The 144,179-nt window shown below is 35.8% G+C and overlaps 4 protein-coding genes and 2 long non-coding RNA genes across 12 annotated transcripts in view; 1 reads left to right on the top strand and 5 right to left on the bottom strand.

Annotated features, from left to right (window-relative positions):
• The window catches only part of LOC106083810 (protein yellow), a 10,873-nt gene extending 10,235 nt beyond the window's left edge, over window positions 1–638 (bottom strand). The window contains exon 1 of the mRNA XM_013247064.2: window positions 431–638. Coding sequence (XP_013102518.2) covers window positions 431–638 — 208 coding nt within the window. The remainder of the gene's footprint in view (window positions 1–430) is intronic.
• Window positions 639–7,782: 7,144 nt separating this feature from the next.
• On the bottom strand, window positions 7,783–23,372 carry LOC106083809 (protein yellow). 7 transcript variants are annotated; one of them, XM_059362581.1, is made up of 5 exons: window positions 22,687–22,907; window positions 9,038–9,456; window positions 8,787–8,974; window positions 8,248–8,679; window positions 7,969–8,144 (listed from the first exon to the last, which is right to left on the bottom strand). In XM_059362581.1, the coding sequence occupies exons 1-5, from the start codon at window positions 22,836–22,838 to the stop codon at window positions 8,064–8,066; spliced, it is 1,272 nt and encodes a 423-aa protein (XP_059218564.1). In that variant the 5' UTR covers window positions 22,839–22,907; the 3' UTR covers window positions 7,969–8,063. The 7 variants fall into 7 exon arrangements, with proteins under 7 accessions (XP_059218563.1, XP_059218561.1, XP_013102514.2 ...); XM_059362580.1 differs by lacking the exon at window positions 22,687–22,907 and adding an exon at window positions 23,331–23,372 and having other exon boundaries at window positions 7,783–8,679; XM_059362578.1 differs by having other exon boundaries at window positions 7,783–8,679.
• Window positions 23,373–27,189: 3,817 nt separating this feature from the next.
• LOC106083812 (protein yellow) lies at window positions 27,190–43,389 on the bottom strand. Its single transcript, XM_013247065.2, has 5 exons — window positions 43,209–43,389; window positions 28,587–28,824; window positions 28,334–28,518; window positions 27,521–28,270; window positions 27,190–27,459 (listed from the first exon to the last, which is right to left on the bottom strand). The coding sequence occupies exons 2-5, from the start codon at window positions 28,816–28,818 to the stop codon at window positions 27,337–27,339; spliced, it is 1,290 nt and encodes a 429-aa protein (XP_013102519.1). The 5' UTR covers window positions 28,819–28,824; window positions 43,209–43,389; the 3' UTR covers window positions 27,190–27,336.
• Window positions 43,390–49,360: 5,971 nt separating this feature from the next.
• Window positions 49,361–51,670, bottom strand: LOC106083791 (uncharacterized). The gene is made up of 3 exons (XR_001220704.2): window positions 51,300–51,670; window positions 49,748–50,120; window positions 49,361–49,670 (listed from the first exon to the last, which is right to left on the bottom strand). It is a non-coding gene; the product is annotated as an uncharacterized LOC106083791 (long non-coding RNA).
• A 2,544-nt stretch (window positions 51,671–54,214) lies between these two features.
• Window positions 54,215–118,541, bottom strand: LOC106083813 (major royal jelly protein 1). Its single transcript, XM_013247067.2, has 5 exons — window positions 118,361–118,541; window positions 74,079–74,570; window positions 60,264–60,603; window positions 55,441–55,627; window positions 54,215–55,374 (listed from the first exon to the last, which is right to left on the bottom strand). The coding sequence occupies exons 2-5, from the start codon at window positions 74,430–74,432 to the stop codon at window positions 54,597–54,599; spliced, it is 1,659 nt and encodes a 552-aa protein (XP_013102521.2). The 5' UTR covers window positions 74,433–74,570; window positions 118,361–118,541; the 3' UTR covers window positions 54,215–54,596.
• Window positions 71,050–72,272, top strand: LOC131995064 (uncharacterized). Its single transcript, XR_009397115.1, has 3 exons — window positions 71,050–71,117; window positions 71,187–71,268; window positions 71,399–72,272. It is a non-coding gene; the product is annotated as an uncharacterized LOC131995064 (long non-coding RNA).
• Window positions 118,542–144,179: the final 25,638 nt, after the last annotated feature.

A 144,179-nucleotide genomic window follows, 5' to 3' on the forward strand; every position in this document is an offset into this window, starting at 1 on the left:
TCTGCTGAAAATGGCTTAAACAGTTGACTGTAGCTTAAAAATGCATTAATTATTTAAAACGTTCGATTATTACATCTAAAATTGAGTACAAATTAGTATTCTTGGTTACGTAACTATTTGCATCTAAATATCTGTTTTGACCAAAATTTTTTGCCGGTTTTACTAACAAATTTCTCTGGATGTAGATTAATGTACTCTCCATCCTGTGGTGCCATCCCCATCTCTAAATATTCCTACGCTTATGAAAGTCGTTTGCAAACGTGATTTCGACTGTAACCTAAGACGGGCATTAAACCCCTTTGAATAAAAAAAAGAGAAAAAATGTTTTTCAGGGTGTATATACAAATGGGTATTCTTGGTTCCGTAACAACTGACATCTAAATATCTGTTTCTAGTGGAACCAAATTGTTACTTAAATTTATTTTTGCACCTCCATAATGAATATCAACGTCCACTGGTAATTGAATTCGAGTCAAATCGTAATATCCTGCATTTATTGCTATTTCCCGTTCAGTTTCGGTTGGAAAAGTCATGTCAATGCCGTGAGTCCATTTGTACAATGTATAGAAATTTCTCCGGTGAAGGCGCGCTTCAGTGTTGAAAACAACGTTTAAAATTAGGATCCATACGTAGATCATGTTAACGAGTTTAAGCCGACTATCATCCACAACAAATACCGAACACATAGAACGTCTTTATCGCGACTTGGTTACTAAGCAACTGAATATGAAACGCAATCATCGACAACCATCTAACAAAATCAAAGGTATGCAACCAAAGATACATGCCACAAGTAGACAATGAAATGCTAACGTATAAGTCAACAGAAAGAGGAGAGAGAGCGCGGCACAGCTGCACTGTGGACGATTTTAAACATTTCTTTCCTTATTCCACAATGTATTGTATTTTTTTTTAATTCGGTTTGCCACACATCAAAATTTACGTCTCCGACCCTAGAGCGGATTCGCTAGCTTAAGCAGAGTATTCTGTTCAGCTTTTCGAGCTGAATGCTGTCGAACTCCATATAAAAAAGTCGGCGAAAAATAGGCGAATACATCTTGCACGCCTGCATCAATCCTTGCTCTCTTGGAATTGAGGCGGCTGCATCTGCCGGAACGTAATTGAGCCAGAACTACTCTGGTTTGCCGGGGGAGATCAATTTCTTCAGGTGCAAGTCACTCCAACTGTCAACACCCCAAGTGCTGCCGGTAAGTGACTTGAGGATCATGTTTCTACTCTTGACTTTATCGCAAATTGCTGTGGCATGTGGGGAGAGTGAGTAAGAGCTGTCAAATGTGACTCCAAGTATTTTGGTTATTTGATGGTCGGAATCATTTCTCCATCGACCATCACATTAGCTCGGTATTCACCTCACGAGTATTTGTAGTGAACAATGTGGCTGAAGATTTGGTGGCATATACCTTGCAGCGAAATATGAGGCAAGTTCGTTGAGGTAGACGTTCAACCTATCGCATATGAAACGATCGCCATGCCGTCTGGGGTGGAATCAAGGATAGGTAGAGGTTAAACTCTCTCTACTCTCTGAAGCCAGCCCAATCGACTTCTTATGATTGATAAACGTTCGGCGCTCAGAGGAGATTATGGGGAAATGATCTGATCCCAAAAAAAATTACGGCTTTCCAGAATACGTCACTCAGGAAATCAGGGGATGCAATTTAAATGTCGGGCGAGCTGCTAAACTTCCTCGTAATCCTAGTGGGGCAAAACGTGAAGCCTTCAATCTGCTCTGGCAAAGCTATGCCGCGCTGGTCGTTGCCTAGGGGAGAATGCCATGAAATATGATGCGCATTAAAGTCTCCTAGAACCAGACGTTTATGACCAGATAGTAGCCCACTTATGTCTGGCTTAAAAGAATGAACGTTAATTGAGACACAGCCATCAACCAGCGGTATGTACACGTTGTATAGCTCTATCTCGGCAATACCGGACCTGATGGTGTGCATGGGAATAGCATCATGCACACCATGTAGGGGCCATAGCGCCAGGCGCAGACCATATGGGTCTATGCATGAAATGGTGTATTACGAAGGCCAATTGCCCACCGTCGCACATTGTATCCGTGACAACTGTGCCGTGGTTTTGTTCAGCTTAGTCCCCTGGATCGCTGCAACCAATATGTTTTTCCGACTCATAAAATCCACAATCTCGTCGATCTTTCCTCGGAGACCGTTGCAATTCAATTGCACTGGTCTGGCAATATTGGGGCTGGGATGCTGCTGTTTCGTATATTGCAGCATAGGAGCCGTCGGGGGGATACATAGTCCGACGACGAGGACGCAGAAGGCGACGAGGACGACGCTTGTGAGCCAATGCTGTCTAAGTTCGCACAACACCTTGCAATATATTCAGTGTGATTATACTCCCGTAGTGATGTAAGGCTAGAGCAAGGTCGGAAATATACCTACTCCATGCACCGGTTATACATTACCGACCGATGATTCTGGCAAATGAAACAGAACCAGGGTCCTGGGTTCTTTTCAATCCCGGCACGGTCCAGAAGCGTTCGGAGAAGGAAAAAAAGGACGAACATGTTTACTGAGGCAGCAGCCCTTGCCGATGAAGGATTCCATAGGATCAATCCGGTGCGTACAACCTGCTGCCATGGGATTGAAAATCACTTGTGTAACAAAATTGCGATACCGCAATAGCGATAGACCAGTCGTTGGTGGGAATCGAACCCACGACCGCACTGGTTATCCGAGCACGCTAACCACTCCGTTATCATACAGTGGAACTAAGTACTGGAAAACTTCGAAATTTAAGTAAAAATGCCACAGTTTGGAGATGACTAAACCGATGTAAATGAGTAACCACATTTACAAGTTTCAGTTTCACAGTGAAAGTTCATATTTTTCACGATTACTTTTTTTAGATAATAGATTTTGAAGTTTGCCCTTGTTTCTTAATGGAATGTTCATGGGCAAATTTCCATTTTGCATTTGGAATACGTCGATTTACGTCGCGATTGGTGCCGGAATATCGGCGTAAAATGAAATTTAAATAGCTTTTACATTATTTATTGCTTAATATGCCCTGCTTCAAGAAACCGTACAAAGTTTTTTCTTATCTGATTATTGTTATTGAATATTTAGGAAAACATTGCATATATTGTGAATATTATATTTTCTACTTTAAAATTTTAATTTTTATGCTTATAAAGTGGAAACACCCATACATGAAATCTCCTCTTCTCTTATGCACATCGATCTCTAAGATTTAGCCTAAGCGGTCATTTTGTTTGTCTAGCAAGTAGTTTGGTGTTGTGCTCAAGAATTATTACAGATGTCAAAAGATGAGAAATGTATGTTGCCGGTCGGCCATTCACTGCAGTTATTTACCTTTGGAAGGAATAAACAGCAATTCTTCTTTTGTTTGTGAATGCCATTGCTGCTGCTGTGGCGGTCTTTGAGTAAAGAGCCCTATTCACTTTCTGGGCAGGCACTTAACACTGTGAAATATAGCATTACTATTTGAAACATCCATGAAATTGATTTTATCTGGCGGTCGAAAGGTAGAAAGGGGAAGGCGAAGTAAACGCGGCTAAGCTGCAAAGTAAGACCATTTGTTATAGTGCTGGACATTATTTTATTGGTCGTATCCATTGTGGTAATTGATTCCATGCTTTTGAGAAATATTATAGCTTTGATAAAGATTTGATATATAACCGTGAACTTGATGTTTTCTCTTTTTATTGGAGTGTTCAACATTAGGATGAGTGCAGAGTGCAATGCTTAGATATTATAGCTTTGATAAAGATTTGATATATAACCGTGAACTTGATGTTTTCTCTTTTTATTGGAGTTTTCAACATTAGGATGAGTGCAGAGTGCAATGCTTAGCTACCAATCGCCACCATTTGGTGGGGATGTGAGGTGTTCCTTCACCTTATTTTCAGAGGCAGATTGTCAAATCCGCAGCTACTTTAACAGATGTTTTCTGGAATACAACTCGTAGTCGATGCGTAGTGTTCTATTCTAATGCCGTCAAAATTAAATTTGCCAAATATTCAGTGTTTTTGTGTGCCCAAATTGTTACTGGAGTTCTTAGTCTCCTCCAAATTTTTAGAGGCAAATTGTTACTGGAAAAGTACGCGAACAGACCTATAATCAAAGGTTTTATAAGAACTAACATAAACATCCGTCAGCTTTTGTAAGGCCTGTTTTGTTTTGCTTTTTATACACAGAAAAATCTTGTTCAAACCACTACATTAATTGATAAAAGGAAGAATTCGGACAGGCTTCGGATGAATTTGGTGACTTCACACAGACTTCTGCCCAAATTCGGAACGTTTGATTCATTGGGTTTACACACATTGAAATCCTACAACTAATGAATTTATGATAATGGTCAACTTGGTTCATAGGTTAGAAGCAACGCTACCACCGCAAATAAAATTTCGGACCAACATTTTTTAAGTTTGACCAAATTCCCTCCCAGCCGACCAATATTTCAAAATAAATTAAGATACCCGCAATCTTCTTGCAACAGTTAATATTTATTTAACAATATATAATAAATGTATTAATGTACCCAAAAATTCGTGCTAATTTTCACAAATTATTGCTGGAAGTCGTTCGTGTTCTTTATTTGCCAGTAGAATAAATATTAGACACAAATTTCTGTTTAACTTTAAAAATATTTTTTTTTTTAGTTTTTCTATTTGTAATAGAAACAGATAACACTACGGTCTGCAGCCGGACAATATGCGGACAATTTCAAGACCGAATAATTGTAACGTGTGAATGAACGAAAGAGCACGCCGCAAACAGTATATGCTGCAATATGATTACATTGAAAACTTACTCTTCAACATGATATGATATGATGTCAAAACTAAACAAATAGTAGAGCTTTTTCGAGGTTCGACCTTTGTTACTTCTTTTACATTTTTATACAAGTGTATGACCTATTTGACGTTTACAACTTTTTGACAGTCGAAAACCTAAAAAGCCGTCATTTCTGATCATGACATGTGATTGGTAAAAATACGTATGTTTAACAAATTTTTAATTGCAGGTACTAAATTGTTATTTAATAGCACAAGTAGTTATACTTGTTTCGACAATAAGCAAGATGATATTATGTTTTATGCTCACACACATGTTATCGAAACAGAAGTGCAAAGGGTCCAAATACAGCACTGAAAATAAAAAAAAATCTTGCTTCTCTCTCACACAATCATATTTTTATTTTGTGCATCCCTAATAAAATTCTTTTTTTTTCTTCCTATCAAGTTATACTCATAGAGGTAGTGGGAGTTGATCCACAGCAAAATATTGTGCAAAGTATAGTGCACTATCTGTCAAAATAAGTAATTAGTGCAACTCTGATTTTGAGTATGTTTCTAGTTCGCGCCATTTTTCTTTGTGTGTTATGGTTCTATACAATTAAAAAACATAGCTCGATAACAGATAGTGCACTTCGTGAGAAAAAATTTTACTCAGCTGCTAACGGTACACTACTTAGTAATTATGTCATGCTTCCTACCCCATTTTCTATGTCATTATCCCATCTACACTCAACGAAATTTGTTATTCAAAACAGCAAAAATGTTTGCTACGACAACAGACGTTGTTCGCTGAATTAAGGAAAGCAGACATTTTTGCTGTTTGAGCAAACATAGTGTTGCTGTTTTAGCAAACATTTCGGTTGGTGGTTTTTCTGATGGTTTTGGTGTATGTTTTTTTTGATATTTTGCTTTGATCCATATCTCGTGTGTAGTAAAGTAGAACAACAACAGTGTAAAGGTATTTAAGCAGGGAAATACCGCAAAGTGCTTCATTCCTACTTGATGCTTAGGACACATGTGCTCCTTGTATTGTTTACAATAACGATCATCCTTTTTTGCTATCAGGTGGTTTTTCTGATGGTTTCGGTGTATGTTTTTTTTTTGATATTTTGCTTTGATCCATATCTCGTGTGTAGTAAAGTAGAACAACAACAGTGTAAAGGTATTTAAGCAGGGAAATACCGCAAAGTGCTTCATTCCTACTTGATGCTTAGGACACATGTGCTCCTTGTATTGTTTACAATAACGATCATCCTTTTTTGCTATCAGGTTATCTTTGGCTTAATTTTTGGAGAACTTGTCACATAAAATTTCGAAGGCATACTTCCAACCAATTTCTAACCAGTGGGAGGAACGTCAAGTAATTTCAAACCTTTAAAGTGCAGGGCTTGTAACAAATATACGTAAACCAAGTTTCGAGTTTTGGGAATTCGACACCCGGAACAGGCCTGTATGTCATAAAACGCATGTGCGCTGTTTGTTACCATGTTCGCTGTCTGTTTTTTCAACAATTTTTCTTCAATTTATTTCTTCTAAAAACCCCATTATAGATACGGCACCACTCATTTTCAATTTTCAGCAAACAACAGACTATTCAGCAGCAAGCCTGCTGTTCTGAAATTGTAGAACTACTGCTGTAATAGCAGAACTACTGCCATAGTAGTAGCAAAATTAATTGCTAACTATCAGCAGGCAGTGTTTGCTATTTTCAGCAGACTTTTTTCTATGAGTGTACCTCACAAAAAGATATTACGTTATCGATGCAAATTACATTTTTGACAAGAGGCGCAAAATTCCAACACATTGATGAATGCTGATTCAAAGTTTTAGATTAATGATAAGGGACCTCCTTTTATAGCCGAGTCCGAACAGCGTGCAACAGTGCGGTACCTCTTTGGGGAGACGTTTTTACATGCACTCATAGAAAAATGTTTGCTGAAAATAACAAACACTGTCTGCTGAATACTAGTAGTTAATTTTGCTGCTATTACAGCAGTAGTCCTGCAATTTCAGAGCAGCAGACTGATTGCTGAAAAGTTAGTTGTTTGCTGAAAATAACTGCTGCTTAATTATGAATAATCACAATAAGAACCTCAGCCACATTTCAAAATGTATACCAATGGATGGATCAGGTAGCTTATTTACAGTAACGATCCACAAATGAAAACCATCTCTTCCAAAAACATTTCTAAAAAAATGTCTAAAGCAATCAAAACGAGTGACAGCCAAACATAAAAAAGTCATAACATTTTTTGTCAGCAAATTTTTATACCCACCACCGAAGGATGGGCGTATATTCATTTTATCATTCCGTTTGCAACACATCGAAATATGCATTTCCAACCCTATAAAGTATATATATTCTTGTTCAGCGCAAAAATCTGTTGAAATCACGCTACAGTCTTTAAAAATGGAGATATTGAGCTGAAACTTTGCACAGATTCTTTTTTTGTTCATAAGCAGGTTAAGTCCGAGGATGGGCTATATGGAACAATATCTTGATATAGCCCCCATATAGATCGATCCGCCGATTTAGGGTCTTAGGCCCATAAAAGCCATATTTATTATCCGATTTTGCTGAACTTTGGGACAGTGAGTTGTGTTAGGCCCATCGACATCCACAAAAGCCTCATTTATTTTCCGATTTTGTTAAAATTTGGGATAGTTAGTTGTGTTACGCTCTTCGACATTTTTCCGCAACTTGGCCCAAATCGTTCCAGATTTGGACCGATTTGGCCCCATAAAAGGCGCATTTATAATCCGATTTCACTGAAATTTGACACAGTGACTTGTGTTAGGCTTTTCGACATCCGTGTCGTATATGGTTTAGATCGTTTTATTTTTAGATATAGCTACTAAAAAGACCAATGACTTGTACTTATGATTATTTGGCCCAATCCTTCGGGACCAATTGCTGCGTTTTGGGAGAATTGGACCCAACTCACCTTGTCTATGCATGCGTGAAAAACAAATTTCTAACCTAATTACGTTATATTTGGTTTTTTTCAACATGGCAAGCCTAAGAGTAATTCGTCGAGTCCACATTTCAAGATGCGGTAGTTGACCTCATGAAAGTTATTGGTACCGCTGAAAAATTTTTGAGCTCGGTTGGATAGTATCCAAACTTCCAGTTTGCCTTGCGCATTAGGAGCAATTTTTAGTCCGCCTATAAACTGCAAGGTTTCAGCGTTCTCCGCCAGGACGAAGCGATGCTCGGCCGTATATGAAGTGCGTATATCCCAGCCAACCAAGGCTATGGGATCAAAGAAGCCGCACAGTAGATAGCCTTGTGGCGACATTTCTGATACGGTGCATTGGATGCCCCGTTTACCAACTTCAGTAAAATTGCCGAGGCATGCCGATATGTCAGGGATTAGAAAGTTTGTGGCGTTGTTAATTACATGTAGTGGAACAGATGCTTGGATATCATTGCTTACAGAGTGGAAATACAGCATTCGTTGCAACCCCAAGCCCTCTGGTGTTATGGATATTCCAAACACGCCATCCAACAGTTGGAAACTTTCGCCCGCTACAGTCAGAGTGCTGAATAGTGGACTTGGGTACGTAAAGCGGTTTTCAACTCTCCATGAATTTTCGTGTATCATATCGTACACGATGAGCGCAAACGAGGTTGCATCTGCTATGTAGGCAAACGCTTTGAGACACTTTCCATTTGGCGGTGGGTCGGTGATGTCAACGGCGATGGTTATCAGGCGGCTGTAATTTCTCACGAATACAGTGCCGGGTAAGCGGTAACGATGTACCATTCGGTGTGTAGAGATATCAAAGACAACGATTTGTGGCGGGCAGGTGTGGTTGCGTCCGATTTCCCCACTATCCAATATCCACATTCGATTGCATGCGTCGATCTGCAAAAATTTTTTAATGTGTTTTTTTTTATTTTGAATCACTTTAACTTCTTCTTAAGTCCACTGTGTCCGAACTAAAAATTTAAAATTTCTACTTATTTTTTTACCTTCACACGATAAACGGATGTTAACCCATCACAATCTGCACCATATGACCTATGCCAGGAATAATCCGGGTAAGCTTCGAGTTGGATACCACTATGTCTGGGGCCAGGATTGCGTACACGTGCCAGACTGTAAGGCGGACCTTTGTCGAAACGAGGGATAGTTACATAGATTTGCGTTTTCCCATTGCCTTCAATTAATAAAAGTTCAAATTTCAATTGAATCGCTACAGCAGTGAAGCTAAAGCACTTACTTGGTGAATATGCATCCACGTCAACTGGCAACACATTCATTGGATTATAACGGCCATCGGAAAGAGCAGAATGACGCTCATGCTCGGATGGAAAGGAAAAGTCTAGCGCCTTGGCTTCGAGTACGGTTGTAAGCTGTCTGTGGTGATTTGTGGGTAGACGAACCAATGGGGGAATCGGCTTTTTGGCTGCATTGGGTAGGTGACTCATAGTTTTTTCTCGCACACTGTATTCCTCCCACGATACTGGGTTATCTTCTGAAGTGTACGTACTAATTGACGGTGTGTCATAGTAGTATCCCGGTGATAGATTTTCCTCCGTAGAATAAATAAGTTCATAGATCGTAAGGTGGGGCTTGGGGGTAGCAGAGTCTGATACATGTGATATGAACAGCGCAAAAAGGTAGGCCATAAAAATAGATCTGAAAGAAATAGTTAAATTATTTATTGTGATAAGTCAAAGAGCATCAGTCAGTAAAACTTTAAAATTGAAGACCAGACATTAAGAGCTTGTTAAATACGGACGAAGTATAAAAGGAAGTCATAAAAGAAGTGCACATTCATTTAATACTCATTAATTTTTTGGATAAGCATTTCGCTGTGCTCAAGAAGTCATATAGGTGTATCGACTTATATAACACATTTTTAATAATTTGAAAATTCATTTACAAAGTTATTTGTAATCATGTTATGCTTACCACTTATACATTACAATATTCAAAATATATAGAAACCAAAAATGAAATTAAATTAAATTGAAACCACATGTTCTAGACTTTAAACAAAATATAAAAAATAAAAAAGAAATTTTTAAAATTTGAAAAAAAAATAAAAACTAAAAAAAGAAAGTTTCCCAAGGCAAATCGCATATACCCTCCACCATGGATCGAATGTGACACGTTCTTTGAATGACAATTTGAAACATTTAGGAGCTATACATATGAAGTTATGGATTTATATGACCGTACTTGTCATAGCTGTTATAATTCATACAAAAATACCACGTTAAAAATTTTAGCCAAATCGCAATTAGCGCCCTCTAGACGCTCAATAAGTCAAATCGGCAATCTGTTATATGGGAGCTATATGATTTAATGAACCGATTTAGTTCATACCTAGCGTGCATCTATGTCTATAGGCAAAATCGGATAATAAATACGACCTATAGAGACTGAAGACGCCAAATCGAGAGATCAATTTGTATGGCAGCTATATCAGGTTATGGACCGATTCGAACCATGCCTGGCACAGTTTTTGGAGCTCAAAAGAATTGTTAGAGGCTGAAGAAGTCAAAGATTAGAGGCTGAAGAAGTCAAAGTCAAAGAAGTCTATATCAATTCATGGACCAAATTGATCCATTTACAATCCGACAGCAAAAAGAAGTATTTGTGCAAAATGTATTCCTTTGAAAGTTTGCGTTCCGACAGACAAAAAGATGGAAGGACATTGCTAAATCGACTTAGAATGTCAAGACGATCAGCAATATATATTTATATATATAGTCGAACTTCTCTATAACGTAGCTGTTGGGCACCGACGAAATTGTACGTTGTGAAGAAACTTCGTTGTTATAGAGAAACTGACTAAAATTATGTTTAATTTCACCTAAATAAAAAAATAACCAAACACACGGTGGGATAGAATCGAAAATATAGTAAAAAAAACTGCCGTTAGAGAACGGGTAGATAAAACTCTTTGAAATTTTGAATGGTTATAGCTGAGGTTTTAACGAGTTTATGAGGTGACGCGGGAACCTCTTGGCAAGCCCCTTAATCAAGTCTTCATTAGTAGTGCGATTTTTAAATTTCCGAAAATGAAAATTTTGAATTTTGCAGATAAAACTGTCTTTAAAATACAAATAATAGTTATAATTTTGTTTACTAAAATTCCCATTTCGGCCGAGCAAACTTTTCAAAAAGTCATTCTTTAGTAAATTGGGTGTGGAGGAGGATACAAATATTGTTGGCTTCCCTACAATTCATTAAGCATTTTTATGGAAAGGGAAGTTATTGCATGAGTAAAATTAAGGGTTCTAAGTAATTAAAAAAAAGAAAAATTATAAAATGTTGAATGATTTTGGAGATTATGAGCGGACATGTTCTGGCTGGACCACAACATACATTTTGCGAATTCTGATACTGTCAAGAGATTTAATAAATTTATTTAAATTTTTTTAGCTGAAAATAAAGTTGACTAAATTTGAAAATATAAAATTTACTCGTTGAAGTAAATATTTTATTTATTAATGCTCTTATACCTACCACCATAGAATGGTGGAATTCACGGTAGCGGTCGAACGAATAAAGATATCCACACTCCAAAAAAGGTGACCCAATGGGTCAGTTAAAATGAACTACTTTCGAATAAATTTGAACTTCATAAAGATATTTTTGTTCGTTTTTAGTTAATGTTGATCTAAAATATATAAACATCAAATGAACTTCGTTAGTGACCCAATGGTTCGGTTAAAATAAACTACGTTCAAATAAAGTTGAACTTTATATAGCGCTCAAAACATTATTATAATTTTTTTTATTTCATTCTACTCATATGTATCCTTTTTTTATACCCACCACCATAGGATGAAGGTATACTAATCTAGTTATTCCGTTTGTAACACCTCGAGATATTCGTCTAAGACCCCATAAAGTATAATTATTCTTGATCGTTTCGATGTTGTGAATCGATCTAACCATGTCTTTCCGTCTGTCGAAATCACGATAGCGGTCGAACGCGTAAAGCTAGCCGCTTAAAATTTTCTATAGATACTTACTATTGATGTAGGTCGTTGAGGATTGCAAATGAGCCATATCGGTTCATATTTAGATATAGCTCCCATCAGGGACGTTGTCAAGAGAAATTTAAATTAGATTTATTCTACACAGAAAATTTTAATAAAATTTTTTTAAAATGCCTATATTTCATATTTATAACATTCTACGAAGACAACGTATTGCTGCGGCCAGGGACGCCATCATTTTATTTTTCTTAAGGACAAAAATGTACTGAAATTCTTAGTAAAAACAGTATTTTAATGAAATTTTTTCTATAATTTTTTTCTTAATAAATATTAATAACATTTTTCTAACGACAATTTTCTAATGACAAAACTTAAGCACTGCCCGGACGCAGACTTATTTAAACACAACATTCAAATTAAATTTTCTCTAAGAATTTATAAAAAAAATTAAAAAAAAATTCTGAAGACTTAATTTTAATATTTTTTTATTAAAATTAAGTTTTACACTAATAAGGCTGTAATCCCTGAAATTGTATGACTTTGGTATGAATTGTTATTACCCATCTGAATACCGCTGCCGACGTCCATCAAATCGATTCAACCATTAAACGATATAACCAAGTTTTGCCTAAACGTTATAAACCAAAGAGCAATGAACGGTAGCATTTGAGAATAAAGTAATAGGGCACTTTATTCTCAAGTGCATCTATAAAAAAATTGAAAACATTTTTTAATGAATTCGATTTTTTTGTAACGCATCACTAACTTAGTAGCAACATAAGCAAAACTAAATAAATATGTACAATCCGCGCCAAAAAGCAATTGATTCTCTCACTGTCTCACAAACAACTATAACTCGGAAGTTATCTGAGTATGAATTGTCAAACATAATGAAATGATTTGAAACAAAATAGATGAGAAAATTAAAGGGAATAGTAGAAACTTTTGAAACTAAATTTGATGCCATAAAAAGAGAGATATGTGTATTTATTAAAAGGGTTGAAGAATTGGAAACAGTGTCAGATGACGTTATTATTCTTAAAAATGAGTTGAATCAAATGAAGATGGAACTGGATAAACGTGATAGTGCCTTTGTCGCTTCTTATTTACGCATAAGCGGAATTTCATACATTGAAAATGAAAATCTGGCTGTAATTTTCTATGATAAATGCAACACCATCGAAATTGAAATCCATTCACCGCTTTAAAATCACACGACAAACTGTTTTCCAGTTATCCAGATACAACTAAATTTGCAAAACTAGAATCGCCAAATGAACGTAATTTTATATTAAAATCAATTTTTAATTGCGCGAGTAACCTAAAACAGCCATTAAAACTTTTTCAAGCCTTTTTGAGCCTTGGTACTCCAAAAACGGAAAATAATTACGTCCGTTTTCACAAGGCGTGGATTGGTCAACGTAAAACTTTGTGGTTCGGATTGTTTATGTCAAGTAACATCCATCGCCAATCTGAATAATCTCCAAACTTATTCAGGACACACATTGGATAGTAACCAGGATAGTAATATACTAAAAAACTAAAAAATATATTTGGACTCACACTATTTTTTAGTATTTGTCACATTTTGCCGATAGCTTTATATTCAATTAGCTGGACAAGGCCCGCTCAAACACCTTTCATTTAAACCCCTTATTGCAAAAGTCAGCAGTTTGTCTGGTTCTAAGTATGGGCCCTAGAAACAATCAATATCGAGCTCCATTCTCTTTAAAACCCAAATTGTCATGGTGAGCAAATATGTCCTATTTGGGTGTTGTTGTGGGGGGTGGGACGTTGCCTTGACAGTTGGTCCCGAATGTTGTTATCAGATTCGTGGTCTACTCCCAAATACCTTTCATTTGAGCCCCATATTTCCATAGTCCGTAGTGATGTTACTATAAGACGGCATACAAAATTTCGCTTAAATCGCAGCCCATACCTCGGGCGCATAATGCACCATCTGTGAACATTTTAAGAAAATCGGTTCAGCCTTTTTTGAGTCTATACGGGACATACAAACAAACAAACGCAAATCCATTTTTTATATAAGAAAAAAAGATTACTTTAGAATATGTAAGCATTGATTTCGATTTTGATTGATATCGATTTAGTGGAATACCGTCAGTTAAATAGGGATAAAATTTACTGCTGTCAATCAGTTAATGACAGATTTTCCTTCCAATAGGATAAAATAATATATCTGTACAGCGAACTAGTTCCAATAAGAACGAGAAGAAAGACAACTAGCGAGAAACCTTAGTTCACAAATGACATTAAAAGGTCTATGGAAGAACGTGACTACCATTTCTTCATATGCAATATCGACAACTTCGGAATAATTTTGAAAGCCGATTTTCACAGTAATAATAATAATGGTAATAATTCTCTCAATAAATAAAGAACATATCACATATTTATTACAGGCTCCGGCTGCGTTATAAGGAAACGTGGTTATGCAGATGGAACGCAACAGCAGGTTGTGAGCATAGGAAACATCCTTGGGAACGCTCCAGCCGTAACATAGATACGCTTTTATCGATGGAAAGGATGCACCTAGGAACAGTCATAGAAATAGGCTAAGTGCACAAATGACTCGCATTGGCATTAGGAGTGATGATATCTGTCGATGGTGCCATGGAACTGACACCGCGGAAGATAGCTATCATTTTCTTTTCCAATGTCCTGTCTTAAGTCATAATATGAATAAGATACTGGGCTATTTTTTCTTTTAGGCATTGGAGGATTTAAGAGGAATGAATCCAGAAAGATTGAAGAATTTTGTCCTATCAGCAAAGTCGTACGATAGGGTATGTTACGGCTGGAGCGTTCCAATAGATGTTTCCTATGCTCACAACCTGCGGTTGCGTTCCATCTGCATAACCACGTTTCCTAATAACGCAGCCGGATTGTGATATTTTCTTCATTTATTTATTATTACTTATATTATTATTACTGTGAAAATCGCCTTTCAAAATTATTCCGAAGTTGTCGATATTGCATATGAAGAAATGGTAGTCACGTTCTTCCATAGACCTTTTAATGTCATTTGTGAACTAAGGTTTCTCGCTAGTTGTCTTTCTTCTCGTTCTTAATGTGAAGCAATCAGTGAACGCTCCAGATCGAAGAGAGAAAGGCTATTGAGGAATCACTATGGGCCGCATTTGGCCGCCGTTGATACTCTCAATGCTTTGTATTATGCCTTAAGCAAAGGGAGCACAGGAACAAAAAAGAAAGTGCGTCCACCACATAACAAGAAAGGGTATTGCTGCGGTAAGCATCAGCGTCCGATATTTCACTTAAAAGTTATACAGTTTGGAAATAAAAAAAATGTGAAAAAGTTAATTTTTTGGTATAATTATAAAAGTATGTTTGTAATTTTCTTAATACTACGCACTGGATATGTGTTATGTTTATTTATTGTTGCATGGCAAAAAGAACAACGACACTTGACACGGGCGAGATAAACATGAGCACGACTAAAAAATGTTTACATCGGACAACGAACAAACTCAAATACTCAAGTAAGGCCCAAATGACCGAGAAATGCAGACATATGACACAATGCATAGGTTTTTTTTTTAACATGGAAACGGTCTACCAATTAACAGATTATATGTTTATTTGAAAGTACTTCATTTTCAGTCATTCGATTATAAATCATGAATAATGGATTAATCGAGTGTACACACTTTTCCCTTATTACTAGATCTACAGATAAGTCTTCTTTGTACTTAAAGTACACATGTCCCCTTCAACTATGTTCATTTGGGTAAATTGTTAATAAAATCCATCGTGGTTGGTTCCCAAGATTCGGCCAGGCTGAACTAAGCACTGTTTTTCTGTTTTATTAAATATTGTATCCGTTACAATAAAAAAATAAAATTTGGTTTTAAAATTGTGGGCCCCCAAAGCCTATCTACGCTTATGGCTATATCAAAACATGGACTCTTCCTGATAGTTTTTCGTTTGCATATGTTTTGCTCTTTGGTACGTCCAAACCCTTTAAAATAGGTGAAATCGGGCGGTATGGGGCTATATCTAAACATGGAACAATGTCATGGTTTTTTTGTGTTAGCGTTTTTTAGCCACTGGAAACCTATAATGCACCTGTGGTGTTTATGACTGTCGGTTCGGTGATTTTAATAGGTCAGAGTGGAATAATGCTGACCGTGTTCTCTGCAAAAGGTTCGTGAGATGTTGGTCGCTGACGAAGTGATCATGTGGGGTTGATGGTGTTCCAAAAATTTTTTTGTTTTTGTAGAAGAGAGCAGATGATTTGAATCGTTCCTCTCTTGGTGTCCTCTTCAATCATTGCTTGCATCTGGGTTACTTTCCACCAGTTTGTAGGATTTGTTTCAAGAGTTGCATTTTTAAATGCAAAGCTCAAAAACAAAGCATAACGCGCTCATTCTATTTTGCCCTTAAGAGATACTACGCCTTTCTGCGATTGCCTGTCTGGATGGCGATAAAACAAATACAACTCTTTTCATTACTAAGTTAGTGTTAAAAATGTAGCATTTGTCACATAGTGTTCACGTCTTAAGCCTAGTACTGACTTCATTCACAGCGAAAATGCTTATTAAATTATTGCGAAATCCGACGGACTCTTCTTCTTTGTCAGAACATAAACAAAACTCATATAACAACACATGACATAATTACTAGGTAGCGTACCGTAAACAGCTGAGTACAATTTTTTCTCGCGAGTGCAGTATCTGTCAACGAGTTTTGGGTGTGTGTGTGTGTATTATAGTTAAGAACCATAACACATAAACAATGAACTAGTAACATACACAAAATCAGAGTTTCACTATTAACAATATTTTGTTGTTGGGCAACTGCCACTACCTGTAAATGAATATATCTTGCAACAACACACAACAATGACAACAGTGTTGAAGCAGAGTTGATTCGACGCATTTTATTCAGCATTATCCTGATGTAGCGACATGTCGCTACTATTTTGCTCATAGAACTTAGTACCACTTGTGCGGAATGTGTTCGCATTATCTTCGTCACCATTTTTTTATAGTGCGTTTTGACAGTTGTTCGTGGGAAAAGGTGAAGTCAGTACTAGGCTTTATGGACAAAAAATTGTGAACATTTTGGGTTTTTAAGACACAAAGTTAAAATTGTCGTTTGTTCACTTTTAAATCATAGAATAACATTTTTGAGGATGAGGAACATTTGATGCAAAATTCGTTTGAAATTACCAAAATATACACTAACCTCGAAAGGTATTTCCTTTTTTGTAGCGTGCGTCACACAACTTTGTGAAAAATATTTTTCATTCGAAACTATTTTCAAACCACTTAATTCACTTAATGTGGATTAAAGACATTTTTGTTCATATGCTAAAAAATTATATATTGCAATCGCAAAATGCATACAAATGTAGCGTTCGTCATACAGGATTCACCCATATAGCTATTTTCTTATTTTTCTTGTTTATACGTTTGCATACGTTATTTTTATACCCTGTACTTCTAAGTTAGGAATGCCGTGCTACTTAAAAAATCCTTAATTGTTTTCCATGCCACGAGCCTAAGTTGGTTCATGTCTGGTATTGTGTCCCCACCTAAGTGCCGGTATATGTTAGCCGCGAAAGCCAGGCTATGACATAGGAAATGTTATAATGTCTCATCATCTTCCCCGCATGCCCTACACATGCTCTCACTTACCGCACCGATTTTGCATAAGTGAGCTCGTAGTTCCATGTGTCCCTGCTTCCTTCTAGTAATAGCCTCATTTTCTTACAATCTAGATCTCCCCATAGGACTTTCGCCGGTTTCGCTGTTCCACCATTCGCCGCCTACGCCCTTAACTCGGACTGCATCGACCAGAAAGGCTTCGATATTATAATACTCCTTCCCTCTTTGAAGTACAAGAATATTATAATATCGTCTGCGAAGCAGACGTGTTCATATCCCTCCTCAGTCAGTATCCGTAATAGGTCATTTACGGTGGTCACCCGTAGGAGTGGCTATAAAATGCACCCTGCACCATAGGATGGGGGTATACTTATATCGTCATTTCGTTTGTAACACATCGAAATATTGATCATAGACCTTCAAAGTATACAAATTTGTGTTGACATTCTAAATTGATTTAGCCATGCCCGTCTGTCCGACTGTGGTAAGCACGAAGGAGTTACCTAGGCCCTTGAAAGTTTGCACAAAATTTAGTGTAGGTCAGTTGCGATTGTAAATGAGCCATATCGGTCCATGGCTTAATGTACTTTTACTTGGGTTTTTTTAATACATATAAGATAATTTTTTGATTTGGTTGGCCCTGATGAATTTATATAGGGTGTTAAAAGCCTTTTGAATTTTTACTTAATTGTCATGTATAAAAATAGCCTCCGGCATCTAATCAAAATTTTCAAATTCACGTCTTTATGTTTACGATTATGTTATTACTAAGCTACGCAGATCGAGAAGCCTTACAAAATCAATCTTGTATGATTGAAGTACTAGATATGGTACACTGTTCTTACCTTTTATGCCAAACCTGACAGTATCGTAAAAGAGCAGCTTTAATTTATTTCTGTGGGCATAATCACAGTTAGCATATATTTCACTATAGTACAATATTTTTTGGCACTCGTCTTCAAACTTGTTTCAATATAAGGTTGTGCCCGTCTTAAACAATTTTTCAAAACCAGTCTCATAACCTCAACGCACAATTTGGATTTCGAGTGAAAATTCAAATACGTATTGCATTGATTATATTGGTACATTCAAAAACACGTCTATAAAATAAAAACGATGCCAAGTAAAAGTTTAAAATCCTGAACTTAAGCATCATTTAGCGAATTTTAATTCCAATTCTAAAAAAAATTAGCACCCGTCTTCTGCATATTGTCAATCATTGGACAGTATTCAAAGATTGCGTCTGTACGGATGTTAATTGACCACTACTCAGATCACCAATAACATCCATCAAGAGCTGTGTGCATAGAGTGTCTAGGCTGTTAGGGTGCTATCATTTAGGAGCTTTCCTTAAGGCAGAGTGGGTTTGAACATTTTCCTTTTTCTATATCAATTTGCGATTGAACAAAAACAACAACTTTTAATTCAATTATTATAATACATAATGTTGCTGCGATAAAAAATGCAAATGCAAACGTTTCACTGCAAGTAATTGTTTTAGCGAAAAAAACCTGATATCCGATACTCAATCTCACGACTGACTTTATTTTAAATATGGAATGCATCGCGCCCCTCCGTTTAAACGAAATTGCCACTATTAAGCTAAGCGGATAAGAACAGACTGGATCTTTGTGCAGAACTTTCTTTGGTTATTTGCAATTTGGTGATATTGGAGCAAATAAACTGGAACTAGAAATAAAAATGGAATTCGAATAAAAAACAATTTACCATTAATTAGTTCGTAGACATTTCTTGCAGCCATATTTCGAAAAACCATTATTCTGAAAAGAGGGGAAGGAAAGGTCTAATTTTGTTAGCAAGCAGTGCGCCTTCATATTTGTTTAAACCTTTCTCGATGGCTTTGTTACATTCGAATTTAGAGAGACATAGATTTGTAGGAAAATAGTGTATTGCCTATTAGTCCGTAAGTTCATTGCCCCATTATCTTTGAAAAGTTTCTGTTTGTGCACAGAAAAAATTAAAATCTTGGTTTAATTAAGAAATTTAAAGCTGGAGTAAAGCTGACGCTTGAAATTCTGCAGAAATGGCTATTAATTACGCAAGTCGGTTTGAATTCAAAATGGTCCAAATCGTTTCATGTTTACATATATAAACCGATTTGGATGGAATTTGACACATAGTGTTTTGTTATTTCTTCCAACATCCACAACCAGTTGGTCCATGTTGCCCTTAACCTGATATAATTGCCATATAAACCAATCTCCCTATCTGACTTCTTTAGCTTCATGACGGTGCAATTATTATCCGGTTCGGCTGAAATTTTGCACACATTTAAAAAAAATCTTCGATCATTGAGCTCGTCTCGGAAGAAAAACAAACAGAACTTGTAAAATTCAATGATCTTCGCACTAACAGGCAAAAAACTCAAAAATTAAAAAAAAAGTTATGTTTCATATTCTCGTATATCTTAAGGGCATGCTAATTTTTTGACGGTTTTGAAAAAACAATTTAAGTTTTAAAACAAAAAGTTAACGCCTAAATTTGCCAAAAAATTATATTAGTATTTAGCAAATGCTTCGGTAGATGTTTAAATAAATACAATACACTTTTGTATGGTGCTAATCATGGCCTTTGTCTTCGGGACGAGACCCCAAGATCAACGAATGACAGATAGTAAACGCATTGCTGTCGTTGGCTGAAACATAGATGTCAGTCATTGTATCCGTCATCACATGTCACTGCTTGATCGAAAAATGCTGATAGACTTAAGATTATAGTTTAGAGCGCACAATAAGCCGATTAGCTTAGACTTAGGTGTATGTCCATAGTGGCATGGGGGATTAATATCCGCCCCCACTTTTCAACCCTACCTAATCTAGGGTTACAGAGCATCTTCTGTATGTGTTCCGCACTGGCAAGAAAAAAAAGTTTCACTTTAGGTTTTCATTTCTTTGAGGACTTATCTAAAGGGTGATTTTTTTGAGGTTAGGATTTTCATGCATTAGTATTTGACAGATCACGTGGGATTTCAGACATGGTGTCAAAGAGAAAGATGCTCAGTATGCTTTGACATTTCATCATGAATGTCATCACGAGCAACGCTTGCAAATCATTGAATTTTATTACCAAAATCAGTGTTCGGTTCGAAATGTGTTCATTAGGGATGTGAGAATTCGCAAGTTAATGGTCTTTTCAAAGTGATATGGATAGTTTTGGCTGTTATTATAAAACTGGTTTTTCTTTGGGTGCAGTATTGGTGTAGGGTTCAAATGGAAAGAAATACAAATATTAGCTTAGTTTTTAAAGTTGCAAAATTAGTTTTTTTAGTTTTTTAAGAAATTATTCAAACTTTTTGGACGATGGTCCCGCTGTGGACCAGCTTAGCAAAAAGTTCCTTTTGAAAGAATGGAAAGAAATACAAATATTAGCTTAGTTTTTAAAGTTGCAAAATTAGTTTTTTTAGTTTTTTAAGAAATTATTCAAACTTTTTGGACGATGGTCCCGCTGTGGACCAGCTTATCAAAAAGTTCCTTTTGAAAGAATAGCTAAGCTAAAATACTTTCAACCCTTTGAGGACGAAATTTGAAACTCAAAACAGCATACATTTTTGTTAAAACAACAGTTTTTGTGTGCTGAAAAAAGGAAAGCAGACATTACAGCTGTTTTTGAAAACATAGTGCTGCTGTCTGTCGTAGCAAACATTTCGTGCAGCTATTTCAACTAACAAAATATGCTGTTTTAAATATAAAAATCTGCTGAAATATTGAAACAATATGAAAACAAAACAAAAATGCAGAATTGAATCAATTGTTTGCCTTTTTCTTTATTTTTTTATTTTATATATAGCCTATTTGTCGACGTCGAACGCAGAGTGGGTTCAGTGTTCACGAACTCAGCAAAAACAGTCACCAATGAATGCTTTTGTGCAAGCCTTTGAATTGCACATACAAATTGATAGTAGATCAGGAGAAATCGACAAAACACCGCTATGGCAATCCCAAAATCGTAAGCATGTGAAAACATTAACTTATGAAAGTGCAGGCGAAAAATTGAATTCAACATACACAAGCCTAAAAAGATTCGAATTCGAGCGATTGTGGTTTGTTTGTCTGTGCTATTGTTCGACATCCACAAACAGGCTCTTAATTCTATTTTTTATGTTTGCATTTTACGGCTGATCATGTGTTTTGATTACTTTGGGCATTTTTTACAAAGGGGGTCAAGCTAATGACCATTACAAATTATGCTGGAAAGAAGATTTCAATTTGTGGAATATTACTGAAAGGAAATAACCTGATTAACTAATCCTGGCACACATCGACATTGCGACCGATCGTATTCATGCCGGAAGGTGGCGAAAAATCTCTCCTCAATTTTATTGTTCTGCTAATGCTCACTTTACTGTGGGTACTGGCTTTGTAGGCCATTTCTACATATATCGATATTTTATGAAAAATCCATACGGAATCTCTCAATAATGTACCCAACTTTCTACTATACAAACAAATATTGCCTCAGTCCAACCATTACACAACATTTATATAATTCAGCTTTTACTGTATGTATACAAATGTGTTTTAACATTGTACACCATATTATACATTTTGCTGTTAACCAACATTTTTTTAATACCAGAAATAACACAAACTTAAGTGTAGCTAGGTGTAGACTTGAGTTTACCAAGCAGACAATTTTGTACATAGGTTGTTATGGGTATAATAAGTTACCTTCTGAGTTGAAAAGTGTAAACAGAATTGCAATATTTAAGAACAACTTATAAAGATTTTTATTTGAGAAAATAGATGAAATTTAGTTCTATAGTTTCATGCAAATTTAATGATTTTAAAAAGAATGTAATATGGAATAATTGATTAATTTAAAATTTAATTTACTTGCTAACTATAGCCTCTACATAGTCTATATGACATTGAAGCATTATTGTAATACATGCATTATAGTTAGTTCTTAGTAATCTAGTATTAAGAACTAAATAATACAAATTAGCAAAAAAATTGTAGACAGCCATTGAGTTACACATCTCCATTTGCCTACTGGTCAGTACCTCAATCAAGAAACTCATTAAATCTGGCTGTACTCACATTTTTTGGTCTACCTATGGGAGACACACATTTGCACTTCATTTGCCTACTGGCCTTAAATCTGTTTGTGCCACCACCGTAGGTATTTCCGTTCCAGATAATCGATTTTACCGTCAATCGAGGTAAATTTTTGTACTCGTTTTTACGTTGATTTTTGTTTTTTTTTTTCAAATTTAGAAAATATTATACCTACATACATACATTTTATTTCTCTTACGCGAATCTTTTTGAAGTAGTTTGTCTGTTCTTCTTAGCCTTTTTAGTTTCACTTTCATCACTTTTGTTTGTTTGTTTTTCCACACCATATTTTTTTGATAATATTTGAACAGAAACATTTTCTTTGGAATATTCATTGAATAAATTATATTTTTCTAGCATTCTTTTCTTTACCTTTTGGCCGATTTTATTAAAATAACACAACAATCCCGATGGCTCTAATTTCAAAGAAAAGCATTAAAATAATAATTCACTTTTTAGGCATTTTTGCGTTAGTGTTGCCAGCGCATTTAATGCAACTATCGACAAAATAGGCACATGTTTTGCCATTCCGGATAATCGAGGTAATCACGGTTAATCAATTAAAAAATATTTTTCTTAATGCTTTTAGTTAATCGAATTACATTTTGTATTTTTGCTATAACATCCACATTTACTAATGGATTTTTGAAACTTGGCATTTAATCGATATTGAACCAATAAGGATATTAAATTCCTTCATTAACATTGAATATAATTTTCCCGTAAAATGTCAAACAAAACAATTTGCACTTTTTTTCATTAATTAAAACTTTCTTTATTGGGAAGATTTGATAGGTTTGATAATATGATTTGGTGGTATACCTTACCCTTTACACTTCCTATTCTCCCATTCTCAAAAGTAAATAAAAAGGTAAAATTCTGTTTTGTCTTGCTCCGATGTATTCATTTCTAAGGGTAAAATATATATTTTAATTGGTAAAAAAATTCAATAAATTATCAATAAAGTTATCATTTCAGTAGTTTACATAATTGCAGCGGAATCTCCAAAGCCGTATCAGCGTTAAATTTAATACATTTTGCAAAGGGTTACGAAAGCTCTAATGCCATCTTCCTTTATTGTATGTTGTAGCAGTGTGTTGTACTCTTAGGCGATAGCCCCTGCCGATGGAAGACTCCATCGGGCCAATACGGTATATACAACCGCCTACCATGGGATTGTATATTGTATAATTATTATTGTATGATTATTATTATCTTGAAATTTTCACTGATTGTGGATGTTGATCTGGAAGGAAACATAGGCTACATAATTTTTTGATATCGGAAGGGGGGCGGACCCTTCCCCTTACCACAAAAGTACTACCCAAAAATAAAAGTGGACCGATCGCGACAATATGGGATTCAAATGAACGGTATTCAAGAGTAGAGAACGAATTTCATAATAAAAGTTGGGTCCAAGTCTCACGAATATGGTCAGAAAGTAGGAATAGTCTTTATAATTTATTGATAGCGGAAGGGGTCAGACCCTCCACCGTTACCCCAAAAACACCACCCAAAATCAAAAGTGGACCAATCGGTACAATATAGTTATCAAATGAAAGGTATTGAAGAGTAGAATACGAATATGGTATTAAAATTTGAGTCTAAGTACCCATCGGGCCGCCCCAACCCCAAAACTTCCCCAAACAGACATTGGACGTTCATTTCAATATTGGGCTCAAATGAAAGGTATTTGGGAGTAGATTTCGAAGTATAGGGGGTCACGCCAGCCCTCAAAAACGCCATTAGACCTATTATGACTATATGATACATGACTGAACGGATTTCTTAAAATGTTCATAGATTGTGTATGTTTTTCTGGAAGCAAACATAGGCTATATAATTTTTAGATATCGGGAGGAGGTGGACCCTACTCCTTACTCCAAAAACGCCACCTATATCCGAAAGGCGTCCGATGTGCACAATAAGAGTATCAAATGAAAGGTATTGGAGACCAGAAAACTAATATGGTATTGAAATTCCCTAAGGAAGAATATTACCACCAGGAACCGAGAAGGGGCAAATTCTCAAACATCAATGAGTGCTTTTCGATTCAAGTCTAAACTCAGTGATAAGAGACCTTTTTTTATAGCCGAGTACGAACGGCGTCATGCAGTGCAACACCTTTTTGGGGAACATTTTTAAAATGACCATGCATGACATTGTACCTCCCAAATGTCGCCAAAATTAAGAGGTGATAAACACCGTTTTGTCCGACGTTCTCGCCAGGATTCGAATGCGCTCAGCGTCGTTGGCTACAATGGCACGAATTCGATATCCGTATTCAGGACACCCTAAAAAGATATTGGAGAGTTAAAGAAGGCGCAGTGGAGCGGGCCTGGTTCGGCTAGTTTGATATATATTCTTGATGGTTTTCACATCTTTGTCGATTTATGTGTCCTTGCCTCGAAATCATGATAACGTATAGGAATTTTTTTAATGTAGGTCATTGGTGATTGCAAATTGTTTAATATAATGATGTATCTTAAAATCCCCAGATTTCGCTTTTAGAGCACTTACGAGCATTAAGATTTATCCAATTTGGCTGGAGTTAGCATTCATAGAACACTTGTTGTCTCCAATACTCAAAGCAGATACGGCCGAGATAGATTTATAAATAACATAAAAAAAACGAACCGTGTAACGTTTCGCTTCAACATATCAAACGTTAGCCGTAAACATAGTATTATGGAACGTAACTAAATTTGTTTATTGTAAACCGTCTAGCAGCTTCGCCTACAGTAAAAGGGCTTTCCTTTTATTGTAAAACCAAAAACCCTTTAATTGCAGATGTGTTTCAATAGCCGCAAACGATTATTCGTGTACCGGCTAATAATTATTCTCTTGTGTCACTCCTACTAGGGAGAAATGGTGAGTATTTGAGCTATTGATTACAAAAAAACGACTGATGGACGGACAAACGGCCGAATCAGGAAACATTTTAGAGTCAACCCATTCATTTTAGCACATCCAGAGTAGTGGTGCAGGATACAGTTCGTATTTTTATAAGAAATTTCATATACATGTTTCCTTTGTATATTTTGTATATCGATTTCAAACAGTTGTCCCATTGCATTTTCCGTTACATCTCTATGGAAATGTTGATCCATTCTTTGAGTATTCTTACTTTTAGGAACCACAGCATACCATGAAAAAGAATCAGGATTTATGACCTTTAAAATATGCTGAGGGTCAAGTTTTCTATTGACTTGCATGGTAAAAGATACATACGACGTCCTCCAAACAAAAAACTTAACCCTCAGTTTACTTTAAAGGCTATAAATGTTGAAGGAGGCAACACAATGTTTTAGGATGCTTTTTCAAGGTATTTTGTGGTTCCTAAACGTACGAAAGCGCAAAGTATGGATCACCATTTCCATACAGATACAACGGAGAAAGCAATGAAAGCATTTGTGGTTCACCACATGCCAACTTCGTTCGTTATTATTGAAGATAATGCTACAAAACTTGCCTGCAGGCATCGATTTGTTCAGGTCTGATACTCACGGATCACCGTATGCAAACCCATTCTCAAATTCTCGGAAGCTTTGGGGAGGAGAACATGTTGAAATTCGGCCGCTGTTCTTATTCCGATATGTATAAAAATTTTGGCTAAATATCTCCCAGGCTCGTATAAGAGTTAGTTGAAAGGCAGTACTTACAAGAAAGGGTTACCCAACTGGTTATTACAGCTAGCTGCGCCTTTAGAACAACCGGAAGAACTTACACAAATCATATTTGTTTTTATTTAATACATAAAAAACATAAGTGTCCCCAATTAGCTGTCCAAACAAAATTTGGATTTGCTTTATTTCCTTACCTATATTTTTTAAATACACATATGGGATTACTAATGAACAATCATGTTTTTATCCTTCAATTTCAATGAAACGTAAATTTTTCAAAATCATATGACATCGTACATTCGATTCAAAACGAGATACCTTTAAAAGGTAATCAAATCAAATCAATCAAAACGAGATACCTTTAAAAATTAATTGTATATAAAAAAGAGATGTTCATTGATTTCTATGATCAAGGTCTCATTTTCTAGCATTGGTTATGTGTCTTTTCGCAAAAGATTTAAGCCATATAAAAGCCATGACAATTTTTCAGTTTTGGATTTATATGATTTAAAAAGAATGAAAAAATTTTGGTTTTCATACAAAGATATAACTTCTTAATGGTTTGTGTGTGAATTTTTTCAATATTTAATTAGAATTAACGTCACTTTAGTCATTAATAGGCGAAAGGTCATGCATTCGTGACGCAGGAAATTATTTTTGAGAAAAAAAGTCATCACCCTAATGTACATACATCATAGTCTCGAACAGGCCATCTCTGACGACGATCATCAAGTTATTTTTTTTTAATTTGTTATAGGTAAGGTGCGGAAGGGCGTAGCTATATGAAAAGTAGAAGAGTTGATCGAATTTGCTCTAACATATAAATTGGTGCATGTAAGATCAAATCTGATCAGCTCCTCCAATCAATTTTGGTTCTTCCTAATGTATATGAAATTTTGTGGCTTTGGAGGCGCATTTGGCACGAACATTGACTCAATCCGGCATCACACGTGGTGCACTATTTTAAGACTTCCTCTTTGAGCAGAATTTTGTTATGACTTAATACCGTTTCATGTGTTACTTTCTTGTCTATGGATAAAATTCGAAATGTTGGCAATGGTTTGGACTCCACCTATTAACTGACGGTAGAACAAGAACTTTATTCTAGCATTTCATGGCACCACAGCCAAAAGCGGAAAACGTATTTAAAGGAACATTAACTTAGTATAGGCTTAGCGAAAGGGTTTGACCAAACAGTTGGTATTTCTCAATGCGTAAACACCAATCTATTGGTCAGGTCATCATTGCTGCCGGAGCGAACGTTGCCCAAGGTGTAAATCAAGATGCGAAAATTCAGCTCGCTTGTGTTCTGAGTACCCGCGGCGACTCTCTGCAATGAAATGGAGAATTGTCATTAAATAATCGTCACAAGGAGTCGATTGGAAAATTACCTGGAAACGATTTGATATCATCCACAGCTCTTCTTTGCCCTGATTGTTTGTCACAACCTTCATGCCACTGACAAATTCTATGAGCTGTTGGTTGATGGGTATTCTCTTGAAACTCTTATTGTTGTAACGCGTGTTTACATTCCAAGAAATCAACTCGATGGGATTGAAGGTGACGCAATAGACATTGTCGCGACTGTCAGTGGCAGTTGCCACGCACTCGCTGCTACGTTTCCCCAGGTCTATGTAGGTCTCAGGGGCTCCACTGGCGCCGTTTACAAAGTGGGTGCTGTTGTCGAGCACTTGCAGAGGCACCGCATACTCTGAAATACTGGCCATGCTGTGGAAGAACAAATGTCGTTTGTTAGTTGTCATGCCTATGATGCCATCCATCAGGGTAAATGATTCTCTGGCAACGGTGTGAGTACCATAGTCTGGATCGGGATACATAAAGGTGTGCTCAGCACGCCACGAGCTATTGCTCATGAAATCGTAAACAACTAAACCATGGAAATTGACATCAGCCACATAGACCATCGAGCGCCTGCAACTGCCACGTGGCGGTGGGTCCTTGACAACGACAATTGGTGTCACAAACAATGAAGCGGAGGGAGTATAGACAGTGGTATTTAATCTGTAGCGATGCAAAAGCTGATCGGTATTCAAATCAAACAGAAGAAGTTGTGGAGGACAGCGAGTTTCGACACCCACCGAACCGGAATCCATGACCCACATTTGATTACATTCCGTGATCTGTAGCGGAAAAGGAAAAAATGTACATGATCATCTATCTTTCTCCTGCTGATATTTACTCACCGCCACTCTGAACACTGAGGTGATTTGATCACAGTCATCGCCGTTAACGTTGTGAGCCCTATACGATGGGTATGGCTTAAGCCAAGGACCATTGGGACCCATTTCGTCAGATAGTGTAGCAAGGGTATATGGAATGCCAGTTTGAAATCTTGGAATCGTTACAAAAATTCTGCGTTGCTTATTTTCTAAAACCAAAATTACAACGTAAATCCGCAAACATTATTCCATTGGTTTGGATCTGGTACCAACTTACTTTGATAGTGAGGCTGTACATCAATCGGGAGACCATTATTCTCCACATAATTGCCGCTTTCAACGGCCGCCTTCATATCGGCGTCACTTGGAAAACTGAAATCTAACATTTTCCAAGTGTAGGGAACCTGAGGATTACCGTTCATCATACCGGCGGACAACATTGGCGTGTATCCTTTACAAACGATGCCACACCACAGTAGTGTTAATATAGCTCGAAAAATTATTGTCATCGCGATCTGAAAAAAATATCGTTTATGTAATCGTAAAACCACATTGTATTTGGAATGTTACATATAGTTTTAATTCCTCAAAAAAATCGTTATCTTTGATGGTTAGAAAAACCACATACATACACTGGCTAACAAAAGTAAGTATGCACTCATAAAACCTTCATGTTTTGGTGAATATTAAATTTTTATACGATAAAACCAATTTTTTTTTTTCAAATATCCATATAAATCTCTTTGTTCATGATTTCTTCAATAAAAACTGGTTTACCGACCCCAGATGCCGCCATGCTATCCCAAAATAATATCGAACCACTATTGTGTTTCACAATATCTCTCATATTCGTTGGCTGGAGCTCGGAATTAGGTGTTCTCCAAACTTTATCACGTCCATCCGCACCATGTAGAATTATTTTGGTTTCATCAGAAAAAGATGGTTTACATACTCTTAAGCAAAATTTATTCTCTTTACTCAGTTGACCTTGCTTATGAACGGCCAACACACGACAAATAATTTCTGGATTACAAGATTTTCCTAAATCTCTTTAAATTTCTACTTGTATTTTTGGTGCACTTATTTTGGAATTTCTCTTCACTTTTCTTGCTATTTAGGACGACCCGATCGATGCTTAGTTTCAGTGAATTTAAATTTAATTAAATTTAAATGCCTACATTTTTCTATTAGTTTCGGAACAGTAGCGTTGCTTTTGTGTACAAGCTTGCAATTTTTTTGGGAGTTAGTTTTGGTATATAATTTGATTAGTAAATCCTTAAGACCTTGAGAAACCATTGTTGTTTCTTGCTTAAAAAAAAACGACTTTTTTCAATAAATAGATCGTTACTTGTAGCATACATACTTTTGTGATTATAATATTGGCATTTGCCAAGAAACCACGTTACTGAAGTTAGCGCGATCACATTAAAAGGTTGTAAGAATAACTGTCATAAAATGAGGTTTGAAGGAAGCAAAGGCCGAAAATATACGGTATTCACATTAAATATTGCATACTTACTTGTGTGAGCCAGTGTATTTCGAATGTTACACACAGTTTTAATTCGACACTATTTCGAAACCACTTACCATTCTCCTTTTAATCAATAATTTCAATACTTTTTCAAAAATAACTTTTCTCGGTCTTAACTTGTGTTTGGCCCAGAAAGAAAAGCTGTAATGACTGCCAGTCAACTGTATTTTCAAATGGATGTTTTTGGTCAAGTTATAAGTTCTAAACGAAATGTCTATTTCTGGTCAAATACGTTGACATTGTAATTTACATACAATGTGGATACGCCCCATATGGGGGTCCAAAAAATAGGGGCTAGCATGTGCGAGTATTAAGTTTTTTTTTTATTTTTATACCCACCATCAAAGGATGGGGATATATATTCATTTTGTCATTCCGTTTGCAACACATCGAAATATCCATTTCCGATCCTATAAAGTATATATATTCTTGATCGTCGTAAAAATCTAAGACAATCCAGCCATGTACGTCCGTCTGTCTGTTGAAATCACGCTACACTTTGTAAAAATTGAGATATTGTGATGAAACATTGCACAGATGCTTTTTTGACCATAGGCAGGTTAACATCGAAAAAGGACTATACCGAACTATATCTTGATATAGCCCCCATATAGACCGATTTGCCGATTTAAGGTCTTAGTCTTATTTAAACTACATTTATTATCAGATTTCGCAGAAGTTTCGGACAGTGAGTTGCGTAACGCCTCTCGATATCCTAGATCAATACGAATCAGATCGGTCTAGATTTCGATATAGCTCAAATACAGACTGATCTCTCGATTTTGGATCTTGGGTCCATAATAGGCGCATTTATTGTACGATTTCGCTTAAATTTGGGACAGTAAATTATGTTAGATAGTAAGTTGGGACAGTAAGTTATGTATGGAGCCACCGTAGGGCAGTGGTTAGCATTTCCGCCTATGACGCTGAACGCCTGGGGTAGAATCCAGGCGAGACCATCAGAAAAAAAAATAAATTTCAGCGGTGGTTTTCCTCTCATAATGCTGGCAAATTTGTGAGGTACTATGCCATGTAAAACTTCTCTCCAAAGAGGTGCCGCACTGCGACACGCAGTTCTGACTCGGCTATAAAAAGGAGGCCCCTTTTCATTGAGCTTAAACTTGAATCGGATTGCACTCACACATTGATATGTGAGAAGTTAGCTCCTGTTCCTAAGGTGAATGTTCATGAGCAAAATTTGCAAATTATGTTAGGCCTTTCGACATCCTTGTTTAATTTGGACCAAATCGGTTCAGATTTGGATATAGCTGTCATATAGACCACCGAACTCCCGATTTAAGGTTTTGGGACCATAATAGTCGCATTAATGTTCCAATTTCGCAGAAATTTGGTATAACAAGTTCTGTTAGGTTCTTCGACATCCTTGTTTAATACCGTGCAGATCGGTCCAGATTTGGTCAAGATGAGACTATAGGTGGATAAAGCCGTTATCTGTACCGATCTCCCGATTTCAGTAAGCACGTTTATTAGTCGATTTCGTTGAAATTTAATCTTATTTTTCAACAAAATATGCATCAGCATCGATCTGATTACATATAACATATTACAGTTAAATATTTTGCTGTTGGTGTTATTTTCCAAATACGTGTCATTCATAGATTTACTCAAATAATTGCAGTCAGATTTTAAAAAAAAGTTCGTTAAATATTTTGGTCGCTCTTTTTTTGGCGTAAAGTACTTTTGTTATGCAAATGCAAACCATTTTTTTGTATTTCTAACCCGCATTACTTTTGAATTATTTAATTCTTAAGCTCAGAAACCCTTTGCGGAATTAAGGTAAATAATTTTTTAATTACATGCTACCCAACCCATTTTTTTCATTTATGCATTTATAGTCTACACAACAAGATAATAATCTAGATTTATTGTTATATAATACATTCCACTAAAGTAGGTTCTTAATAATTAAACTAGGTTACAATAATCGCCAATAATTTTTGACTTCATCGGGGTAAATCCCCTGATCTATTTAATCAAATAACAAAATCACAATTATGCACATAACGAAAACTATTGAATAACATAAAACATAGATTTAAACATTATAATGATTTTTTCTTAAACTTAACAATAACAACAAAACATGAAAACAACTAATATCACAATGTTATAAAATTGCAGCACTGTAGCTGGCACTTATTTTGTCCGTATTTTCCTTAAGATTTCCTTAAGATTGATCTGTTTACTTTTTGATTGAAGAACCTAATATTGATATAATTTGCTCTTATGAGAATTTAGAAATGTTAATCAATATTTAAATTAAAAATTTAGGTACAAATGGTTTCGAGAATTATACAGGTTACAACTAACCTAAAAATTACCAACTCTATCTTATCCAAGTTTTTGTAAAGATGTAACTATCTATTCAAAAACGGCAGACTGTTTTTCCCTTCTTTATCCCATACCACCGTTTGTTATACATTCGAGAGAAATGTCGGCCTTTGTATATAAAGTATGATATATTTTTTGAAAGATCAGGGTTTGTACTACAAAATAAGGCCTTGTCTAACCCCTTTCCATATAAACCAATCAGCCGATTTGAATTCTTTACATGGAAGAAGAGTACACTAAATAAATACAAGTACAGTGTACTCTTAGAAATAACAGCAATAATTCTGCTGTCATAGCTAAATGTTTGCAATTTCAGGAAAGCAGCAGAAAGCAGGGAGAATAAAATAAAATTAAATGAAAGAAAATATTACAATTTTCTGATAGAAAGGAAATTACCTGATCGCAGGCAGAAATTAAATATCTAAACCAATAAGAAAACCAGTAAGGGAAGGCAAAAGTTGGGCGGAGTCGACTATATAATACCCTACACCACCGAGTCTACGTAATACTTTTAATATATAGCACTTATATCCAAATCTAGTCGGACTTTAATTTTGCACACCTATTGAAATATCGAATAGAAACTTCTACGATTTTCTTACGATGGTACAAAAATTGTGGCTTCTACAGCCTTAAAAGTCGAAACACATAAAATATATATATATATATATATATATATATATATATATATATATATATATATATATATATATATATATATATATATATGGGAGAATTATCTAAATCTGATTCAATTTTGATGAAATTTTGCACACGTATTAGGATGTCAATTAAAACATCACATCAAAATTTTAGCTACTACAGCCTTAAACTTTGAATAGCATAAAATATATATACGACAACTTTACCTAAATCTGGTTCAATTTTGATGCAATTTTTTGCATGTAGTGCGACGTCAAATAAAACATCTCCTGCAAAATTTTGTAAGGATTGTGGCTACTATAGCTTTAAAAGGGCATATCAAAATTGCGGCTACTATAGCTTTAAAAGGGCATATCGTATGAAAGATATATCTGATGAAATTTTGCACACATATTGGGACGTCACAAAAAGCACTTCGGGCCAAATTTGGTAAAGATTGGACTAAAATTGTGTCTTCTTAGCCTTAAAACACCATATCGGATGAAAGATATATATGGGAGCTATATATAAATCTAATTCGATTCTAATGAAATTTTGCATACATATTGGGAGGTCACAAAAAGCACTTCGAGCCACATTTGTTAAGGTTGGACCAAAATTGTGCCTTCTATAGCCTTAATAGCTCAAATCGGAAGAAAGCTATATATGGGAGCTATATCTAAATCTGAACCGATTTAGATGAAATTTTGCACACGTATTAAGACGACACACGAAACATTTCATGCTGAATTTGGCAAAGATCGGACCAAAATTGTGGCTCCTACAGCATTAAAATGGCATATAGGATGAAATATATATATATGAGAGCTATATCTAAATCTGGACCGATTTTAATGAAACTTTGCACACATATTGGGACGCCAAAAAAACACTTTGTGCCAAATCCATTAAGGATCGGACCAAAATTATGGCTTCTACAGGTTTAAAAGGGCACATCGGATGAAACATATGTATGGGAGCTATATCTAAATCTGGAACGATTTTTTCTAAAATCAATAGCATTCGTCCTTGGACTAAAAAAGAGACTTATGCAAAATTTTCTGAAAATTGGACAACATGCGACCTGTACCTTGATTACTAAAATACATGGACAGACAGACGGACATATTTAAATCGAATCAGGAAGTGATTCTAAGCCGATCCGTATACTTATCGGTGGGTCTAGCTCTTCTTCTAGCTCTAAATAATTACATTCCGCATATCACTCGTGGACTGCGAAACTAAACAATACTCAAGTGATGAAAAATAGCAAGAAACAAGTAAAAGTGTGCTAAGTTCGGCCGGACCGAGTCCACCATGGTTCGTATCTGCTCAAGAAGTAAAATCGGGAGATCGGTTTATATGGGAGCTGTATCAGGCTATAGACCACGTATGTTTAAGGCTATAGAAGAAACCGTTTTACAAGAATTCAGCGAAATTGGATATGTTTGAGGTTATAGAAGAAACCGTTGTACAAGATTTCAGCGAAATTGGAAAAGAATTGCGCCTTCTAGAGGCTTAGGAAGAATAGTCGGAAGATCGCTTTATATGGGAGCAATATCAGGCAATGAATCAATTTGACTATACTTGCCATAGTTGTTGCAAGGCAAAACAAAACATTTTACGCAAAATTTCAGGCAAATCGAATAAGAATTGCGCCCTCTAGTGGCTCAAGAAGTCAAGATCTAATATCTGTTTATATAGCAGCTATATCAAAACATGGGCCGATATGGCCTATTTACAATCCTAACGTCCTACACTAATAAAAAGTATTTGTGCAAATTTTCATGCGCCTAGCTTTACTATTTCGAAAGTTAGCGTGCTTTCGACAGACAGACGGACGGACATGGCTAGATCGACTTAGAATGTCATAACGATGAAGAATATATATACTTTATGGGAGATGCAAACCACTACCTAGACATCCTAGGTTTAAGTGAAGTACGATAGCCGAAATCCGGAAGTATGGATCTTCAAGGTGGCTACCACTTCGTTTTTTCAGGCAATGATACTCGAATCGGAGTGAAAACCGCAATCCGGTACATACAACCAGCCAGCCAGCAGCCATCAAAAGTACACTTCCAGTTCAATACTCACCCTGATCAAATTGTTGGCTTGTTTGTGCCGTACTGATGTGTAAAGTCTCTCAACATCCCAGTTCAATACGACCCAATCGGCCCAGATTTCGATATAGCTGTCATATAGACCGATCTCTCAATTTAAGGTCTTCGCCCGATAAAAGGCATATTTATTGGTGCAGTTTTGTTGAAATTTGGGACAGAAGTTATGTTAGGTCACTTAACATCTTTGTTTGATTTAGCCCAGACCGATTCAGTGGATATAGCTGCCATATAGACCGATCTCTCGATTTAAGATCTTGGGCCCTTAATAGGCGCATTCATTGTTCGATTTTATCGAAATTTGGCATAGCGATTTGTGCTAGGCTACTCGACATCCCTGTTCAATATGGCTCAGATCGGTTCAGATTTGGAGATATCTGCCATTTATACCGATCTCCCAATGCAAGTTCTTGGGACCATAAAGCTAGTTATTATTCGATTTCGGTAAATTTTACACACTGAGCTGTGTTCGGATCTTTGACATTCTTGTTCGATATGGCCCAGATCGGTTTATATTTAAATATAGCTGCCATCAGGGACATAGCCAGGATTTTATTTTGATTGGGGCCCACCCAAATTTTTTTCAAAATCGAAAATTGCCAAAAATTCTTGTTACTGTGATACTAGTAAAGAAACCCGCTTTTTTTAATTGTGGTAACTATTGGGTGCAGGAACACATCGGCGGTGACATTTGGTCATAAAGTCCGAGCTGAATTTTACACTGATTGCCAACACAGTGCAAAAATCTTTTATGCCGCTCCGTATGTCCGGGTTCGCATTAACAACGAAAAATCCCAAGAATAGAGCTGCCTTAGAAAAATTCTAGCTCGAGTTATATTTTTATATCCCAAAAATCAAACGAAAAAATTTCTCAAAATCCTTAAGAGTGAGATATCTATTAAAAAATAAATGTATGGCAATAATCCTACTGCTGCTTTGACTGCTTCTTTTGACTATTTTATGCGAAAATCATTAAACCCAGCTTTCTTCGCTAAATGGTCCTAAAATATTAAGACATTGATTTATTTGTTGTAGGGGATTAGGAAATAAAAAGTTTTTTTTTTCTAAATTGTTGGAAATCAAAATTTTTGAAAAAATTGCTACATCAATATAAATTCCCTAAATTATGAATCTACTAGAATATGCTCGGTCGCTTCGCTGCCCCCGATGGTATCCCCAATATCGCAATTTTAATAGATTTAGCCTTATCCGTAAATAAGTTTTAGTGCCTTAATGTACGATTAAAAAAAAGCTGTATCGCAATTTTGAGATCTTTAGCCCAATCCGTAAATAGATTACCATTTTGTACGTTTTAATACCTAAATGTACAAATTTCAAAACAATCTTCTAGTCATCCGTTACATGCTGCCAAGATGTACCTGTATCTCTAATGTCACAGATTTAGCTCAGTCTGTAAATAAAGTACCACTTTGTACGTTTTAGTACCAAAATGAACGAATGTCTGAAAGATCTCCTAGTCGCTCGGTACCTAGTGCTTAGATGTAACAGTATTCCAAATTTCAGAGCTGTAGCTCAATCCATAAAGAAGGTACCATATTGTAAGTTTTAGTACCAAAATGTGCGATTATCAAGATGTGCCTGTATCCCAAATTTCAGATCTGTACATCAATTTATGAAGAAAGTACGAATAGTACCAATTACAGCACTTAAGTACTTTTTATTCTGCACCTTGTACGATTTCAACATTTTATATTTGGTACAATTTGTCGTATATTTGTCAAGACTTCGATCATTTTCAGCAAATTTTTTTATTTTACCCTTCTCCGTTCACTGTTTTAGTAAAAAAAACTATTTCGTACTTTTTGGTACCAAAATGTATGATTTGTTAAAAATTACTTTGATGGCCAACATATATTTTTTAGTAGAATCTACATGTTAAATTTTAGATTGTGCTCAGTCTCGAGGGCCCCCCTGGCTGCCATAAAGACCGGTCTCTCAATTTAAGGTCTTGGACCTATAAAAGGCGAATTTATTGCCTGATTTGGCTGAGATTTGGTACCGCGATCCCTGTTAAACTCTTCGATATCCGTGCTCTATATGGTTTAGATCGGTCTAAACCTGAATATATAGCTGCCAAATACATATATCGGTCTCCCGATTTAAGTTCTAGGGCCCATAAAAGGGCCTATATTTACATATAGCTGCTATGGGTACATAAATAATGAATTTTCCATCGTATCATGACGAAATGTGGTTAATTTATATATCCCAGGTGGTGGGTATCCAAAGTTTGGCCCGGCCGAACTAAATGCCCTTTTACTTGTTTTACCATACATTTCTCCTATTTTTAATAACAAATTTCGTTAAGTGTGCTTTTTTTTAAATACGTAGAGCTTTTGCTTTTTCTTCTTTCTTTCTTATATTTGGTTATGTTGATGTTAATCATTCTTTAAATATCAGACCATGTTGATGATGCCTAAAACAGGTTGTATTTTGTGTTTTTGGTCTTAATATTTGCAAGTCTCATATATAAAAAGTCATATCATCTTCAAATACTGGTTGCAACACTATTATATTTGATAATAATATGGAATGATTGGATTGGAACGTACCTATGGTGATTGGTTATGGACAGAATTTAGTAAGGACATTCTTGTGAGCTTCTTCTTAAAATGGAGTTAAATAATTAAAAGGAACGCAACAAAATTAATGGAAATTATATTACAAAATGGTTCGATTAAAAACATTGAGGTACAAACTACAATACAATATGACGTATGTAGGTACATATGAACGAGGTATTGTAATAATTGAAATAAAATTAGCAGTAGTGGAATATCAATGCAGCCGAGTCATAATCTTTTGATTTGCAAGCATTTGTTGGGGATTCCCATGAAACAATCCCAAATGAATACCAGCGTGTGTCAGCATTATTATCAATAACAATATAGGTGACTACTTCAAACTTACAAAACATTATAATCATTAGGGTGATAGATGTGAAAAACAAATTAATGAGCTGTATTTATAGCTTCTTCAGGGATTTTCTTCATATTTTCGTCTGTCTGTGATAGGCCTTAATCCTAGGGTAATGTAATACTGTACCTCATCTTATAAACTCTAGACTATTTTAATTACTTCTAGTTCTAGAGGTACAAGCGAAAGTTATGTTTATAGGCTCATAGAAAAAAACCTGCTGATAGTAGCAAACACTGTCTGCTGTTTGTTTGTAGTTAATTTAACTGCTATTAGCTGCAGTAGTTCTGCTGTCATAGCTAACTATTTGCAGTTTCATACCAGCAGTACGACTGCTGAAAAGTCTGTTGTTTGCTGTAAATGTCTGCAGCTTTATATGTGAAGGGATTGTTTGAAGGAGAGTAAACTACAATAAAATTAAATAGATTTTAATAAATAAAATGAAACGGTAGTAACATGTGTGCGAAACAAAATAACACCAACAATAAGAAATAGCAATAAGGGGTTTAAAATGCCAAGCAACAACATCTAACTGCAGGGTATAGGGACAGCAAGGAACAATGGATGTTGTGGTAGGTAGCCCAAAAATGGAAAAACATGTTGGCACAGGCTGATTTAAGGAATTGTCCTAAAAGAGATGAATGAACCAGTACTCAAACGGAGATATGCATGTGCCGGCAGCATAGTTCAATAAAACAAAAATGTAGACAAGGAAGATTTAAGGAAATTTTATGACTGAGATGCTGACCAGTAGGTCAATGGAAATGTGCATCTCAGTGCAATATTTGATATGGTTTTAATTCGCAAAAAGAAGTAGTTCTAAAAAAAAAAAAATATTCGTTAGTTCTAAAAAAAAAAAATATACCAACAATAAGAAATAGCAATAAGGGGTTTAAAATGCCAAGCAACAACATCTAACTGCAGGGAATAGGGACAGCAAGGAACAATGGATGTTGTGGTAGGTAGCCCAAAAATGGCACAGGCTGATTTAAAAAATGTTGGCACAGGCTGATTTTAGGAATTGTCCTGAAAGAGATGAATGAACCAGTACTCAAACGGAGATATGCATGTGGCGGCAGCATAGTTCAATAAAACAAAAATGTAGACAAGGAAGATTTAAGGAAATTTTATGACTGAGATGCTGACCAGTAGGTCAATGGAAATGTGTATCTCAGTGCAATATTTGATATGGTTCTAATTCGCAAAAAGAAGTAGTTCTAAACAAGTAAAAGCGTGCTAAGTTCGGCCGGGCCGAATCTTATATACCCTCCACCATGGATCGCATTTGTCGAGTTCTTTTCCCGGCATCTCTTCTTAGGCAAAAAAAGGATATAAGAAAAGATTTGCTCTGCTATTAGAGCGATATCAAGATATGGTCCGGTTTGGACCACAATTAAATTATATGTTGGAGACCTGTGTAAAATGTCAGCCAATTCGAATAAGAATTGCGCCCTTTGTGGGCTCAAGAAGTAAAATAGAGAGATCGATTTATATGGGAGCTGTATCGGGCTATATACCGATTTAGACCATAATAAACACGTATGTTAATGGTCATGAGTGAATCCGTCGTACAAAATTTCATTCAAATTGGATAAGAATTGCGCCCTCTAGAGGCTCAAGAAGTCAAGACCAAAGATCGGTTTATATGACAGCTATATAAGGTTATGGACCGATTTGAACCATACTTGGCACAGTTGTTGGATATCGTAACAAAACACGTCGTGCAAAATTTCATTCCAATCGGATAAGAATTGCGCACTCTAGAGTCTCAAGAATTCAAGACCCAAGATCGGTTTATATGTCAGCTATATCAAAACATGGACCGATATGGCCCATTTACAATACCAACCGACCTACACTAATAAGAAGTATTTGTGCAAAATTTCAAGCGGCTAGCTTTACTCCTTCGGAAGTTAGCGTGCTTTCGACAGACAGACAGACGGACGGACATGGCTAGATCGACATAAAATTTCACGACGATCGAGAATATATATAGTTTATGGGGTCACAGACGAATATTTCGAGTAGTTACAATCAGAATGACGAAATTAGTATACCCCCCATCTTATGGTGGAGGGTATAAAAAAAAATATTCGCAAATGAATAATTTAATGTTTTCCAAAGAAACAAAAACAACTAAACATTTTTAAATTTCAAAATTAAAAGATAATATGCAATACATACATTTAGCTCAAAATATTTGCAAAAAATTTCTAGTGTCGTATTTTCAGCATATTTTTTATTGTAAGAGCATTTTGCTGTATTTACGTACAAAATTCTCTCTGGGTGTACAGAAAGAATTGCACATCTGGCAGTTCCCATTTTCTCGGTAAATTAAACAATTCTCGCAAATCCCCTATTTTATCAAATCTTCGAATGTGCCCAGATTACCAATAAAATTTTACTTGTTGCGTTTAAATACTACTCTCAATAAGCCTCTAGCTATGGTGCAAATAAGTATGCAATTTATGAAAGCCAAAAAAGAAAATATGCAGAATCAAATTTGAACAATCAAACTTGGTATTGATAATTAAATACATTTTTTACAAAGTGAGGAAGTGCTTTGATAACTTTTGACTTTGATATTCTATTTTCCACTGGCAAAAATTAATATAGGATTGTAATAAAATTTTAATTGTATGAATTATTATTATACTACATTATACAGTATTATATTATATAATACAGTATACATCAAATATATGTACGCATACACCACAGAAAGCAAAAACAAAATTTTTGGCTTTTCATTTTGGGCATCGCTGATGTAATTCAAGAAAACATGCGGTTACACAGAAAAAATGAGAAACATGGTTCAATTAAGAAATTTGTACATTCAATTAAAAAATTCGATGAATCCGGACATATAAATAAATTTTGTATAATTGATTAAAAATTTTGTAATTTGGATTTATGATAAGCTGAAAATCCAATTAAAGCGGTTTTTAACCCAATAAACCTATTTACTTGAAACTTTTCCCCTCTCTCAAATAACATCTTTACCAATATATTTAATGGAAATAATTGATATTTTTTGCATTAATAAGTAACTTTATAATTTATTGGATTAAATTACGGGAAAAAATATGCAATGTATTGCTCTAAAATATGTATTTTTTATTTTATATTTTTTAAAAGAAAGAGAAAAATATTGCCTTTCCTTTATAAGCCTATCTTCATTGTCGTGAAAACTGTCTGTAAAAAGTATAATGACCAATACAATTTATATACATGTTAAAGTGAATCGTAATAAATACCAATCTTTGCATTTTTCGCACGATACCACGAATGAAGATAACAAATGCAGTATTCCGCATTTGTTATCTTTCGTCATCGTTTTCCAAGCCAATATATACTCTAACTAACTAAAGGGATAATAACATTTTACAATAAGATAATATTTATAAATACCACGTCTACCTTTTTCCATATCCTCAAATTTGTTTCGTTTGGAATGTTCCTATTTCATTTGTTCACCACACTTTCTATTTGTCTTGATATTTTGTGTCTACCACGCGACTATGTATCTGTATATGATTGAAATTAGACATATATTTGGCTCATTCGCAAATTTTTGCATTACACGCAGTCTATAACGGACCAATACTTCAAGATATTATACTCGAAATGCTGAGGTTGGAATCCATTAAAATTTCTTTTGCTACAAAAATAATTTATACCTGCACACCACGTTCGTTCATTGATATTGATTTGCAGTTACATTTTGCAAAAAGTTGTTATTGGCCGCAGTAAAACAAAAGGCAATAATGGTTGAAAAATTGACTTGCATTATTTCGTCATGTAGATAGTTTCTGTTTTCAACAAAAAGAGAAAATATTTAAATGTAATATATTTAATCTTTCCCATCCAATCAATCAACTGACGCAAACAATATTTTTTTTGTTATGGAAAAATATCAATTATTTCCTTGAATTGAGTCAGTTAGACGTTTTTATCAAATAATAAGCGATTTCTAATAAATTGGTTTATTCACCTTGTCATAAAAGCAAATTATAAAATGGTTTATTAATAGCGCAAATTCTTTCCTAGGACCGATTTGAGCAAAAATATAAAAATTTCTTTATGAAACCAATATTTTATTGCTTTCTGTGTAACCTGATCATAAGTTAAATTGGAAAATTCCAAATTAGGGTGACTGTGTTTGGGGCACTTTATACGTAAATTAAACCGAAGGCAAAGAATATTTAAAATATTGCAATATATTCAACAATATTATATGGTTGTGGCGGCAATCCTTACACTTGACCTCTAAGTTTAACTTATTCTCTATGCCCGTTTCGAAAGGTTTTCAGTGTGGGGCGTTCCCCCATTGCAATTAATTACATCAGATTACTTCAACGAATTATCTCTATTGCACAAAAATCCATTAACATTTACACAACCGTCCTATAGCAGCCACTCAATGATTTGACATGCTCACTACTTTAATTTGAGCAGAAAGTTTTAGGGATTTTTTTTCCCATTGGCCATTGTTCTGGACTATTTCGTGAAAAAAAAAACGATCGGCATTTACACAGTTAATCGAAGGAAATTAATTGTGGTTGATAATTGAAGACAGCTATGTTGCCTTTAATGACTTTTTCATACAAGTTTCTAAAATTTTGTTTGTTTCATGGAAATGTCACATCATCAACCCATTCTAGTGTTTTATTTCAACATTTTGGCTTGTTAGCGTGTTCCTTACCACTATTTATTTATTTTCTTTTAATGGCATACACAGTTGTACGCAGACGCTTTAATAACTGGATGGGTTTTTCCCGCTATGTGGTTGAATTCTTGTCACCCTTTATTTGTCCCAATAAATTGATGAGGCTCGCAACTTCCGACGTTTGGCCATTTTGAAATTATGGCAGCTGTGTTGAGAGATTTGGGAGAGATAGCTGCTGGCAAACATAAACATTCATTTTTGAGCTTTTTAAAGTTGATGTGAAAAGCAAGGCTGCTTTTTGTTTTCATTTGGGTAGCTAATTCGGGACACAGATTTTAGTTTGATAACCTTTATGCCCAATAATATATTCTATGCTCTTGAATATATTTGTTAATTTTTGATATTTTTGGTTAGAATGATTTCACAGAAGATTCACTCCAATATTCAACAAATGAGGGTTATTTTTAAACTGGCCCCAATATTCGGCTGTTGATGTTAATTAATCCAAAAACTTTGGATAATACGCATAATCACACATATTTATTGGCTTCGCATGCACGCCAGATGTGAATTATTTAATTCCGGAGTAAGCGCTCTTATGGCTACGTAACATTTTATTCATTTTTTTTTTTAATTATTGCTAAATACCTTTATTTTTTGTAAAAAAAGAGGTTTATTTGTTTGTTTATAAAACACGTCAATTAAGGCAAACAAGTGCAACCAGAATTTGTTATGGGGCGATAGAACGTTTCGCGACCGATCTCATTCGATTTCTGAAGAAGAATGATCGTGGGAGCTTCAATTTTAAGAATGTGTTTTTTCTCCTACGATCTCCCATTGACTAAAGAAATGCGAACAACGACAAGCGATTCTCTTTATTCTCAGTAGGTAAGAAAGAAAAACGCCGATGGCGTTTGAGCAGTCAGCACAGTCGAAGATCTTCTGCTATGCACAGTGTGCGAGTTATCGCTAATGTTGTGAAAAAAAACATCGAATATGTCGATGAGGCATATAGCCCAAGAATGTTGTACAGACAAACATAGTCGGAAATGATCGTTGCCTACAATTAATCGGAATGATTTTTATACCCTTCACCACCACACTGTGGTACAAAGTATCATAACTTTGTGTAATTCTTTGCAATGCTAAGACGGATAAGAGTTAGACATATTGAAAAGTTTACCAATCGGCTTAGAATCACTTCCTGATACGATTTAGTTATTTCCGTCTGTCTGTCCCTGTATTTTTGTGATCAAAGTACAGGTCGCACATGTAATTTTTTTGGTCCAAGGACGAACAATATTGATTTTCCGCAAAATCGGTTCAGATTTAGATATAGCTTCCATGTATATTTTTCATCCGATATGGCCTTTTAAGGCCATATGTTGGTCTTATTTAAAAAAAAAAATTTGCGTTAGACGTTTTATTTGTGCGCACAATTTTATCAAAAGCAGTCCAGATTTAGATATAGGAGCTCCTATATATATCTTTCATCCTATATGGTCTTTTAAGCTTGTAGGATCCACAATTTTGGTCCGATCTTTGCAACATTTAGCATGAGGTGTTTTATATAACTCCCGAATGCGTGTGCAAAATTTCATTAACATCATTTATAATATAAATAAAGCTCCCATATATTTCTTTTATCCGATATGGCCTTTAAACGCTGTAGTAGCCACAATGTCTTGTAAGAAAATCTTACAAGGTTTTATTCTATATTGCAATAGAAATGCAAAATTATAATCTGGCTAAAATTCGACACAGGTTCTTTCTATTAAAAGTAGTACGTAGACTCGGTGGTGTGGGTTATTATATAGCCGCCCGACTTTAGCCTTTTCTTACTGATTAAAATAAAGGCGTATTTAATAAAGTGGCCGCATCGGCGAATTGCTACATCAAAGCATCTTTTTTGGGAATTTGATGTATCAAAATTTGTCAACAGGGCGAAGAAAATTCGATTCGCCCTGACCAAGGCATATTTATCAGATGGCCGCATCAACCCAGATGAGAGAATTGTATGTCGACAAATTTTTGAAATCGCCGTACGAAAATTTAAACTTCAAAATAAATATTATACAGTGTTGTGTTTGGTGCTGTTATGGGTTTTAAACTTAGGGAATATAATTGTGTCGCCCCGAAAAAGATTAAAAAAGCGCAGAAGAACACTGATAAAATTTATCTTGTACAATGGCAGACATTAAAATGAAGATTAGGGGCCAACATGCATAACAAAATGGCCAGGCAGTCTGCAAAACTTCCCTCCAATATGCCATTTATAGCTATAGTAGTCAAGAATGGCGAGAGGTCAATTGCACGAAGATAATTTAGACAGGAGAAAAGGTGTTTGTGTAGCCATAATCCTGTACCTACACAATAGGTGCTCAACCGTCTATGACTCCTCCTCATCCCCACAAATCAAGCTTAAGTCCGCCCTGTGTCCAGCGCAAGGTCAGAGTCCTGACATTGCAATGTCTTTTTAGGACGTTCAGAAGTGATCTTTTGGAGAGGTTCCCTGAACATTCCAATTTACCTAGTAATGGTGAATAGTACCAACTTGAACTTTTGGGGGGTTTACGTCAAACCCGTTGGCTAATTTTGGCAGCATATTGTATGCACTCTGAACGGCCACACACCATGATCATATATACGTTAATTATCCCGCCTATCAACATCGGCATTCACTTGGTGGCTATCTACGGCTACAGTAACTTAATGAAAACTATTTGAAACTGCCATTTTGGTGGTTTTGTGGGTAAAGCCACTGAAGCAAATTGGAATTTTGAACTTTTTTAAATTTTTTATTTCTAGCTTGACACTCAAAACTTTCTTCGCCGAGTTTTCAAATTTTGAAAAATCAAATTCCCAAAAAGATGCTTTGTTGTAGCAATTCGCCGATGCGCCTTGGCCCCGACATTTAAAATTTTTCGGCAAATTTGTTTCGACCAATCAGACCAAGAAGAAAAAATTTTATTAATTTTTCAGTGTCAAGAAAACACACTTTATCCACAAAAGTGGCTGGAACATTGAGGTCCGATCTGAGTGGTGTTCATTGCTGTCACGAAAAGCTTAGGCTGCGAGCTACCGGGCGCGTCCACAGGTTTCGGATAGTTGAAAGCTCAAAACGGAGTAGCTGCAACGGCAGTCGCGGACAATCAGCGGTATCGAGGGGAGAGTCTCACTGAGAGGCCGGGCGGCACTGACTCTTGCATAAATACTGAGTGCCTATGATGCTCGATATGACAAGGTAGGTTATTGGCGACTTCAAATAAGCAATGGCCAAACTGTTCCCGAGTTGATCGGTACATTGGCCCGCTCACCTACAGGAGCCTGACGACCACCTTCACATGAAAATGTGGCTACAACGACAAAAACTCGCAACCACCCAAGATGGCAGGTTTTAATAGGTTTCATAAGGTCATTGTAGCCATAGATAGCTACAAAGTGAATATTAACTAATGGCTCAAGTGCATATAGTATGCTGTCAAAATACTAGATAACTTTTCGCCATTTTTGACTACTATAGCTTTCAATTGCATATTGGAGGGAGCATCTCCAGACTTCCTGGCCGTTTAAATTATTTATTTAGAAGTTTATATTTTTGTACGGCGAATTCAAAAAAAAGTTGACATATCAAATTCACTCAGCTGGGATGATGCGACCACCTGATAAATACGCCTTGGAGACGAGCTTAAGATCGAAGATATTTGCAATATAAAATAATATTTTTATTTAAAGTTTTTTTTTTTTGTGTTCTTCGCACTAACAGACAAAAATAATTAAAATAATGTATACATATACTAGGGTGGTAATGTTTTTAGAACCTCATATCCCTGTTTTATATTTTGATGAGTTTTTTTTAAGATTACATAAAATCTTGCATATAAGGTGATTCTTAAAAAAACCTAGCGCAAAAAATGATTTAAAAACTTAAAAAAAAATTTAATTTTAAAGTGGTTTGTGCGTGGTCTTTTTTATTAAATAAATCTTGTCAGTGCGAAGCACTCTCCTGCGGTTGCTATTATTCAAAGCAAACTTAATGGAATTCGGATTACATAAAGCCCCAAAGCCATAGCAAACACATTTATCAACTAATCGTCTCAAAATATTGACATTGGTCAGTTACAGAGTTTTGCCAAGATCGGTTTAGATTTAAAATATTAAAAAATAAACAGTAAAAACTCCTGGCCTAACCAGTTCTAAAGTCAGTGGACGTTTTTTTTTTATTAGGGGGTAGTAAGAAAGTAGTGTAATTGAAGTTCATCATATCAAATCCATAATAATATATTTTTTAAATATTTGAAATTAAATGCTTACTAAAGGTTCTCAGGAATCAAAGCGGAAGATTGATTTATAGGGTAGCTACAATACATCAGGTTACAAATTCGTCCGCCACACTCCCAAAAAGTACCAAACGAATATGTAGACCACACTCATAGAAAAAGTTTACTGAAAATAGCAAACACTATCTACTGAATATTAGTAGTTAAGTTTGCTGCTATTGTAGCAGTAGTTCTGCTATCAAGTACTTCTGCAATTAGAGCAGCAGGCTGACTGCTGAAACGTCTGTTATTTGCTGAAAACGACTGCTGCTTAATTATGAAGGGGATGTGAGAAGAAAAAATAAAATAGAAATATAAATGTGTTTCTTAGTGAATTTTATAATCAGCACTGAATGCATACCTTCCATAATTTATTTCTTTATATTTAGAAACAAAAGGCCACTAAAATAAACTACTTATATTCAGCAGGCAATGTTCGCTATTTTCAGCAAACTTTTTTCTATCAGTGTACATAAGTAGAGCAATAACAAAAAATGCGAGCGAGCTCATCCACGTTTCGAAATGTATACCAATGGGTGGATTGGGTAGCTTCTTTACAGTAATCTTATACAAATTAAAATCATATCTTTCAACATGACTTCTAAAAAAATGCCCAAAGTAATCAAAACATGTAACAGTCAAACATAATTAAAAGCATAAACATTTCAGCGGATTTTTTTACTTAAAACTGCAAATTTTGTTCGCTGATTTAGCTGACCGAAATGTTAGCTAATACAGCAGCCCTATGTTTGCTGCAACAGCAGTAATATCTGCTTTCTCATTTTCAGCAGACAAAAACTGCTGTTTTAGCATACATTTTTGTTGTTTTGAATAACAAATTTGGTTGAGTGCAGCGATGTCCAAAATGAAATTTGACTGTAAGTGTGAAATACTCTCTTAAAGTATTTTTAATTCTCTCAATACGTGCAAAAATAAACATAAGATAAGAAAACTTAATACATATTTAGACCTTCCAAGAGTTTTTTCAATAAAAATCGTTGATTTTAAGATAAAATCAGAATAATTATGTGTATACCCCTGCGCATGTTCACTTGACCCTAAGTTTGGGTTTAAAATATTTGATTTTAGGTTGCTATTCGATTGCTTTTTCGAATTCTTTCACACCTTCTACACACTGTGCGGTGAAGCGTATTAAGCAGATGAGGCTGCTTCACTTCATGATCATAATCGTAATATTACCTGTTTGCTAATGTTAATTTCGTTTGGAGAGCTGCCTTTAAATTACTGTTGTGAGTGGATATTTTTCTGCCATTTCTTTTAGACTCACAACATCGTTCAGAACGGGTCAATATATAAAAAACAGAAATTGTTGCAAAACGATCGGAATTGCTACCGAGCGAAGTGAATTGGTCCATATCGGGCCAACTTGCTTTCTGGGGTATTCATTGCCATTATTCGGTTGAAATCTGCCCTGTAAATAATAATTCTGAAGTCGAAACCTAGGTTCGTTTAACTCAATGTATCCTAAACCCCAATTTGACCTCCGTGAGTCGGTAAAAAGGTGTAATGGCCGTATTCACCAAACTAAATGAGGCCTTAAAAATGGTTTATTTGCCAGTTCTATAACGGAAATCTGTCAAATAAACCTATTCAAATCGGCATTATGGTTTGTGAATACCGATAAGACTAACTTAAAAAAATTCAGAGGCGTGGAAATTCATTCAGTACAGTGAACATGTAAAAAGTTCCAGCTGTGGCTATCCCCTCTCCAATAATACTACATTTATGAGGTATTCTGCCAAGTGGTCGCTATGCGGCATGCCTTTCGGACTCGGCATGCTCATTGAGTTTAAACTGTAATCGGATTTCACTCATTGATATGAGAGATGCAACTTCTATTCCCTAATGGAATGTTAATGGGAAATTTAGTATAAGTACTTAAAAAATCCCATACTATAAAAAGTGTCAAAGTTTTATTTATGTCAACATTTGAAAATTTTAACATTTAAAATAAAGTTTATGCAAATTTATAAGGTAGTGGAAAAAATGCTAAAAACGGTTTTTAAGTTTTAGTCATTGCTTACAAAATTCAATTCAAAGCAAAGGATTTCGATTTTGGGCTAATGAATGCCGAACTGCGAACAATTTTGTTGGTGTAGAAGTACCTAATTTACTATCAAAAGCACTATGTTGTCATCTCAGCAGTCTAGCAATTGTCGAATTTCTGACAAGATGAAGTAGGCAATTGTGGCTAATATTCCGTCGTGTCTCACATATTTAAAATCCAACAATACTATAATTTATTCAAACATCTTTTCTGCCATTCGTCTCCCTCTTAGATTTATTCAAGGCAAAATAGACACAAAATAATTACTTTGGTGGAATCTCACAACAAAAAGTTCTACGGCAACTTGTTTCCCCCATATTTTTCATTACTGAATATTCTGTCGAATTAGCAAATAATACATGTCATTAATTACAGTTATAATTTGTAATTAATAAAATTGACAATCAATCCGATTTCATTGTTGGAGATGGTGATTATTGCTCTATGTATTTATTTGCTGATGATATTCAAATTTTAGTTACAGGAGAGCATAGATCCATGGTATATGACAACATGCACATGTTACAGGATTGGATGGCACGGAATAAATTAAAGGTTAATCATGAGGAGACGAAGGCCATGATATTTTCTTCTCAACCGACATCTTTCGATATTTTCCATAATGGCATCGCTATACAATTGGTAGATCAACTGGAACGCTTAGGTGTCATATTAGATGACAAATTGGATTTTGGTCCTCATATGCTCCTTCATCTTGGTCTGCTATGTAGAATGACATTGAGTATGCTAAGTTTAAACATTGCCATGGAATATAATTTGGAGGAGTTATGAATGAATACCATTTTTTGTAGTTTCAAATCGACATGTCCTTGATGAATGTTGCATACGCCATTTTTGACTAGTTGAGTTAGGTGCTTTAAAAGGGTTTCGCCATACTCTTGCAGAATTTTTGGCCTATTTTTATACCCACCACCGGAGGATAGGGGGAATATTCATTTAGTCATTGCGTTTACAACACATCGAAATATCAATTTCCGACCGAAAATGTGAGATATTGAGTTGCAATTTGGCACAGATACGTCTCATTGATGCACGCTGGTTAAGTTCTTGAACGGGCCAAATCGGACCATATTTTGATATAGCTGCTTTATAGACCGATTTTCCGATAAAGGGTCTAATGCCCATAAAAACTTGATTTTTTATCCGATTTTGCTGAAATTTTAAAAGTGAGTTATTTTAGGCCTCCCGAGATCTGACCCAAATATGGTTCAGATCGAACTATATTTAGATATAGCTGCCATGTAGACCGATCTCCCGATAAAGGTTCTGAAGCCCATAAAAGCTTTATTTATTGCCCAATCTCGTTGAAATTTGAAACAGTGAGTTATTTTAAGCCTCCCGACATTTGACCTAAGTATGATTCAGATCGGACTATATTGAGATATAGCTGGCATATAGACCGATCCGGCGATAAAGAGTCTAAAGCCCATAAAAGCTTTTTTTTAACCGATTTCGCTGAAATTTAAAGCAGTGAGTAGTTTTAGGCCTCCTAACATAGGACCCAAATATGGTTCAGATCGGACTATATTTAAATATAGCTGCCATATAGACCAATCTGCCAATAAAGGGTCTGAAGCTCATAAAAGCTTTATTTTTTTATCCGATTTCGCTGAAATTTAAAGCAGTGAGTAGTTTTAGCCCTATTTATTACCCGGTTTCGCTGAAATTTGAAACAGTGGACAGTTTTAGGTCTCCCGACATCCGCCCAAATATGGTTTGGATCGGACTATATTTTGATATAGCTGGCATATAGACCGATCTCCCGATAAAGAGTCTGAAGCCCATAAAAGCATTATTTTTTTATCGAATTTCACTGAAATATGAAACAGTGAGTAGTTTTAGGCCACCCGACCCAAATATGGTAAAAATTGGATTGTATTTAGGTATAGCTGTCATATAGACCGGTATGCCGGTTAAGGGTCTGAAGCTCATAAAAGCTTTATTTATTTTCCGATTTTGTTGAAATTTGAAATACAAAATTCAACAGTGGCTTATGTTTAGAAGACCACTGAATGACCAGCCGAATTTGGGTGCATTAGCTATCCAATTTTCATCGGATTGTGACAAAAGGGGGTTTACATATATATCCGAAGGTGGTGAGTATCCAAAGTTCGGCCTTTTTACTTGTTCAATTATAGTTTCTACGGTAAATTTTTTCTATGCCGTCTTTACGTTGCGTTTTTCGTACCCATCCCTTATAAGTTGATCTAGCCATGTCCGTCCGTCCGTTTGTGGAAATCACGATAGCACGCAGATAAGCGAATAAAGCATAATAATTTCTCCTATGACCTCCAAAATTCATGCCAAGTATGGTCTGAATCGATCTCTTACCAGAATAGATGTGATTTCGATACAGTTTTCACAACACTGCATAAAGTGAATGGTTAAACCTTTCAAAATAATTTATGTTAGTCCCAACTCTATTGTATATCCGCGAACAGTAATGGTTAAGTTTTATTGCAAATAAACAATTAATCACAGTGCATTATTCGTAATTGTACGTATCAAGGGGATATAAGTCGAAGTAATTCGGATATAAATCGACAGGAATGTCGTAGAAAAATTTGTTGTACATCCCGATCACAATGGTGGCTCCGACAATAAGTAGTACGATCGACATATTTGGGAAATTAGTAAAAGCTCAAATTCTATGACTTTAGCGAAGATGGATGGTGCTCCCAACTGACACAGTATTAATAATTGTTTTGGTATTTATTACTTGGCATGAGTTCGTGTTTGTAATAAAATGTTGACATGTTGTCAAATGCACGATGCACGTTACCTGGAATTTGTTTGATTGCTTTATGGCTGATTCCATATTAAAAAGTTCAAACTACAATCAATAGTTAAGGAATTCACTAGTGGTTTATCTTTCTCGGACTAAAGTCGGGGAAAGCCGATCTTTTCTTAACTTACACCACAGTGAACACAAGTTCAAAGTAATTAAAAATGAATCTAGGGAAAACATTTTTTTCAGATGTATGCACACATCCATTTAAAGCATAATAAGAGAGACAAAGTGAGTGTCAGGGGACAAATTGTATCGAATAAGATTACGTCACGTATCAAATGGATGTATTACCCCGTTCGAAAGCTGTCATATTTATATTTTTCAAATTGCTATCGATTAATTTTGCATTGAAGTTGATTTGAAGATATGTTTGTGATAAAACACAAGTGACTATTAACATCTAGACGAAATTCGGAGTTGGTGATTGCTACTTTAAGAGCGAAATGAAAATAAAATCATATTTAGTGACTAAGCTCATTTTTGGCTTAATGGGTTCGTCAATAACCAAAATATGCGTTATCGGTCAGTTGAAATTCCACATGTGCTTCACGAATCAACACTCATCCACAAAATAATAACTGTTTATTATTGGGCCATGCTTCTTCGTCGACGATGCCAATCGTCACGTTGGCGTGATTGGTCAATGCTACCGCGCCATAAAATGGCCTGAATTGGAAGATATGGACCTGGGCGAGATGTGGTTTCAACAGGACGGTGCTACAAGAAACACAGCATACGTTAGAATATATTGAAGAGTAAGTTTGATGAGTGTGTTATCTCAAGATATGGCCAGTCGATTGGCGACCCGGTGCGTACGATTTGGTTCCTTTAGACTATTTTCTTTTGCATTATGTCAAGTCATTGGTCTCTGCCAATATTGAATGGGGTATAGTAACCTTTTCGGCTGAAATGTGTGGTCAAGTTCTCGTCCAATATGTTGGACCATTGGCGGATGCAAACGTGCCCGCGGTGGCGGATGCATAAAAGAAATATTCGACATTTTAACTTTTTTTGTGAAAAACTTTGGACTTACGATAAAAGTTGTAAGTACCGTCATTAAAGTCCTATATTCAATTTTTTCTTTATTCAGAGGACCGATAGGTTGTCAACAGCTTGGACCAATCCGCCCTATCTTTGTTTGTGTTGGCGTTTCCATTAGATCTAATTTGAAACAGCCAATAGAGGCCAAGCGCCCTCTTGGCTTAACGGCTATATCATTGATGATCAGGTGGTAGTCGTCTTCAAATGACAATGTGACAACTTATTAAATATTCATCATTTGGTGTTTTTTTAATCAAATTAAATTGCCATATTAAACGAATTTCTGGTCTAAACAACTAATTTGTCAGTGTATAAATTTGGTAGCCACCTTTGCGCATATGTGTACATGACCACCTGTACCGCTGCAAGCCTGGGTTCGAAAGCTGGCGAGGACGTTAGAATAAATGGTCATCCCCTCACACATTTGGTGGCGACACTTCTTAGTAATTAAATCATGTAATACTTTCGATATCGATATCGCCCCTTTGCGATATCAAAAAAAAAAAAAAAAAAATAGCATGTTGTTCCTTCCAGATCATCCTACATAATCGGTGAAAATTTCAAGAAAATCTTTTGAAAAGAATGCCAAGTTGAATTTAATGTTGTAACATATTTCAAACTCAATCTTTTACCAATTTATCGAGTAAATATTACCAAGCAATGTATGTGTCTTAAACATTATTTTTTGTGTTTTGGTTTACCTGGCAATTTGTCTGTTGCTGTTATGATTTTTGTCATTGGGAATACCAGCTTTTTTGTATCTAAATTGCCACTTTCCGAGTATTCTGACTGCTCTTTGCTCAGTCAAAAATAAAAAATGGTGTATATGAGAGAGTGAGTTAGTGTCTCAACCAGTGACGAGCACACAGTTGTAATTATGTTCTAGCGCATGGGCTTGACGGGGTTTATTTTCTTGTCTCAAATGGTTTCTTTTTATTAATATTTAAAAAATAAAATAAGTTGTCAAGTCCTTGTTATAAAACCCGATAGCCGCTATTCAAAACTAAGTATTACGCACACCAGTGACAGGCACACAGTTGTAATTATGTTCTAGCGCATGGAATTGACGGGGTTTATTTTCTTGTCTCAAATGGTTTGCTTTTTATTTAAAAAAATAAGTTGTCAAGATCTTGTTATGAAAACCGATATACGCTATTCAAAACTAAGTATTACGCACACAAGGGCTTAAGAAGTCCTATCGGAAGATCAGTTCATATGGGAAGTGTGCATGACTTCTACGGCAAATCAAAACGTGTGGCGAGAGAACACGCGAGTACAAGCGCCTATGTTAATGTTAAGAAATTAAAAATTCTTTATTGTTTAGAAACATGCCTTCTAAAATACCAATTCTTATGTACAAACGAATCACGTGACTATACCATAAAAATACCATAACACACCATAAAAATGCGAGTTAATGAAGATCACTTTAATTCACTCCTTCGTTGTTTCTTGTTTATTTTTGTAAAGTAAAACCAATGTATTAATTTTGGAAAACTCTTTTTTAAATAATTCATATACACAGTGTAAAGTTTTGTATAACAGTTAAAATATTTACATAAAAGTCATTCATTCATTGACTTATCCATTTCATGAACCTTCTGAGGGTGAAGTGAGAATTAAAACTTGCGCCTGAAAATATGCTCAGAATCTCTCTTGTTTAAATATAAATATAGCTGAACCAAATAAATTGTAGCTTGGCAGGGTTGTTTGGTAGACATTCTGTGTGCTAGACGGAGTTGAAGTTACACAACGATTAATTGAAAACTTGTCGAGATGGCATAACACTTTCAATCCTAGTTGCTAGCTGAGTCTGTGGCTCGAGCTGTTCTCTGGTAGAAGTAGTCAGGAAGGGAGGGTTGATGTGAGTTAAGGGGCTCTGGGGCACTCGCAGCTAAACTATCTAAAAAGGAAAATTGATCCTGGTTCCGCAAAGCCTTAGGCGGAGGGAACGTTTCGCCTTGGTTGAGGGCCGTAAAAGGATTTTTCACCGTGTAATTAATAACACCAGCATTATCGAACTCGTACGGATGGTTGCTATGGCTTGGTCGCGTAAAATAGCCCTGTGTGGGGGCAAGATTCAGAGATTTTGCTTGTATGGAATTCGTTAGCTGATAGTAATGGTTCAATGGCACAGGTATTGGGATTCCTGGGTATGTTCTGGTTTGGTAATTGTTCGGAAATTGACTAATTTGGGCTGTGGCTTTCAATCCAGATAATGGTATTTTTATTATTCGGTTATTTACCTCCTCTGTATTGAGGTTTTTCAAAAAAAATCGATGGAATTTTGAGGATATTACGTACACGTAACTGTTTTCCTGAGCCGGTATGGTCATGTCGGACACAAATTGCAAACGAACTTGATCTTGGGCCAAGACATGCTGTTCGTTGGTGTAGGGGTTCCATGAGGCAACGGCAGTTTCGGTTACAGGGCTGAATATGAGACTTCCGTCGAGTAGCGACACGGCAATGCTAATGCCCTGAGAAGATTTTTTCCCTACCAATTTTACCGGTAAGACTTGATTGATTGAAATGGGCCCAGCTCTAAGAACTTCACGGGTAACTGAAAATATTCTGTTGGAAAAAGAAAATGGTTATTATTAGGTAATTTTTTTAGCTATGTGTGGCCGGTAAACTAACCGATCTGTGGCGAATGGCTGGAAGTACACAACAGCCTTGTGGGGATCGAATGTAAAACCTACGATTCCATCCATTAGAACAAAACGGTCGTTGAGGATCTGGGCTTGTGCAAAGTCCGGGTCAGGGTACATAGCTGGATGAGATACTCTCCATGTGGTATCGCGAATGCAATCGTAAACCACAATGCCTAAAAAATAATAATATAGTAATATCAAGGATTTTGTTCCAAATCAGTTTTTATTTTATTGAGCTTTGATGCTTTTACAGATGCTATATACATAAACATTTGTGTTATTTAGTATTTGGTTGCAAAAACGTTGTTTATTCCCCTTGCATAAACAACGGCAGTAAGCTTTCGGCGCATTTATTCAACAACGTTCTTGCTAACGTCTGAGGAGATTTTCTGCCACTCTTTCTTTAAAACGTATTTTAGCATACCCTTGTTAGTACACGCAAAAAAAAAAAATAATTTCCCGTAAACGAAATTTTGGATAAACAAACTTTTTTTTAGAGAATTTGTTTATGGTAAAATTATATTTAGATAAGAGTTCGATTACGATGAAACTATGAAGGACTTTCCCAGCAATTGGAAGCACAAACAATTCTGTGTGCATACTGTGAGCTCCTTCATGAAGCGCAATTGTTTCGTCCGCTGAGGTCAGCACTGCTTTTAGTAATTGTGTAAAGGAAGAATATAATAATTCAAACGCAATGGTTAGGTTGAAAAGAGGATGCAGATATTAATCCGTCCCATGCCACTATGGACATACACCTTAGCCAGTAATCGGCTTGTAGAGCGCTCTAAAAACTATAACGTAACCTCTAAAAATAAAATTTTAAGTTAGGACTTCCGTGCTACTTACAAAATCCTTAATTGTTTTCAATACCACTCCCCTAAGTTGGTTCATGTCTGGTATTGTGTCTCCACCTAAGAGCCGATATCTGTTAGACGCGAAAGCCGGGCAATGACAAAGGAAATGCTCCAACGTCCCATCATCTTCCCCGCATGCCCTACACATGCTATCACTTGCGTACCGATCTTACATAAGTGAGCTCGTAGTCCTATGTGTCCCATTGTGACACCAACAGCTATACTGACCTCCTTCTTACTTCCTTTCAGTAATATATACAACATTGGTCGCAAGCTCCGAGGAAAGCGATTGTTGTGATAGAGTATCCTACCCATCTCGAATGTGCTAGATGAGTCTGTAGTAGGTAGTATGTATGGATAGCCTTGTAGCAATACATGCTATAGCCCAATTTGTATTTACGGTAATCTGATTAGAAGTATGAACCCTATCTCCTGTTGAGTCTGGCGAATACGGGCGTTGACGTCGATGAGCCTACATTTTGATCTGTTTGTGGCAAACACAAAGACGGCACTTTAAAATTTTAATATATCCAAGTTTCAACCTAATTTATGGATTATGATTGTATGCTCGTACTACCATGCATTTCGTTTGTCTTAGGTAAATATTATGAGGGCGAGATACACTTTTCTGGAAGTGGTAGTCGGAATACTAAACTTACCAAATTTATAATTTAGGCCTAAATTAGATGGATTAAACATAGTATTGACTTATAAAAATCTTTTCAAACAAGGTGTTAATTGCTTTAACTTTTTTTGATATTTTTTGTATTACGGCAAGTGATTGGTAAAGAAGGTATACGCTGGACATATTTTTAATTGTACTAATGAAATTGTTATTCGATAGTATAAATTGTGTATTGACCAATATTATATTGTTTCCCTTTTCCGTGATTATGTAACGTGAAAAAAAGTGCGAATAAGTCAAATATAAGTGTAGCGTCTATCACATACGGACAAAGTTGCGTGGCTAGACAAATGAAATATCAAGAAAATTGGAAGTGTGGTTTTTATCTCTACACGAAATGTAATTTTTTTACTAAAGTTTTAAAGTAAAGCAACTTTATTGAAATGTTGCATTAAAATAGTGTAATGCAGAAAAATGTCGGATGTTTAACAAATTGGAGGACATTGTAAACATGGAATTTATAAATAGATATTATTAATATCATCTCATTTTAATATTCTAATACCCATACACACATATATATTGTAGATTATATTGACTTGGGCGCTGTGAAAGGAAGATAACAAGTGTGGATCTAGATTTCGTGGTATTGCATGCAAAATGTTAAGATTGGTATTTATTACGATTCATTTTAAATTCGTATGTATATAAATTATATTGTTTATAAAACTCTTTGCAAACAGTGTCACCGACAACGAAGAGATGCTCAAAACGGATCTCAAAAAATATATACATAAATATATTTAAGCAATATATTTCATGTTTTATTCGCAATTTAATCCAATGAAATGAAACGTTTTTACTTATGTGAAAAATGTCAATTATTTATTTTTATTAAAACAGTAAAAACGTTATTTAAAAGAAATGGCAAATTTGAAATAAATGGATTATTGAGTTAAAGATCACTTTAATTGGATTTCGGAGCTTTTCATCCAAATCCAAATCCAAATTGCAAAATTGTTAATCAATTAATCTTAATTGAACATAGTTTTTAAATTTTTCAGTGTACTTGGCATAGTTGTTGGAAGTCATAGCAAAATCCTTCATAAAAAAATTCAGCAAAATCAGTTTTTGCGCTGTCTGGAGGTTCAAGAAGTCAAGATCCAAGATCGGTTTATATGGCAGCTATATCAAAATATGGACCCATATGGCCCATTTACCATCCCAAGCGACCTACACTGATAGGAAGTATGTGTGCAAAATTTCAAGCGCACTCCTTCGAAAGATAGCGTGCTTTCCACAGACAGACAAAGGGCTGACATGGCTAGATCGACTTAAATGTCATGGCGATCAAGAATATATGTACTTTCTGGGGTCTTTGACGAATATGTCGAGAAGTCACAAACAGACTGACTGAATTATATGCTATGGTTGAGGGTATAAGAAGACAGCGCAAATTTTTAACCGATTCCACTGAAATTTTGCACGTAGACTTCCACATAAACCGGGAGAGTACGTGGGAGCGAGCATAATTTTGAGAGTTTGGTAATTGAGAGCTCTTAAATTTTTACTGAAAAAGTACGCGATCAGACCTTAAAGAGGACGCTATTACTATCTGCTTTTGCATGAATTTTGTACGTGTTGATTTGTTATGACATCCAATAGACAGACAAAGGGCTGACATGGCTAGATCGACTTAAAATGTCATGGCGATCAAGAATATATATACTTTACGAGGTCTTAGATCAATATTTCGATGCCTTACAAACGGAATGGCGAAATTAGTATACTACCATCCTATGGTAGAGGGTATAAAAAGTAACTCGTTTAACCGAGAAATTGATTGCTCGGAATGCTTTCGAACCCGACCAATCTGGATAATCGTTGCCACACATTTGTGAAATTTCATACTCAGGTATTTTTATAAAAAAGGTGTGACAACATGGGCTTTGGGAAGTCCAACACTAAAACGGAGGTATTACAAAAAGGGGCAGCGAAGCGGACCAGGGCATGCTAGTTTGTCTATAAATGGAGAACATGGCTTGAGTCCACACGAATATGTACATCGGATCGTTTGGCGTATTTAATAACTGTGTTAAAATTCAATATCAGCTGATCCAATACACTGGTATGCTCCCAATATATGGTTAATTTATTGCTTACTCTTGCCCAATGAATTTGAACACTAATAACTCAGGTTTCCATCATCACTGCCATAACCACCTCCACATGGCACGCAAACCCAAATCACCATTTGAGTTATTAAAAAAAAAAAAATAAAAATAAAAATAAACACAAAGCCCATAGACTGGCTTCGACATGGTTTTTTTTTGGCTTATTATGGTCATTAACAACATGTGAAATGTAATGTAACTGGACAATAAATTGCAAAGTGAGACATAATTAAAGTAAAGTAGGTTCTTCTTATAGGTTTCCATTTAAAACTGATTTGAAACTAGACCGAAAAAATATTAGCTCGGCTTTAGCCGGTTAAACTAAGTATTGACTATGTTGTTAACAAGCCGAATTATATGAAGGGTGATTTGTGTGATACCAAGTAACATCAACGTTATTAGACGTGGTTGATCCAGACAGAACTAGTTCATTGAAACTGATCCCAATAAGGAACTCCAGGTTTTAGTTTCAGCTCTTTCTTTCATAATGTTCCACAGATCCTTTTCATTGTATTTACTCTTTTGTTTTATATATTCCGTACTTTGTCTTGCTGTCGTTATTTGAAGGAACATTTTAAAAATTTTTTATGCATTCGCTATTTTTTTAAAAACACCACAAAATATAATTGCTAAATCACAACTAATGTAGTAGTATGAATATAACGAATGTAGTGAGAGTGCGGCATCTTACGGTATACCGTTTGGTTTGCTCAATAAAAATCTGGTCGAAAAGAGACCAAAACCGTAAGGAAATAAATACGCCTTTTAAGGGAGCAAACCTTATATCGAGAGATCGGTCTGTATGGCAGCTCAAACTATCGAAATCGGGAAATAAATGTGCGTTTTATTAGGACACGGCCTAAAACCGGGAGATTTCTTTTTAAAGCAGCTATATTCAATTATAGCTCGACCGGGACCATACTCAGAACTGACGTAGAAGACTCGAGTACAAATCAGCATAACCCATCTTCGAATTAAAGTTGCTTGAGGTTAAAATTATCCATACAAGGTTGAATTTCAATATCTTAATTTTTAAAGATTGTAGGGTGATTTCAACAGGCAGACGGCACCTAAGCATAAAGATTCCAAGTCAATATTAAAAACCTATTATTTTTTGTTTTTGTTATTATTTAAGAAGTCTCTTTAAACTTACCAGGTTCCACCGTATCCGAGATGTACACGAAAACGTCATCACATGTACCAGATTTTGTGGTGGTTTCGTCTATCACCAAATTCGTGAACAAGGATTCTCCTCTTAAGACTCCAGATGGGAAGTCTATGCGTCGCACAACTTGGTTGGTTTTCAAGTCGAACACTAAGATTTTCGGGGGACAAGTTTTTTCGTAGTCCTCTAGAGATCGTGAAATACCAGCATCCAACACCCACAAGCGATTGCAGGAATCCACACGCATGCGGTAAACTGAAATCAAAACCAAGTCGCTGCAATTGAAATCGGTCCGGCCAGTAGTAGTGTATGACCAGTCTGGATAGGCCTATAATGAAAGTGCGATAAAAATCAAAGAATAGATGTTACTAATACTTCGATTTAACTAATTAATACTTGACAAAAAAAAGAGGTAAAAACACAACGAGTTACGACAGACCGAACTTTAGGTATATTCATCAACGTCATCTTAGCTTATTTCTTCTAAAGCTGTCATCAGCAACATTCAAAAGACATATCCTTGTCTGATGTAAAAGTCTCTTCGTTTTTAGTAAACCTTTTAAGGACTTCGTTGCGGTAAGTTATGGCTCTTAAACTCGAAAATTAAAAAAAAAAATCTTTGCTGCCAAAAATGTCTCTGTTTCGTCATTCCGTTTGTAACACATCGAAATATTCTGTAAGACCTTCATGCCATTTTAAGTCGATCTAGCCATGTTCGTCCTTCTGTCCATCTGTCTAACTTTCGAAGGAGTAAAGCTAGCCGCTTGAAATTTTGCATTGCAAATGCAAATTTTGGGATTGTAAATGGGCCATATCGATCTAGGTTTTGGGATAGCTAGGATAGCTGCCATATAAACCGATATTGGATCTTGTCTTATTGAGACACTAGAAGGCGAAATTCTTATCCGATTTGGCTGAAATTTTGCATGTGATCTTTTGTTATGACTTGCAACAACTGTGATTATTATGGTTAAAATCGGTGAATAGCCTGATATAGCTGTCATATGAACCGATCTGCGAATTTGACTTCTTGAGCCTCTAGGGGGCGCAATTCTAATCCGATTTGGCTGAAATTTTGCATGAAGTGTTTTGTTATTACTTTCTATCACTATCCTTAGTAGATTTAAATCGGTGCATGACCTGATATAGCTCCCAAATAAACCGACGATTATACTTCTTAAGTCTCTAGGGGGCGCAATTCTCATCCGACTCCCAAGACCTTGAACATACGTGTCAAATACGGTCTGAATCGGTCTATATCCTGATACAGCTCCCATATAAACCCATCTCCCTACATGAGGTGCAAGGGTGCAATTCTTATCCGAATAGGGTGACATTTTACAGAATAACTTATACTATGGTCTTCAACATTCAGTTTAATTATGGTCCGAATCGGAGCATAATTTGATATAGCTACAAAAGCTTAGCAATTCCTATCTATTATGCTTTGTTTGCCTAAAAAGAGATACCGAGCAAAGAACAAATGCGATCCATGGGGGAGAGTATATAGGATTCGGCCCGGCCGCACTTAGCACGCATCTACTTGTTCTCATATAGTAAAAAAAAAATAATTCGTTAGGATGCCAAGTTCAATTTAATGTTGTAATATAATTCAAAATCAAATGTTTACAAATTATAAGCAGATCTCAGTTTATTTAGATTTATTTCGATGTTATGATACACAATTATATTAAAAGCCTTAAATTTTCGCACAATTCCATTATGGTTTTGTTTTATGATCCGCGCACATTAAAATACCTACTTTCCGGTGGATAATTCTTTATCGCGTTAATGTTACTAAACAATGTAAATGCCTTGAAATTCTTGTATCTGGCGGCCATTTGTGTGTTGCTCTAATGATTTTTGTCATTGGACATACCAGAATTTTTATACCGAAACTTTAAAATTTACACTTTCCGAGTTTACCATCTGCACTAGTCTGAGTTGCTCAATATACTGACCGTGCTTTGCTCAGTCGAAGCAAAGAAGGAAAAAAGTTGTGTGTGATAATGTGCCTATACCAGTGACGTGCACACAATTGCAAGCCTATGGGTCTGTTTAGGATTATTTTCTTGTGTACGAGTAATGAGCTCTAATACTTACCCTTTCTCTCTAGTAGGAGTGACACAATAGAATAATTATTGGCCCTGTACACGAATAATCGTTTACGGCAATCGAAGCACTTTTGCAATTAAAGAGTTTCTGGTCTTACAACAAAAGAAAGGACCATTTACCGTAGACGAAGCTACTAAAGGGTTTACGATAAACAAATTTAGTTCAATTGTACTAATATGTTTAAACGAGATATTACAAGGTTCCCAGCAAAACATTGGTAAGTACATGTCACTATTTTTGGCATGTAAAATAATGGATAATGAGTTATCAACAGGAATAACATCTGTGTTACTGGTAGTACAAGTGTCATTACATACAACATTCGACGAAGCTTAAGAATAAGCACTTATTTGTAATAATAGAAAAAAAAATCATTATTACAATCTTGGTATTGATAAAAATGGTATTAAGAAACTGCGGACAAAATTATCTCACACCCATGAGTGCTGTCCTTTACAAGGTTAAGCTCAATGATAAGGGACCTCCCTTTTATTGGCAAGTCCGAATGGCTTGCCGCAAAGCAACACCACTGAGTAGCACTAGGAAATACTGTAGCGTTATTAATATAAAAAAATTTAATTTGTTCTACCTCCCCACAAACCTGTTGATTGTTCCGCATGCTGTGGGCGTAAGTTTAAAGAAATAAAAAAATTTTAAAATAATTTTGCTGGTCCGAGATTCAAACTCGGGACCTTAGTATTGTAAATCTTTTGATGTACGCTCTGTGCCACAAAACTACTTAACTCACTCCCATGTGTTGGAATATTGTGTCTATAAATATGTCAAACATAAACACAAAGCAATGGCCATCTTTGGTGAAATAGAATTAAAGTTTGCTTTTGTATTCAAACAATAGTAATGTGGATGAATGCGTAGAGCGTCTGCTTTAAAAACGGAAGGTTCTTGGTTCATCTCTTGGCTGCGGTGAAGGTAATGTTTTTATTTCATTTATAATTTGAATCATCCATATAAACACTGAGTATTGAGAATGTGGTGGTAGGGAAATGCGCGAACATGTTGAGCCTAAGTAGTTATTTTTTGGCAACGTTCAACTAAGACAATATGTCATTATTTTTTTACAAACTTGTATGCTAAAGCATAAGCACTTATTTTTGAACTATTGGTATGCTTGTGCGGAAGGACATGCCTAAAAATACATAGTTGTTAGTTTTTGAGTGAGCTTACATTTCTGGTTATTTGGTATTGAGAGTTTTTGGTGGGTTATGTTATAGCTCCCAAATAAAACGACTTGTAGATTTGACATATTGAGAAGAAGCGCTTCAGAGAAGTATTCGTTTTAGAGAAGTAGTTACGGAAAGGTTAAAATATGTGAATGTGAAAAAAGTAGTGTTTTCAATTTTTATTCGTTATAGAGAACAATACGTTATTGAGAAGTTCGATGCTACCTTACTTCTTTACACTGTCCACCAACTATTTCTTTCACTGAATGTCAAACAATTATTTACTTTGGGTGAACAGGATCGCTCCTAACTGGCTATCTTAAGTAATTTTTTCTTTTATTACTTTAGTTGTTTTTCCTACACTTCTATGTTTAAATACAAAAAGTGACATCCACCCACTCACTAAATTTTGCATGTTACTGTAATTATAAGATTTGTTGTTGTGCAGACACGCAATGGATTTACAAACAACAACAAAAATGCAAACGCCACCGAATCTTGCGCAATTTGCCAACCTATAGGTTATAAAGGGTGATTTTTTTGAGGTTAGGATTTTCATGCATTAGTATTTGACAGATCACGTGGGATTTCAGACATGGTGTCAAAGAGAAAGATGCTCAGTATGCTTTGACATTTCATCATGAATAGACTTACTAACGAGCAACGCTTGCAAATCATTGAATTTTATTACCAAAATCAGTGTTCGGTTCGAAATGTGTTCAAATTTTGACAAATTTTGTTCAGCGATGAGGCTCATTTCTGGTTGAATGGCTACGTAAATAAGCAAAATTGCCGCATTTGGAGTGAAGAGCAACCAGAAGCCGTTCAAGAACTGCCCATGCATCCCGAAAAATGCACTGTTTGGTGTGGTTTGTACGCTGGTGGAATCATTGGACCGTATTTTTTCAAAGATGCTGTTGGACGCAACGTTACGGTGAATGAACACATTTCGAACCGAACACTGATTTTGGTAATAAAATTCAATGATTTGCAAGCGTTGCTCGTTAGTAAGTCTATTCATGATGAAATGTCAAAGCATACTGAGCATCTTTCTCTTTGACACCATGTTTGAAATCCCACGTGATCTGTCAAATACTAATGCATGAAAATCCTAACCTCAAAAAAATCACCCTTTATGTATACAATGCGAGCCACACATATTTTTTTATTGAAAATAAATTCCACATTTTCAGAGCTTTTTCTAATGTATATCTATGTAAAAATATCTTTCGATTTTGCTAATTGTTAATTCAATTGAATCCATTCAGTCTTATTCTGTTTTTACGAGATAGATACGCTCCTCGCGTAAAAAAAGATAGGATAACCATATAAAAGGTGGTGATTGCTTTCCCATTTTAAATATTAGCTACAATACGATGAATAAAATAATTCAAATACATGTTGCATCATACGAGCGATGGCTCAAAAGTTACAAAATGTTTCACTCAGAGAAATTAATTAATAAAATCAGCGAAAAAATTTGGTGTAGCTACAAAAAGCCAGATGGAAATGGGACAGTAGTAATTTGTTGCTAAAAAGGGAAACAATGTAATTTTCATGATCTTATTTCATGTTTTAATGCCATGTTCGCACTCTACTCCTAAAACCTTTTATTTGAGACCCAGATTGGCGTAAACGTGTCACATTGAGAAGGATTGGCTGCCCTTGAGAAACTTGGACCACATTTTGGATATCAAATTCGTATACTATTCTCGAATATCTTGAATTTGAATCCCATATTGTCTTATTTTGGTTACAAGACCGTAAAGGCGTTTTGTGGTAAGATCCTCTTTGGAGGCCACCGCAGCGTAGAGATAGAATGTCCGTCTTTTACGCTGATGAACGCCTGCGTTCGAATTCTGCCGAGAACATCGAAAAACATTTTCAGTGGTGGTTAACCCCTCCTATTGCTGGTGACATATGTGAGGTACTGTGCCACGTAAAACCCTATCCGTAAAGAGGTGTCGCACTGTGGCACGCCGTTCGGACTCGTCTGTAAAAAGGGGGCCCCTTACCATTAAGTTTAAACTTGAATCGGACAGCACTGATTGAAATGTGAGAAGTATACCCCTGGTCCCTAATGGTATGGTAATGGTCCCTTCATAGGTAAATTTGCAATTTGCCCTCTAAACTTGAATCCATATTTTAATGTTAGGTTTACTCTACCTCTAAAACACATTGTCATGATCGAGATTTTAGAGGCTAGAATGACTTTGTTTCGCTATACCTTTCATGGGAGGCCCTTATAACTGAGCTCAAACTTGAATCGAATAACGCGTTGATTTTTATTTTCTTTAAACAGTTTCTTGAACAAGAGAGGCATGAAGTAACAGCGGCATTTATATGATGTCCATCTCAGGTAGATCAAAAACAAAACAGCATGCCATGTAGAGTGCTCTGTCGCCATGGGCTATTTTATACGCGAATGAGCTCTGCAAGTGTCAACATTGTTATTGAACGCTTCAACAGCATTTTCTGGCGATGAAAACCATTTTTAGCTTAATGTGTGGGAATAAAAAGAACCCATTAGGTGCGAAGCCACGGCATTTCGGCGGATGAACCACCAATTCGACGTTTTTGCCTGTCAAAAAAGCACTGGTTTGAGCCGATGTGTGAGAGCGCGCATTGTCATCGTAAGGATTCGGAATTCTATGCAAATGCATATTCGTTGTCGTTCATCTAAATACAAAGACAACAATATATTTTTACGAATCAAGGACAGTAGATTAAAATGCCATCGGTTTGTTTGCGCATAAAATTGCATATTTCACTTTAAATGCATATATTTGCATATCTGTGCAAAGCCCTTAAGCTAAAAACAAGTAAAAGCGAGCTAAGTTCGGCCGGGCCGAATTTTGGGAACCACCACCATGGATTCTGCAAAAATATGGGAGCTCTTTCTAGTTATAGACTGAATTGAACCATACTTGGCGCAGTTGTTGAGAGTTATAAGAGGACACTTTATGCAAAATTCCAACCAAATCGGAAAAAAATCGCGGCTTATAAGGGCTCAAGAAGTCAAATCGGGAAATCGGTTTATATGGGAGCTATATCATGTTCTTGACCGATTACAACCGTACCTGGCACAATTGTTGGGAGTCATAACAGAACACCATGTACAAAATTTCAGCCGAATCGGATGAAAATTGCGGCTTCCTGGGGCTCAGGAAATCAAATCAAGAGATCGGTTTTTATGAGAGCTATATCAGGCTATAGACCGATTTGGACCGTACTTGACACAGTTGTTGGGAGTCATAACAGAATACTATGTGCAAAAGTTCAAATCGGATTAAATTTGAAATACTTTATGGGGTCCTAGATCAATATGACTAGAATGACTAGATTAGTATACCCTCTTCCTAGAGTGGTGGGTATAAAAACTATCACAGAATATGGTGTGTTACCACTAAATGATCATTCTGAGTTTAAGATGTGATTTAATATTTATATTCAGGCGTTGATGCACTACGCTTTACGTTAAAACTAAGCTTAACCACTCTCCGGCAATTTTGTTATTTATTGTATTATTGGATTATTTTCCAATGCCATGCTAACACGATATATGTATGTATATGGCAACCATATTCAAATATAATCCGGTCTGCTTCGTATTCGGGGAGGATGTGTATGTGTAAAAGTATTTATTGGGTTGCCCAAAAAGTCGGTAATATAGTAGTAATATAGTCGGCGTTGACAAATTTTTTCAACGGCTTGTGACTCTGTAATTGCATTCTTTCTTCTGTCAGTTATCAGCTGTTACTTTTAGCTTGCTTTAGAAAAAAGTGCGCGAAATTTTGTTTACATTTGTTTGTTTGGCGTCAATTTTAATATGGGTACCACATGTATTGAAAGAAATTCATTTAACAAACCGAATCAACGCTTGTGATATGCACCTTAAACGCAATGAATTCGATCCGTTTTTAAAACGAATCATAACTGGAGATGAAAAATGGATTGTTTACAACAACGTTAGTCGAAAACGATCATGGTCCAAGCATGGTGAACCAGCTCAAACCACTTCAAAGGCTGATATCCACCAAAAGAAGGTTATGTTGTCTGTTTGGTGGGATTGGAAGGGTGTGGTATATTTTGAGCTGTTTCCAAGGAACCAAACGATTAATTCGGATGTTTACTGTCAACAATTGGACAAATTGAATACAGCCATCAAGGAGAAGCGACCAGAATTGGTCAATCGTAAAGGTGTCATATTCCACCAGGACAACGCTAGACCGCACACATTTTTGGTCACTCGCCAAAAACTGAGTGAGCTTGGCTGGGAACTTTTGATGCATCCACCATATAGCCCTGACCTTGCACCATCAGACTACCATTTATTTCGATCTTTGCAGAACTTCTTAAATGGAAAAACTTTCGGCAATGATGAGGCTATAAAATCGCACTTGGTTCAGTTTTTGGCAGATAAAGGCCAGAAGTTCTATGAGCGTGGAATACTAAATTTGCCAGGAAGATGGCAAAAGGTTATCGAACAAAATGGCAATTTTAGTCAACCCAATACTTATAGCCTGTTTGTCTATCTCAAAACGAATTTTTCGCGTCACTCAAGAGTTTGTTTAAACTGCAATTCGAGTAAAAAGGGAAGAATTTCGAAGCATCAACAGATTCATCAAAGTCAAAAGAGCTTAAAACTCCTTAAAAATAAATACTAAAAACCGTCTATATAGCCGATTATAGATCAGAAAAAGAAGCCCAGACCGTTCGACATCGACAAACAGAACTTTAAATTGATCTATTAATTGTTTTGTTGGAAGAAATGATTTAAATTTTTGGAATATTACTGTAACGAAGCTACTTCATCTATCCATTGGTATACATTTCGAAATGTAACTAAGCTCGCTCGCATTTTTTGTTATTGCTCTTCTAATGTATATTGTTTATACTACTCTTTTTATACCCACCACCGAAGGATGGGGGTATATTCATTTTGTCATTCCGTTTGCAACACATCGAAATATCCATTTCCGACCCTATAAAGTATATATATTCTTGATCAGCGTAAAAATCTAAGACGCTCTAGACATGTCCGTCCGTCTGTCTGTTGAAATCACGCTACAGCCTTTAAAAATAGAGATATTGAGCTGAAACTTTGCACAGATTCTTTTTTTGTCCATAAGCAGGTTAAGTTCGAAGATGGGCTATATCGGACTATATCTTGATATAGCCCCCATATAGACCGATCGGCCGATTTAGGGTCTTAGGCCCATAAAAGCCACATTTATTATCCGATTTTGCTGAAATTTGGGACAGTGAGTTGTGTTAGGCCCTTCGACATCCTCCGTCAATTTGGCTCAGATCGGTCTAGATTTGGATATAGCTGCCATATAGACCGATATGCCAATTTAGGGTCTTAGGCCCATAAAAGCCACATTTATTATCCGATTTTGCTGAAATTTGGGACAGTGAGTTGTGTTAGGCCCTTCGACATCCTCCGTGAATTTGGCTCAGATCGGTCCAGATTTGGATATAGCTGCCATATAGACCGATCATCTGATTTAGGGTCTAAGTCCTATAAAAGCCACATTTATTATCCGATCTTGCTGAAATTTGGGACAGTGAGTTGTGTTATGCCTTTCGACATCTTTCTTCAATTTGGCCCAGATCGGTTCAGATTTGGATATAGCTGCCATATAGACCGATTTCTTGATTTATGGTTTTGGGCCCATAAAATGATTATATATTATCCGATGTCGCCGAAATTTGGGACAGTGAGTTAGGTTAAACCCCTTGACATACTTCTGCAATATCGCACAGATCGGTTCAGATTTGGATATAGCTGCCATATTGACCGATATCTACATTTTAGGTTTTGGGGCCATAAAAGACGCATTTATTGTCGCTGAAATTTGAGACAGTGAGTTTGGTTAGGCTCTTCGAAGTCTTTCTTCAATTTTGCCCAGATCGGTCGAGATTTGAATATAGCTGCCATATAGACCGATATCGCGATTTAAGGTCTTGGCCCCATAAAAGGCGCATTTATAATCCGATTTCACTGAAATTTGACACAGTGACTTATGTTAGGCTTTTCGACATCCGTGTCGTATATGGTTCAGATCTGTTTATTTTTAGATATAGCTAGTGTACTTTTAGTATTTGGTCCAAATCGGAACATATTTTGATATAACTGATATGGGACATAAGGTATGAAATTTCCACCGAATTTTGATGAAAGGTGGTTTACATATACTCCCGAGGTGGTGGGTATCCAAAGTTCGGCCCGGCCGAACTTAACGCCTTTTTACTTGTTTGTCTTTTCTTGCAGAAGCCTGGAAGTATCATTATAAATGGGGTAATAAATGCAGCTTTCATACGACTAAGACCCTTAATCAATAGATAGGTTCATTACGTGGCTATATTAAGATATGAACCGATTTGAACCATATTCGACATGAATATTGGGGATCTTAACAAAAATCACATTTCATTCATCGGGTAATAAATGCGGTTTCTATGGGTCTAATAACTTAAATCTGGTCTATATGATCGGTCTACACGAAAGCTTTATGAAAATGTAGTGCGATTTTCGAAATATGGACAAAAATGATCTGTGCAAAATTTCAGTACAAAATCTTCATTTTTAAAGACTGCAACGTGATTTTAACAGACGCATGGACGAAGTTACATTTTGTTTTGTTACGTTTTGCATTATTAAAAGACTGAATTCATATTGCTTATTTTTAATTGATTAATAAATAAAAACACAAATATTCTCCAGCCTTTTATCTTCCATATACAAAAATTTGAATGTGCACATTTTGGGTAATTTTTTTCCCATTTTTACGGCGTCAAATAAATTTACGTACACTTCGTTTATCAGCAAAATTTGTTTGCTGAAACAGCAGTAATGTCTGCTTTCCCATTATCAGCAGACAAAAACTGCTGTTTTAGCAAACATTTTTACTTTTTTTGAATAACAAAATTTGTTGAGTGTATACAGGAGAAATCGACATCCAAATTTTAGTTAAAAGCGTGAATAAATAAATGAAGGAATACAAAAGTCATGCAAAATTGCTTTTGTTTTCAAAAAATATTTATGTTCATTGTACAATCCTGTGAGGTTCCTATGGTAGAAGTAGACTGTATTATTGCGGATTCTCACAGATTGTAAATAAAAATAAAAAAAACAATAAAAGAACAAAATGGGTGATGTTTTTCGTTTTAGTTGTAGTGGTTTTATTGGCAGCCTTTATCTACTGGCTGCTACAGTTTTTTGATTCCATGTTGAAGCTACAACCACTAAAGCGGGAAAGCAATTCTTATTTATATTCAGCAAGTGTAGACTTCAAAAGTACAACTTAACTCAAACATTGGAACTCTTCATTTGCTTGAGCAAAAGCTTTACTTCATTGCAATACGTAAGAGTTCCCACCTTTCTTAGTCTAAATAGGCTAAGTTCAAGTAATTCCAAATCATAATTGATAAAATACATTTTGGCAAAGCCATTATGCTAAGCTGATTAGAAAATTCGTTAAAAACGTTTAATTTAATATTCAATAGTAAAAATTCAAACTGCGTTTAACAGTTCCACAATGTACGTCAATTTTTTTGATAGGAATTTTCAATAATGTTTGGATTTTTGTTATACTTTTTTTTTTCTCAGGAATTAACGTTGTGGTATCCGGTCTATGGTCTATATTCCATTGAAGTTCATTGCCATAAAAATTTTTTTGCTGGACACAGGTGTACGTAAATTTGTTTCATGGACTGTATATGCGCATAAAACACTATTTTGGAGCGCCTAAAATGCCGTAGCCTTGCCATGGCGAACAATGATTTGTCTTATCTTGTTCTTTTTTTTTAATTACTCTCAAGACTTCAGACAATCAAATTGTGATGTACCATTCGGAGTGATCGTCTAACGGTGCTCAATCGGAACAGTCGCCACATGACCTGTTTAGCCGAAGTCGACCATTTGCTTCGAAGTGATTCTTCCACGACCAACTTTCTCGAACCCACACAATTAGATACACGATAAGCGTATTAATCGACACCAGCTTTTTTTTTGAGCGATTTTCAAATCGTGCGGAATCCAACGAGAACAAACCCTTTTACGGCAAGGTGTTCATGCAATATCGAATGTATGTTGGTGGAAGAAATGCCCAAGAATGCCTTTATCGCATAGCGTGTCACATGACGACCTTGCATCATAAGTTCATGCAAGGCATCAATGGTCTCTGGACAACAGTCGTTTTTGGACAACTTCCACGGAATTCGACTTTGAGCGAGCGTCGACCACAACTGAATTCATTAAACCAGTTTTCACATTGCTATAGGATGGTACTTCATCGCCATACAAAGATTTTGTATGGCGTTATAATCTACGTCGAAAGTTGTGAGAAATGGTCGCATGAATGTTCACGAATTAATTAAAAAATTAAGTTTTTCAAATCTCTGTAAACAACACAAATGATGGGTGTGCATCAAAACGTTCTGAGTACGACTATGGCAAAAAATTTCAAACATTTCAATGGAAATGTCAGATTGCCACTGGCAACACTTAGTGTTGCTTAGGCCTGAAACTAATATAGTAGCCTTGTATAAACATTGTTAGTATTCGTATGTATACTAAGAATTACTAACTAATTTGGTTAACCCATGCCCGCCCATCCGTTATTTTATTTATTTTTATTTATACACGCAAAAACTAATTCGTTTCACATAAATGTAACATTCGACAAGTAAAATTCTTTTGTGAGAAACGTTGAAATTGAAAATTGAGATAATTTCTGGAAAATATAAGTTTTTTTACCCCGAAAATACCTTTCATTCTTGATATATAGAGCATATTATTCGGCATTTTAACTATTTTTTATATATAAATTGATTTAATGTCATGCTTATGTATATCTATATCAGATTATGCATATTGAAAAGGATGTCAAGTTCAATTTAATGTTGTATAAAAATTCAAACTGAAATTTTTATCAATTATTATCAGATCTCAGTTGGTAATTCAAACTCTTTCAGAGGTTATTAGATTAATTTCAAGCCTTCCATTTTAACATAACTGCATTATGGTTTTGCATTATGATCTGCTGTATTCGTTATGCTATAAATAAAACAAAAAATGGTTGTTGTTGGTTTCGCACATTTCAGTTCCAAATTTGTAATGGATATTTCTTTATCGCGTAAATGGTGTCAAACAATGTATGTGCCTTAGAAATTCTTGTTGTGTTTTCCAGCACCTGGCAGCCATTTGTGTGTTGCTCTAATGATGTTTGTCATTGGACAAACCAGAATTTTTGTACCAAGAAGGGTGAAGGAGTTCTATCCTACGGATTCAACAAGCTGAAATTGAAGGTCTATAGAAGCGGTGGGTTTGGGAAATCAGGAGACGACTCAGCAGTTGTTGCTAAACACCTGCCTGAGGAACTATCGACCACATGGCTAATGTCTGGCGGATTGCAGGAGACGGTAAATCCCACTGTCACAATCGAAATAGGAGGGGAAGGCATTGAAATGGGACCCGACAAACCTTGTGTGGGTGGGACACCCGGTTGAATTGGACTCAAATTGGGCGCCAGCGGGGAAGGATGGAACTCAAGAAATACTTCGACAGCAGCGGCTAGTGCAGCATCTAAGGAGAAATCTTCCACATCCCAAGCATACAGTGTCCTGAGGGAAAGTGGTTCCACTACTTTCTTACCTACCCCTGGATGCGCACGGAAGCTCATCATGACAAGATCTAACGAATCTTGTGAGGAGGAACTCCTGGCGCAATCAGAAGACGATGGTATCGCAACAGTGGTGGAAATTCTGAAACCTGACTATGGTCCAGTTTTTTGCAAATAAATCTTCACCATTGTTTTTTTGTTTTTTTTATTATAATCTAAAATCAATCTGGACTAAATGGCTTAATTGCCACAGCCAACGAACTACATCAACAAAAAATATCTATGAAAAATATCATGCGCATAGCCTCATTCGTTCGAACGCTATAGTGATTTCGGTTATCTGCTGAATAGACGGATGAATATGGTTAGTGTGACTTAAAATGTGTAGATGATTGAGATTATATATACCTTGAAAGGTCACAGATAAATATTTCGAGATGTTATAAACGAAATGGCGAGATTTGCATACGCCCATTCTATGGTGTGAGTATAAAAACATAGCATTTTTAAGCGCTTTGACTCGAATCCGGAATCGACTCTGCAGCCCTGGACATAACAAGCGTATATTTGTCATAAAGTCATATGTAATTTTACTGCAAACACATTTTTTTTTTACTTAGGAAAAATAAATTTGTTTGTCTAAAATTTAATTAAGGTTTCTACAATATAAACATTTCACTTCCCCAACAAATCAAATTTGTCGCAAAGATATTTCAAAAGTTTTTTTTCGTGTAGCTCGTCCGATATGTTATTCTAGTTGGCTTTGTGGTAAGGGATATTACACATTGTTTCCACCCCATTTTTTAATCTTCTCAATTGATTGTTACAATATTTTAATTTTTTCTGTGCACATAACTGGTTATATAATACCCACGTACGTTAAGAACTGGTGATTCATCGAAATCTTCCCGGGAAATCCAATTCAGTGTCGATGAGACACCTGAGAATAGCTTCGGTGTGGCTATAAAAATGCGATCGTTCAAGATTGCCAAGCCGGTGGCTAAGATATTGGATGGATTGTAGAAATTCACATCCTGTGTTGGAGCATGAGGTAGGAAATTATACGTGAAGAGTTTCCATTGTTTAACTACTTGCAACGATGATCGCGGATTAGGAGCGTGCACATGTGCACGTTGGACGTCTTCCAGATGTAACCCAGTGCACAAGTTCAGCAGACTGGCAGCAGCGGTCAGCACTAGGCTTAGCCATAATCTACTCATAATGACTGTCATTTAGGTACTTGGCTGGTTGTATGATTCAACACACAAACTGCGTGTTTGAATTTTGCCAGACACCTGCAATGCCGCTCGATACAATCTATGCGGAGTTGACTAGATGCTGGTAAGGACTGGAAGCTTGTAGGCAAATATCTGGAAAATAAAGACAAAACCACAATTGAAATAAGCTAAACTATTATGAATAAATTTAAATTGAATTGAATGAAAATCTGTCAAACAAAACTATTTCAAATCTATAACAAATTTTGTAAATTTGTACCCATGTAAACTGTTGCTAATGCAGCTTCAAAACCCCTATTGCATGAAAGATATGTATATTTCTGAACCGGCTTTAAATAAAATCTATAGAATTCATTCTTGGACCAGCAATGCGGGCGAAATTTAATGACAATCGAATAACAACTGCAACCTGTAAGTTGATCATAAGAAAACCGTTCATACCTACAGAAGGACATGGCTAATCGAATCAGGAGACGAATCGAAGCTTATCAGTATACTCAACAATTCTCTTTATTGAAAAACCTTTAATGGCAAATTCCTTAAAATGCATCTGTAACTGTGAAATGGATTAATGATGTACTTCCAATTTTTAATGCATTCAACCAAATTTTTTATTCAAAACAGCAAACAGCCGTTTTAAGTACAAAAATCTGCTGAAAACTATTTTTTGCTATTTTTTATGTTTGCCTGTTACTTGTTTCGATTACTTTAGGCATTTTTTAGAAATGTTGTTGGAAGGGATGGTTTTAATTTGTGGAATATTGCTGTAACGAAGCTACCAGATCCATCTATTGGTATACATTTAGAAATGTTGCTGAGCTCGCTCGCATTTTTATATCCTCCACCATAGGATGCATCTCAAGCTGATACAGCTCCCATATAAACCTTTCTCCCGATTTTGCTTCTTGAGCCACTACAAGGCGCAATTCTTATCCGAATAAACTGAGATATTCCACAATAGCATTTTCTTATTCAATATTCTTTGTTTGCCTAAAAAGAGATACTGCGCATAGAACTCGATAAATACTATCCATGGAGGAGGGTATATAAGATTCGGCCCGGCCGAACTTAGAACGCTCTTACTTGTTTGTTATTGCTCTATTAATGTGTACATGACTGGCATGGCCTTTTGTTTCTAAATTTATTGAAATTATACATTCAGTGGTGATTATAAACATCCACAGATACATACATTTACATTTGTATTTTATTTGTTCTTCTTATATCCTCTTCATAAATAAGCAGCAGTCATTTTCAGCAAACCACAGACTTTTCAGCAGTAAGCCTGCTACTCTAAAATTGCAATACTACTGCTGTAATAGCAGAACTGCCGCTACAATAGAAGCAAAATTAACTACTAATATTCAGCAGACAGTGTTTGAAATTTATTGCCACTTATATACTCTCCACTTATTATGTTTTGGACTACAAACATTTAGAAGATGGAACTGATTTTATTAAATCAGAAAAGAATTGCACTCCACCGGTTCTTGACATGTCAACTCCGGTGATCGATTTTTATAGGTTCGAAGTCATAACAAAAGTGTTTGTGCACAATTTTCTCTAACTAAGGAAAAATTACGGCTTCAGAGGCCCGAAGAAGTCAAATATGAAGATCGACTCACATTTGGGTCGACAACTGTTCTGCAATAAGAAGCATTTGTTTAAAATTTCGAACAGTAAGCACTACACGGTAAAAAGTTAGCCAGATTTCTACAGACAGACGGATCTAGTGGGACTTGATCCACTTAAAATATCATGGCGATCAAGAATATACAGATGTACTTCATGGTGTCTTACACCACTGTTCGAGTACCCACCTCATGTCGGAGGGTTTAAAAAAACATAAACGATTATTCGGGATTAGAATAGAGATCCCAAATTAGACTTTAGACTAATCGATAAGTGGACTTTTTGTGTAAAAAGTCGAATAATAGATTTTGAAGTGAAAAAGAAAATTGCACAGAGATGCAAGATTGACTTTGCTCATTTTGCTGCTAAGTTGCTAGGTAAGAATTGTTTCCAATTTTTCTGAGATGCATTTAGAATAAAGTAAAAAAAAATTAGCCTAATATGGCTAAGGATAGTGGGGTGGTTTGATATAAAATGCACCAATTTTATCTTAAAACCCTTTATAAATACCTCCTATTTATGAAAATACAGGAAATGGTTATATTTTGTGGAAAACTTGTGGGAAATAAAAATAACTTACTTACAAAATTTTACAATTTTTTTACCGATAGGCGAAACGCCAACTTTTTGCAAAAGTCGGCTTTTCGAAAAATCGACATTTTGCAAAAATAAGTCGAAAAGTCAAACAATCGACTTTTTCTATTTTGATAAAAGTCGAAAAGTCGACTTTTCGTCCCAACTTGGGATCGCGTGATTGGAGAACACAAAAACAAATATTAATCATCGAAAATCCCTTTATTGTTTTTCAAATTGAATTAAGTTCATCGATGCACAGTTGTTGAGTAAATCCAAGTCGAAAGTTGTAAAAAATTATCGCACGAAAATGTTCAAGATTTAATTCCATTTTTTGGGCGAGATGAATCTTTTAAGTTTCTGTAAACAACACCAATAGCGCTCGTATGTCAAAACGTTCCGAGTACGTATAACCTCAAAAATGTCAAGCTTTACGATTGAGCTGTCAGTTGGCAGATTGCAACACAAGGGTTGCACAATCCCGAAATATAAGAGTCAACCCTTGTATGAGCAAATATTGAACAGATGTTGTTATTAATGCAAATACAATAGCTCCGACTCGCGAATTCCTTTTCAAACCATTTACTTCGAACTTCACATCAAATCCAAGTGGCAAAATAGATTCCCATTTTCATTTACCAAACTGTTAAAATTTGCTCTCTTTTTGTGAGTACGGAACCAAAATTTTATCGGTCGAATTCACTTAGCTATTGCTTATTTTTGAAATCAAAATTTAAAAGTGGGTCAAATATTTTTTACTCCTTAGCCAAGTTTGAAAGAAAAAAATTTATATTAATTTAAAAATATATTTGTGAGGATACGGATTCTCTTGTGGCTGCTAAGCCGCTTACGGGGACCCTTAGCTACTCCAATGGTTCCCATATAAACTGATCCGATTAGTCTTTAACGGCGCCAAGAAAATTCAAATTGTGGCTGATTTGGTACAAATTTTGTACGTAAAGAACACATGTCCCCTTCAACTATGTTCAGGCTAAATCGCTGAATTGGAAATTGCTTAGGAGTAAGCTGGAGCAAATACGACCTGGATCAAAAAAAATCGCTCTTGAGCCAAGGCAAACCAATAGAATCCAAATTTCGATTGGTTTGCAACTCAATTATTAAAGATCCCAACGAAATAGAAAACAAGAACAAGAAAATAAAACACACGGAATTACAAATATGGAACCAAGATGTGGATTTATTTTCTTATGGATGAGATCTTACCAGTACGGTGTGGACTGTTGTGCAGGTAAAAAAGGAATAGGCAGATTTGCGGAAATTGCAATCGCAATATGGCCGTTTCGTGGGGCAGGCGAACAAAAGAAAGGCAAGAAAGTAATCAGATACTTTCTTGCAACTAAAGACGTATTTACACTATAATCTAAGTGAGAAAAATTTGGGGATTTTTAGATTCCCAATTGGGATCATATTTACGGCTTTGACGTAAACATTCTGCCCGCCTTGCAGTATTACTGCAACGAAAAGGAATGAATCCATATTGCAAATGCTTAAATATGTTTTTTTTTTTTTTGTAAGTTTAGTTTAGAAGTAACTAATTCTATTAATCTTTCTTAGAGAATGAAAGGAATTCAAAATTTTGATAACTATTTGACTTCATTATACATTATACTCAAGTTGATAAAATTATTCAATATTCAATTCAATAAGATTCACATAAAAATTCATTATGCAGCAAATTTCTCTAATATCTAAGTAGTAAAAGTACCATACAAGATAATTCCAAATGAGGTATTTTGTGCGGTAGGTAGACCTGCTTTAACAAATATCCCATCTAAGATGATGCGGGAATAAACATCGACCCCTATTATCAGGTCTATGGATGATGATTTATAGAATTTCCTGTCTGCCAGAATTAAGTTCTGGAAATGGGATTGGATGGATTCAGAAAGGGACTTCTTAGGAGTAATTGTATTGATGCGATTGTTGACTTTCAGCGTGGTCTGGATTTTGAAGTTTGGATCGACACATGACCATAAAATAACTGGACAAATTCTTTCTCCATCCATTTCCAAGGTCGTCAAATTTAATTTGTCAACGAACTTTTTTGAAACCCAGCTCATTCGGGAAGCCGTGTCTAGCAAACAACGTGCCAGGCGTTTTCCTTCTTTTGTTTCAATTTTTACAAGTGCCGTAGGGAGCAATGTTGCTGCATTTTGATGAAGGATAGCGCACAATGATGTGGAAGCAGAACTATCAGTTTGCGTGGAGTGGGCCTCTTTATTAGTTATTGTTTCCGATGGTGTGGACTTCTTTGATCGATTTCCAACTGATGATTGATGAGCTAATTTATGCTGACTCTTTTTTGCAGAAAAACATGACATTCCCTTACGTAGTCGAGGATTTACGTGTAGAAGGGAATGGTGCTTTTCATGACAATGCATGCAGCCAGTCCTTGTAAAGCACGATCCTTGGGAATGGGAGTGGGCTAGGCAATTAGGACAGTACCCATATTTCTTAACAGCTTCAAGTCTTTCCGAGATATTCATGTTGTTGAACTTTCTGCAGTTTCGAAGTCCGTGGGGTTTCCGGCATAATCTGCAAACGAAGTTCATATGTTGCTTGGGCTTTGCGAGGGAATTCATCTTGCTGTAAAGGAAAAAATATTTAGAAATTGGGATTCACAGGAAAAATAACTTAAAATACGAATAAAGAGGACTAGGAAAGGGATTTGGATAAATTTCAGTAGAGTTTAAGAGGATTCATCCGAAATCACGACAAGTTTCGTGATTGGCCTTGTAATTGTGCCCCTTTGTGTTAGTACTTCAGCAACTCTAACACGTTTATCGTCACCACGGTGAACTTTGATAATTCTGCCGAGTCGCCAGCTATTAGGGGGTAGGTTTTCTTCCTTGACAACAACAAGCATTTCTTCCTTCAAATTCTCTTCAGGTTTTTTCCACTTTGTACGCTTTTGCAATTCCTTAAGATATTCGTTTTTCCATCTGGAACAGAAGTGTTGATGAAGAGTTTTTATTCGTTGCCAACGATTCTGGATGGAAATGGGTGTTTGGCTAACTTCTGGTTCTAGAGGAGCCAATATAGGGGATCCAATTAGGAAATGACCCGGTGTCAATGCTGTCAAATCTGATGGACTTTGCGAATTGGGAGAGATTGGCCTGGAATTAAGGCATGCTTCTATTTTGGATAATAATGTCTGGAATTCTTCAAAAGTAAATTTTTGGAGACCAATAGTTTTCTTGAAGTGTTGCTTGAAGCTTTTGACCCCCGCTTCCCATAGTCCTCCCATATGGGGCGCTCCGGGCGGAATAAAATGCCAGGTCAAATTCTGATGTGAATAGTTCGCAGTTACCGCTTTCTGGGATGTCTGGATAAATTCCTTTGCAATTATTTTGGATGCACCGACAAAAGTTGTCCCATTATCGGAATGTATATGAAGTGGACAACCTCGTCGGGATATAAAGCGACTAAAGGCAGCAAGGAAACATGATGTGGATAAATCAGAGGTCGTCTCCAAATGTATCGCCTTAGTGGAAAAACAGACGAATACACAGACGTAAGCTTTAGACATTCGGCAGAACCTCCCTGCGTAACTTTTCATCTCAAAAGGGCCGGCGAAATCAAGTCCTGTATGAGTAAAAGGGCGAGAAACTTCGCAGCGTTCAGGAGGCAACGCGGCCATTAATTGTTGTTGGCATTTTTTCTTGTAAATAATACAAGTTTTACAGCGGTTGATAGTAGTTTTGATAAGGTTTTGCACCTTAGGAATCCAATATTGAGTTCTTACCAGACGAAGTACAAGTTGATTTCCACCATGTAAACTGATCTGATGAATGAAGAGGATAAGAAGTCGTGAATATTGACAGCTGTACGGAAGAAGAATTGGATGTCTCTCATTGTAGGATAGCATTGGAGACAATTCTAATCTTCCACAAATACGCATAATCCCTTCTGCATCAATAAATGGATTTAAGGATAAAAGTGAACTCGTGGATGAAATGGGCTTTTTGGAATTAAGCGCCATATACTCGTTCGGATAAAAGGCTTTTTGGCAGATGGATACAAGAGTTTTTCGGATATAAAGGATTTCAGAATTGGTAATTATTTTGTCGGGTCGGTGGTAGTTGGATCGAAATTTTGGATGAGTGTTGAAATAAAATCGGTATATGTACGCAACAACTCGAAGAGCTCTTGAAAAGGAAGAGAATCGGTCCAATATGTCTTCAAAATTTTGGAAATAACTAAAGTGGACTTTTATTGGCTTTTTCTCCAAATCTGTTTCTTCGGCTGTATCAATAAAACTTTTAGGCCAATATTTCGATGACTTCGATAACCACATCGGTCCATTCCACCAAAGTTTATTGCTTATCAAATCGTCCGGATAAGCACCTCGGCTCGCTAAATCCGCTGGATTGCTTTCAGAATCCACATGTGACCATTTGGAAGGGTCCACCACTTGCGTTATCTTTGAAACCCTGTTTGCCACAAACGTGTTCCAACAACAAGGAGGTTTTGCCAGCCACGACAAGACAATTGTAGAGTCCGTCCAACAAAACAAGGAAAACTTTTGTACATCAAACTGTGGGATTAAGTTGTCGACCATCTCAGCCAATAGTGTGGCTCCACAAAGCTCTAACCTTGGAATCGATAGGGTTTTTAGTGGGGCCACTTTGGTCTTGGAACTTATCAAATGGGCTGATATTGAATTTGGATAAATGACACGAACATAAATAGCCGCAGCATAAGCCTTTTCTGAGGCATCTGAAAACCCATGAAATTCAATGGTGCCACCAGGGGAATAGTCTACCCATCTTGGAATTTTAATATGACCTATTCGGGAGTACTTGGACTGAAACGCCTTCCACATGGATAGAGGTTCTGAAGAAATTATTTCATCCCATTCAACGTGGTCCATCCATATTCTTTGCATTATAATCTTAGCAATTATGATGATGGGTGACAACCAGCCAGCTGGATCGAACAATTTGGATATCTGAGAAAGGACTTCTCTTTTTGTATAGGAACAATCGGTTGGAAATTGAGTAGTAGCAAAGAAAAATTCATCAGAGTGGGCGTTCCAATGGATGCCCAGTGTCTTGGCAGAGCTGCGATCTTCAAATTCCAATAAATCCCCACATAACAGATGATCGGAGGGGAGTCCCTCTAGTATACATTTGACATTGGAAATCCATTTGCGCATCTCAAACCCTGCTGAATTGAGGGCTTGGATCAATTCATCTCTAGTATCAATTGCCATTTGAATAGAGTGGGCACCTACTAATGCATCATCCACATACATACATTCCTTTAGTATGCGACTAGCCAAAGGATATTGGTTATGAACGTCATCCGCCAATTGGACCATGGTGCGGATGGCTAAGTATGGGGCGCAATTTAGTCCAAACGTGACAGTCTTCAATTCAAATTCTCTAAATGGATCATTCTGGCATTTTCGAAACAATATACGTTGAAAAGGAGTATGAGATGGATTGACAAGGATTTGTCTGTACATCTTTTGTATATCTCCATTGAGGACAAATCTATAAAAACGCCACTTGAGGATTAGAACGGTTAGGTCGTTTTGTAATACAGGACCTGTATAAAGGATATCGTTCAAGCTTACGCCGTTGGATGAAGGAGAGGATGCATTGAACACTACCCGAACTTTAGTAGTTGTTCTTTCTGGTTTTATTACCGCATGATGGGGTAAAAAGTAAGACGTTCCTGGAACTGAGGAACCAGGAGTTTCGACATGGACCATATGATTTAGTGTGAGATACTCCAACAATGTGTTATCATATTCCTTCTTCAACTCGGCGTGTCGCAGTGGACGCGCTTCATTACGAAAGAACTGAGCCATTGCGTTAGATCTGGAATGACCAAGGCATATGCCATCTGGATATGTGACTTTGAATGGTAACGAAACCACGTATCGTCCTTCATCATTCCTTAGAGTTGTTTTCCGATACAACGCCTCACAAAATCTGTCGTCTTGTGACGGAAACCGTTTCTGTGGAACATTCTCCACCTCCCAAAACCTTGAAATCTCCTTATCTAAGGAAATTTCACAAAAAAATGAGACCTGGGTAGAGAAGGATGAAAACATTCTTGGAGAAATGGGCCCGGTAAGGATCCAGCCAAAGACAGTCTCCTGGGCCATGAGCGAACCGCAGATATTGTGCTGATTTCTGGACAACATGACTGAAGGGAAAACATCTGCTCCAAGAAGAAGGTCGACCTTAGCGCTCTCAAAAAATCTGGGATCAGCTAGTGGGAGGGGTGGTAGATCAGATAAAGATCGTATATCTATCGTGCCAGAAGGAAGATTGTTGGATAGATGTGGAACTACAAGTGCAGAGACAACAAGCTCAAAATCTTTATTCATCTCTGAACCTATAACAAACCTACATTCCTTCTGCACTGCCGCTGAAATAGAATTATTCAGCCCGGAAATAGTAGCAGAAATGCGCTTGGTCGGAAGTTTGAGCAAATTAGAAAGTTTTTCTGAAATGAAAGTGCCCTCGGATCCAGAATCAAGAAGTGCACGAGCTCTGTAGACTACACCAGAAAGAATTATTCTTATCATAGCCGTCCCTAACAAGACGCCTTTAGAATTGGATGCAAAACATGTCTGGACGACACTGTTTGCAGTATTAGTGGACTGTAAATTGGATGTAGAAGGCTGGGGTACAACGGGAGGAGGAAGGGCATCACCTCTTGGTGACTGGTTGGTACCAAATGACACCGAATCAGGACCCCTCCGTTGTTCAGTTTCCCTATGCAGCAAAGTATTATGGCGTTTGCTACATTTGTAGCAAGAGTGCTTACTTTTGCACTCCTTGACAGCATGAGCGCCGGAGAAACAGTTCAAGCACAAATTATGCTTCTTAATTTCAGCCAATCTCTTGTCATGATTCATATTAAGAAATTTCGGACATTTTCTAATGACATGGACTTCCTTTGGACAAAGCTTACAAGTGGCCTGATTAACCTGAGCCTGAAACGCCCGTACCTTGTCAGACTTGGCCTTAAAGTTGTTATGTCCCTTGGATTTATGATTAGAAGAGTTCGGCTCCTTAGAACCTTTGATTTCGGAAACTGACTCAAGCGTCCTATGGCGATTGGTCAGGAAATCATCAAAATCAGACCACTTTGGAATGCTGGTCTTATCGCTTAGGGTCTGCTCCCAAAGCGTCAAAGTGGAATCGGGGAGACAATTCGAGCATAGGAAGATAAAAATTGGATTCCAACTTTCCGTATCGATCTCATGACTTCCTAGAGTGGATATACAGGAGTTGATATCCCTTTGCAACTGCTTGAGTGAATTCGCTGATTCCGTATGGATGGCAGAAAGACTGAAGAGTGTCTTCAATTGTTCATTGATCAGAACCCGTTTATTGTCATAACGTGCACATAGATTCTTCCAAGCTGTTTGGAAACCCTCATTCGTAAGGGGACTTTTAGCCACAATTTCATGTGCTTCACCTTTCGTCTTCTGGGACAAATGAAACAGTTTCTCAACTGGGCTTAATCTGGGGTTCCTCACACAAATCGCAGTGAATATGTCCCGAAAAGTCGGCCAGGATTTGAAGTCACCTTGGAAAACGTTCAATTCGATTGGAGGCAAATTGAAACTTTGACTGGAATCCATATTCGAACTTGAAACTGTCTGAATGGATTCGGTCAGTTTGGAAACACAGCGACAGTACGTGCAGTAAGAATTTTTGTATTTCTCCTTGACTGACTCAAGATCCTGAGCGGCTCCGCCACCATCCGACTTCTCAATAGCCATATCGGCGAGGCATTTCTCATATGTCAGCTTCAATCGAGACCAAAGGGACTTAGCCTCGTCCCTATGGGTCTCTATCAGACAAATCGACGTCACAGGTAACTCATTGCCGTTTAGTGCAGCCTCAAACTCAACCAAGTTATCGGCCAAACGAATAAATTTCTCTAAGGACATCTTGTTCCTCTGGAAATTCTAGGTAAAAAGATAGAAATGTCCTGACAATCTCCAAAACCGAGCAAAAAGGAAGGAAAATCTGATTTTTCGATTGAAAGGATCGTCTCGAAAGGTGCGGCCGAAAATGAAAATAAATTCATGTACAAAATACCGCAGAAAATCCAATTCAAAGAACGCTGTGATATGAATTAAATGGATTCGGATAAAAGGAAAGTAAATGCTATGCCGAAATCTGATACCATACAGTACCAATAAGCTAAGGGTAAAATTCTATCGGAAAAACAACATAACGGCAAAAAATTACAAATTTCCAAGACCAATTTCGCACTTAAAAACTCAAGCAAACAATTATACCAACTCAATAGTGGTCAGACAAATCTCGTACAAAAAAAAAACCGAATTACTAAAGTTATTCTAGCTTCGTAGAAAATTCAATATTCACAATAAGAGGTCTAGCCAGCATTTAGACATAGCCACAGCAACCTGGTAACTCTACTTTAACAAGTATCTTTCTGATAGTGATAAAGAAAAAAGATACAAATGTTAAAAGTTAGGATATATATGTGTGTATGTCACAAGATCCCCACACTTGACTGGAAACCTCAAAAACATATGATTGCCAATGGCCGAGCAAATAGGTCAATGAACTCTTGTGTGATGGAAGATTTTGGAAATGTTGGAAGTTTGTTTACATTCTTCCTCTTCCTATTATCAATTGCTCTCGTGGAGAAGCAGAAGGCAATGATAATAGAAAGAATGAAACAAACTTCCAACATTTCCAAAATCTTCCATCACACAAGAGTTCATTGACCTATTTGCTCGGCCATTGGCAATCATATGTTTTTGAGGTTTCCAGTCAAGTGTGGGGATCTTGTGACATACACACATATATATCCTAACTTTTAACATTTGTATCTTTTTTCTTTATCACTATCAGAAAGATACTTGTTAAAGTAGAGTTACCAGGTTGCTGTGGCTATGTCTAAATGCTGGCTAGACCTCTTATTGTGAATATTGAATTTTCTACGAAGCTAGAATAACTTTAGTAATTCGGTTTTTTTTTTGTACAAGATTTGTCTGACCACTATTGAGTTGGTATAATTGTTTGCTTGAGTTTTTAAGTGCGAAATTGGTCTTGGAAATTTGTAATTTTTTGCCGTTATGTTGTTTTTCCGATAGAATTTTACCCTTAGCTTATTGGTACTGTATGGTATCAGATTTCGGCATAGCATTTACTTTCCTTTTATCCGAATCCATTTAATTCATATCACAGCGTTCTTTGAATTGGATTTTCTGCGGTATTTTGTACATGAATTTATTTTCATTTTCGGCCGCACCTTTCGAGACGATCCTTTCAATCGAAAAATCAGATTTTCCTTCCTTTTTGCTCGGTTTTGGAGATTCCTGTAAAGGAAAAAATATTTAGAAATTGGGATTCACAGGAAAAATAACTTAAAATACGAATAAAGAGGACTAGGAAAGGGATTTGGATAAATTTCAGTAGAGTTTAAGAGGATTCATCCGAAATCACGACAAGTTTCGTGATTGGCCTTGTAATTGTGCCCCTTTGTGTTAGTACTTCAGCAACTCTAACACGTTTATCGTCACCACGGTGAACTTTGATAATTCTGCCGAGTCGCCAGCTATTAGGGGGTAGGTTTTCTTCCTTGACAACAACAAGCATTTCTTCCTTCAAATTCTCTTCAGGTTTTTTCCACTTTGTACGCTTTTGCAATTCCTTAAGATATTCGTTTTTCCATCTGGAACAGAAGTGTTGATGAAGAGTTTTTATTCGTTGCCAACGATTCTGGATGGAAATGGGTGTTTGGCAAACTTCTGGTTCTAGAGGAGCCAATATAGGGGATCCAATTAGGAAATGACCCGGTGTCAATGCTGTCAAATCTGATGGACTTTGCGAATTGGGAGAGATTGGCCTGGAATTAAGGCATGCTTCTATTTTGGATAATAATGTCTGGAATTCTTCAAAAGTAAATTTTTGGAGACCAATAGTTTTCTTGAAGTGTTGCTTGAAGCTTTTGACCCCCGCTTCCCATAGTCCTCCCATATGGGGCGTTTTTTTTTTTTTTTTTTTTTTTTTTTTTTTTTTTTTTTTTTTGAAATATCTCCTCACTGGTGGAATTATAAATGTACGTATGTATGTAAAAAAAATATCCCAAATCGCGGATTAATCTTAAACCACGTTTTCACCGAATGTTCATTGTCATACAAAATTTCTTAAACAAAAAATGAACCCCGAACAAAGAAAATTTATTTAACCAACATAATTTTTTAGAACTTTAAACAAACAAACGAAAACTTAAATTTTCAAGAAGAATTTTAATTCATTTAAAATCTGTCAAATAATTTCTTTTTTAAACACATGAAATTCTCAACAAAAATTGGTTTCGTGTTACCTTAAAACATTTGACTCACTCACATTATTTTTCGGGCTCACTTGGCATACGAATAAAACAGCATAACCAGAATATTTCCATAAGTCTCAAACTAGGCAAACTCCAATTTTAATAGGCAAGTTTATTCTCCTTTTGTTGCTTTCGGTTATCATTCAAACACGTAGATCTTTGATGTTTTTGTTTTTTCTTTTCCGAAATGTTTATTTAATTTTCAATATTAATTTGCTTTTCGAATATGGATCAAGCAATTTACGAAATTTGCTTTTTACAAGTAGGAATGCGTGGGAGTTGAAATCTCAAGAGAGAGAGCTGGATGATCTGGCTCGAACTGGACCAAATGTTCAGGCTAAATCGCTGAATTGGAAATTGCTTAGGAGTAAGCTGGAGCAAATACGACCTGGATCAAAAAAAATCGCTCTTGAGCCAAGGCAAACCAATAGAATCCAAATTTCGATTGGTTTGCAACTCAATTATTAAAGATCCCAACGAAATAGAAAACAAGAACAAGAAAATAAAACACACGGAATTACAAATATGGAACCAAGATGTGGATTTATTTTCTTATGGATGAGATCTTACCAGTACGGTGTGGACTGTTGTGCAGGTAAAAAAGGAATAGGCAGATTTGCGGAAATTGCAATCGCAATATGGCCGTTTCGTGGGGCAGGCGAACAAAAGAAAGGCAAGAAAGTAATCAGATACTTTCTTGCAACTAAAGACGTATTTACACTATAATCTAAGTGAGAAAAATTTGGGGATTTTTAGATTCCCAATTGGGATCATATTTACGGCTTTGACGTAAACAAACTATGTTCATTTGTCAAAATTTTTAGTAGAACCCATGGTGGTGGGTTCCCAAAACTCGGCCCGGCCAAACTTAGCACGTCTTTATTTGTTTTATTAAATATTGTTACAATACCAAATTGAAATTTGGTTTTGAAATTCTGGAGGGATCTAAGCCACTAAAATTTCAAGATAAGATGAATAATAAAAATTTTTTAAGTATTTAACACAATTTTAAGCTATTTTAAAGTTTTATGATCTGAAAAAAAAAACAGAAAATGATTGGTGTTTTTGCAAATATTACTGCTGTTCAGATGAAAATAAGAAACACTGTCATCCACTTGCTGCTAAAACATAGATGACGAAGTTATTAACGGGACAATCTTGTACCTGTGTCATGTTAAATAACAAAACATGCGTTCAAGACACCATTTGTCCTTTCAAGTGCTCTCATGGATTTTATTTTGTCTAGTCTTCCCTGAAATTTTTAAACAACCACTTGCATATTGCTGACCATGTCCATTTAGTCCATGGACAAAGGCACCAACAAGAATAACATACTCACATTGTCTAAAGAGTTTCTTTTAATACTTCTAAGACTGTTAAATCGAACAGTTACATGGCCAAAGCGTAGCCATTCTCTTACTTCGCGACCAACTCGTTGCTGTTTGGACATGACGTAATTAAAAGTTCAATAAAGGAATGAAGTACGTTATGCAATAAATAACAAAGTCGCCAATAAAACATACTGCTCCGGTTGTGTCATGTCAAGTGCTTTTGTTTTGTAAAATAAAATAAATAAAAGATCATGGTCTGTGGTCGTTTCGGTACGATTGGGAGCAGCATTCGATTTTCCAAAGCTGTGGGCCATGAACGTATTTTATATGTCAAACATATGGGGTGTTTGAAAAGGAGTGATAGTTACAACATTGTTGAAAAACTGAAGGAATTTGACAATTATTTAAAAACTCTTGCCAGAATAAATATTCGTGCACTTCAATATTTAATTTTAGTTTGATTATGAAAAATTAAATAAGCATAATTGATTTGTCAATGTAATGTTATCGATTTTTCGCACACTTAGCTTCATATTCGCGTTGTTACTCAACGGTTAAGCACGGCACAGTTGCTATTATTGTTTGAGGTGCACAGCAGCACGAGTGGTAGGGAAATTGGTGTTTATACGCGCAATGGATCAGTATGATGCACCATCAAAGTGCACAACAACTGAACCTATGAGAGAAATTTTGGTTCTAATTTGGAAGTACCGACAGAGGATTGAAAAATCTCTAAAAGCATATCACACGTCAGATCATATTTTCAATTTGGGCATCGGTGGTCTGGTAAAATTGATGACAAAACTATTCTCGGAGTTTGTTCTAGAAAAAGAATATCCCACACGATAATAAGACTGGATTGAATATTACAACCTTAAATTGCTAACATTTACGAAGTCTTTTCCTGCTGAGAATGCTGTATGATGTTTATTGTTATAATTACAAAGGAGGAATCAAGAATGGAATGTTTTTATATTATGGAAATTAATAGAAACATGTGAAACGTTAACTATAATAATTATTTAACAATTTACTCAAACGTATCAACTTCTCCGCCGCTATTGATGTTCACATCGTAAGGAGAAAATCGGTTTGATCTTCGTCCTATTCGATTTGATTTGCTTGTGAACTAATAGCATTGGACAACGTCATATTTGACATTGGCTCTTCAAAGAGTGAAGAAGATAACTTTTGCTCTAAACCATCCCCATCATGGATGTTGGAAATATGTAATTCTTCAAATTTACCACCTTGGCTCTAATCCATATTTTTGATTTTCCACACTTGCAAAATGAATTGATTTACTTAAAATTTTGAATTTTCATAGTCTATTTTTTCTTAGCTGGCATTAAAAGGTTCAATAATGTACGAGGTTGTCGTCCATGTAAAAGTTCTGCAGACAATTTTCCAATTAAGAATGGAGTAAAATGATAAGAAAAAGGTGTTTCTTAAAAGAAGTTTTAAACGATTGAGACTAGTGGTTTGTGGTTCGTAAGCAATGTCAACTTTCTGCCAAACAAATAGTCATGGAATTTTGTTATTCCAAACACTTCCTTTTCGATTTGACACGGAGCGAGATATTTCTTTTTTTATTATATATAATCCCATACTAAGGGAACATTTCAATGCATGTTCCCTTAGTTGACTTAAATAAGAAGAACATTTTTCGCTTCCAATTGAATATTTCGGAAAAGAAGGAATTTTCTTTATTTGGTCCCTTTCTTGAATTCAGCAAACATAGCTTGTTGCCTTTCTAATAGCTGCTGTGTTCATATTCGCTATTGTTAAAAACGAGTAAAAACGTGTTGAGTTCGGCCGTGCCGAACTTTGCATACCCAAGGCCTAAAACTACTCACTGCTTCAAGTTTAAGCGAAATCAGATAAAAAATAAAACATTTATGGGCTTCAGACCCTTTATCGGCAGATCGGTATATATAGCAGATATATCCAAATATGGTCAGATTTGGTCCGTTCAAGAACTTAACCAGCGTGCATCAAAAAGACGTATCTGTGCCAAATTTCAGCTCAATATCTCAATTTTTGAAGGCTGTTGAATGGTAACAACAGGCGGACGATCAGACACACGGACATCCTTACATCATTTTAGATTTTTACGACGATCCGAAATATATGCACTTTGTAGGGTTGGCAATTGATATTTTGATGTGTTGCAAACGAAATGAATAAATGATTGTACCTCCTATCCTATGGTGGTGGGTTATAATTGTTATAATTCCAAACAAAGAATCAAGAATCTTTTTATACCCTACACCACCACTGAATCACCCAAACACCCAAACAAAGAATCAAAAATCGTTTATACCCTACACCACCACTGTGGTACATTGTATTATAGATTTGTGCATTTGTTTGCAACGCTAAGAAGGAGAAGAGCTATACTCATCGATAAGTATACGGATCTGCTTAGAATCCTGATTCGATTTAGTTATGTCCGTCTGTCCATGTATTTTTGTAATCAAGGTACAGGTCGCATTTGTTGTCCGATTTTAAGAAAATTTTGCATAAGTTTCTTTTTTGGTCCAACAGCGAACGCTATTAATTTTGGAATTATGGTTTATATGACGGCTATATCAGGTTAGGTACCAAGTTATGAAGCGATTTGAACCATACTAGCACAGTTCTTGGAAGTTGTTGATGCCAAAACATTACGTTCAAAAATTAAAACCAAATCGGATAAGAATTGCGCCCTCTAAAAGCTGAAGAAGTCAAGACACAAGATGGATTTATATGACAGCTATATCAGGTTATGAACCGATTTGAACCATACTCAGTTGTTGGAAGTTATACCAAAACATCACGTGCAAAATTTCAGTCAAATCGGGCGACAGACAGACGGACGGACATGGCTAGATCGACTTATGACGATCAAGAATATTTATACTTTATAAGGTCTTATATGCATATTTCGAGGTGTTACAAACAGAATGAAATATACCCCCATCCTATGGTGGAGGGTATAAAAAGAATACACATGTACATAAGCATGTTATTAAATTAATTTATAAGTAAAGAAAAACTTGTCGAAACCCCGAATTACATTTTTTGTATCAAGGATGAAAGGTATTGTCAGTGTGAAAAAAATTGTATATTTGTCACAAATTCTTGGAAGATTCATCGCAAAAAGCATGCACTTTGATCGTAAACAAAATCCAACGTTTTCCGGAAATGGCGAAAGTTTCTTTTATGATAAACGAATTATTTTTTTGCGTGTATGCACATCCTCCCAAAATCAATATATCTATATGTTTGATTTCAAAACAATAAACTTTTTTATGTTCGAATTTTTTTTTTGCACGCAAAAACATAATTTTTTAGCCACAAACAAACCATTTGGTAAGTTAACTTTTTTTGAAAAACGATGGGACTTTTTAGCACGAACTATGGCGTAAGATATTGGCAAACAATCTATGCGCTGTAGCTATTCTTGTTGCCTCGAGCCTGACGCCGTTTGTTTGTGGTATTGTGATATTGTGAATAGGTTAGGTTAGGTTAGGTTGAAAAGAGGGTGCGGATATTAATCCACCCCATGTCACTATGAATATAAACCTAAACCGGTAATAGGCGTGTTGTGCAACATTTCTTTCACCTAAAATTACATTTGAAAATTTTCATTTTATTATTATTTTTCAACTAAAAAATCCAAAATGTTTTCGAATATTAAACTTTTTTCAGTAATTAATGCTTGTTTTTTAATACTATTAAATGACAAATATCAAATATAACAAAAGGAACTCTCATTTGTATGTGAAAAAACTTTTTAAAGGGAAATTAGATGACATTTGAAAATAGGATCAATCTTGCAAAAATGAACTGGATTGGTTTTAATAAGTTCATATTATCGCGAGTGCACTGTTAGCAGCAGAAGAAACACAAGAGAACATTGGTCCATATACGAGTAATCGTTTGCGGTCAACGAAACCTCTTTTCATTAAAGAGTTTTTACAACAAAGAAAGATTCTTTAAGCTAAAGAATCTGCTAAAGGGCTTACAATAAAATAAAAGTTACATTCAGTAACGCTACGCTTATGGCTAATGTTTGATAAGTTGAAGTCAAACGTTACTCAGTAACAATAAAAATCGCAACAAAAGTGAAAGTCAACATTAATTAAGTACAGAAGAAAAAGTTTTCAAAAGTTAGGTTATTGTCTACTGTAACCTACAATTCCTTCAGTTTTTAAATTTTTCACCTACTGGGAAACACCCTTTTCTACTTCTTAAAACGAAGTAATGTTTTCTTTAACAGAGTTATTCAAAGAGTTGGTACTTTCTAAACTACATTAAGCTGAGCTGACCAATCCCACTATCGCTATTTCAAGCATTCCATGCGTGTAGAGTTACATGTCAATACAATGCACTGGAGACCGAATCTCATGCAACTCTTACGCATGCAAATTTAAACCTATTGCGTCAAAACTGGTGAATGTATAACACCTTATTCAGATCTGCAGACGAACGGAAAATATGACAAGATGTAGAAGCGAACTGATAGACCGAGATGTTATAACTGTCATGGCTTACAAACAAGTCTTGTATTAAAGGGTATACTGAAAGTTTATACCAATACACTCGGAAAAATTTGCAAACATCTTCAGCTGCTTTCAAATGGTAAATAGTTCAAAAATGTCAAAAATATTTAAAAAAAAATAGTTATATTCCATCTTATCTTGCAATTTTACATGTATCTATATATATATATATATAAAAAAAATCAGCAGGCAGTGCACTGCATGAGCAGTGTTTGCTCATATGAGCAGACTTATTACCCTGGGTGTACAATGATCCGCTGGAAAAGAGCTAACATTAATTAAGGTTTGTTCTTGCCGGTTGTTGCTTGTTTGCCTTTTTTGTTGTGCTGGGCCCCATGTTTACCCATGGAAACGTTGTTAGCTAAACTGATGGAAAATAATTCGTTTGGTTCATGGCATTATTATTTAGATTTCCATAGTGGGACAGCAATGCAAAAAGGAAAACAAACATTAGCGATCGGTACGATTTAACCGACGCGTTGCTACAACACAGCGGCGGCTATGATAGGCATCATATTGAAAATGTTTCGCAAGTATCGACCGACACTCGACTCTGGGGTTAGATCAATGGCCGTGTACACTATACAGACAGACGTTTTCTGTTTATTTGCTTAAAAGGAAAATTGGTTTTTCTGAGATTTGAATCTCATCTCAAAATAACACTTTCAAGAAAAATTAACAACAAGAAATGGAAACAAAACGCAAAAACTGGCGAGTTCAATTTGGCAATTTGTAGTCTTCAATGCACCAGACCAGATGGCAAGACAAGCAAATAGTTGTTTATTTTAGTGCAGAAAACGGCAAACCTTTAACATCTAAAAGCGCGGTAGTTCCAAAATAGTCCGAATCCTAATACCCTCCAACAAGGGTCGCTTTGACCAAATTCTTGGGATTGCTGCTATTTGTAAGTAAAAACCAAATACGTGATCTTTTTGGGAAAGAATTGCGCACACCATGTTCGAAAGAAGTAATATGGGAAGATGGGCTTATATCAGGTTCCTGACGCAGATATTCGGCGCCACAATGAAAGGGATGAACAAAATTAGTATACCCCCATTCTATGTTGGTGGGTACAATAAAAATTCTACGTGTACGAAATTACTCGCAACGTAAAACGAAGGCTGCTATATATATTCCTGGCCAAGCAACGGCAAGTGTTGCCAGGTGCAATCTGATAATAGTGTGTACAGTGATTTCAAAAAACTAATTAATTAATCAGTCAGTATTCAGCCTTCGATCGGAGAGGACGAGTTCTTTCATATCGTCTAGCGTGAGATTTGTTTGTGCGAAGTGCTTTAAGACTATTACGAGTAATGCTTTTATAAAATGTAAAATCTGTTACTCTAAATTTCAAAGACTTTGTGCTGGTATCGAAAATGAAAGTGAATATAAACGTTTAAAATCATCATTAAATATTGTCTTCAATTGCGATGATTGTGTTGCTGTTTCTAGAGACCTGGTGGATTCTGTCTCCGAATGATCATATGAGATAAGAGAGCTCAAAAGACAATGTAATTTGTTTGTTGGTGTTCATGGTGACAATTAAGATAGAGAGAGACTTGAAGTCATATCTAAAAATACTTCTTCATCTCTTGTTTTGTCTGATGTTCGTTTGCCTGCTCTTCCAATGCTTTCTTTGTCTGCTAAAAAATCTTGTGGTTTGCTGTCGTCTGCTGGTATTGTTGGTGCCAATTGCTTATCTATCTCTTCGGCTAAAGTAAACTCACTTGAAAATGTAAATCATCAGATACCCATGAAAATAATCGTACTTCGTTTTTGGTCTTTCATCCAGGATGCACTTATAAGGAGAGCTCACACGAACAGCTGAGTACATTTTTATACCCACCATATATTCATTTTGTCATTCTGTTTGCAACACATCGAAATATCCATTTCCGACCCTATAAAGTATATATATTCTTGATCTGCGTAAAAATCTAAGACGCTCTAGACATGTCCGTCCGTCTGTGTGTTGAAATCACGCTTCAGTCTTTAAAAATAGAGATATTGAGTTGAAACTTTTTTTGTCCATAAGCAGGTTAAGTTCGAAGATGGGCTAAATCGGACTATGTCTTGATATAGCCCCCATATAAACCGTTCGGCCGATTTAGTGTCTTAGGCCCATAAAAGGCCCATTTATTGTCCGATGTCACCGAAATTTGGGACAGTGAGTTATGTTAGGCCCTTCGACATCCTTCTTCAATTTGGCCCAGATCGGTCCAGATTCGAATATAGCTCCCATATAGACCAATATCTCGAGTTAAAGTCTTGGCTCCATAAAAGACGCATTTATAATCCGACTTCACTGAAATTTGACACAGTGACTTATATTAGGCTTTTCGACACCCATGTCGTATATGGTTCAGATCGGTTTATTTGAACAATGACTTGTTCTTAGTAGTATTTTGTCCAAATCGGAACATATTTCGTTATAGCGGCTATGGGGCATAAGGTATGCATTTTTCACCGGATTTTGACGAAAGGTAGTTTACATATATACCCGAGGTGGTGGGTATCCAAAGTTCGGCCCGGCCGAACTTAACGCCTTTTTACTTGTTTTATTTTTGTTTTGATTTTGCAGTAAATCTAAATGTCAAAGGCTTGATATCACAGATGTTCTTTTTTCTAAAAGCATAAAAAGATGTTCTAGTTGATCCGATATTCCACACATAAGCAACAAAACAGTGTTATAATGATGAAAATACATACTTTATGTATTAATTACATTTGAAGAAGATAAGTTGTAAAACAAACTTTATATCTAATACCGCTTTGACATTTCAATTTACAACATTTGCCACTCAAGGTAGTTTCGTTGGAGGTTGATGACGCTGCCTCTTAATTGTACCATGTCTTTTATCTTCGGCCAATAAACGGGACATGGAATATTCCAATAGAAGAGAGAATATTTTGCCTGGCGATGCTGCTTGTCAAAATGTTGTTGATTCTGGTCATCAGAATCAAAATGTGAATATATTAGAGAATGCTGCTCTTCCCGCTGCTTCTGCTGTTGATGTTGTCACAGAAATGTCGTCGAAATGAAAAATTTATTGCCTCAAGACTCTAAGTCTGGAGATCGGTCTATATATCGGCTATATATAACTAAGTTGCAATTTTATGAGATCTGAAGGTCTGGTTTATATGCAAAGAATACGAAATTATCAAAAACTGTTTCTTCGGAAGAACTGGTCATGTAGCGAATGTTCGGATTGAACGAACGTAGGACGGTTAACTCTGAGTATTGTAAAGCCTTCGTACAAAACAAATTTTGTATACCCTCACCCCCTTTTTATTGCCGTGGTTAGACAGATGTGTTTAAGCCGCCGTAGAGGCAACAAGTGCGGAGGAATTCTTTTTCATCCTCTTTTTAATTAAGAATCTTTTTAAATAATAATATTACACACTTTTTGCTATCTTAGTCTTTATGTCATTATTATAATATTTTTTGTGTATTAAACATGAGGGGTATTGCAATTTGTATAAATAGGCCACTGCGTGGCATTATCTGAATAAAATGAAATGAAATTCATGCATTGGTGTGAAAATTACCACGAGTCGACGATAGTATTTTTTTTCGTTAAAACACTTTTAACATCCCCTCACCATTAAGGTAAGTATTCAGAAGAAAAAAAGTGCTCCGCATCAGGTTTTGTATATATGTCAGGAAAATAAGTAAAAGTACTTAAAGTTGGGCGTGGTTTAATCTTATATACCTCCCACCATGAATCGCATATGACGAGTACTTTGAATGACTTTTTCAAACAAGCAGCTATTTCATGCTATGAGCGATTTGCCATAACTGCCAGAAGTCATAACAAAACACCGCATGCATAATTATAGCCAAATCGGGACTTAGGAGTAAATTGGGGAGATCGGTTTGTATGGAAGCTATAAGATACGGACCGATTTGGGCCTCAATTGGAACGAACAGAAGTCATAGTGTTAAATTTTTGGCCAACCGACTCAAGAAGTAAAAGTGGGAGATCGGTCTATATGGGACCTACGGCAGGTTATGGCCCAATTTAAGCTATACTTAACACGCAATAAAATAGTTCGTTCGACATAAAAGAGTATTTTCCCCAAGTAAACTTTTTTCTAAAAAACGTTGGAATTTATGAAAAAAATACTTTTTTTTGTAATAAGTTCATGCAAGAATTTGAGACATATGACATGATATATAAAACATGTTTTAGCTATTGGGTTGCAAAAAGTAATTGCGGATTTTTTAACAGAAAGTAAATGCATTTTTATTAAAACTTAGAATGAACTTTAATCAAATATACTCTTTTTACATTTTTTTTCTAAAGCAAGCTAAAAGTCACAGCTTATAACTGACAGAAGAAAGAATGCAATTACAGAGTCACAAGCTGTGAAAAAATTTGTCAACGCCGACTATATGAAAAATCCGCAATTACTTTTTGGGCAACCCAATAGTTTTTCTTTACTTAAAAATTAATTTAACGTCAAATGTTTAAAATGGATTGGGCTTATTAAAAATGATGCCAAGTTCAATTTGATGTTGTAACTAACTCAAACTGAAATCTTGACCAATTATAAGTAGATCTCAGTTGCTAAATCAAACTCTTTCGGGGAATATTTGAATTTTCGATGTTATGATACACACTTATATTAAAAGCCTTCAATTTTCGCACAACTCCATTATGGCTTTGTATTATGATCTGCTGTATTCGTTATACTATAAATAAAACAAAAAAATAACTATGGGAGTTGATGTTTTCACACATTTAAAAAATTTCTTGTACCTTAGAAATTCTGGTTGTGTTTGCTTGTACCTGGCAGCCATTTGTGTGTTGTTCTAATGATTTTTGTCATTGGCCATATCAGCATTTTTGAACTGAAACTTTAAAAATTTATACTTCTAGTGTTTACCATCCGCATTCGTCGAGCTGCTCAATAAACTGACTGCTCTTTGCTCAGTTAAAACACAAATGAAAAATGTTGTGTGTGAGAATGTGTCTATACCAGTGACTTGCAAGCCTATGGGACTGGTTGGGACTATTTTCTTGTGTACGTACGAAGCAGGGCTCCCAGATTAATTTGGAAGAAAATCAGGACTTTTCAAATAACAAAAAAAAATCGGCACGTTCGGCACTTCAAATTTACAATAAAACGCAGCTTTAATAAAACAAATATGTAAAAAGGCTGAAGTTCGGTATGAACCCACCACAATGGATATATTTTAACCCGGGTAAAAATACATTTTATGTGATCTCACACTATGACCATATTTACAACGGATATAGAGGGGTCCAATACAGCCTAATCCTCCATTTTTTGCCTGACAAAATCAGATAAGAGTGCCTCATTCATGTGATCAAGGAGGAAATAAGTCTAAATGGTAGATACAAGATATGGATTTGGTGTCGATTTCAGGGGTCCACTACAATCAAAGTAAGTTACGTTCACTAATACTATGTTTATGGCTAACGTTTGATATGTTAAAGCCAAACGTTGCACGGTTACAATAACAGCAAAACTTTGCGATAAAAGTATTATGTTGTCGTAAAAATTTCCTAAACGTTTTATTTTTCGCTTGTAGTATTGGATGTCAAAACAAACCACGGCGTAAAAAATTCATGCAAAATCAGATAGTAATAGCTTCCTCATTAAGGTCTGATCGCGTACTTTTTCTGTAAAAATTTAAGAGCTCTCAATTATCAAACTCTCAAAATTGTGCTCCCTCCCACGTACTCTGCCCCGTTTATGTGGAAGTCTACGTGCAAAATTTCTGTCGAATCGGTTATAAATTTGCGCTGTCTTTTTATACCCTCCACCATAGTATATAATTTTGTCATTCTGTTTGTGACTCCTCGAAATATTTATCAAAGACCTCATAAAGTACATATATTCTTGATCGTCATGACATTTTAAATCGATCTAGCCATGTCCGTCCGTCTGTCTGTCGAAAGAACGCTAACTTTCAAAGGAGTAAAGCTAGACGATTGAAATTTTGCACAAGTACTTCTTATTAGTATAGGTCGGTTGGGATTGTAAATGGGTCATATCGGTCAATGTTTTGATATAGCTACCATATAAACCGATCTTGGATCTTGACTTCTTGAGTCACTAGAGAGCGCAGTTCTTGGCTAAAATTTTGCAAGAGGTATTTTGCAATGATTTCCAACTGTGCTAAGTATGGTTAAAATCGGCCCAAAACCTGATAAGTTGTCATATAAACCCATCTGGGGTCTTGACTCCTGAGCCTCTAGAGGGCACAATTCCTATCAGATTTGACTGACATTTTGCACGACGTGTTTAGTTTTGTCTTCCAACAACTGTGCTAAGTATGGTTTAAATAGGTCCATAACCTGATATAGCTGCCATATAAACCAATCTTGACTTTTTGAGCCAGTAGAGAGCACAATTCTAATCCGAATTGGCTGAAATTTTGCATGATGTGTTTTGTTATGACTTTCAATTACTGTGCCAAATATGGTTCAAATAAGTCCATTACCTGATATAGCTGCCATATAAACCGATCTTGACTCTTGGCTTCTTGAGCCTCTAGGGGGCGCAGTTATTATCGGATTTGGCTGAAAACATACGTGTCAAATATGGTCTGATGTGGTCTATAGCCTGATACAGCTCTTATATAAACCGATCTCCCTATTTTACTTTTTGAGCCCCTTAGGGCGTAAATCTCATTCAAATTGGCTGAAATTTTACCCAACGAGTTCTCTATGGTCTCCAAAATTCAACTCAATTATGGTCTCAATCAGCCCATAACTTGATATTTAGCATAGCAATTCTTTTCCTCTGTTTGCCTAAAAAGAGATATCGAGAAAAAAAGTCGACAAATGCGATCCGTGGTGGAGGGTATATAAGATTCGGCCCGGCCGATCTTAGCGCGCTTTTACTTGTTTAAGACATCATGAATTCCATTTGTTTACTTTTTTTAACAAAATATACAGTTGTGACTTCAGAACAGGCAATGTTTTATGTGAATGGTATTTTTTTTCTTGATTGTTTCTTTCAAATGTTATGTTTCTTTTGATTACAAATAAGCCATGTGAAATAAAGTGCCTGTTATTAATTGAAAGTAAAGTTGTCCAAATTTTGTTTTATTTTAACTAAATGTAATGTTGTCTAATCCACACATATAATTAGAGAGCGGAAGTATATTCATATGTTTATGGGCCGATTTAGACCAACATTTGTACTTGGGCATACTTTGGTGTAAGAAAACCGAATTTTGAGTGCATATGCAAAATACAAAATGTACGAGCCAAAATGGATACGTTTATAATCTCAAATAAGTTTACTATTCAATTTTAAAGTACTTTTCTGGATGTGCTCTTTAAAGTCGTTTTCCGCTAATTGTAACCTAAAACGTTCAAATTGTACTGATCTCCCGATTTAGGGCCCTAGACCTATAAAAGTCGCATTTATTACCCGATTTCGCTAAAATTTGGCACAACACGTTATATTTTTGATAACTGTCGATCGATATGTATCTAAAATAGGCCGATCTGCCGATTTAAGTTAAAAAGTCGAAAAAAACCCCGAATTTTTTAATCGATTTCGCTGAAAATTAGCACAAACCATTGTATTAATGGCCGAATAAAGTTCAGATCAGTCTGTATCTTAATATAGCTCCATATAGACCACTGTTTAAAATTTCAACGAAATTGATTAGTAAGTGTCCCATTTATTGGTCCAAGACCTTTTATCGGGAAATCGGTCCATACGGCAGCTATATATATGAATGTAACTTTGATTTATTACAATAAATGTCATGTAATAATGTTTAAAAAAACAACGATCGCAACAATTCCGAAAGCTGAACAGAATACTCTGCTTAAATATTAATCTCTATATATTTACTAAAGGTAACTTGAACTAAATCCGTGGAAATCTTACAACGAATGTAGGGAGGGTGTAACTGCGAAAAGATTGGCTATGCAGAGTATCCCAAATGACTAAATAAAAGCTAATTAGTTACATAACTTTTATCCAATTGACCCAGTAGAAAGTCTGTAAAAAAGAGAGGTTTCTTAATTGTAAATCAATGATAAAAAAATGATTATGTCCTTTTGTTCGATATGTAGTTAAAACTAATTTTAGATAAAACGTTTCCCTTTATGGCACATTAAATAATGCAATGGGAAAAAGTGCTGATAGTTGATCACCTCTAGATAACCGCTCTCATCTACCCACAACGAAGCCAATTGACTGAAGAAACGAAATCAGTTGAGAAGACCACACCATCTGGGAATATCTAATGTGTGTATGGATGTATTTTCCCAAAACAAACTTGGAGTAAAATAACACAACAGACTAGCTGTCAGATGAGCGGACGGACATGAGCTGTTGAAAGATGTCAGAGCTTGTGGCGTCTAACTGCTAGGCCACCACATATTGGTCGCATTCCTCTTTTCTCGTGTATGTGTTACAACCTCCAACAACTTGTTGCAGTTACTTCAATTATGCGATAACTATTCGTCTCTTTCAAATAGAGAAGCACTTATTACAGTGGGCAATAGGGGAAAACAATTAAATATGACAGTATAAACATATCGTCATTTGATTTGTAACACCTTGAAACTGATCCCAGGCCTCACAAATATTATAAGGACTTATTTTTTGTATTTCATCTTTTGACCTTTGTTTTTGGTGCTTTTATTCAAAGACCAGCAAACGCTGATAGAAAAAAGACAGTAGTTTTTAAATTCCTCAAGGTATTTTTCAATTCACATTATTGGCAAAGGTATTTAATACCGAAACCAGGTTTGTATAGAAGCTACATTATTTTTGTAATTTCCTAACATACATAAATTAAATTATTTTCAATTTTATTTACTTTAATTCATTATAATGTGGAATGGTCAAATGATAACAATGGTCAAATGAAAACAATATCGCTTTGGCACTAAAGCTGTCGACAGTTAGGTATTAAAGCCAATTTCTGTTTGGTAATAAACCTAATCTAATCCAACGGTACTTATCGGTTTATACTTCGTCCATACCAGCTGGTATTGTGCAGATACTATACGAGTTTCTTTACTATCAATACTATATGGTGCCGAAAGCAATGAACTATTAAAACGTTAGGCAATAGAGATTGTGTTTTTTTCTCTGCCGCGAGAGTTTCTACAAGATTTGTCAAATGGATTAAGGTACTCTACGCAATAAGTGAGTAATACGCTTTTGAGTTCGAACACCAGACACTGATAGAATGAAGTTACTTTGACAATAACTACTTTTAATATATTATTCAAATTATTTTTAGAACCATTTAATACCGGGCAGAAAAAGATGTAATCGCAAACAAAATTTGTGTATCACTCAATATATTGTCGCCATTGTAAATGTGTGTTTTGATTCAATAAAATGTATTTTATATTATTTTCGTACTTTTGGGCTGTTGCTTCACTATCAACACCGTATGATACCGAAATAAGTATGTTTGGAATCAAATTCCGAAATATTATATACACTACACTGAAATAAAAATTGATATCAACGGTATTGATAATGAATATATATGAAAACAATACTGTATGATACGGATGATGTAAAACGTTATACGTACCATATGACATTGTTTTGATATTAATTCACGGTGTACAAGGTGTATTTGTTAAGTTCTCTGAACTATTTCTGTTCGCAGAGGAAACTGCGAAAATTTATTTTTGAACGTTTATAAAACTTTGACATAACAATTAGATTTTTAATAGTTTCACAAATGATTGGCGAAGATTCCAAATTAGAAAAATGCAAATCAATAATACAAATTCCTGAATGTACAAATTTCCCTATTGAAACGACCATGATATAATGGAGAAAAAATTGTTTGCAAATAGAGAAACGTAAGCCCTCAATTTTTCTCTTTCATAGCATTAAGCAAAATATTGTTGTGACTACGTCATTATTAGTTTAAACCGAGCGAGTTATGTATGTGTATGGAAGCCACATCTAAATCTGCACCGATTTTTACCAAAATCTGCACTGACTTTTTTTTATTTTTGAGCGAAAAACTTGGTGATGATTGAATAACAAATGCGATCTCAACTTACATACATAAATTAAATTAAAATTCAGCTTGAAGTGGGCGTAATCTAGACAGACGGACAAACGGCAAAGAAAAGTTATGCGGACAGAGGGACATGACTAAGCCACATCAGGAGGAATTTCTGGATCAAATCATATATTATACCACAGCCACCCACGTCGTGCAGGAGTATCACTCCGTGCATGGAGTATCACTCCGTTTGTAACACATCCAAATATTGATCTGAGATCCAACAAAGTATATAAATTTTTGACCGTCATGACATTTTAATTCGATCTAGCCATGTCCGTCCGTCTGTCTATCGAAATCACGGTAACGTCCGAAGGGGTAAAGATAGGCGCTTTAAAATTTACGCAATTACTTCTTATTAGTATAGGTCGGTTGGGTTCGTATATGGGCGATATCATTCCATGTATTTGTATAGCTCCCATACAAACCGATTTCAGATCTTGACTTCTTGAACCGCTAGAGGGCGCAATTATTATTTGATTTGGCTAAAATTTAGCTTGAAGTGTTTTGTTAAAGCTTTTAACAACTGTGCTAAGTATGGTTTAAATCGGTTCATGACCTAATACAGCTCCCATATAATCCGATCTCGGATCTTGACTTCGTGAGCCTCTAGACCGCGCAATTATTGTTGGACGGCTGAAATTTTGCACGAGTTGTTTTGGTCTGACCATCAAAAACTGTGGAAATGGATGGCCCAAATCGGTTTATAACCTGATGTAGCTCCCATATAAACCGATCTCCCGATTATACTCCTTGAGCGTCTAGAGGGACAACTCTTATCCGATTTGGCTGAAATATTGCACAACGACTTCTTGTATGACCTATACCATACGTGTTAAATATGTTCCGAATGGGTCGATAACCTGATATATATCCCATATAAACAGATTTCTCGATTTTATTTCTTGAGCCACTATAGGGCGCAATTCTTATCTGATTTGGCTGAAATTTTAATAGCCAATCCAAGTATGGCCCTAGCCGGCTCACAACTTTTCATAGCACAAATTTCATAGCAATTCTTATCCATTATTAGCCTTTAAAGAGATATCGGCAAATCAACTTGGCAAATGCGATCCTTGGTATGTAAAATTCGGAGGGTATGTAAGATTCGGCCCGACCGAATTTACCACGCTTTTACATGTTTGTAATAAATTGCATATAAATGTTCATGATAGGACCAAACATTCTCAACTGTATTTGTTAGAAAGTACTAAACTCATCTTTGGATGTTGTGTCGGCAAGGGTTATCATTAGCCGACTTCGTATTTCGCTTTTAAGATTGGGATAAAAAGGAAAAGAATGAAGAAAAGCGTTTCAAAAACAAAACTTTTTGTTTTTTGGGACACTCTAATGTAGGTGATCATTGCGATATTGAAGTCTATTGTCGACACGGAACTTAGATTGCAGATACTTATTGTTTAAAGCATACTTCTAAGTTCCTTGATAGCGAAACGGTACAGTACTGGGCTTAACTGAAAAACTACAAGGCTTAGGGCTGTATTTTACAATTTTGCAATGTCAAATCGGTGAAAGATTTTTTAATGTTAACATGGAGGATCAGTTTATATGGGCGTAATATAGACCATACTTTGTACTGATTTGGAGGTTATAACCAAACACCACTAAAAAATTGCAACCAAATAAGACAACAACTGTTCTACTAGAAGTCAATTCGAAAGATCAGTTTATATGGGGGCAGTACAAAGCAAAGTTTAAGTCAAAAAAGTCGGACAACAATTTCCCCTTCTAGATGTTCAAAAAGTGAAATCGGGTACTACATTCGGTATTGGTCAATACTTGGCACACTCAACGATATTTGTCATCCAAAATAGCAAAAATGTTTGGTAAGTGGCCGGTCATGTGTTTTAATTGTTGAGAAATTGGGTTGGAAGAGAAGGTTTACATTTGTAGAATATGACTGACAAGAAATTACCTGATCAACAGATTCCAGATTCCACTGAGACACAAATTTCCATTTCACTACAGGGGTATATCTCAATTATGAAACTTCTTGAAATCGACTGATGTTGTTGTTTGTTATTTGGACCCCTTTTTTACATAGCATTTCTTTTCTTTTCATTTCTTTTCTTTGAAACACAACAATAACTACAGCATTACTTGATTGTTGTTTTGTTTCGCGGACCATGTGTAGTCTGTGCAATGTAATTCTTTTATATGTGTTTGCCTATTACATCCGCTCATGTCTTTTGATTATTTTAGATATTTTTTCTGACTTCGAAAGGCAATATCTTGTCATATTCTTTGTAAAAATTAATTTTATTTCATATTATTTTATTGTAGTGCTTACTCTCTTTAACAAACCCATCATAAATTGAGTGGTAATCATTTTCAACAAACAACTTTTCAGTAGTCAGCCTGATGTTGCAAACACTCAGATGTAACACCAGAACTAATGCTGTAATAGCAGCAAAATTAAGTTTAAACAAACAGCAGACAGTTTTTGCTTTTATCACCAGATTTTTTTCTATGAATGCATGGGTTTTAGAATTGAAAGCAGCAAAAATCGTCAAAACTTCGGGCCAGTATTGGACGCTCTAGAAAGTCAAATCGGGAGATCAGTTAAAATGTTAACTGTCCAATAATCCCAGCCTGCCTCTATCAAACATCACTGGATCGATCCCACTGTGTGAGTGAAGATATTCCGGCACCATAGATGGCAAACAATGTTACGACGATACTTTTTTTATTGCAATGCCAAACTGCCATTGTGCAGTCGCCAACAGAGGTATGAACACAGATATTTCATGGACCGATTTGGCTTGTTACTTTTTACTATAACGTCTGCGTCTGCACTCCATTCATTAAAAATAGCGTGTGGACTGGCTCGTCCGTCTGACCAAACGTCTGTGGTTGTTACTGGTGAGTTGTTCACCACTTGCATGTTACACTATGTGATTACTGTGTGCATGTGGTTATTCGGAATCAATGGGATTATGGTGACAATGGATTCTGACTTTGGTTTTAGAAGTTTTGACTTTAACTTTGGCTTTGGCTTTACATTCAATTAGATCCGCATAGAGGATTGGAGGAAAATTTTTAACGTAACATATGAAACTCAGATCAAATAAATATCAGTCAGATACAAAAAATTATTGTTATGTCTGTTACGAAAATGTCTCCAAAATTATCGTTAACATTTTATTTTTATATCCTCCACAATAGGATGGGGGTATACTAATTTCGTCATTCAGTTTGTAACTCCTCGAAATATTCGTCTAAGATCCAATAAAGTATATATATGACATTCTAAGTCGATCTAACTATGTCCGTCCGTCCGTCTATCCGTCCGTCCGTCTGTCTGTTGAAAGCACGCTAACTTTCAAAGGAGTAAAGCTGACCGTTTGAAATTTTGCTAAAATACTTCTTGTTAGTGTAGTTCGGATGGGATTGTAAATGGGTCCAATGTTTTGATATAGCTGCCATAAAAACAGATCTTGGATCTTGACTTCATGAAATGTTTTGTTATGACTTCCAACAACAGTTCCAAATATGGTTCAAATCGATCCATAACCGGATATAGCTGCCATATAAACCAATCTGGGATCTTGACTTATTGAGACTTTAAAGGGTGCAATTATTATCCGATTTGGCTGAAATTTTTTACAACGGCTTTTCCCATGACCTTCAACATACGAATATGGTCTGAATCGGTTTAAAGCTGCATCAGGATCTCCCTATTTTACTCCTTCAGCCCATAAAGGGCGCAATTCTTCCTAGATTTGGCTGAAATTTTACACAATGATTTTTACTATGGTCACCAATATCCAATTATGGTCCGAAAATGAACCGTAACTTGATATAGTTCCAATAACATAGCAATTCTTTTCTTTTATCCTTTGTTTGCCTTAAAATGTATATCGGGAAAAAAGCTCGACAAATGCGATCCATGGTGGAGGGTATATAAGATTTGGCCCGGCCGAACTTAGCACGCTTTTACTGGGCGCTAAGTATAGCGTCCATAGAGAAAATATGATGATATAACGAATAAAAAGTATTTGATTTGAAATAAGGGTTGGCTAACAAGTTTCTTTCTGTGCTGATTGTGCGTCTAGCACGCTTTGAATTTTAGTAAAAATCAGTTCAGATTGAAATATCTCTCCCATCATCGGCGTCCTCGTGAATCCTGGCTAATTTTATTTCGGGGTAGGGCCACCCTCACCGTGGTTCAAATACTTCTGTGGATCAAACTACTTCTGTAGTTGTGAAATGGATTAATATACTTTCAATTTTTTATGAAAAATTGTAGTCGCTATTAGGTCTTGGATATGACCTATTGTTCTAATTTAGACATTCATTAAAAATAGCGTGTGGACTGGCTCGTCCGTCTGACCAAACGTCTGTGGTTGTTACTGGTGAGTTGTTCACCACTTGCATGTTACACTATGTGATTACTGTGTGCATGTGGTTATTCGGAATCAATGGGATTATGGTGACAATGGATTCTGACTTTGGTTTTAGAAGTTTTGACTTTAACTTTGGCTTTGGCTTTACATTCAATTAGATCCGCATAGAGGATTGGAGGAAAATTTTTAACGTAACATATGAAACTCAGATCAAATAAATATCAGTCAGATACAAAAAATTATTGTTATGTCTGTTACGAAAATGTCTCCAAAATTATCGTTAACATTTTATTTTTATATCCTCCACAATAGGATGGGGGTATACTAATTTCGTCATTCAGTTTGTAACTCCTCGAAATATTCGTCTAAGATCCAATAAAGTATATATATGACATTCTAAGTCGATCTAACTATGTCCGTCCGTCCGTCTATCCGTCCGTCCGTCTGTCTGTTGAAAGCACGCTAACTTTCAAAGGAGTAAAGCTGACCGTTTGAAATTTTGCTAAAATACTTCTTGTTAGTGTAGTTCGGATGGGATTGTAAATGGGTCCAATGTTTTGATATAGCTGCCATAAAAACAGATCTTGGATCTTGACTTCATGAAATGTTTTGTTATGACTTCCAACAACAGTTCCAAATATGGTTCAAATCGATCCATAACCGGATATAGCTGCCATATAAACCAATCTGGGATCTTGACTTATTGAGACTTTAAAGGGTGCAATTATTATCCGATTTGGCTGAAATTTTTTACAACGGCTTTTCCCATGACCTTCAACATACGAATATGGTCTGAATCGGTTTAAAGCTGCATCAGGATCTCCCTATTTTACTCCTTCAGCCCATAAAGGGCGCAATTCTTCCTAGATTTGGCTGAAATTTTACACAATGATTTTTACTATGGTCACCAATATCCAATTATGGTCCGAAAATGAACCGTAACTTGATATAGTTCCAATAACATAGCAATTCTTTTCTTTTATCCTTTGTTTGCCTTAAAATGTATATCGGGAAAAAAGCTCGACAAATGCGATCCATGGTGGAGGGTATATAAGATTTGGCCCGGCCGAACTTAGCACGCTTTTACTGGGCGCTAAGTATAGCGCCCATAGAGAAAATATGATGATATAACGAATAAAAAGTAATTGATTTGAAATAAGGGTTGGCTAACAAGTTTCTTTCTGTGCTGATTGTGCGTCTAGCACGCTTTGAATTTTAGTAAAAATCAGTTCAGATTGAAATATCTCTCCCATCATCGGCGTCCTCGTGAATCCTGGCTAATTTTATTTCGGGGTAGGGCCACCCTCACCGTGGTTCAAATACTTCTGTGGATCAAACTACTTCTGTAGTTGTGAAATGGATTAATATACTTTCAATTTTTTATGAAAAATTGTAGTCGCTATTAGGTCTTGGATATGACCTATTGTTCTAATTTAGACAAAAAGTTTTAAATGCCTTTATTTCCTCAAAATTCTGCACAAGCCAACAAAAATTTTCTTACCCAATTTTTACAAAAAGCAATTCTTCCGCTCAATTTCTTGGAACTTTATTAAAACCGACAGAAAATCCTTTTTTGATAGATAAGATGTCCTACATTTTGCTAATTTTTTAATAAAAGTTAAGAATATATGAAATACAAAAATTTCTAGTTTATTTATATGAAGAGATATCTACTTTCTGCTGTTGCAAACTTTTTCTTTCTCTGCCAACAATATTTGATTTATTGTTGAACAATTTTTTTTTTTTTTAATTCTCAAATTGCAAAAAAAAACGAAAAGAAGGAAATCAAAATTTGCAAAAAAAATTGGGAAAATTTGTTTTATATAGGCAAAAATTAGCATTTATTTTATGCATAAAATTGCAGAATCTTTTTTAAAGAAAAGAAAAAATTAAAAAACTTGTAAATTTGGTTTCATGACACCAGCGGCTTTGTTTCCATTTCTAAACCATTCACAAGCCATGTCATATTAACTTATTGTGCTCCGTTATAATTCCAAAGGCCGTTCGTAGATGTATTTTCTCCATCGAAAATAGGGTATCCAGCCATTCACAAGCAATGCCATACTTAGCTTATTGTGCCCCGTTATAATTCCAATGGTCGTTCGAAGATGTTTCCTAAAATTTCCCGAATACAAACTAACGGCCTTATTCATAAAACCTAATGAAGCCCCAAACTAGGTATTTCTCAGTTCTGTAAAGGAAATTTTTATTGGACGATCAATACAATATGGGACTTAAATGAAAGAGGCATTCGGGAGTAGATTTCGAATATGGTCAGGAAGAAGGACTAGGCTTTATATTTTGTTGATATCGGAAGGGGGCGGATCCTCCCCCATCACCCTAAAAACATCACATAAAATCGAAAGTTGACCGACATTAAGGGTATCAAATGAAAGGTATTGAGCAGTAGAATACGAATATGGTATTAAAAAGTACCCAGGAAGTCACCCAATGGGGCTCAAATGAAAGGTATACGGGAGAAGATTGCAAAAACAAAATTAAAACCATGTAATGGGAGGTGTCTTTACCCCCAAAAACACCCCAAATTGGCATATTAGCCGATCATAGCTACATTGGACTCAAATGAATAGTTTTGGGAGTTAAGAACGAATTTGATACCTATTTTTAGGGCAAAGTGGCGGAGATCCATATCCAGCCTCAAATCGCTCCCAATCCGTACATATTTTTCAATCATGGCAATTTTGGGCTTAAATGAATGGTATTTGGGAGTAGATCACGAATTTGACATCCATATTTGGGCGGAATGTCTGAGGTACCATCCCACCTCCAAAAAGTATTCCCCGTCAAATGGATATATAGACCAATCACGACAATATAGGACATAAATGAAACATGACTCTTTTACCGACTACGGTAATATGAGGCTCATATAAAAAGTATTTGAGAATTTAGCACGAAGCTTAGATTTGCTTTGAGGGCTAATTGTCACACCCAAAATACACTCCAACCGGACATACAGTTTTACCTAATACTATATAGGAGTCCAATGAAAGGTATAACGGAGGAGAGCAACAATTTACCCAAAAAAGCTTCCAACAACCGTGCTAAGTACGATCCAAATCAGTCTATAACTTGATAAAGCTTCCATGTTAACCGACCGCCAAATTTGACTTCATGAGCCACTAGAGGGCGTTATTGTAATCCGATTTCCAACAGCCGTCCCATGTACGATACAAATCGCTCTACGACCTGATACAGCTCCCACAAAAAAACGATCTCCCAACTTGCGATTTTGAGACCCTGGAAGCCGCAATTGTTACATCCATCATTCGCTGTTAGTATAGTCCAAATTGGTCTATAGCCTGATATATCATCTATATAAACCGAACTTCCTATGAGTCTTCTACTGCCCTTACATATTTAAATTTTTACCTGTTTTGAAAGAAAATTTTGTACAAATAAGTTAATTTTTGTATATTTTAAGTAAAATCAATGGTGATGGGTTCCCAAGATTCGGTGCGACCGAATTTAGCATGCTCCATTCATCTTCTCAGTTACCCAATCATCAAGTGTTGCACATTGAAAACACATTTTTGCTGCTTTTGTTGATTTCAAATTGTTTAGATTTTAAATTGCAGCAGCTGCCTATACCATAGTATACTCTGGCACTCGTCCTTGGGTCGGAGTCGAAGCATTTAGCCAAAGTCGGAGCAAACTTCCTCAACTCCGAACCGGACTCCCAAACCCGGATAAATTTTCACACTCCGAATGGAGTCGAATGAAAACTTCATTTCCGCAGCCTGCTCTGAGCAAGGTTAAAAAGATCATAGGTGGGACGATCAGCAAAAAAAAAACATTTTCTCTTTCACAGCCGTAGGAAAGAAGAAAAGACGAAATTGGGTCGTAACTGACTATACATGTCAACACTTTAAAACACTCACTGATTCATTCAGAATTTTATAAAAATTGCACCAAACCAGCTTTAAAAGTGCACATCGGATGAAAGATATTTATATGAAATTTCTCGACAATAAATAGCGTTCATCCTTGTGCCAGTAAATTGGGTGTGCAAAATGGAAAGAGTGACAGGCGGACATGTCTAAATGTAATCAGAAAATAATTCGATGTAGACCGGTGTACTTAACAATGCATCTAGTTTTTCTCCTTCTTCTGCGTTGCAAACAAATGCACAAAGTTGTAGGGTATAAAGAACTTTAAGGCCAGACTCCGCCCCCTCCAACTGCGCCATTAATGTGGCATTTAAAATTTTGCTAAATAGAGTGATTTGTGCACGAAAAAGAACCCAGTACAAATAAAATCGATTGGGTGGGGTGACTTTCAACAAAAAATGAACAATAATTGGAGTTTGTGTGCAATTATCGCGATACGTTATAGAAACTCTTGCAAGTATTTGCCATAGCATTCCTTCGCGAAGTACGAGTGCTTAAGAAATACCATTCAAAGAACAGAAAAAGGTAGGGTTTCTTAACCTTTTGCAGTGAGATGTGGTTTGCCTAGAGCATTGAAATAAAGTCAACAAACTAGTAGTAAAATTCTGGTAAAGTTTTACTCTGCTGAAATTGCCAATTTTCTAAAGCAAATAAAGCCAATTTAGAATCATTTATTGTATGCATATTACTTCTGTCAATTATTGTATGCATATTGTTTTTGTAAAGATGCAGATTAATGGCATAATACAAGTTGAATTAAAATTTCTAAAAGGGAAAGAAAATTAATTTTCTTCACGTAAAACTTCTTCTAATGGGTAATAGGTTGTTGTGTTATTCGAAAGAAATTATAATAGAACTTCACATGTAAAATGTTTGACAAATCCGCGAAGAAATGTGCTCAAGAAATCTAATCCGGATAAGGGTTTTCATATGAGCCATAGATGTTGAAAGACGCAATGGAAGCTAACTTGCAAAATTGTCCGCCAAATCGGATAAGAAATGCGCCGTTCAAATGCTATAAATCGAACAAAAGTTGCTCCATTCAGAAACTACAATATATGAAATAATACGAATCAATTAGGTCCATATACAAATCCAGACAACTTGCAGCAATAAGAGGCATTTGTCCAAAATTCCGAGCGGCTAGCCTTATTCGTTATATGTGTATATTTTATAAGATGTTCTACAAATCCTACATCGAGATGAGGAAAACAAAAGTTGCTCCATTCAGAAACTACAATATATGAAATAATACGAATCAATTAGGTCCATATACAAATCCAGACAACTTGCAGCAATAAGAGGTATTTGTCCAAAATTTAGGGCGGCTAGCCTTACTCGTTATATGTGTATATTTTATAAGATGTTCTACAAATCCTACATCGAGATGTGGAAAACGCAATGAGAAAATTGCTTGCAGTAGTTCTCATTTTATGGTGGAGGATATAATGAAGGGAAAAATGTTAACCCCCATCGATCATGTATATTACATTTCTTTTCAACAATTCTAAAGCGGAACTAATCGAATATTCTAACGAGCCTGCAAAGGTTAATACGTAATTCATGCAACGAAGTGGGAACAAGTAAAAATTGTTTACTAAACGATTGCAAAACATTTTGCTACCAACAAAAGCGTGTCTAAGCCAAACGCTTGGGTCGTGTTGCTGCCTTTGTTATTATGGAACAAACATATGCGCTGCGGAATAGTTAATTTCGGTTAACCTTATCAAGATTAAAATAAAAAAAACTGCAGCTCAAAATATTTGTCTAGGAACAACGACTCACACAAAGACAGAATGATAAAACAATGGTACCTCTCAGCCAAAACTCATTCCGTTCTTTGCCTTAAGATTCACACATTGACGAATGGTCGAGATATTGGCATTTTGGTACTTTGACTTTTTAAGCCAATTCCATGTGTTTTAGATCGTGGGAATGAACGTACAAAATACAGTAGAACACTGTTACAAAGAAAGATAAATCCACTTTGTGTTGTTGGAAGTTAATTCTGTAATTCTGAAGGCATGATCATGTTGTGGGCGGGTCGGATAATAAGGGGACGTTAGATAATTCTACGTACGATAGGATGGCCATTCCGTTTGTTATCGTCAAATATTAATTTTCAAATCTACAAAACATTGTATAATTCTAAGATTTTTAGCGATGTTCATATGCTTTACCGTCCAAAAGTTCTACTTACGCTTCAGCCTTTAAAATAAACATATTGAGGCGAAATTTCCATCTCAATCGGACAATATTTTGTTTAAGGTCCTATTGCAGTTTCACTACTGTATAGACTGATCTCTCCACTGGATCTGATGAGGCGTATTTTGTCACTCGATTACACGTAATTAGGAATGGTGAGTTGCATTAAACCCGCTCGTTCCACACGCCCGAACTTAATGCGTGTTTGCTTGTTTCTATTGTCTCGCAAATCATCGACTCATTCGGCTTAGACATGACACGGTGACTTATTTTGAACAAAAGACTAACTTCTTCTGTTGAATCAAGATAAAGTACGCGAGGAAAGTTTCTGTTTCCCACCGAAGAAATCCAGACAAGCCGTACTGCCGTTATGGTAGATAGCCAGTTGACCATCTGCTGTGTTTGACTTATAATTAACTGTCTGCAATTGATGGTTTTGAATGTTAATTTCAATAGGCCAATTAATCTTTATAAAGCGTACATTAATGAATGCAAAACAGAAAAAATAAACGGTCTAACTCCATACGTATCATAGATATACAATCACCTGCTCTCATAACCCATAAAGCAAAGTTATTTACAAATGTATATATTGGAAGAATGGTGACAAAAATCATTAGAGCAATATGGAAGGCTTTTATATAATTGTTTATCATAGCATCGAAATAAATTCGAATATACTCTGGAAAGGTTTGAACTACCAAGTTAGATCTGCTTATAATTGGTAAAAAATTGATTTATAACATTAAACTGAACTTGGAAGCCTTTTTGCACAATTTTTTAAAATTAAAAAGAATATACATACATATAAATAAGCATGACGTCAAATTAATTTATTATTGAAGTTGAAACACCGAGCAAAATTGCATATATCAAGAATGAAAAGTATTTTCATTATATAAATAAAAAAAATGTTTTTCAGAAACGAAGTTTACTTGGCGAAAATTTTATTTATGCGAAACCAATTTTTATTCGGTGTTGTATGTATATACACCTCGTACTCTATGAAAACCACCAAAAATATAAAAAGCGAAGATTTAGTGAAGATCGCTTGACAAGGGTCCATGTTATTGCAATATTAGTCCAAATTCGGCAAAGGACCCATATCTCACTTTAACAATAACTGATAATTTTAAAGTAACAAACCCGAAAAAATTGGTATCCGAAATGTAATTCACAGGGATTATGAAACGTCAAATGCCCAAATTTTGTCTAAAAGTCGACAAATTTACATAAAAGCGTCACGTCTGCTGATTAATCGCCACTCTGTTCGTAACAAATTGGCCAACTCCGTTCATGTTTAGTTATATTCTATATATATATTTGCCGATTTCAAAATTTGAATTCTTGAATCAATTGGGGTAATTTTCATAACTCTTCAATCCATTGTGATTGCCTTAATTTAATCGATAAAATTAGTCCTCCATTCGCTCTGTAAAATAAATGACTCGCCAATAAGTTTATAACCTGAGAAAATGAATATTTGTTGAAAAATTTTCAAAATGTTTTCCTAATCCATTGTTCCATTCATTGTGACCAACTTTTCCAACCCTTTATATGCGACACATCCTCAAAATTTACAATTGTATCCATGTATTTTGAAATAAAGTTCCTTTTTAGTAGTCCGCATGCAAAATTTTATTACATTCTGACAAGAATTGCCCACAGTAGGTGCGGAAGATATCAATACAAAATGTTATATAACATGTTTTTTCAGTGTAATTTCCAGCTTAAATCTCTTTCCATCAACTATTGACTAATATCTAATGAGGTTTTTTGGTTGGAATAAGCAAGGCTCATTGTATGTTAATAAAATTTAATTTTATTGGAAACTAGCTGGACAGGGCCCGCTCCGCTGCGCCTCCTTTTACTTTATATGGAACAAAACTACATTGCAAATTTAGTTTCGACAATTAAAGAACTTTTAGTAAAATACCACGCAACAAAAAAAAAATATATGTATTTCGCTTGACTGATAGCATAACAATATAAATACATTTATCTGAATTCAATATTATTTTTATTGTACTACGAATTGACTCGAAGCGTTAAGGGTAATTTAAGTTTGGATGTTAGATGTACTCCACTCTTAAAATACACTATTTAAGTCCGATCTTCCCATGGCGATTTTGGGAGTGGAAAGGCCCCTAGGGTGGTGATTGGTGGGTTAAGGGGGTGGTGTGGACCCCCAGTATGGACTTCCGAAAGTGGGTATGAATTTCGTGCACCATTCCCAAATACCTCTCATTTGAGCCCCATATTGCCATGATCGGTAAATCATGGCCTTGAAAAAAATATGAACATAGAGCTCTTCTTTCAAATACCATTTGCTTAAACCCAATATTAAGAGAGTTTATGGGATGAAACACTTGGCCACAAAATTGGTTATCAAATTTGTTTTCTTATCTCAAATACTTTTCGTTTGTACTCATTCTTTGGGGGCGTTTTGAGGAAGGGACGGTGCCCCAAATACATGGTACCACATTTGTATATCACATACGTATTCTACTCCCAAATACCATTATTTGAGTCCGATATTTAGATAGTCAGTAAATAATTGCTGTTTGTGGGGTGTTTTGGGGAAGGGGTAAGACCCCCAGAAAATTGGTCCCGAAAGTAGGTATCAATTTGGTGCTCTACTCCCCAAAACCATTCATTTGACATGGTTGGTAAATATGCACGATTAAGAGGGGTTTTTTTTTTTGGGGAGCAAGTGGTAGCCCAAAAAAAAATAGTCATGAAAATATATCAGTATCGTTCTCTACTACAAAATATAGTTTATTTGATCCGCATATTGCCATTGGCCTTAAAATTGGGTATCAAATTTGTTTTCTTATTGCAAAAGTCATCAAATATGTGCGGTTTGGGGTATGGACCCTAAGAACTATTAATATCGGACTCCACTCTCTTAAGGCCCAAATTGTCATGGTGAGCAAATACGTCCTATTTGGGGGTTGTTATGGAGGATGAGGAGGCCACTCACTGACTTGGCCCTGAAAATATGTATTAGATTCGTGTTCCACTCTAAAATACCTCTTCATCCCCACATTGCAATGGTCAGCAAATACGTCCTTTTTGGGTAGTGTTATGGCGGTGAGAGGTGACGCCATTGACACTTTTCCCTAATATTGATATCAGATTCGTGCTATACTCCTAAAGACCTTTCATTTGAGCCCCATATTGCTGGGTTCGCAAATTTGTCCTCTTTGGGGGGTGACATTAGAGACGGGCGGCCCCCCAAACACTTGGTCCCACATTTGGATATCGCATTCGTATTCTACACTCAAATACCTTTTATGTGAGCCCCATGTTGCAATGGCCAGTAAATAAGGGTGTGTTTTGGGGAAGGGGTGGACTCTAGAAACTTGGTCCCAGATTTGGATGTCAAATTCGTATTCTACTCGAATTCGTATACCTTTCATTTGAGTCCCATATTGCCATGGTCGGTAAATATGTCAGATTTAGGGGTGTTTTGGGGGTTGGGGTGGTTTCCCAAACACTTGGTCCGAAAATTAGATATCAAATATGTTTTCTAATCTTAAATACCTTTCATTTGACTCCCATATTGTTGTGATTGGTATATATATATATATATATATATATATATATATATATATATATATATATATATATATATATATATATATATATATATATATATATATATATATATATATATATATATATATATATATATATATATATATATATATATATATATATATATATATATATATATATATATATATATATATATATATATATATATATTTGGTAGGGTTTGGTGTGGGGCGTACCCCCTATGTATCCCCTCTGGGGATATGTTTTTGGGTTACACAAAATTTCAGAGATCACACAAAATTATGTTAATATCGCACCACCCATCTCCGATATCTGGCGTTTCTGAAAATTGGTTGTGATTGGTTTATATATATATATATATTTGGTAGGGTTTGGTGTGGGGCGTACCCTCTATGTATCCCCTCTGGGGATATGTTTTTGGGTTTCACAAAATTTCAGAGATCACACAAAATTACGTTAATATCGCACCACCCATCTCCGATATCTGGCGTTTCTGAAAATTAGGATAAGGGGGAGGGTCCGCCCCCGCCCTTCAGAAATCAAAAAATGTAGTACCCTACTTTTCACCACGGGATCATTACGCATCATCTGCGAAAATTTCAAGAAAATCGGTTCAGCTGTTTTAAAGTCTATACGGAACAGATAATCAAACACAAATTGATTTTTATATATAAGAAGAATTAACACCGCATTTGCCACAAAATATGTAGACACAAATCCACGCTTTTACATAACAAACTTCGACTCTAGGGCTCTCAAACAAGGTGAACAATCTCCTACTTCCGTTACTCATCATCACATTGAATCAACTAATTTAAACTGTTCGTAAACATTACTCTGGTTTCCTTTGTAATTTTAAAATTATATTAATTTTTGCCAAGCGATTCTTCAGCCAATTGTGAAAAGACAGACAAAACATTTTTGCTCACAGCAACACAAGGTAAGCACACACAGGAATTCTTTCAAAGAGCAGAAGATTATTTTCCATGGCGTCTTAAAATGATTTGGGGACGAAGAGTAAAAGTATGACACTTTTACTTTAGGCCGTGTTTTTGGAAGTTTAAAATTGATTAAACACTGATGTGGTATAGAAAAAAAAAATTACAACGAGTTCGTATTTAGATTCGAGCACCGCTAGTTTTCTTTGACAATGCATGATTATTGTGTGTGTCAGTTCAGCAATTTCAAACCGGAAAGCGGCATTGATGATTATACCAAGCGGCGTCTAGAAATCGATTTTCCTCATATTGGTGAAGACTTGAAAATACCGTATGTCGGATGATGCGCATGTGAACAAATGTGGTCTATTTTAAGTGAGGTTATTTCACTGTCATAAAATACGGGTGTATTTGTTTTGGCTTTCTTCTTACATTTTCACTGTTTGCTTTTTTTCTTGTTGCTGCTTTTTCAATTTTTTGAATCCAAAGTGGACTTTGAATTTCAGTTGTTACAGCCACACGACATCCGCATGAGCTTCGAATGATCACTTTGAGAGTTCAACGAATCGACCGACCGACCGAATTGTTCAAATGTTGCTGTTTGACTGATTTGCGGCCGCAAAAAAGCGTTGGTTTTATAAGAGCGCAAATTTCTGTATCAGCATGGCACAAAACATGCAGTGTGGGTAATGCGCCAGTGCAACCCAGGCTAGGAATCATCAGAGGGTAGAGTGAGAGTAGCAACCTCAACAAACAAGCAATCTAACCACAAATATAATGGTGAGATTTTAAAAAGTTATTACCCTTGAAAACAAAACTAACTGGTGTTCACTCCTTGAAACATTAAAGGCTTTTTATCTTTTAGAATTTATTTATTTCCTGCGTTTTCGACATGTGGTCTCAAAAAAAAAATATAGTGCCAAACATTATGATTTATTGAAAAACAAAAACTCATATATGGTTGTTACATTGGTATTTTCTTTTATGTTATGAGAAGAACGCATGCCTTTTAAGCAAAAAGCCTCTTCCCCAATAAGAGAGTAGATATATTTTTTAATGTTGGATTTCTCGTCGAAGTTGATTTATGGTAAAACCTTTAGGAACGTCATCTGCGGTAAAGGATGGGTCTTTTACGCGAGAACTCACGTCGATTTCGCGATAAAGACAAAATATTCTCAAAAATTCAAAATTATGTTTTTTTATCTACAATAATACAATTTTTTGTGCGACCCTTGACGTTTTTTAAGGTCTTTTTGTCTTACTTTTCTATTCTAAAACCATTGGTCTAATATAGACACATTTCCAATAGCAAAATTATGTGTTTATGTAACGATAAAACTTCAAAGGCATTTCTTTATTAAGACATCTTAATGAAATTTTTCTAAAGACTAAATTTCAATGAAAAAATTCATTGAAATTTTCTGTAAAGACAAAATGTTGCTCAGACCTGTGCCACCTTCAAATTATTTTTAAATAACCTTAAAGCGACGTATTTTCAAGCGACAACATTTTTCTTAAATTTATTCTCTAGACAAATTTAAAAAAATTATTTTCAAGACAACATTTTCATGAAATTCTAAAATTTAAAAATTGTTCCGAAAGACAAACATTTAAGAAAAATGTATTTTGGCCAAAATTTTATAAGAAATTTCTACTGGTTCTACTTTTATTATTTAGCTGTCCCAACATACAATATTTTGCTTGTTAGTCTGAAAAACTTTAGTAATTAATAAATAAGGTTTCCAAAGAACAATAAGTAATAAGTAATTAAACTATTAATTACTTGAATTATATCAGCAATGAAAAAAAGTTTTTAAATACCCACATAATTGTAAAACTCCGATCACCCTAACTAATTCACATTTTAAAATAATAATTTTAAATAAAAACAGTTATTTTTTTCCTTGAAAACACATAATAAACAATACAGAATTTAAGGCAATTGATAGGTGCTCATTCAAATCAGATGTCACCGCCTATGGATCAATTCCTGCACCCAGTAGCGACCACAATTTTCAATAACAAATTGTAGGCATTTTTACCAATATAAAAAATTGTCAATTTTTCGATTATGAAAAAATTTGTGGTGGCCCCCAAAATAAAAACCTGGCTACGTCTCTTAACGGAGCTATATCGATTTACGCACCGATTCAGTTTATTCCGTTGAATTCGGTTTACATGGGAGCTTTATTAGGTTTTAGACCGATTTGAACCATACTTGGCACATCTATTGTCTGTGATAGAAAACATCCTAGTGCAAAATTTCAAGCGTCTTTATTTTACTACTTCGAGAGTTAGCGTGCTTTCGACAGGCAGACAGACACACGGACGGACATGGCTAGAACGGCCTAAAATGTCATGGCGTCATATATATACACTCAAAAAAAAAGGGTAAAGGTGTGCGACAGACAAAATACTTTAATCACAAAGTTTTTCTTCACTTCAACATATCAAACGTTATCCATAAACGTAGCATTTTTGACATAGCTAACTAGTTTATTGTAAACCTAGAGTAAAAGGTCCTTTCTTTTGTTGTAAAACCAAAAACCGTTATCCTTTCATAAAATAGATATTTTTGAACAAAGTTCGCATTGGTCGCATTACAATGTATTTAGCGTGTACCACAAAATAATTGTATTTACGCCAAAAAGCAGAGTCCATGTCTGCTTAGTTGAAATAATTATTTAAAAATGTTAACTAATCTGGGTGATTATTTCGGGGTTTTAAAATTGTGTTTCCGAGTCCTTAAAATTTTTTAATTCATTGCTGATGTAGTTCAAATAATTTATAATTAAATATTACAAATTATTCTTTCGAGGCCACAGTATCGCAGATGTTAGCATGCCCGCATATGACGCTGAAAGCCTGGGATCGAATCCTGGCGAGACCACCAGAAAACACTTTCAGCGGTAGCTTTCTATTGAAATTTGGCAGGAAGGATTTTTTCTACTGACTCTCGAGAGGAAAGTGTTTTAAAAAAATTTGCAAAGATTGGTCCATAATTGGGCTTGCCGTGGCTCTGAGAGTGAAAAAATATTCATATGTATATATTCATTTATTGGGTTGCCCAAAAAGTAATTGTCGGTAATATAGTAGTAATATAGTCGGCGTTGACAAATTTTTTCAACGGCTTGTGACTCGGTAATTGCATTCTTTCTTTTGTCAGTTATCAGCTGTTACTTTTAGCTTCCTTTAGAAGAAAAGTGCGCGAAATTTTGTTTACATTTGTTTGTTTGGCGTCAATTTTAATATGGGTACCACATGTATTGAAAGAAATTCATTTAAAAAACCGAATCAACGCTTGTGATATGCACCTTAAACGCAATGAATTCGATCCACTTTTAAAACGAATCATAACTGGAGATGAAAAATGGATTGTTTACAACGATCATGGTCCAAGCATGGTGAACCAGCTCAAACCACTTCAAAGGCTGATATCCACCAAACGAAGGTTTTGCTGTCTGTTTGGTGGAATTTGAAGGGTGTGGTATATTTTGAGCTGCTTCCAAGGAACCAAACGATTAATTCGGATGTATACTGTCAACAATTGGACAAATTGAATGCAGCCATCAAGGAGAAGCGACCAAAATTGGTCAATCGTACAGGTGTCATATTCCACCAGGACAACGCTAGACCGCACACATCTTTGGTCATTCGCCAAAAAGTGAGTGAGCTTGGCTGGGAACTTTTGATGCATCCACCATATAGCCCTGACCTTGCACCATCAGACTACCATTTATTTCGATCTTTGCAGAACTTCTTAAATGGTAAAACTTTCGGCAATGATGAGGGTATAAAATCGCACTTGGTTCAGTTTTTTGCAGATAAAGGCCAGAAGTTCTATGAGCGTGGAATACAATATCTTTGAAGTTTGGTCTACATCGGTTTAGATTTAGATACAGTATCCCCTTGTCCCTACATGCAAAGTTCTTGAGAAATTTAGTTTAGTTAGTATATATGTTCGCCAGATTTTGGGTAATTATGTTGCAATATTGTTGTCATTTGTCCACCGTCGTTATTACAGTTTGAACATATTTGCTTCAAAATTTATACGGATTGTTTAATAACCTATCTGAATGCATCCGCTGAGGTCAATCAAAATTGGTTCAGAATTGGATATAACTTCTACTTTGTGCTTATAGGGTAGGCGTAGGGTTTTACGCAGTCGACACCGCCCGACTTTTGCCTTTCCTTACTGGTTTATACATAACAAAGAAGAAAGGCAAGAAGACAATGTTCAAAACATCGGCCTTTAATAAATTCCTATCATTTACCTAGCTATATAAGAAAAAATACTGCTCTGCTAAAAAGCAGAGCAGTATTTTTTCTTCGTTTTAATGAGAAACAGATAAAAGATGAAGCCTCTTTGAAGAATATTCGCAAAATACACAAAAAACCCAAATCCCCAACCAACAGCTTTTTTACTTTGCTATTTAAGTTTAAATAAAAATGTTTTAAGTTCTTAAAAAAATCAAGCCCATGGAAATTCGAATGAGGGAAAACGAGTGGATTCAAAATGCTATTCGTTCTCATATGCCAAAGCGCATCGCACATGTATGTGATTTTGATACCCTCTACCGTAGAAGGGGGTATACTTGCTATGTCTTTTCATTTGTAACCCTTAAAAATATTGACCTAAGACGCCGCATATGTTTTTCATCCGCTTTTGGTTCCAAAATAATCTACCACTATCCTTCCATCTATGAGAATAACCAGTTATGTGTGTATCTAAACACACGTTGACTTTCGAACCATAAATTCTAGCTGCTCGACAGTTTGCATTAACACTTTCTATCGATGTAAGGTGGAGTAGGGTATGAAAAATTCGGCCACTTTATACTTTGGCATTCAAAACGCCTATGGGCCGGATGCGATTCATTGTTAATTTTTGTTATCATTATGTTTTCGCTGAGTTGTTTTGACAATGTTTTTTACACCTCAAATGCATAAAAAAGCGAAACAGGAACAACAAAGCGCAAATTTGTGTTGAAATAGTTTATATCTCAATTAAATGACCGAACAGTGTTTCACGAGGTATTTAAGTTAAGTAATTAAGCACCGGCATCCTGAATATTTAATTTTAAAACCTTTGGTTCTTGATGATTGGAAAATCTATGGTGGTGACCATGGTTGCGGAGTCGGAATTATCTCGTCGGAGTCGAGGACAAAGTAGGAAAAAAGGTTTCAACTAAACAATTTTAATTCTAATTTTTTAGATTAAGGACTGTTGTACTCATATTTGCTTTTTTTAATTCAAGTTGGAGGTTTTTTGGTTTTTTATTTACATTATTTATCGACATTTCGTTTATAGAAATCGTGTTTTGTTTCTCATCTAGATATACCGAATTTTAAAAATGCATTCCATTGAACTGCAAAAGATTGATAAATAAATTAAATAAAATAATATAAAGACCACGAGCTTGAATTGAAAAACAGTTAAATTGTCAGTTCCATTGTTTCTTTAATCGTGATTTTTGGATGGATAGCGGATTGGGCCATCGAATCGGTACCTAGGCCGGCCTTGATGGCAAATTTTCTAGAGATCTGCGAGCACGACCGTTGACCATTTCTTTTGGGTCATCCGCTGCCGCATTTTTTATTGCTGCGGTTCCTGTCATATCTGATGAGCCTTCTCCTATTCACCATCTGTGGAGGCGCCCGATGCGAGAAGTGGCTTGGAAACTCCGCACAGACATACAAACTTGCCTTACTTTGGAACATTTCTTTGTAATGCTATTCTTTAAATAGAAAGCATTTACTGTGATCTCGACCTGGAATATGTTCGAAAAATCATGAAAAGATTTTAGATATCAAAATAAGAGAGCAAACAGACATTCGAATTTTTGTTTGCAAAAAACGTCATTAAAATGTTGTGCTGATAAATGTTTGTTGATATTTTGTTTATAGGATTTTTTTCATCTTATTGCTGCACGTAAACTTCTTTTCTGAGAAATGTTGAATTTTGTTTACCATTTTTAATAAAAAATATATTTTTTTACCCTGACAATACCTTTCATTCTTGATATATAAAAAATAAAGAAGTTTTTCTTTACGTATAAATTAATTTAACGTCATGCTTATGAATATGTACATTATTTTTAATTTAAAAAATAGATTGTGCATATTGAAAAAGATGCCAAGTTCAATTTAATGTTGTTACATAAATCTAACTCAAATTTTTAGTAATTAGAAGCAGATCCAAGTAGGTCATTCTTTTTCAGAGTATATTAGGTAATTTGGCAATTCTCTTTCAGAGTATATTTCGACGTTATGATACACAATAATATTAAAAACCTTCCATGTTGCTTGAATGATTGTTGCCATTGGATGTATCTGTCGCAAAACTTAAAAAATTGACAATTTCCGAGTTTACCATCCGTCCTCAACTTTTTATCCGTCACCGGTCTATACGTTGAAATACTCACCCTCTCCCTCTCTCTAGTTGGAGCGGCACAAGAGAATAATTATTGGTCCGGTAAACGAATAATCATTTGTGGCTACCGAAAGACTTTTGTAATTTTACAACAAAAGAAAGGTTCTTTTACCATAGACGAAGATGCTAAATGGTTTATAATAAACAACGTTAGTTACATTCAATAATACAAAGTTTATGGCAACCGTTTGATATGTTGATGCGTAGATAGTCCTTGAACAAAGGATCATTGCAGAGTATGAAAGACGATTGCATGTTAATGGTGTTTCTATTGAAGCAGTTGTCAATCCCAATAAGACGTGCTATTTATGTAAGAAATCTGGTCATTAAAAGAAAAACTGTGCAAACTACAAAAATTGGAAAAGCAAACAAGACAACAGCAAATGCGAGAATAGGGTACATGCCGTTGAGGAAAGATCGGATTCCCCAAGTTCTGTACAAGATTTTCTGTTCTGGTTTGGAAGTCGTAATAAGGAGTCTTGGTTGATTGACTGAAGTGCAACACGACACGTTGTCAACAACAAAAAAATTTTTGGATTCCTTAAAACGTTATACCAAAGCACAATTAGCAATGGAAAGACTAAAAGAAAAAATCGCACACTCATTTAAATAAACCGATGTTTACTTTTGACGCCGATTTGCTAATGCGTATCGTTTTGGGGGGAAGCAGTAACAAAGGCTTACTATATTCAGAATCGTGTTTGAATGATAAAAATCAAGAAAATCATGAATTATGGTATGGTGAAAAACCGGATATGTCAAACCTACATATGTTTGGTTCAAAGTTTTTGTACACACACCTTCAGAGAAACGACGCAAGTTAGATTCTACAGCGATTGAGATGACTTTGGGTGATGACTTGGGTGTGATGCTAACTCAAAAGGTTATCAATGTTACCACGTATTTATTAATAAAGTAGTTATAAGTCGATATGTAAGTTGTGTACGACGTACACAGAAATTAAATTCAGAGATTGCTCAATAGATATTTCTCAGCAGAAACAAGACACATTACAGATTGAGGAAGAGAATTAGCCGAGCCGAAAACTTATGGAGATGCTATAAAAAGTGAAGACAGAGATAAATGGATGGATGCTATGAAAGATGAAATTAAAGCAATGCTTATGAATCAAACTGGGGGTTTAGTGCCACTAACTGGAGGGAGAAAAGTTGTAGGCAATAAGTGGATATGGAAACTGAAAAAAAAGCAGAAGAATAGTTTGTGCGATTTTAAGTGCGCATGGAGTTAGTAGTTCTGCTAACAGCAGTAGTACTGCAATGTCAGAGTAGCGGGCTTACTGCTGTCTTATGTTTGCTGAAAATGACTGCTGCTTAATTATGAAGGGGATGTTAACAGAAACAGGTAAAAGCGTGCTAAGATCGCCCGGGCCGAATCTTATATACCCTCCACCATGGATCGCATGCGACAAGTTCTTTTCGCGGTATCCCTCTTTAGATAAACGAAGGATAAAGGAAAATAATTGCTATTGGAGCTATATCAAGATATGGTCAGATTCAGACCCTAATTGAATTGAATATTGGAGACCATAACAGAAGTCATTGTGAAATCAGCTGTAATAGGGGAGCTGTATTAGGCTATAAACGATTCAGACCATATTTGACATGTATATTGAAGGTCTTGGGAGAACCCGTTGTACAAAATTTCAGCCAAATGGAATAATAATTGCGCCCTCTAGAGGCTCAAGAAACCGATAAAGACCATATTTTACACGTATATTGAAGGTCATGGGAGAAGCCGTTGCACAGAATTTTAGCCAAATCGGATAATTATTGCGCCCTCTAGAGGCTCAAGAAGTCAAGACTACAGATCGGTTTATATGACAGCTATATCAGGTTAAGGTTATGTACTGTTTTGAATCACATTTGGCACAGATGTTGGGAGTCATGACAAAACACGTCATGCAAAATTTTAGCCGAATCGGATAAGAATTGCGCCTTCTAGAGGCTCAAGAAGTCCAGATCCCAGATCGATCTATATGGCAGCTATATCAGGTTATGAACCGATTTGAACCATACTTATCACAATTGTTGGGAGTCGTAACAAAATACCTTATGCAAAATATCGGAGAAGAGTTGCCCCCTTCAGTGCCTCAAGTCAAGATCCAAGATCGGTTTATATGGCAGCTATATCAAAACATGGACCGACATAACCCATTTACAATCCCAACCGACCTTAACTTTTAAGAAGCATTAGTGCAAAATTTTAAGTGGCTAGCTTTACTCCTTCAAGCGTTGACATTCTTTCTACAGACAGACGGACGGGCATGGCTTAAAATGTAACGACGATCAAGAATATATGTACTTTATTGGGTCTAAGATGATTTTTTCGAGGAGTTACAAACAGAATGACGAAATTAGTATAACCCCATCCTATTGTGGAGGGTACAAAAAGCCGCATTTCTTTCCAAAAATTTACGAAATTTTAAGCGGCTAGCTTAGATCTTATAGCTCTCGAACCAGTTACAGTCAATATCAGAGTTAGCCCTTTTCCAGAAATATGAAGCAGTGAGACCCCTTGTATTGTCCGTCGACATCCAGGTTTTATTATGCACCCATAACAAATACACAGAAACGACAGGAAGTGAATAAACTTTGAGTTATCCCCCGGCGATTTTTTCAGTAATGAACTTTGTAAATATTTATGTGTTGGAAAACCCTACCGAAAATTGAGGTAAGCCTACCAACCTACGAAGAGAATAAAATCCTACCAATTTTGGTAGGAACGTTCCAAAAACGGCAACGCTGGTCATAAGTGATAGAAAGACGTATTTTTTTTTTCTTTTTTAGTAAAATCGTTTTCATGTATATTTTGGAAATTCAATTTGACAACTTTGACAGCCATATTTTTATGATATTCGCAAAATCATTCTATCGCAAAAACTTTTTCCTATAGGAAAATTAATTTTTTTTTTAAATGAGGCAAAGAAAATTAAATCGAAAAGATTACAAGATGTTAAGGCAAGGCTCTGCGGAAGCATATATGTATATAAATTATCAACTCAAAAATCGCAATTTTGTAATTATATCACACTTCTTCTTTGGCATTCGTAGAATTAAGAATTTGCTGAAAACTTTTTAGTTGTAGTTTTTATACCCTCCACCATAGGATGACGGGATCGTAAATGGGCCATATCGGTTCATGTTTTGATATAGCTACCATATAAACAGGTCTTGGGTCTTGACTTCTTGAGTCACTAGAGGGCGCAATTCTGGTCTGATTTGAATGAATTTTTGCACGAAGTATTTGATATCCAACAACTGTGCCAAATATGGTTCAAATCGGTTCATAACCTGATATAGTTGTCATATAAACAGATTTGGAGACTTGACTTCCTGAGCTTCTAGAGGGCGCAATTCCTATCCGATTCGGCTGAAATTTTGCAAGACGTATTTTATTTTTACTTTCAACAACTGTGTCAAATAAGATTCAAATCGGTTCATAACTGATATAGCTACCATATAAACCGATCAGGGTTCTTGACTTCTTGGGTCTCTAGAGGTCGCAATTATGATCCAATTTGCCTGAAATAGTACGAAGGATACTCTCATGACCATGAACATACGTGTTTATTATGGTCTGAATCGGTATATAGCCCGATACAGCTCTCATATAAATCGATCTCTCTATTTTACTTCTTGAACCCCCAAAGTGCGCAATTCTTATTCGAATAGGCTGACATTTTACACAGGTTGCCAACATATAATTTAATTGTGGTCCAAACCGGACCATATCTTAATATCGCTCCAATATCAGAGCAAATCTTTTCTTATATCCTTTTTTTGCCTAAGAAAAGATTCCGGTAAATGAACTCGACAAATGCGATCCATGGTGGAGGGTATATATATATATATATATGTATATATATAGATATAGATATATAGATATAGATATATAGATATATATATATATATATATAAAGATTCGGCCCGGCCGAACTTAGCACTCTTTTACTTGTTTTATTATAATTTTATGGGCATTTAAGCTTTTTTACCACCTAGCAACTGCAAACGTACCCAAAGTGCTCAATAAAACGTGTCCAAATTCACATTGTTTTATAAAAGCTTGGTTTCTTTAACTATTGAAATGGTGTTTTTTTTTTGCTATTTTTTAAACAAAACTAATGTGTTATATATAAATCTCATGTGATGAATGAGTCTTACAGTTGGAACCTATTTGTAGAACAGCAGCTGTAAATCATGAACAGGCATTGATTGTAACAAAAGCCATGGTCCAAAATAGGGGCAGTGCAGATGCCTGATATACCACGTCGCCCTTGGCTTGTGTTAAAAGTGTGATCCGGTTTTAGTGCAAATCAAATATCATTTTAGCCACATCATGCTTCAAGTTCAGCCACCACCGTCGATGCATTACCGTTTCTTATTGTTGCGGATCTCTAAATTCCATTCATTGTTTAAGGTTCCACATTAAGGTGGGTGGATGTTCAGTTTATTCACCAATGGAATTTTTCACAAATCGTTGTTTCACTTAAGCTCAAATCTAATTTTCGAATTTTTTGTATTTGACAACCCGTTCATATATTTCACCACCAACATTTATTTTCGTAAATTACATTGTTTGCGTAGTAATATTTTAAACAAGAAAAAGCGTGCTAAGTACGGCCGGGCCGAATCTATATACCCTATACCATGGATCGCATTTGTCAAGTTCTTTGCCCGGTATCATTTGAAAAATATTCACTTTCCGATTTTACATCCGCATGCAACTCCGAAGTCGGAATTGAGAAACATATCTCGACTCCGGACAAAGTAAAAAATATGTATACAAAAAATTTTAAATTCTAAAGTTTTTTAAGAATAAAAAAAAAACATTTGTATGTAAGGAAGTCATGTTTTGTTTTTCATTTAGATAAATGCCTTTTTTAATATATGAATCTTAAAAAAGACAAATAAAATGCGTTGATATATTATCTTTTGAGGAACATTAAATAATTTTTTCACAAAAATATCATTAAAATTTTGAAAAAAGAAAGGAAAATTTTTTTTATTACTAAAATTTTTATTTTATTAAATTTTGTTTTAAGAAAAAATGTTATTAAAATTTAACTTTTTGTCTATTTGTTTGAGAAACAATTTCATTAAAATTTTGTGTTTAAACAATTTTATTAAAATTGTGTCTTTGAAAAAGAATCCCATTAAATTTTTGTCTTTAGAAAAAATTGCATTAAAATTTTGTTTTTGGAAAAATTTAAGACAAACATTAATACAATTTTGTCTTTAAAAATGACTTTGAAATATTGTCTTAAAAAAATATCCTTGAAATTTTGAGTAAGAAAATGGTTAATTAAAAAATGGCCGTTGGAAAAAGTGTCATTATAATTTTGTGTATGGAAAAACTTCATTAAAATGGAACGGAGGATAGGTAAAGGTTAAACAGTGCCGGATATATCACCGCCTTGAGAAACTCACTGTTTCACTCTACGGCGTTTCACGCCTGGCTGCGATATCCTCAAATAGTTTGAAATTCCTTCGATAGGTCTAGTTCCACGAAGATCGTCCTATCACATGGCCTGGGATGATTGAAACCACGGCAAATGTGTGCGGCGATGGCATGCAGAGGAGTTGTTTGGCTATGTAGTCTTCGAAATCCATGCTGATGCTCGGCGATCGGAAATTATCCAACGAGGCTCAGGAGAAGTAGTTCCTCGATCGTCTTGGCTACTGGTGAGAGTAGGGAGATCGGTCTGTACGACTCCCCCTTAGTCGGATCCTTTCCACACTTTGGTAGCGGGATCACTCTGCCCATCCTCAGGACATTGGGAACTATTAGAGTGTTCAAAGAAAATTTGAGGGCAATAGTAAGTACTCGATTCCAGGTTGATCCAGATTCTTCAGCATCAATGTAGAGATTCCGTCAGGATGCACAATAAATTACGGTTAAACAAACAGGCGCACCTCTTCGAATCAGTCACGGTTACGTCGCCAAAAGTTACTGAGGTCCAGTCGTCCCGTCTATTTGAGAGTGAATTTACAGTAGACCACAGCTTGCCTGTTGCTTCATTGGGTCAAATAATCTATTGGAGGCAATTTTAGGAGGTAAAGCACCACCTATATTCTTGGACACAAAGTTTAATGTCATATTCATAATCGGCTCCCAAATACCATTCACTTGAGTCTCATATAGCTATGATCGAGTTATATTCCCATTTGGGGGTGTAGTGACCCCTAAATACTTGGACCTCATATATAGATATGTGCGTCCAATATGTCGATTTGATACCATATTTTTAATACCGATAACGATAATATGGGAATCTAATGAATAGTAATTAGATTCCCATATTATCGTTATCCGTCCACTTTTGATTTTGGGTGGTGTTTTGGGGGTAACGGAGGAGGGCCCGCCCTCTTCCGATATGAACAAGATATAAAGCATATTTCTCCTTTCTGACATATTCGTAATCTCCAGTTACTTGGACCCAATTTTTAATATGAATACCTTTGATTTGATTTCTAAATCGTCCCGGTGGGTCCATTTTTATTTTTGGCTACTACTTTTGGGGAAAGGGGGAGAGGGGTACGACCCCCTTCAAAAAATTATTATTTCTTCCAGACCACTCCTCACAATCTGTGAAAATTTCAGCAAAATCGGTTCAGACGTTTTGAGTCTATACGGTACAAACAAATTTACAAATCCATAAACAAACGAACACAAATAATTTTTATACCCTCCATCATTGGATGGGGGTATACTAACCCCCAACCTATGTGGAAAGCAAACTAACTTCCAAATGAGTAAAACTAGGTGCTTGAAATTTTGAACACATACTTCTTAGGGATTGTAAATGGGCCATATAGGTCCATGTTTTGACATAGCTGCCCCATAAACCGGTCTTGGATCTTGACTTCTTGAGCCTCTATATAGGGCAATTTTTATCCGATTTGGATAAATTTTCTTCTTTTTGATTAAACTTCCAATTATGCCAAGTATGATCCGAATCGGTTAAAAACCTGATATGTGTTCCATATAAACCGATCTCCCGATTTTACTTTTTGAGCCTATAGAAGGCGCAATTCTTACCCGATTTGGCTGAAATTTTGTACAGCGATTTCACCTTTAAACTTCAATATGCGTGCCAAATGCGGTTTGAATCGATCGATAATCTGATATAGCCTTCATATAAACCGATCTCCCGACATTACTTCTTGCGCTCCTGTAGAGCCCAATTCTTATGCGATTTGGCAGAAATGTTGCACAGTGACTTCTTCTGTGGACTCTTACACCCTAACCAAGTATGTTAAGTCCTTATAAAGAGACTTAGACTTCGTCCTTGATATTTATAGCGTAGCTGATTTGCTCGTGCACACCAAAAATAAGTTTTGATTTTCGTTCTTGCGAATACTGGTGTCATGGTTCTAGCATGGATTAGATGTATTTTGCGCTTCAAATATTATCTCAACATGTATTTTCCGTTTAAAAAAGAGCGAACTGTAGTGCAGCATTATAAGACAAAAGTTGTCATTCGCTTTTATCGTTATCCTAACTTATCAAAAACAAGTAAAATCGGATATAATAATCATCCTATTTTATTGCAACTCTACTACTATATCCACAGTTATATCTAAATAGGGACTGGTCTCGATCATATTTTTTTCAGGTCCCAATTTGGACGGGCCGAACTTTGGATGCCCACCTCCAAGGATATAATAATCATCCTATTTTATTAAAACTATACTCCTATATACATAGTTATATCTAAATAGGTACTGGTCTCGATCATATTTTATTCAGGTCCAGATTACTTATATACAAATAACAGTTTCAGCGAAATCAGCGAAATCAAAATTAGAAGTTCAGCGTTTATGACAGCTTTATCCGTATAGTCTGATCTGATGAATAACTGAGTCGGATGTCGGGAAGCTTAAAATAACTTATTCAGACCCTTTATCGGCAGATCGGTCGATATGACAGCTATATCAAAATATAGTCCGATCTGAACCATATGTGCGTCGGATGTTAAGTGGCCTGAAACTACTCACTGTTTCAAATTTCAGCGAAATCAGATAAAAAACATAGCATTTATGAGCTTCAGACCCTTTATCGGCAGATCGCTTTATATAGCAGCTACATATAAATATGGTGCGATTTGGCCCGTTCAAGAGCTTAACCAACGTGCATCAAAAAGACGTATCTTTTCAGCTCAATATCACAATTTTTAAAGGCTGTAGAGTGATTACAACAGACGGACGGACAGGCACACGGACATCGTTAAATCGTCTTAGAATTTTACGACGATACGAAATATATATACTTTGTAGGGTCGAAAATTGGTATTTCGATGTGATGCAAACGGAATGACTGAATGAATATACCCCTATCCTATGGTGATTGGTATAAAAATGTATGCTACTTTGTCATAGGGAAATCAACGATTTTTAAACAATGAAGTGAAAGGAATAAATTCCGTCCATTTTGACTAGTATCAAAATACATTTGTTTCCATTTCGTTTATCAGAGGATTTTTAATTAATATTATCCAACATTCAAATGGTGAATGTTACTCATGATATGCTATCTATTCAACTGGACGCAACTGACACTAGCTTTCAAAAATAAAATTGAAATTTAATTCGAAATATTTAAGTCGAAAAATAGCTCGGTGCGATTGTATCCTGTAAAAACGCAATTGTTGGTACTTAAAGAACACACCCAGAGGAACACGTCGATAACATAGTCGAGAATAAGGCCCATGGTGTCGAGAATAAGGCCCATGGCCTCAGGTCTAAATAGTTCTATTTTATGAGGTTCAGTGATGCCAAAGTGAAGTTGGTTGCAGGTTTCCTCACCGAAGGCCATCCATTTTCCCCATTCGAAACTCGTTTTAATGTTTTCTCATTACCAGTTTTTTTGTTTATATGTGTCTTGTTTTTGTTTTGGGGATTCTATATATAATATAATCTTATCACACTATAATTAGGGTCTACCCGAACGTAATGACGGCGACAGGTAGATGCCTTAGCACAAAACATTTGTAACACAGTGTGACAGAAAAATTGGATTATAGTTAAAAATTTTTCAACTGTGTGAGCTGTCATTAAGTAGATCTAGGAAGATGTCTGCTAGTGCTCAGCTCTTTAGAGAGAGAGATGATACGATATTTCTTTTGATGTCCACGCATCTGAAAGTCTAAAGAGGTGGAGAGGCCGACTATACAATATCCTACAGCAACGTATGCACTTAATACACCCAGGAGACTGACTTCTGTTTACGGCTGCCTGATCATAACACTGTCCTGTATGCAGAAATCCTGGCCATAACGGTACGAGTATGCGTGGGGTAATACAGCCGAGCAATAGAGCTATGACATCCAGGCCAGATCTTGGAGTGTAAGAAGAAGTTTAATGTCTTTTCTTAGGATGGCGCAGTTCACAAAGTTTGGTGCCAGGCTATTGCGGAGTAAGGAGGTGTCTTGACTGTAAGGGCCAGAGGACTGACCTGATCTATAAACCTGCGTAGCCTCTTAGGCCCACGCAGTCCGTGTTAGTCTAGTGGTCCACCAACACGAATTCATCACTGTCGTTGAGCAAAACGGTTATAAGAACAACGAAAATCCTAAGGGGAATCTGACTATTACTGAGAGAAAGTAGGAAGGAGGTCAGATGGTTTTCTGTTCTTAGCCAATAGGACTAAGGGCGCAATAATGCAGAAGTGCGGCATGTAACAGCGTATGAAGGGCTTGTGTACACGCAAAAAACTAAAAGGTTTTAAACGTATTTACGACAAACAAAACACTTCTATTAGGAAGTTTTATATATATTGTAACTTGTAATGTTTCGCTTCAACATATCAAACTATAGCCATTAATGTGGACTATTGAACGTAAGTAACTTTGTTTATTATAAACCCCTTAGCAACTTCGCCAACATTGTAAAATCAAAACTTCTTTAATCGCAATAGTAATTCAATAGTCGGTAACGATTATTCGTTTACCAGATAAATAATTAATCTCCTGTGTCCCTTCTACTATAGAGTGAGGGGGAGTATTTAAGACAATTTAGGACTTAAATTAAAGTTATTAGAGTAAGAAACGAATCTGATAATAATTGACGGTCTTGAATTGCTCACAAGATTTGTTTTGCATTCCGATTAGAAGCTGTATCAAGTTGTGGACCGAATTAGGGCATACAACGCAGATTTTAGTCATAACAATTGGGTTAAAATCCGTGCCAATAGAATTAAAACAAGTAAAAACGTAGAACATTTGGCCATGCCAATTTTTGCATACTCTCCACTATGGACAAATTAATTATCATATTGTTTCCACTACATCCATAGTAGTATCCAAATATGGGCCGATTAGCATGATATTTGGCTTAGATGCCCAGAAATCTTATTCCATTCCCAACGGTTAATAAATGCCACTTTTGATGGGCTTAAACCACTAAATTGACAAATCGGTCTATAGATAGCTATATACAAAATGGATCCGACCTGAGCCATATTCGGTTCGGATATCGGGAGGTTCAACACAACTTACTGTTTCAAATTTTAACGAAATCGGGCGGTAAATGCGCTTGTTATGGCTTTTAGATCCTACATCAGGAGATCTGTCTGTGTGGCAACTATATCTAAATATAGTCCGATCGGCACCTTGTTCAGCAAGGAAGTTAATGGTTTTAGAAGAACTCACCATTTGAAATGTCAGTAAAATCGGATAATAAATGCGCCTTTAATGCGCTCAAAAATTAAATTGGGACATCGGTCTAATTGCAGCTATATCCAAATAAGCAGGAGGCCACCGTAGCGCAGAGGTTACCATGTCCGGCTATGACGCCGAACGCCTGCGTTCGAATCCTGGCAGGAACATCAGAAAAGTTTTCAGCGGTGTTTATCCCCTCCTAATGCTGGCGACATTTGTGATGTACTTTGCCATGTAAAAACTTCTCCATTAAGACATGTCGCTCTGCGCCACTCCGTTTGGACTCGGTTATAAAAAGGAGGTCCCTTATCATTGTGCTTGGAATTGAATCGGACAGCACTCGTTGATTTGTGAGAAGTTTGCCCTAGTTCCTTAATGGAATGTTCATGTGGAAATTTGCATTTGTATCCAAATTTGCTCTGATTTGACCCGTTCAACTTAACCTGCGTATGGAAGAAATATGGATTTGTGCCAAATTCATATTTCGAAGTGTTGCAAATGGAATAACTGCATTAATATACCCCCTATCCCATGGTGGTGGGTACACAAATCGCAAAGGTGGTGGGTACACAGTCGCAAAGCTTATATTTTTCTGCAAAAAAAAATCTATTCTTTCTGTAAAAAAGTCGACTTTCTTGCTAATCGAAAAAAGTCAAAAAGTCGACTTGTTGATAGTCGAAAAAGTTGACTTTTTGATAATCAAAAAAAGTCGTAAAGTCGATTTATCAGAAAAAGTCAAAAAGTCCACATTCGAAATCAGAAATATTACTTAAATGATTCTTGCTACGAAAAAAAGGGGGTAGATAGAAGAATATGAAAGTAGTACTTTAAACGGAATAAAACATACGTTTAGTATCACATTTGATACCACTTCGAACTTTCTTTACAGGTAGAGTTAGAGCTCCGAAATTTTGCATGTAGGTTCAACTAGAAAATATACATTGGGTGACTAAACGATTTTTCCACATACCGTACATTTTGATACCATAAACTACTAAATAGTACAAAATAGCTGATCTACTGTTGCAGTGAACGGTGACGGGAAAAACAAGTTTTAGCGTGCTAAGTTCGGCCGGGCCGAAACTTATATACCCCCACCATGGATCGCGTTTGTCGAGTTGCTTACCCAGTATCTCTTTTTGGGCAGACAAAGGATACAGAAAAAGAATTGCTGTGCTATTAGAGCAATGTCAAGTTATGGTCCGTTTCGGACCATTATTGATTTGAATATTGGAGGCTATAGTAGAAGTCATTGTGTAAAATTTCAGCCAATTCGATAATGAATTGCGCCCTTTATATGGGAGTTTTATCAGGCTATAGACCGATTCAGACAATGTTTGACACGTATGTTTAAGGTCGTGAGAGAAGACGTTGTACAAAATTTCAGCCAAATCGGATAATAATTGCGACCTCTAGAGGCTCAAGAAGTCAAGATTCCAGATCGGTTTATATGGCACCTGTATCAGGTTATGGACCTATTAAAACCATATTTTACACAGTTGTTGGAAGTCAGAACAAAACACTTCTTGCAAAATTTCAACCAAATCGGATAAGAATTGCGCTCTCTAGTGGCTCAAGAAGTCACGATTCAAGATCGGTTTATATGGCACCCATATCAGGTTATGGGCCGATTTGAACCATACTTAGCATAATTGTTGGAAATCATAAAAAACATCTCATGCTAAATTTCAGTAAAATCGTATAGAAATTGCGCCCTCTAGTGGCTCAAGAAGTCAAGATCCCAGATCGGTTTATATGACAGCTTATCAGGTTATGTACCGATTTGAACCACACTTAAAACAGTTGTTGGAAATCATAACAAAACACCTCATGCTAATTTTCAGCCAAATCGGATAAGAATTGCGCCCTCTAGCGGCTCATGAATTCAAGATCCAAGATCGGTTTATATGGCAGCTTTATCAAAACATGGACCGATATGGCCCATTTAAAATCCCAACCGACCTACACAAATAAGAAGTATTCGTGAAAATTTTTGAAGCGGCTAGCTTTACTTCTTCGAAAGATACCGTGCTTTCGACAGACAGAGGACGAACATGGCTAGATTGACTTAAAATGAAAATGACATGACGATCAAGAATATATTACTTTATGGGATATCAGAGGAATATTTCGAGGAGTTACAACCAGAATGACGAAATTAGTACACCCCCATCGTATGGTGGAAGGTAAAAAATAAAACAGTTTGGTAAAAATTGTCGTTGTATTGACAAAAATACGATACGCAGTACCATATAAGAATTGCTGTAATCGTACCAGAAGTGGAAGAAAACGTACTTAACTGCTCTAATAGGTACTATTTGGTACTTTCTTTACAGATTGATCTAGAGCTCTCAAATTTGGGATACAGATACACCATGACAGTAAATATTGGGCAACTAAAAGATTTTTTTAACTAGTACATTTTGGTGCAAAATAGTACCTTGTTTATGGATTGCAAAGAAAACAAGTAAAAAGGCGTTAAGTTCGTCGGGGTCGAAATTTCGATACCCACCACCTCGGATTAAAATATTAAAAACATTTCGTTATAATACAGTGAAAAATGCATCATTTATGATTCCACGGAAGCTATATATAAATATAGGCCTAGCTCCACCATTTTCAAGAAGGCTTTCTAAGGGTCTAGCGCAAATATTTCTACCACATTTATCGTTTAAATAATTCAATTTTTATAGGCCTAAGAACTTAAATCAGTAGATCCGTACATGACTATGACAGCTATATCCAAACACAGACCGATCTGAACCATATATAACACAAATGAAGGGGAGCTTAACACAGCCCCCTGTGTCAAATTTCAGCGAAATCGAATAATAAACGTGCTTTAATCGGTAGGTCGGTACATATGGCGGCTACATCCGAATATAGCCCGATTTTGACCATACTCGGTACGAATGTCCACGGTCCTAACGTAACTCATTGTGCCTAATTTCAGCAAAATCGGTTAATAAATTCACTTTTTATTGGTCTAAAACCTTAAATAGGGAGATCGGCATATATGGCAGCTAAGTCGAGATGTTCGATCAATATGAAAGCTAATCGAAACCTGAACCGACCTTAGCCAAATTGAATAAGGATGTCGAGGGGAATCGGACAAAAAAAAGGCTTTTATGGGCCCAAGACCCTAAATCGAGAGATCGGTCTACATGGCAGCTATATCCAAATCTGGACCGATCTGAGCCGACCTTCTGTAAGTCCTGCTTTGGGAGCCTTACATTTTTGCACTTCCCTTATATATTTATAAGGAGTAGGAAATACGCCTGGCATGTCTTCTGCCTGCAAAATAAGACCTACTATATGCAGCTTTTACACCTTAATTTTTCCGGTGCGATCAAAACATCGCAGAACAGAACATGTATATCACAGACATTTCTAAGTCCGCATGCTTATGTTCTTATATAAACACACAAGAGTGTGTGTATTTATGTTTTACAATTTTCTACCGGAACAGAAATTATCCTTGTGAACATTTTTCCCGAGGACTAGTGTACGTTTGACTTTCTTATATAAATACGTGTAAGAGAGACGAGTTTAAAACGCTTAGTTTTCAATATGAAATTTCAGGAACGAATAAGTTGTATGACTGTCCAAATTGGCACCGTTTTAATGCCCATCGTGCAATAAACAAACAACAGCAGCCCCAATCATGAAGTATATCCAAGAATTCCTTAGACAATTTGCCATTGTTGGACAATGGAATAATTGCTTGTCGCAATAGTTGATATGTCCAAAAAATCAACAATGTTGCACGACACAGTCGCTAAGCTTAATTTTAGATTGGAGTATTTGAGCTTATTGCTTTAACAAATAGAAAGAATTCTATTGAAGTTTTTAAACAATATTCGTATTCGAAGCCATCAATACAACTTTCAACAGATGCCCAAAATCATGTGTAGTACGGAAGAAGTGTAATTTGTCACAGAAAAAATGGCTGTCATTACACAAAAATACATGCATTGGGAAAAGTGGTGGTAATTGTATCATAGATGCGTTTTCGCTTTTAATACGATTCAAATACAACATACTAACGCACGGCCCTTAAAACCATCGCACCTAATATGGTTGAAAAAGTCTTCCAACCAAAGATGAAACGCGTCCCATAGTGGTTGGTGTGTGTTGCTATCTTTGGCTTTCCTTTTCCATTTGCATCTCCGATCATTGAGCTCGTCTCGAAAGAGAAACACAAAAATAAAAAAAAAAACAATATTGGTATGCTGAAACGTATATAAATGCAAACACAAAAACAAGTGATATGATTCGTAATTGAATAATGTGGATGGTTCGGCTTGAGGTCATGAACAGCTATTAAAAACAGATATTGGTGTTATTTTATAATATTTTTTTTATTTTAAATAGTTCCAATTTTTCGATTACCAACGCTAATCTACCTCAGAGAATGGATAACCAAAAATATCTAATGTTTAAATAATAGTTTTCATAATATACATTATATTTTGAAGGGAAATTAGGAAAATCCTTCATCATTGAGCTCGTCTCGAAAGAGAAATAAACGAGAAAAATAATAAATGTTAATTCCGTTAAAGTGGCAAATAAAACTTCATTGGAGCCACTTTTATCTCTTTAAGATTGTTTATTTTGTTATTTACTGCTTTATCAATCAAGTGTTTGTAATTTGATGTCAAGTTATTCGATTTAAGGAAAGTATTTGCAAACAATTTTTCTTTCTCATCGTTGGCCCCGAAGTTTTGATTTCCTTTTCTAACTATGGAATTTCTATTTTCCAAAATACTTTGTCTCCAAGTTTACGACCCAAATATCGCTTTATTTTTAAGCCCTTAATAGTAGATTTTGAAATGACAATTGCTCGTTTAATTAAACTTTGGATTAGAAATGTTTCTTGCTTCAAGCATGGTTTCAATAAATCTCGATCGATGGAATCATCACTGTTTTAACTAGAATTATGGCTATGCATTCGACTTTCAATGTAGTTTTGGTAGCCACTCCAATTTGATCGTTACAAGTCAAAGTGAGTTGGCTCCATCGTTCTTAAGGTGCGATTCAAGCTCCCAAAAGAAGATGCAATCATCATTGTATTTTAGAACCTAAGAGTCATGTGAAGTGCAGAATTGCAAAATGCAAATTTTGCCCATGAACATTCCAATAAGGAACAGGAGCAAACTTCTCACATATTAATGAGTGCAGTCCGATTCAAGTTTATGCTCAATGATAAGGGGCCTCGTTTTTATAGCCGACATGCTAACATCTGCGCTACGGTGGCCTCCAAAATTACTTACATTAAATTATGTCAATCAATGAGGAATTTTTATTATGTTGATAAGGGCAATATAGAGAATTAGTGTTATGGTATAGAAGAAGTCATTATACTGTTGTGACTTGAAAAGTACATTACCAGCTGTATTATTGGCAGCTCCAAGAAATGTGTTTGGTATTAAAATCGCCCAAAACGTAACATCTTCATTCCAGGAAGTTAGTTTTAGAATGTCATTTTTTAATTCTGTTCCATACTAGCCCAAAGTATGACGCCGAACGACTGGTTTCAATTCCTGGCGTGAACATCAAAAAAATTGAGAGAAGAATCCCCTGTTCCTAATGGAATGTTGATGGGAAATTTAGTATATAGTATTTAAGGGCCTATGCTCAATACATTCACTATCATTTCTGTATACAAAGTAATTTTGCTAATAAACTGTATGACTTATATTTAGTGAAGCAACATGTACTCTTCTTTTTCTAAGTGATATTCAGCATTATATGAGAATAATTTTAAACTTCGTAGGCATCCCGGGAAGCATTCTGATCGTGCCCGAAATGTCGAAGTCCGTTAGCATATTTCACCATTGACATGACTACTTGACCAAAACCATTAATCGGAAGATCGGTCTATATGGCAGCCAGCGACGTAGTTAGGATTTTATTTTGAAGGGCCCACCCCACTTTTTTCAAAATAGAAAAATTTTCGAATTTTCCCTGTTACTGAAATTGATAAAGATATCTGAAATGTGGTCACAACTGGACTGATGTCAACGCCGGTGACATTTGCTCATAAAGTCAGAGCTATATGTAGTGCTGCTTACCAACATACTATTTGCGAATATCTTAGTTTTATAGTGATAGTGATAGTGATAGAACTTATTAAGAGGCGAGTTCGGTGAACATTTTGTTTCACGTTCGGGACCGATCAAATGGCCGTCTAGATCGTGCGATTTATTGCCTTTAAACCATTTTTTTTTTTTTGTATGGGGCTATGTTAAAGCTCATGTCTGTACAGACAAGCCCTCTTCAATTGACGCATTGGAAGACAACATTGAAGCATTTATTCGTGAGATACCGGCCGAAATGTTGGAAATAGTATGCCAAAATTGGACTAAGGGATGGATCACTTGAGGCGCAGTCACGGTCAACATTTGCATGAAATAAAAGATTTCAAATAAAGATTTCACGCTTTTTTCTGAATTGTATGTTTTTCTTCTTTTGATAAACTTTCCTCTAGCTCTTCAAAAATCACCCTTTACATTCGTTCATGGAGATAAATTCTTCGAGATATTATATACGAAACGCTAAGGTTACTATTCATTGTGAATTATTTCAATTTAAAAATAATTTCTTTGTTTTACACCTTACAGATATGGTGTCGGCGATGAAAATGTATGAGAAGTAAAGGAAGTAAATACTCGAGAGCCCGACATACAGTCAGTCCAATCTTTATCCTAATGTGCCATCTACCTGCACATATTGCTATTTGAATGACTTTGGTTTGAAGCCTCATAGCAGCAGTAAAAAATCACTTTTCAATCACTGTTGAAAAAGTTGACTTGGATTTTTAAGTGCTCACGCAACTTAAAGATTTTGATAACTATATAGTAATACAATTAAGACTTTTTCCGCTTGTAGTACCAATTAGGTTTTTGTTTTGAATAAAAAGACGAGGTATTTCAATGCAATACATTTCATTTTGAATTCGCAATTAATGATCTGAAGCAAAATGGTTTACTTATGGGAAAAATACCAATTATTTATTGTTATCAGGTCAGTTAAACGTGTTTTTGAAAGAATAAACAATTTTCCAATTGATCGGTTTATTGAGTACCTAACCGCTCTAATTGAGTTATTCAGCTTGTCTTACAAATTTGTTTATAGGCCCGATTACAGCCAAAATTTTAATTAAACATACAAATTTCTTATTAAACCAAGATTTTCATTTCTTCTGTGTACAGAATTAATAAACTTTTATGAGAATCAACACTGCTTGCTATTGATTGAAAGATTTCAACCCATAATCACTATGAGCTCCGCATCAATTGCCTTAAAAACTGTATTCTAAATTATGTGAACGCAGACTTTTTGGTTGTCATAATTTCTTCTTATGAGACAAAAGTACCGTTAGAACAAAAAAGCAAACTTGTATTTTTGTTTTTGTTTTCTAATTTAAGAAATATAAAGAAACAACATATGTATACAACAAAACTTAACTTTATTTATTTTTTATGTTGTTTTTTAATCATTAAAAAAGAAATTGTCACATGAACGCAGTCTTTATGGACTATGTGTATATCGGTATCGGTATGTGTATATCGGTAATGCGGATTCACTTAAGTTCTATTTTTATTTCTATTTACCGAGTTACGTATACCTAGAAACTATGGATAAGAGAAACACAATTTGCTCATTTTTAGTGTTTCACTTACCCAGTTACAACTGTATTTGGAATTTCCTTTCACGTTAAGAAAACTATGACGTAATGCACGTATATAGAGTTTTTGCAGTCTTAGCTTCCTTTTGCTTTAAATTATTTTTTTTTAATTTTTCGGCTTGCTTTGAAGAAAAATAAAATAATTAGGCTTGGTATTTGCTGTCAAATTTTCAAATAAATTTAATACCCCTGTTATTTCTATCCTCTGAGGTTAGAAGGTTCGTCTATAACAGAAAACGTATGAGTTCGAATCCTGGCAAGCACATCAAAAACATGTTCAGCATTTAATAAAACCAAAAAAAATCTTCGTACGGACCACTTCTGGCAGTGTGGCATGCCTATTCATCTTTCGTCATCAGCGTCGTTTTCCAAGCCAATATAGCTTTATTGGAATGATAACATATTAAAATAAAAAAAAATAATTTTTAAATACCTCGTCTACCTTCTTCCATGTCCTCAAATTTGTTTCGTTTTGAATGTACTTATTTCATTTGTTCACATCCTAATTTTTTCTGCTACACAGCTTACACAGGATAACACTTTTAAAATATATTGTTTTTACTTAACAATTATTATTTAATAAATTTATTTATTTTATTGAGGGATAAATAAAAACCGGACTTTCTATTTTTCTTGATTTTTTTTGTCTACCCATGCCACCATAATAGAAACTAGACATATATTTGGCTCATTCGCACTTCTTCGTATTACATTTGTGTGAAAGAGGGCACGACGGAACGCAGAAATAGATATTTACAATTTGTATTATTAAATAATTTAATTAACAATTTAATTCGTACAATTACAAATATGTTCAACAATCAACACCTTGTTTAAAACGTTTTAATAAGTCAATACCATGGGAATGGATTTGGGAATGGATTTGGTTAATACCATTTTTTCTCCGTGGTAACCAGGTTTCACAATCGTCGTTTCTATTTTCTCAAAATTAGTTAATTCGCATCGGTCGAATTTAAAGTAACGCAAACAATATATTGCCATGGAATTTCTCAGGTGCCATTCACTGCGTTTCCGTTACAATTGTCGCTTTATAGATTTAAACTGAAGTTAAGAGAAAAAGAAACATTAATGCCAATCAAGGCGAATTAATTCTTTATTTAGACAGGTGTTTTTGTCACAGATCCCAGTAACTTTAGAACATTTGGGAGTTGGTCGAAAAAGTTTAAAATTAGTTTGTCAAGGCTTGTCCTACACAATGATCGACAATGGTATAACATAGCTCTGGCGTGTCTTAGAATGTTGTTTTGTCGCAATTTGAGATATGAATCTTTCAGCTTTAGACTGACAACAATCGTACATGGTACTGCGGATACAAAAACCACTCCAACTCCATTTATCTACATCCATATAGGAACAAACGCCTGTGTTATGCTTCACCGAAAAATAAACAAACGACAAAAATGCATAAGACATTAGATTTACAAGTTTC

The sequence above is a fragment of the Stomoxys calcitrans genome, chromosome 2 (assembly GCF_963082655.1).
Source record: "Stomoxys calcitrans chromosome 2, idStoCalc2.1, whole genome shotgun sequence".
Taxonomy (NCBI): domain Eukaryota; kingdom Metazoa; phylum Arthropoda; class Insecta; order Diptera; family Muscidae; genus Stomoxys; species Stomoxys calcitrans.

What these genes read in the sequence shown, in the direction of transcription:
- LOC106083809 (XM_059362578.1), bottom strand. Translation starts at nt 22,838, where the DNA reads ATGAATATTCCAAAGAAAATGTTTCTGTTCAAATATTATCAAAAAAAT. An exon ending in TCGCGTAAGAGAAATAAAAT is followed by an intron (nt 9,457 to 22,686) that starts GTATGTATGTAG and finishes TATTTCTTTCAG; the next exon opens with ATCTATTTTTATGGCCTACC. An exon ending in CATCCGTTTATCGTGTGAAG is followed by an intron (nt 8,680 to 8,786) that starts GTAAAAAAATAA and finishes AAATTTTTGCAG; the next exon opens with ATCGACGCATGCAATCGAAT.
- LOC106083812 (XM_013247065.2), bottom strand. Translation starts at nt 28,818, where the DNA reads ATGACAATAATTTTTCGAGCTATATTAACACTACTGTGGTGTGGCATC. An exon ending in CCTCAGTGTTCAGAGTGGCG is followed by an intron (nt 28,271 to 28,333) that starts GTGAGTAAATAT and finishes TTTCCGCTACAG; the next exon opens with ATCACGGAATGTAATCAAAT. An exon ending in TGATATCAAATCGTTTCCAG is followed by an intron (nt 27,460 to 27,520) that starts GTAATTTTCCAA and finishes ATTTCATTGCAG; the next exon opens with AGAGTCGCCGCGGGTACTCA.
- LOC106083813 (XM_013247067.2), bottom strand. Translation starts at nt 74,432, where the DNA reads ATGACAGTCATTATGAGTAGATTATGGCTAAGCCTAGTGCTGACCGCT. An exon ending in ATGAATCACCAGTTCTTAAC is followed by an intron (nt 60,604 to 74,078) that starts GTACGTGGGTAT and finishes CTTTCATTATAG; the next exon opens with GCCTATCCAGACTGGTCATA. An exon ending in CTCGGATACGGTGGAACCTG is followed by an intron (nt 55,628 to 60,263) that starts GTAAGTTTAAAG and finishes ATTATTTTTTAG; the next exon opens with GCATTGTGGTTTACGATTGC.